This window comes from Ctenocephalides felis, unplaced genomic scaffold, assembly GCF_003426905.1.
Source record: "Ctenocephalides felis isolate EL2017-DRISC unplaced genomic scaffold, ASM342690v1 CF-g0.4_SCAFFOLD_01170, whole genome shotgun sequence".
Taxonomy (NCBI): domain Eukaryota; kingdom Metazoa; phylum Arthropoda; class Insecta; order Siphonaptera; family Pulicidae; genus Ctenocephalides; species Ctenocephalides felis.
In genome coordinates this window covers 53,974,847-54,119,025 of record NW_020537324.1, presented here as the reverse complement: position 1 = coordinate 54,119,025, position 144,179 = coordinate 53,974,847, and the positions used below count along the sequence as shown (strand labels likewise).

Here is a 144,179-nt window from a genome sequence, read left to right as displayed (position 1 = left end):
TTGAAAGCGAACGAACACTTTGACACGGGATATGTTCTAAAAGTCAATTTTCAGAAATCAACAACTATTATTATTGAACCAGTTTCCATAGGACTTTAATAGCTTAATATGTTCATTAAAACCAAGTACTCTATCGTTATACCAAGTAAAATCGTCCAATTTTATTTTTAACAAACGTCAAAAAAACTACTCATTTTCTCAAACTTTGATGAATTTTTAAAATTAAACTACTTGTCGTAAGGTCGTAATATTTTAGTAGTTTCTATAAAACAATGATATATATCGCCAAAAAAAGTTCCATGAAAATCGACTTAAATTTTTTTTTCAACAGTTAATTACAAGAAAACGGCTCGGTAGATTTTCACCTAAAACTAATCAGTACCATTCCCAACTAATATCTTTCGAACAGTTTTTGATTTTTTAAAATCGATTCGGTAGAATGAGCTTAAATGTGGACGAAAAGTTTGTTTTTTTCAAATTACAAAGAAACGGCTTAGCAGATCGTCGCGCAAAATTGATAAACGCTAGTCCTCATCGACATACATGGAATGACTTTTAAATTTTTGAAATCGGTCCAGCCATTTTTGAGAAAACGTCGATTTACGGCAAAAAATCTGTTCACACACACACACACACACACACACATACACACACACATACACACCACACATACTTTTTCTAAATTTGGTCTCATTAGATTCAGAATGGCTTGCAACGTCGAGAAAACATAAGATTAGCGAATCGGATTTTTTGATGAAAACATAAACTTCTTCGGGAAGTTAATAAAATCAAAATAATGTGCTTTAGTTTATGGTACGTAATAGTTTGCAATAAAAAATGTAAAGCATTTGGGAAAATATTTGTGCAGTGTGAGTAAACTGAATTTCATTTTTAACTTTTAGTTTGTAAGAGTTTTTTTGCCAGACATTCTCAAAAGATAAAGTTTGATTCTTTGTCGAATTTTTTTTTTACAAAATCGGTTAGATTGATTTTAGCAATTTCGAAGTTTGATAAGGACGCAATAGTCGTTTCTATTCATTTAAAATTTTTTTTGTTTAAGAAAAGTAAAATTATTCGGAACATATCATATTGGTGGTGGTGCTGATTAGTTTTTGGTAAAGATCGACCGGGCCGATGTTACTTAAATAATTGTTGAAATGTTTAATTATAAAAATTTATTGAAGTAATGAAGGACCGAGTCCATTCAGTCACATTTGTTAAATTTGCTGGTTATGACGAATATTTACTCATATCGCAAATTTTTAGCAATATGCGATAAGGCTAAATGCAATTCACTTAGGCTTCTATGATTTATTAAATCATGTAAAAAATCGTAAAATAATTCTATTATATTGTAAAAGTATAATAGGACTCAAACATTGACATTTAAACATTAATTTTTATTTCTTAATTGTTCGTTCAAAGATTATATTTTATCTTATCAGAGAATATAAATATTAATTTTTATTAATAAAGATAAGTTACACGTGTGATATTACATAAGAACATTTCAATTGTATCTTATCAAAATGATATTAATATTAATATAATTTTGATAAATCATTAATTATATTAAATTTTATCAATAATGTTCAGTCTAATAAGCGATAATTATAATATAGTTTTGATAATGCGAAGGTAAATTTTCCATAACATGTTTTCATCCAGGTTTTTGACCAACTTCAAAATATTTTGTTATGCCGATGAGTTGATAAGATCTATTACCTATTTTGTTATTACTTGTTTTAGCATACTGACAAGACTTATTTGTTAACTTACCGATGGAGAACTTTATGTTCTCGAAAAAATACGATTTGCTAATTTTATGTTTCCTCGATGTTCCAAGCTAATCTAAATCGAATCAGACAAAATTTAGAAAAGGTATGAATGTATGTTTTTGACCTTTCGTCGAAGTTTTCTCAAAAACGGCTGGGCCGATTTCTAAAATTTAAAACCCATTCGATATAACTCTATAAGGACTAGCGTTTCTTTGTTAATAGCAAAAAAGTGAAAAAACTTTCGTCCACGTTTTAGCCCGCAATTCTAAATCAATTTTAAAAATACAAAAGCTGTTTGAAAGATGGGAATGCTACTGATTAGTTTTTGGTGAAGATGCTCTGGACCGTTTTCTTGTTTAACTGTTGAAAACCATTTTTTCGGCGATTTTTATGAAACTTTTCTTGGGCGGTAGACATCGTGGTCCTATAGAACATGCTGCAATATTACGGCTTTACGACAAGTAGTTTAATTTTAAAAATTTATCGAAGTGTGAAAAAATGACCAGGTTTTTTGACATTTAATATAATTAAACGTTTCATCGACGTTTTCTCAAGAACTACTGAATCGATTTCAAAAATTTATAACCCATTCGATATAACTCGATAAGAACTATTGTTTCTTAGTTTAGTACGACGATCTGCCAAGCCATTTCTTTGTAATTAAAAGTAAAAAATTTTACGTCCACGTTTTAGCCAAAAACTGAATCGATTTAAAAAATTCAAAAACTATTCGAAAGGTATTATCTGGATTCGTTTTGGACAAGAATCGGGCGAACCGTTTCTTAATAATTAGCTGTTGAACATAATTTTTTCGATGTAACAACTTATGTTGATAGATATCATGGTACTAAAGAACATATCGAAGTTTGAAAGAATATGATAGTCAAAATTTGTGCCAAAAGTCGCTTTTGTAATATGATAAGTCAAAATTTGAATTTCACAAATTTAAAAGCCATTGTAATAAATTCGATAAAATGCTGCCTTTAGTTTAAATCATTTAATAATAGCAAGAACTACTTGACATGATATATGTAATCGTGCAGTTTAAAATTTTATCTAAGTATCTAAATCTCAATTTTGGTAGATTAAGTCAATTATTACACTTTTCGGAAAATTCATGCAAATTGCGTTAAGGCAAAATGCCACATCAACTAGTTTTATTCATTTTGCTTGAAAATATAGATATGAAAATGTTTCCAAGTGAAAATAGCCCTTATTCGCATTGCTGCACCAATTCATCAGTATTAGAGAAATTGTAATAATAAATTCATCACATAGAGTTAGGACAAATGTTATGGTTGTCATCTATAAAGAAGCACATCTGCATGTTTTTTGCAATATTGATCTATAAATTCCTATCATTATTTTTATGCAAAAGCACAATTTGACTTTACTTTTCTCCAACAATGATTGAACTCGTAAACATAGTAATTAAACATTTCCAAAATTTTTAATTTTTGTTATTTAAAAGTATTTTTTTTATTAAAATAATCATATGAATTCTTAGATCACATTTGCAGCATGCATGATATATGTAGAAAGAAAGAACTTAGTTCTGAACTTTTTTCTGTTGTTGTTGAATAAGGTATTTATAAAATCAAATAACGTTACAGTCTTACAGTAGTACTGATAATTACATTATTCAAGAAAAAAATTCATACAATTAGTCACTTATGAACTTAACTTGTTTTGTCTTCAATAACTTCTTTGATATATGATTCATTATAACATTCAATTACAAAGTAATATAATAGCGTGATGCTATTTTATGCGATTACAGAAGTAAATTGTTACATAATCTGTACATATATGATTATCTCTTGATCTTTTTGACTGAATACAAGTTTTTTTATTTTTATAAGAGTCATTGAATATAATTGGTACGTAGGTATACATAAGATTAAAACAAAAGAATTGTTTTATTTTTTATTAGTGATATTATTATTTTATTAATTTAATTTTGTGGTAATTATTTGAAGGAAATAATTCTCTGATTATTTTAATCATTCATAGTATTTTTGTATTTATATTTATAATATTTAGTTCAACAGTTTTTTCTTTTAAACCAGTAATTCTCAAGCTTATTTGACCTACAACCACCTTTACAAAAAAAAAATAATAATAAAATTAATCAATTAGTACGGATTATGAGTAATATATTTATGCAATTCGCAGATACAACATGGTGTACTTGCAAATATTCCCATATTAACCTGTACGTATCATTGCTCCCTGGTTTCCAGGAGTTTTTCCTGTTGAACCAGTCATTCCCAAACTTATTTGTGTACCGTCATGTTACCGCCTCCTTTAAAAAAAAAACAATAGCAATTAGTAACGATTATAAATAATACAATAATTATGCAATTCGCAGATATAATGTATTGTATTTGCGAAATTTCCCAAATTCTCCTGTGCTTATCACTGCCCCTGGGTTTCCAGGAGCGCCCCCAAGTGGGCGGTAGCGCTCTTTTTGCCAATCGACTAATAGAATTCTAATTTCTCAAAATCATCTAATGATTTTAACAAATGCGCTATATTACGCCATTGACCGTTTTGCTTTATTTAATAAAAATATTACTGAAGCAAAGATTTTTTTAAAATAAATCTAAATTTTCACTTGCTTAGTACATGATAAAGTAGTTGTCAGTAGTTAACACGTTGAGCCCGGCGCCAAATTTCGAACGATCGGCAACGTTTAACACGTACCACATTTTCGTTTTGAATGTTTGAATAAATTTCATTAAAATTATATTTGACAGCATTTCATTAAGATTAATCATATTTTTTACGACCATCGAAACAAAAGTAATAGATCCGGTCCTCGGGCCCGAAGCCGGTTATATGGTAAGACGACGCCGGCCAAATGGATGGTTGACTGTCGGTCCCTAATGACGGACACCGAACTCAACGTGTTAAACAATTAAAATAAGCCGTACTTTAATTTTTTTGGCCGAATCTAGTTTTTCAATCGAAATGTGTGATTTTGAAATTCACCAATTTTATGAAATTTATGATTATTATTTATGATATTTATGAAATTATTAGTACTCCTCAATGACATTTTTAATTGGACTTGTCTTTTTTAATTCAAGTTGTGAAGAGCTACTTTTTACTATTCTATTTTCAGTGAATCAAACGAGAAACAAATTATGTTGGATCAGACACCTGTTTGTGTGATACTGAAATCGGAGAACAATAATGGATTTGGTTCAGCAGTGGCCAAAATTCAGCGGGATGGCAGCAACGACTCGGCGCTTCTTCAGCCGAACGACATGCACGAAGTGTCTGCGCAGAAAGGATTTTCCTCAAAGATGGGCGTACTGCATCAGGTAAATTATAATGTTTAGAATATTATACATAAACAGCTATACTTACAAAGTTCGGTACGAGCGACACATATACATGACGGCCGCAGAATGCAGAGTCGGGCGTCAGGTTAATTGGACGTATGTAATAAGAACGCTCAGCGTACGGACGTCGCATGCCGGCTGTGAGCGACATTTCGCTACTAATAGGCACCGTACCAAAGTCGTTAATATCCCGAAGCAAAATTTTGTTTTTTTCATGGAAATTCAATTTGCTAATTTTATGTCTTTTATAATGTTTTAAGTGATTCTGAATCGTTTGACACCAAAAAAATTGTGTTTATGAGCTTGAATTTGAAATATGTGTTCGTTATGACCAAAAATCTTGAATAGAATAATTCAGAAAATTTAAAAACAATTAGAAAGATATTTGGTAATCGTGCGGATTAGTTTTTGGTAAATATGGACTGTTGGAATGATCACTTCACATGTTTTTCTTTGTAATTATTTATTAAAAAAAATTGTTGATGATTTTGATGAAAATTGCATATCGTAACATTCTAAATAATTCGCACCTAACTCAGTGGTTTAATTATAGAGAGTTTACTAAGTTTGAAATAATGTGCCGTGTCAATATTTACAAATTATAACATTTTTATTTTAGAAGATAATAAATTTCAATTATTAGGGAATAAATCTTTATACAAACATCGTTAAGTTTTTAACTTCCCGTAGGGCAAGTTATAGTAATCGCAAAAAAATCAAAAATGAAAATTTATATATCTTTACGTTTCAGAGGTTTTTGAACATTTTGGCATACCTTAAAAAAAAATGGATGTATGTTGTGTGTGTATGTGTGTGTATGTATGTGCGGATACAAATTTTCGTCGACGATTTCGGGAACACGGATCAACCGATTTGAATAATTCAAAAAGATTCGATTTGTATTGATAAGAAGACGTGCTGATTAGTTTTTGGCGAAGGCAGGTCTAGCCGTTGCGAAGATACGGGGCAAAAAGTGCCGAAAACAGTAACTCTGTTTTTAAGAGAACGGAGCGTCCGATTTGAATAATTCAAAAAACATTTCACTTGTATTGACAAGATGAAGAATCGATAAAATTTTCATGAAGGTTGGTCTAGCGGTTTCGGAGATATGGAGGAAAAAGTAAAAAAATGAGCCATTTGGCGGTCAAAAATGATCATCAGACATATGCACATCAAATTATCAGACATTTTATAGAGATTTTAACAATAAGTATACATTTTGTTAACATTCCAATGGGTTTCGTACCAATGCTTATGCTTTAGAGAGCGACGCGGCGCTTACGCGCTTTATATTTTGTCCCTATGCAGTTAAAGCAGTACGATTGCTTTGAAAAGAAAGTTCAGATCTTCCACAATATGTTAAAATAAAGAAAAAAAAATTTTTTTTCAAAAAAAAAAAATTTAAAAAATTTTTTTTAAAAAAATTTGTCCTTTTGTCCAATTTATAGTTTCTCAAAAATCTTATTTTTTCAAAGTAAATTTTTTTCAAAAATGTTAATCGTTTTTAAAAAAAATAATAATTTTTGGTACGGGAAGTTCCAGCAATTTGCCTTAAGGCACGATGCCTTAATTGCCTTAAGACAGAATTCCACTTACAGCTAGTTCAACTTGCCTTTAGACGAAGTGCAACTTAAGCATATTTTCAAGCAAATTTGATATGGGAAAATGACATGCTTTGCTTATAGATCTTAGAATATATAGATATAATAGTACATTAGTACTATTTCTCTACATATGACTAAAATCTATTAGAGAAATAGATATTAGTCATAAGTTATGACTCTACTACTAATATACTAGTACTAGTAGTATTACTAGATAAATGATATAATTCTATATTATGACTCATATTTATCGTTTTATTACTATTTTATCTAAATACTTACTTCATAAAATTTTATCTTTCTACATACAAATCAAATTGTACATATTTTCTATGTGCACTAAATCTTCAATGTACAATTGTGCAAATATTTCGTTTTTCTCTGATACCTGTTTACACGTGCTTGCAACAATTGCTCCGAAATATGTACATCATTTCCAAAGGTGTGATGTCATTCTATTATTGGAAACTCATAGAACGTGCTGTCAGTAATGAATATTTAAATTAAATTTATTCATTTCAAGTTTCTTGTTAAAGAAGATTATGCAGAAACAATAATACAATTGTTACATGAATATATTTAAACTTAAAATATTAAATATGATTAAGTACTCATACAATACAAAAAAATTAACATAAAGGTGCAAAATTTTGTTCTCAAGCTTTTTTTAATAGTATTTCTTCAAAATGGTAGAATAGTTTGAATTATAGTTCAAAACATTTATGTATATGCAAAAAAAATTCTTGCTTCAACTAAAAATAATTGTCTTAAAATCCTTCACGGTATTTAACGAAATTGTAATAAAAGGATGTACATAGTTGCCATTTTTGTTCGTGCATATTTATACACTTTTATTATTATATTGATAAAGATATTAAGATTGTAATATTCATTATATATAGTAAACCACGTGAAAACGAATTTTCTGAGACCAAAAACGCGTTTTTATACATCTTTACTTTTCAGAGGTTTCTGAACATTTTGGCATACCTTAGAAAAAATGGATGTATGTATGTGTGTGTGTGCGTTGTATGTTCGGATACAAATTTTCGTTGACGATTTCGGGAACACGGCTCAACCGATTTGAATGATTCAAAAAACATTCGATTCCTATTGATAAGAAGACGTGTTGATTCGTTTTTGAACAAGGCTGGTTCAGCCATTTCGTAGATACAGAGTAAAAAATTTCAAAAATGTAATTAAGTTTTTGAGAGAACGGAGCTTCCAATTTTAGTAATTCAAAAGATCTTTTATTTGTATTGACAAAATGAAGAACTGATTTAATTTTTGGCAAGGCAGGTATAGCAGTTTCGGAGATCGAGTGAAAAAAGTAAAAAAAATGCCATATGGCAAAAATGATTAATAGACATATGCTCATCAAATTATACCTATTATAATTCATAGAGATTTTAATAATAAGTATAAATTTTGTTAACATTTTTTTGGGTTGCCTAGCATTATTCATCCGTTAGACTGCGACGCGGCGCTTACGCGCTTCGATATTTCAAATATTAAAAATTTCAAAATATAAAAAAAATCTTTTTTTCTTCAAAATTCTCGAAAATATTTTTTTTCAAAGTTTAAAAAAAATGAATCTTTTTTAACAAATTTAATTTTTAGTACGGGAAGGTCCAGCAAATTGCCTTAACGCATGATGCCATACACCACTAGTTAAATATAAAATCATGTCCATGATCATATGACCATGACCATGATCTATATAAAACAAGTACCTTACGAATTTGAAATGTCCAAAAGCTTCAATAACTAAATGAATATAAATATAGAGAAATAACAAGAAAATTGACATTGGAAACGTTAGGTATTAAATTTAATTCACAAAAGTATGTGTATTTAATGATGTTTTGCAGTTGTATTACTTATATAATACTAAATTGTTTGTTAGAACAATGAGACCATTAAATAATGAAATTTCTTAATAAAAACCGATCGGAACTAATGTGCAATTATTCCATAAATACATACCATTAGTAATAAATATTAATTCTTGTTATTAAGTTATTTTCTAAGTCAGATGTTTGTTTGATAGAAGTTATTGACTCGCCAAGACTTATTTGTTGTTGGGCCATCTGCCAAGTACTTGCTAAAGAAAATTACTGACGTAAAAACGTTTATTTTAGATTGTTTTATAATGGTAATAGTCATAATAGTTATTTCTATTATACACAAACATTCTTAGAGCAATGTCATCAATAATTAGAATATAATTCTTTATAATTTTTAAGTTATAGCTTGAGATCTTTTATAGAGATAACATTTAACAGCAAAAATCTCGCGGCCGTCTTCGCCGCTTGGTGTTATAGGGAATGTAAACCAATAGAATGAAAACAACCGTATTTATTACTCAATGTATACTATATTTTTAAGTAAAATTTGACTCAAATCGAAAGGAAATCCACATGCCCAATCCATCGAAGAAGAGTAATTCACTTCAATTGCCTCTACTCTACAAGCAATAGAAACGTGACATTTAATTTGAAAAACCTTAGCGAAGATTTAAAAATGAACTGTGCGATTTCTATATAGACACTCATCCGTATATCGAAAGTCTTATTTTTAAAAGGCAAATTGCTAATGTGACTGTTGAGTATCAGTTTGAACAATATTACATACCATTGCTTTAGCCTCAACATAATTAATCAAACTATAATTAAATTTTTTTTATATATATTTAATGAGAACTATTATGCAATATCTTAATAAAACAGATCCCATATTAAAATTAGTCGGTAATAAGTTTAGTACCACACCTAACATTGATATAATTTTTTTATAAATCGACTCTTTATTATAATATATTATTGTAATTAATATAAAATTTTATATTGTTATATTTGATAAATAATTATAATATTTTTAACTTCCCGTAGGGTAAGTTATAGTAATCGCAAAAAAATCGAAAATGAAAATTTTTATATATCTTTACGTTTCAAAGATTTCTGAACATTTTGGCATACCTTAGAAAAAATGGATGTATGTGTGTGTGTGTGTGTGTGTGTGTGTGTGTGTATGTATGTATGTATGTATGTGCGTGTGTGTATGTATGTGCGGATACAAATTTTCGTCGACGATTTCGGGAACACGGATCAACCGATTTGAATAATTCAAAAAACATTCGATTCGTATTGATAAGGAGACGTGCTGATTAGTTTTTGGCGAAGGCAGGTCTAGCCGTTCCGAAGATACGGGGCAAAAAGTGCCGAAAACGGTAACTCAGTTTTCAAGAGAACGGAGGGTCCGATTTGAATAATTCAAAAAACATTTCACTTGTATTGACAAGATGAAGAATCGATAAAATTTTCATGAAGGTTGGTCTAGCGGTTTCGGAGATATGGAGGAAAAAGTAAAAAAATGAGCCATTTGGCGGTCAAAAATGATCATCAGACATATGCACATCAAATTATCAGACATTTTATAGAGATTTTAACAATAAGTATACATTTTGTTAACATTCCAATGGGTTTCGTACCAATGCTTATGCTTTAGACAGCGACGCGGCGCTTACGCGCTTTATATTTTGTCCCTATGCAGTTAAAGCAGTACGATTGCTTTGAAAAGAAAGTTCAGATCTTCCACAATATGTTAAAATAAAGAAAAAAAAATTTTTTTTCAAAAAAAAAAAATTTAAAAAATTTTTTTTAAAAAAATTTGTCCTATTGTCCAATTTATAGTTTCTCAAAAATCTTATTTTTTCAAAGTAAATTTTTTTCAAAAATGTTAATCGTTTTTAAAAAAAATAATAATTTTTGGTACGGGAAGTTCCAGCAATTTGCCTTAAGGCACGATGCCTTAATTGCCTTAAGACAGAATTCCACTTACAGCTAGTTCAACTTGCCTTTAGACGAAGTGCAACTTAAGCATATTTTCAAGCAAATTTGATATGAGAAAATGACATGCTTTGCTTATAGATCTTAGAATATATAGATATAATAGTACATTAGTACTATTTCTCTACATATGACTAAAATCTATTAGAGAAATAGATATTAGTCATAAGTTATGACTCTACTACTAATATACTAGTACTAGTAGTATTACTAGATAAATGATATAATTCTATATTATGACTCATATTTATCGTTTTATTACTATTTTATCTAAATACTTACTTCATAAAATTTTATCTTTCTACATACAAATCAAATTGTACATATTTTCTATGTGCACTAAATCTTCAATGTACAATTGTGTAAATATTTCGTTTTTTTCTGATACCTGTTTACACGTGCTTGCAACAATTGCTCCGAAATATGTACATCATTTCCAAAGGTGTGATGTCATTCTATTATTGGAAACTCATAGAACGTGCTGTCAGTAATGAATATTTAAATTAAATTTATTCATTTCAAGTTTCTTGTTAAAGAAGATTATGCAGAAACAATAATACAATTGTTACATGAATATATTTAAACTTAAAATATTAAATATGATTAAGTACTCATACAATACAAAAAAATTAACATAAAGGTGCAAAATTTTGTTCTCAAGCTTTTTTTAATAGTATTTCTTCAAAATGGTAGAATAGTTTGAATTATAGTTCAAAACATTTATGTATATGCAAAAAAAATTCTTGCTTCAACTAAAAATAATTGTCTTAAAATCCTTCACGGTATTTAACGAAATTGTAATAAAAGGATGTACATAGTTGCCATTTTTGTTCGTGCATATTTATACACTTTTATTATTATATTGATAAAGATATTAAGATTGTAATATTCATTATATATAGTAAACCACGTGAAAACGAATTTTCTGAGACCAAAAACGCGTTTTTATACATCTTTACTTTTCAGAGGTTTCTGAACATTTTGGCATACCTTAGAAAAAATGGATGTATGTATGTGTGTGTGTGCGTTGTATGTTCGGATACAAATTTTCGTTGACGATTTCGGGAACACGGCTCAACCGATTTGAATGATTCAAAAAACATTCGATTCCTATTGATAAGAAGACGTGTTGATTCGTTTTTGAACAAGGCTGGTTCAGCCATTTCGTAGATACAGAGTAAAAAATTTCAAAAATGTAATTAAGTTTTTGAGAGAACGGAGCTTCCAATTTTAGTAATTCAAAAGATCTTTTATTTGTATTGACAAAATGAAGAACTGATTTAATTTTTGGCAAGGCAGGTATAGCAGTTTCGGAGATCGAGTGAAAAAAGTAAAAAAAATGCCATATGGCAAAAATGATTAATAGACATATGCTCATCAAATTATACCTATTATAATTCATAGAGATTTTAATAATAAGTATAAATTTTGTTAACATTTTTTTGGGTTGCCTAGCATTATTCATCCGTTAGACTGCGACGCGGCGCTTACGCGCTTCGATATTTCAAATATTAAAAATTTCAAAATATAAAAAAAATCTTTTTTTCTTCAAAATTCTCGAAAATATTTTTTTTCAAAGTTTAAAAAAAATGAATCTTTTTTAACAAATTTAATTTTTAGTACGGGAAGGTCCAGCAAATTGCCTTAACGCATGATGCCATACACCACTAGTTAAATATAAAATCATGTCCATGATCATATGACCATGACCATGATCTATATAAAACAAGTACCTTACGAATTTGAAATGTCCAAAAGCTTCAATAACTAAATGAATATAAATATAGAGAAATAACAAGAAATTGACATTGGAAACGTTAGGTATTAAATTTAATTCACAAAAGTATGTGTATTTAATGATGTTTTGCAGTTGTATTACTTATATAATACTAAATTGTTTGTTAGAACAATGAGACCATTAAATAATGAAATTTCTTAATAAAAACCGATCGGAACTAATGTGCAATTATTCCATAAATACATACCATTAGTAATAAATATTAATTCTTGTTATTAAGTTATTTTCTAAGTCAGATGTTTGTTTGATAGAAGTTATTGACTCGCCAAGACTTATTTGTTGTTGGGCCATCTGCCAAGTACTTGCTAAAGAAAATTACTGACGTAAAAACGTTTATTTTAGATTGTTTTATAATGGTAATAGTCATAATAGTTATTTCTATTATACACAAACATTCTTAGAGCAATGTCATCAATAATTAGAATATAATTCTTTATAATTTTTAAGTTATAGCTTGAGATCTTTTATAGAGATAACATTTAACAGCAAAAATCTCGCGGCCGTCTTCGCCGCTTGGTGTTATAGGGAATGTAAACCAATAGAATGAAAACAACCGTATTTATTACTCAATGTATACTATATTTTTAAGTAAAATTTGACTCAAATCGAAAGGAAATCCACATGCCCAATCCATCGAAGAAGAGTAATTCACTTCAATTGCCTCTACTCTACAAGCAATAGAAACGTGACATTTAATTTGAAAAACCTTAGCGAAGATTTAAAAATGAACTGTGCGATTTCTATATAGACACTCATCCGTATATCGAAAGTCTTATTTTTAAAAGGCAAATTGCTAATGTGACTGTTGAGTATCAGTTTGAACAATATTACATACCATTGCTTTAGCCTCAACATAATTAATCAAACTATAATTAAATTTTTTTTATATATATTTAATGAGAACTATTATGCAATATCTTAATAAAACAGATCCCATATTAAAATTAGTCGGTAATAAGTTTAGTACCACACCTAACATTGATATAATTTTTTTATAAATCGACTCTTTATTATAATATATTATTGTAATTAATATAAAATTTTATATTGTTATATTTGATAAATAATTATAATATTTTTAACTTCCCGTAGGGTAAGTTATAGTAATCGCAAAAAAATCGAAAATGAAAATTTTTATATATCTTTACGTTTCAAAGATTTCTGAACATTTTGGCATACCTTAGAAAAAATGGATGTATGTGTGTGTGTGTGTGTGTGTGTGTGTGTGTGTATGTATGTATGTATGTATGTGCGTGTGTGTATGTATGTGCGGATACAAATTTTCGTCGACGATTTCGGGAACACGGATCAACCGATTTGAATAATTCAAAAAACATTCGATTCGTATTGATAAGGAGACGTGCTGATTAGTTTTTGGCGAAGGCAGGTCTAGCCGTTCCGAAGATACGGGGCAAAAAGTGCCGAAAACGGTAACTCAGTTTTCAAGAGAACGGAGGGTCCGATTTGAATAATTCAAAAAACATTTCACTTGTATTGACAAGATGAAGAATCGATAAAATTTTCATGAAGGTAGGTCTAGCGGTTTCGGAGATATGGAGGAAAAAGTAAAAAAATGAGCCATTTGGCGGTCAAAAATGATCATCAGACATATGCACATCAAATTATCAGACATTTTATAGAGATTTTAACAATAAGTATACATTTTGTTAACATTCCAATGGGTTTCGTACCAATGCTTATGCTTTAGACAGCGACGCGGCGCTTACGCGCTTTATATTTTGTCCCTATGCAGTTAAAGCAGTACGATTGCTTTGAAAAGAAAGTTCAGATCTTCCACAATATGTTAAAATAAAGAAAAAAAAATTTTTTTTCAAAAAAAAAAAATTTAAAAAATTTTTTTTAAAAAAATTTGTCCTATTGTCCAATTTATAGTTTCTCAAAAATCTTATTTTTTCAAAGTAAATTTTTTTCAAAAATGTTAATCGTTTTTAAAAAAAATAATAATTTTTGGTACGGGAAGTTCCAGCAATTTGCCTTAAGGCACGATGCCTTAATTGCCTTAAGACAGAATTCCACTTACAGCTAGTTCAACTTGCCTTTAGACGAAGTGCAACTTAAGCATATTTTCAAGCAAATTTGATATGAGAAAATGACATGCTTTGCTTATAGATCTTAGAATATATAGATATAATAGTACATTAGTACTATTTCTCTACATATGACTAAAATCTATTAGAGAAATAGATATTAGTCATAAGTTATGACTCTACTACTAATATACTAGTACTAGTAGTATTACTAGATAAATGATATAATTCTATATTATGACTCATATTTATCGTTTTATTACTATTTTATCTAAATACTTACTTCATAAAATTTTATCTTTCTACATACAAATCAAATTGTACATATTTTCTATGTGCACTAAATCTTCAATGTACAATTGTGCAAATATTTCGTTTTTCTCTGATACCTGTTTACACGTGCTTGCAACAATTGCTCCGAAATATGTACATCATTTCCAAAGGTGTGATGTCATTCTATTATTGGAAACTCATAGAACGTGCTGTCAGTAATGAATATTTAAATTAAATTTATTCATTTCAAGTTTCTTGTTAAAGAAGATTATGCAGAAACAATAATACAATTGTTACATGAATATATTTAAACTTAAAATATTAAATATGATTAAGTACTCATACAATACAAAAAAATTAACATAAAGGTGCAAAATTTTGTTCTCAAGCTTTTTTTAATAGTATTTCTTCAAAATGGTAGAATAGTTTGAATTATAGTTCAAAACATTTATGTATATGCAAAAAAAATTCTTGCTTCAACTAAAAATAATTGTCTTAAAATCCTTCACGGTATTTAACGAAATTGTAATAAAAGGATGTACATAGTTGCCATTTTTGTTCGTGCATATTTATACACTTTTATTATTATATTGATAAAGATATTAAGATTGTAATATTCATTATATATAGTAAACCACGTGAAAACGAATTTTCTGAGACCAAAAACGCGTTTTTATACATCTTTACTTTTCAGAGGTTTCTGAACATTTTGGCATACCTTAGAAAAAATGGATGTATGTATGTGTGTGTGTGCGTTGTATGTTCGGATACAAATTTTCGTTGACGATTTCGGGAACACGGCTCAACCGATTTGAATGATTCAAAAAACATTCGATTCCTATTGATAAGAAGACGTGTTGATTCGTTTTTGAACAAGGCTGGTTCAGCCATTTCGTAGATACAGAGTAAAAAATTTCAAAAATGTAATTAAGTTTTTGAGAGAACGGAGCTTCCAATTTTAGTAATTCAAAAGATCTTTTATTTGTATTGACAAAATGAAGAACTGATTTAATTTTTGGCAAGGCAGGTATAGCAGTTTCGGAGATCGAGTGAAAAAAGTAAAAAAAATGCCATATGGCAAAAATGATTAATAGACATATGCTCATCAAATTATACCTATTATAATTCATAGAGATTTTAATAATAAGTATAAATTTTGTTAACATTTTTTTGGGTTGCCTAGCATTATTCATCCGTTAGACTGCGACGCGGCGCTTACGCGCTTCGATATTTCAAATATTAAAAATTTCAAAATATAAAAAAAATCTTTTTTTCTTCAAAATTCTCGAAAATATTTTTTTTCAAAGTTTAAAAAAAATGAATCTTTTTTAACAAATTTAATTTTTAGTACGGGAAGGTCCAGCAAATTGCCTTAACGCATGATGCCATACACCACTAGTTAAATATAAAATCATGTCCATGATCATATGACCATGACCATGATCTATATAAAACAAGTACCTTACGAATTTGAAATGTCCAAAAGCTTCAATAACTAAATGAATATAAATATAGAGAAATAACAAGAAATTGACATTGGAAACGTTAGGTATTAAATTTAATTCACAAAAGTATGTGTATTTAATGATGTTTTGCAGTTGTATTACTTATATAATACTAAATTGTTTGTTAGAACAATGAGACCATTAAATAATGAAATTTCTTAATAAAAACCGATCGGAACTAATGTGCAATTATTCCATAAATACATACCATTAGTAATAAATATTAATTCTTGTTATTAAGTTATTTTCTAAGTCAGATGTTTGTTTGATAGAAGTTATTGACTCGCCAAGACTTATTTGTTGTTGGGCCATCTGCCAAGTACTTGCTAAAGAAAATTACTGACGTAAAAACGTTTATTTTAGATTGTTTTATAATGGTAATAGTCATAATAGTTATTTCTATTATACACAAACATTCTTAGAGCAATGTCATCAATAATTAGAATATAATTCTTTATAATTTTTAAGTTATAGCTTGAGATCTTTTATAGAGATAACATTTAACAGCAAAAATCTCGCGGCCGTCTTCGCCGCTTGGTGTTATAGGGAATGTAAACCAATAGAATGAAAACAACCGTATTTATTACTCAATGTATACTATATTTTTAAGTAAAATTTGACTCAAATCGAAAGGAAATCCACATGCCCAATCCATCGAAGAAGAGTAATTCACTTCAATTGCCTCTACTCTACAAGCAATAGAAACGTGACATTTAATTTGAAAAACCTTAGCGAAGATTTAAAAATGAACTGTGCGATTTCTATATAGACACTCATCCGTATATCGAAAGTCTTATTTTTAAAAGGCAAATTGCTAATGTGACTGTTGAGTATCAGTTTGAACAATATTACATACCATTGCTTTAGCCTCAACATAATTAATCAAACTATAATTAAATTTTTTTTATATATATTTAATGAGAACTATTATGCAATATCTTAATAAAACAGATCCCATATTAAAATTAGTCGGTAATAAGTTTAGTACCACACCTAACATTGATATAATTTTTTTATAAATCGACTCTTTATTATAATATATTATTGTAATTAATATAAAATTTTATATTGTTATATTTGATAAATAATTATAATATTTTTAACTTCCCGTAGGGTAAGTTATAGTAATCGCAAAAAAATCGAAAATGAAAATTTTTATATATCTTTACGTTTCAAAGATTTCTGAACATTTTGGCATACCTTAGAAAAAATGGATGTATGTGTGTGTGTGTGTGTGTGTGTGTGTGTGTGTATGTATGTATGTATGTATGTGCGTGTGTGTATGTATGTGCGGATACAAATTTTCGTCGACGATTTCGGGAACACGGATCAACCGATTTGAATAATTCAAAAAACATTCGATTCGTATTGATAAGGAGACGTGCTGATTAGTTTTTGGCGAAGGCAGGTCTAGCCGTTCCGAAGATACGGGGCAAAAAGTGCCGAAAACGGTAACTCAGTTTTCAAGAGAACGGAGGGTCCGATTTGAATAATTCAAAAAACATTTCACTTGTATTGACAAGATGAAGAATCGATAAAATTTTCATGAAGGTTGGTCTAGCGGTTTCGGAGATATGGAGGAAAAAGTAAAAAAATGAGCCATTTGGCGGTCATAAATGATCATTAGACATATGCACATCAAATTATCAGATATTTTATAGAGATTTTAACAATAAGTATACATTTTGTTTAACATTTCTATGGGTTCCGTACCAATGCTTATGCGTTTAGACAGCGACGCGGCGCTTACGCGCTTTATATTTTGTCCCTATGCAGTTAAAGCAGTACGATTGCTTTGAAAAAAAGTTCAGATCTTCTACAATATGTCAAAATAAATAAAAAAAAAATTTTTTTCAAAAAAAAAAATTAAAAAAAAAATGTTTTTTTTTTTAAAAAAATTTTTTTTCAAAAAAAAGTTATTTTTTGTCCAATTTATAGTTTCTCAAAAATCTTATTCTTTCAAAGTAATTTTTTTTTCAAAAATGTTAATTGTTTTTAAAAAAATAATAATTTTTGGTACGGGAAGTTTCAGCAATTTGCCTTAAGGCACGATGCCTTAATTGCCTTAAGACAGAATTCCACTTACAGCTAGTTCATATATTCTATTATCCGGATTTTCAATTATCCGAATGCCCATCGACAACAATTAGTCCGGATAATTGAGTTTTTACTGTATATACGTGAATTCGGTCTACAAATCGGTATGATAAATTATTTTATAACCTAATATCATTAAATTATGATTGAATAAAGTTTATCCAGTGTATAATTGTTATTTAATTATGTTATTCGGCAATTGTTGTCTAACATAACAGATTATAAATTACATATCTTGTTTTTTAAATACTAGAGATCTTTGGAACCTATCATAATTTATAAATCAATTATTTTTCTTATAAGTTATTTTATTAACCAGTTTTGCAGAGTTGATCATCAGTATTTATACCCATCTAAATCGAATTGTTTTTTAATATCTATAGTAACTATAGCATAACATTTTATATATTTTTATAATTTCATATTTTTAAATGTGGAGTTAGAACTATCTGCTCGAAATTTGAAGAATATGGCCGATATTTGTAAAAAAAATATTGAATTTGAAAAAATTTAATTATATAAGATATATATAAAAATGAATCGCAAAATGTGTTGGTAAGCGCGTAACTCAACAACGTCTGGGCCAATTTGCCAATTCTTTTTTTAAAATGTTAGTTGAAGGCCAAGGGTAGTTCTTACCTTAGAAAATATCGAATAATTGCCAGGAAAACCATAAAAATAGCCCTTTCCTTTTTCACATACAAACGTTTTCTAACTAAAACGTAGAATCAATTCTGTAATGGTTTATGAAAGGATAATCCTCCTAATTATTCGAATTTTGATAAATTTTCTGAAGTTTGTTATGGGATTTTTTAGGATTTTTTGAATTATAGAAATATAAATAGATATAAATAGAAATAAAAATATAAAAAACCGCTCATCATTCATTAACATTGAAAATATTTGAGGCACTGTTTGGCATTGAAAAGACTGTCATTTGCCATTACCTTTAAAATAGTATATTACAAGTTCTGATGATGTCAGAATTAAAAGAGTTGTAATCCAGCGGGGGGGTTGTAACGGAGTGCAAATTGTTTTTACTTCTGAACTTGAGATTAAGATTAGCCTATTTTCGAAATATTATGCAAATTGGAGTACAGTAAAAAAATTCACAGGGCACACGCTTTTTCCTCTCTATTTCGACTGCACTGCAATAATTTTGTTGATCGTAGGTTGAATAGAGCACACGAGAACAGGATTTGTCAACTTAATTTACTTCAAATATGAACTTAAGTAATAATTTAGATATTAAAATTATTAAAAGCCATTTAAATTATGATACAAAATTATAAAAATTATAGACAATGTTATTGAAGCAATTTTTTTAGGTAGAAAATTCCCAGGATATTGTAACTTTACCGCAAATGCTATATATTAATTCTTTCTGAATTTGTTAAACCTTTTAAAAGAGTTCTTATGCTATTACTATAAATACATCACAAAGGCAGACGATGATTTTTTGTGTGAAAAATTTGGAAAATCAATGTTTTAGTCGTGAATAAACAAAAAATCATTCATTTATTCCTCCATATCTACAGGTATGAATAAAAATATTGTGTAACCCAACCCTAGGCATTAATATAAATTGAGCTATTGGAAATAAAATTGTTCTATAAATTGCAGTGTACAATTTTTAATATACAATTTTATTGAATATATTTTAATATTTGTTAAAGGGATAATTAAAGTGTTAACTGTGGGAATTGAGAGTCATCATTTTATTTGAAGCAGTTCTACATTTAACATCACTCATATATTTGTGTAAATAGTAATTCGAAAAACAATAATTATTATTTTCAACTGAACGGTAAATATTAGTATAGGATATGAAAAAATGTAGATGTGGGACAGGACAACGTCTGTCGGGTCATCTAGTTTAACATATAAATGACGTCCATTTTGACCCAAAGCTTATGAACGAATTGGTTCATTTAATTTGGTTTATTATGTTTTTTGTGTTTTCCAAATAATTTTTGGCTGGTTTATTTACAGAAAAAGAGTCAAATGGAGCCCCGAAACGTATGGAACTCTAACAGTTTTGTTGTTTTTATCTATTTTCTATCGCATCTGATATATTTGTTACATATTAATAATAGCTATAATTAGTATTAATTCTACAATATTTATCTAACTATACAAAGTGTACGTGAAATATCAGTAAACGGGACTTCTCTATATAAAGCAAAGTGTATGGAAAACACGCCAGTTAGTGTTTGTGTTTGTGGTAACTCATTTATTTGCTTCTATTGATATAAAAAAACTCACTACAAAAAACCTTTCATTACAATAAATAAATACTTCTTATTAAAATAAATTTTGCAAATCATTCGTATATATCATGTAAACAAATCTAATTAGCATTGCATAATAAGCCAGGCACGCTTGTTTTGCGCTTTGAATACCAAAACGAAATCAGGAGAACATAATACAAATTTGTAAATATAATTAATATAGTTTATACTTGCCTCTATCAGCTGTTAAATAACATCGCAAAAATGTCGGCTTTCTAATTGGCATTGCAAATAGTGTTTGATTAATAAATTTTGGTATGTAAATAGTCCAAGGTTACGATTGTTAATCAGCGGTTCTATTGGCGGTTTCGAAAATGTATGGGATGGAAGATAGAAGTATTCTTAATTTTGTAAAATGGGTTTGAATATTTGTATTCAATGGTGTCATTTTAATGTCAGCAATATTATCTGAATATATTTAAAGATCCTAATAAGACTACTTACGAATAAATTTTCTCCACTACAAGAACTATTCTTCAACCACTAGAAGTATCTATTACTTCGAATTGCCAATTTCTAATTAAATTTATCTAATATTTTTTATTAGATAATTTATTATTTATTATATATTATTTAGGCACATTAGTGCAATGGATTTAGCCATCAAATATTAAGTTCATCATGTTAATAAATACCTGGACAAATGTTGACTTACAGAAATAGAAATTCGCCCTTAATAGAATAGTTAATTAACTTTCCGTAGGGTAAGTTATTGAAATCGACCAAAAATCGAAATTTAAATTTTTTGCATATCTTCACGTTTAGAAGGTTTCTGAATATTTTGGAAAATATATTTATATTCGGCAAAAAAAAAATTTTTTACTAAATTTTATTCTTCGAATATTTAATTATGGTACGGAAAGTTCCACTAATTTGCTAAGACTTAATTATAAGAATTTTTTAAAATTATTCAATATGTATTATTTTACTAATTATAATATTGATTATTAAACATTTTTTCTATTGATGGTATTTGAACAAATTTAGCTGCTTTTATATTAAATTTTAACGCTTAGAAGACCTATAATTAACACAAATTTTAAAATCAAATTTTGTTAAAAATAATGTTTCAGTTCTTCAATTGTTTGCGTGAAGTACACGAATTTTAAATTTTCATTATCAATGAATGCTAATATAATGATTTACATTATTAACTTGAAATAGGTCAAATCTAACCCTGGCCTTTTTTCAGCACATTTTTGTGCAGAATTGTTTATTATTATAACAGACGATATATATGTTACGTACTTTACTGAATAAAAGTATGGTGAGGATACTAATTAGGTTTCTGTCGTATACATAAAATGTTTAGAGCGTTTTTCTATTATATTACATATAATTTTGTAGAGTAGATTCTCTACACTATTGCTAATAAAATTAATTGAATATTTAGTCGACGTAATTTTCTTATTGATTTATTAATTAAGATTAATTTTCCGCGTTTTTTTAATATAGTAGAGTGCCCACAATCAAGATATCATATTCTAAAAGACATTCGCTCTCATTAAGACCACACTTTAGTTTGTAGAAGTTTGTAAAACTGTGGATATTATGTTTTATGAAAGTACGAATTAACAAATATCATCTATTTTGCTTAATATAAAATTCGTTTTTTGCTTATAGTAAAAAAAAAATCTATTTAATTTATTTAAGATTTTTTTGCACCTAATAACACATAAAATATTATGGTAATGCAAATACAGATTAAATTAAAATTAATATTCTTGTAGAATTTTGGTCCAAAAACTCATCAGTACGACATTTAACACATTTCTTTCTTTGTCTTTTTAATATTATATTTAACAAACATATAATGAATGATCATTGAATGAATTCAAACCTAATAAAATTTATCATTGCCGTATGATCCTCATTGTATCTTTACTGCTCAATGAATAATTGTTATTATAGATAATTTAAAAAAAAAAGTTGGCTGAAAAGCTATATGGTTGTGGTTCCCAACCTGGGGGTAAAACGGAGGGGTAAAACGGAGATTCTAGAGGGGTAACAAGGGATGGCATCAAATAGTATTAAAATATCAATAAACAAAATAATAGTAGGGTAAACAAAATAAAGGAAAGTTCTATGTTTGCGCTGCAAGTGGACGAGTCCACAGATGTATATGGATTCTAACTATTGGTATATTAGCTATTGAAACTTTAGAAAGAAGTTACTTTTAGAAGGGAAAAAATGTTTTTAGAAATATAATGTAATATTGAACAATAACTACCTTTCTAAAAGCTATTTTCTTTTAAGTTATATCGAAACAATAGTATTGCGATCCTATAATTTTATAATGATTCGATTTTTCAAAATCAGATTTTTCGGTTGTGCTGTATTTTAATATACATTTTAGTACAAATAAACTTTAATATTTGCTTTTGCAAAACGCGTGTTCAACCAAAGTCACAAGTTTTATCTAAATCAATTTATAATAAAAAATTATGTAAATAAGCCGCAGAATCTGATGTTTAATAGAAATATGGAAATAGTAGTTGAATAACTCGTGTAATGAAAATAAAATCTTAATATGAATCATCTATATTGCCGAATGAATTTTGTTAGAATATATAGTTCCTGACAATACTAATTACAATAAAATAATAGTTTTTGGTTTTATCTAATCATAAAATTTTTATAATTCATATTGTGAACATTTATAAAAGTTGTATTAAGAAAAATATTACAATTTGCCCTAATAGAATGAAAAATGGAGAATAGCACATCTTGCAAATGTTTTGCCACATATTTTATTAATTGTTTTGATTTTAAGATTTGTGTAAAAAATAAGAAAACGTATGAATGGTTTTAGCTACTTCTAAAAATTTTATTTTATTTATCATGCTTACTATTACTTTAATTTTTGATTACATGTATATATTAGGGCGGGACACAAAGGTCCAATTTGATTTTCAGCAGTTATGTTGTGAAAACGAAACCAACTACAGCACAATAAATAATACATTTTAAATAACTATGATTTTTTTTGCTATTTTCCAAAATATTGTCACCTAGTCGTTTTTGCCCGAAAAAGAGACAGCCAGTGAAGGACAAAGAAATCCACCTTCTTTTTATGATTTTAAAAAAGATTTTATTTAATAATATCTATAATATTTTAATCAATGCGATGCAGTGTCATTATTAGGTTGAACAATATAATAATATTGAAAATTATAACTTAAATATGTATTATACAAAACTAACATAAATGTCAACTTTTACTACTATCATAAATCTTGCTCTGGTATATGTATTTATTATTTATGTTTAATTTATCATAGCCAGATTCATTGTATGCTATCAAAGTTTTTTGAATCATTCAAATCGGATGCTTACTTCTCCCAAAAACTGCCATTTTTTGCATTTAACGTTTAACTCTATATCTCTTAAACGGCTGGACTTGCCTTTGCCAAAATTTAATCACCATTTTTCCTGATGTTATAAATCGAATATTTTTCAGATCATTCAAATCGGTTGATCTGTTCTCTTAAAATCTGACATTTTCAGCACTTTTTGCTCCATATCTCTGAAACCGCTGGGCCTGTCTTCGTCAAAACTAACCGGCTCACAATATGAATCGAATGTTTTCTGAACCATTCAAATCCGTTAATCCGTACGAAAAATTGTCTCCACACATACGCACGCACACTCACATATACACACACACATACATCCTTTTTTTTATGATCTCATGGCTGACTAGATTGCCACATCACTCTTGTGTTAGAGAAAATAGTTATAGACTTGTGGTGTATGGCATCGACATCGAAAAATTTGTATCCACACACACACACACATACACACAGATACACACATACATCCATTTTTTCTAAAGTATGGCCAAATGTTCAGAAACCTCTGAAATGTAAAAATATATAAAAAATTTCATTTTCGATTTTCATTGCGATTACTAAAACTTGCTCTACGGGAAGTTAAAAACCTATTTTTTTCTTTATTTTAATAATTAACTCTTATACCGAGGGGTATGATACATCATAGGTATGATACATCTTAGTTTGAATGCAATAGTAGACGATTCAATTTGTCAAACAAAGGTGATGAAATACAAACAACACATTGTCTTTTGTCTTGAACCATTCTTATATTTCATTTAGTTCAGTTTGAGAAGCAATGTCATACAATGTACACAAAACAAAATAAACTAATAAACTAAAATGTGTACCAACTCCTACCATGTGTGTGTCATTAACGCATCGTTAACTATGACGTGGATTTTTTTGAAATGTATCCAATCAACAAGTGATCTATTACAAACTGTCGGCTTCTTTGGGTACATCATTTGATTCCAATTGAATCTTTATTAATCACTATTATATCAAACAATGTTTAGAAATAGATTGATGTTATGCAATATGACAATGGAGAGTTTGGTAAATTTTTATGGCATCTTATAAGATAATATAAGATGAACATACAAGACTCTTATAAAATGCACTTAAAGCTTTTTTGTTTTGAAAGGGGTGAAATTAAAGTAATATACGTTAATTTATAACGTAATATACCGTAAAAAATTAAAGTGATATTTTAAGGAAAATTGAATCCAAGTGGTATTTTGCATTATTACAAGTTGCTACCTGATATATGTTGATATATCGACTTTTAATTAGAAGTGCAACTTTCAAAATCGTGACAATAGGAATTTGAAATTTACACCTTCCTATATTTCAAACTTTATTGTGTTATATATGGCAATGTATTAATTATCTACTCATAGGGTACGTTATTATGATCGTCTAAAAATCGAAATTGAAAATTTATGCATATCTTCACGTTTTGAAGGTTTCTGAACATTTTGGCTGGATGCGTGTGTGTGTATGTATGTATAGATACATTTTTTCGTCCTCGTTTTTGGGCGCACGGATCAACCGATTTGAATGTTTTAAAAAATATTTGATTCCTATTGATATGGAGATGTGCTGATTGGTTTTCGTCATAGGCAGGTCTAGCCGTTTCGGAGATACGGAGCAGAGAGTGCAGAAAATAGAAATCGAGTTTCTGAGAGAACGGAGTATTCGATTTGAATGATTCAAAAAACGTTCAATTCGAAATGATGGATAGAAATGGTGATTAGGTTTTAGCAAAGGCAGGTCTAGCTATTCCGGAGATACGGAGCTGAATATGCAAAAATGTCAGAGTTTCAATTTTTTTCTAATTTACAAAAAAAAAGTTTTTAAGTAAATTGGGCCATACACTTACCCACTCTTTTACGAAGTTAAATTATTATTTATTATATTTGTGTTAAAAAACGTAGAAATATTCAATCAATGAATTTATGAATGATGGAAATGAATAATCAATGCTTTTTTGTATTTTACTTTTTCGCATACTATTAAAATTGAATGCAAATGAAATTTTTGGTATACTGATTAACGAAATCTTAGAACTTTGAAGAAAGAGTTATTTAATATTCAAATTCAAATAATATTTTATCATAGTCAGCTTTTTTTGAAAACGGGCCAATCGATCGATACAAAAGATTCAAATTACATATCTACTCTACAAATTAGTAACGCATGAATAAATTGTACTGCTATATAATTATTTTTTGAAATACAAACAGAAATATTGATCAAAATATTTACTTCTTCATATTCAAATATAAAATCAATTTTTAATAGTCATTATTTGAAAAAGCTATTTCACACTCCAATGAACTCAACGTAACATCAAGACATGTTGACATAAATGGATGGAAAATTTGGAAAAACTGCCTTACACAATTTGTCGAAAACTGTTGCATTTTAAAGCTTGTTTTTTATTTAAATCAATGTATGAATTATACGTAGATTATTTTTTACTATAAATTTGCATACAAATTTCACCGTAAATTATGAAAATTTTAGGTGTAATTTGTTACTTTTTTGAACAATATGGCATAAAATTTAGCGTTTAAGGTTCAGTAATATTATTGAATAAAATTAATTTATATGAGCGTCTAATTCACAATAAAAATATTTACAGAACACTTAATAATCGGTAAATATAGTATTTACCGGTCAATTCATAATTGTGTTCTTAGCATTTTTTTTAAATTTGTGGATTGCTTAAACATGAGTCTATAGTTTCACAGATATATTTCAAACTATCTCATCCTTAGAAGAGTCTCTACCTTTATTATTGCTTTTATGAATTATGTACGCATTGTGATTTTGTTTAACGGTATTAAGGGGGTTGTTCTTTTTTTGTTACAAAAAATGCAAGATATTTGTTTTTGTTTTTCTCGAAATGTATTTATCATAGAGACATGCGGTTTTTTTTAAACAAAAATTACAAAGTCATAGAATATTACGTGATTTTCTTCTTTTTTTGCGCCGTCATTTTTTAACCAGGGGGCGCCAAAGTCGGTCTTGCAAAATCGATCTCTTTTGCGGTGCCACAGATAAATCTGTTGCGCATCGCCCGAAACAAAAAAAAAGAAACTACGTTGAAGAAGAAGTTTGAATCCAGTCCCCCTACCAAAATGAAAGAAAAACAGCAAGAAGGAAAAAAATGGCAGCTATTTTAAAAAAAAGTGTCCAAAAAGGCCTTTTTTGGGGCGAGAAGCTTCGCAAATTTTTTTTGCGTAATGTTATCAAGTTGTTTGAGGTAGGGGGACTAGGTATTGCAGTGGTGAACAAATTAAAAAAAATGCAAGTCGATCCGACTTGTAGTTTTTTTTAATTTGTGGCACCGCATTGAAAAAAGTCAATTTGAGAAAAACGTATTTAAAGTTTTTAATATAATGTACTAAATACACCATTTAATTTAATGTACGAAATACACCATGGTGTTCAAAGATGCTGACACATTAAAAAGGTCATGTGCATGAGGTATTATAATGAAAAAGAGGCAGCTGGCATACAATAGCTCGCGGAGCGATAAAAAACGCTTTCAGAGGATCATACATATAGAGATAAATATATCTATAACTTCGTCAAAAAAATAGATATTGAGATGATTTTTTTTTTAAATAATTCTAAGGTTTTTAGCTTTCATAATATCAAAAAATCTCAAAACCGAAACAAAGAAAAATAAAAAAAGAACAACCCCCTTAAACAAGATACATTTATTACATTAATTAAATATCTCATTAAATAAAAAACGTATTGGTTTTCTATTAAAAACCCAGAAACAATCCGGTTACTTGACGTAAATATTGTTTATCACATTATTAGTTAATGTGTTGATGAAATGGTAATTACTTAGTTTACCACAATTTATCTCGAATATTTATTAGTTTTCAATTGAATAGAATAATATTTTAATGGATTTTTTCTAGTGCTACGTAACTGGGGCGGTTTTGCTGCTTGCTGCAGCTTGTGGTATGCCAATTGGTTATTCGGCTGTTTTGCTGCCGCAACTTCAAGAAAGGAATGACTCCTTGGCAACAGATGCTGATATGGGCTCCTGGATTGGTAAGTTATACTACAATGTGTTAGTAAACTCGGAAAATATTCTTTTACTTGAATATATCTTTAACATTAAAATTGCTTTGTAGTTTATTTACTTTTAGACAATTTTAATCTATAATATTGCAAATTGGAATCGTTTATTTAGAAGTAAGAAGTATTCTCTTTTAGGCCTAAGAATTACAATATGATTGTGTAAATGGTATTGTATGAATAGTTTCAATATTCACACTCAACCAACTTTAATTTTCTTGAAAAAATATTTGAGAAACAAAGCTAAGATGTCTACAGCTAATAAGCCAAGGCAAATTTGATATTTAGATTTTTAATCTAAAATTATTCTGCTAATCACAATTTTAGGTATTTGCTGAGCTTACGGAAAAACGGTTAAGATTATAAGACCCATATTATGCGGATAAATGGAAACAATTTTTGCTCATCGCATATATAAATTAATTAGATACTATAACGATATTTTATTTATTTTATATTTTTTTAATTTTATTCCAAACTTTGATAATTTTTTATGATTAAACCAATAAATCAATAAATCCATGAATTCGATAACCACACAAATTATCATCAAAATCGTCGAACAAATTTGAACCATTAAATAAATTTCAGTTAGTTGTTGCAAAAAAATTACATGCTTTTTCCAAATTCAGGCTATTCAGAACGAATTGAAACAATTTCTCCGTCTTAGTAATATTCAACGTATAATATAAAAGCTAAAGTAAATACATACAATTATTTTTTAAGTCTTTGCTTAAAGCTATGACTTGAAAATAAATTAAATTTTCATTTCCCATATATATGAAATATATACTTTGTTTATATCAGCTTACGTTAAATATACAATTCGTTAAGCCCGAATTGTTTCTAAATCTTTTCTGGAATAGACCGACTCGTCAAAAGCACGTTCTTGTAAACTTCTGTCAACAAAACGTTACATCTACTGCAAGTTGATTAAATTACGAATGTTTTCGTGTGTTTACTTATTTCTTACAAATCAATCATGAAGATTAAAGGAATAAATGGAAATACTGCCAAATTTTACCGACATTCACAGCAGTAGTAGTAGAATAGGGGAGCTAGTTTTTTTTAAATCATCTTGGGAATCACTGGTTATATTTCTACGAAATGACGATGAATAGATGCTGTAACTATTCCTCTATCTAATCAAGTAAAAATAATTTTCAAAAATTCATTATTTCACAATTAATTAAGTTCTACAAAAAAGTGATTTACCCCATTATTGAGGATAGTTGTATTTATAAGTGAGCAAGTGGTGTCGATAAAGAAAACGACAACAAAATCTCTAATCATTTATTTTTTGTTTATTTTTAACTGAATTGAAATCTTTCTAAACACATTTCTTCTGCAACATATCCTACATGTGCTCACAATTTACAAATGATACGCTCTATCGTCTATCCAATCTACTTAAGGGGCACAACTAGTGTAACCGCCTAAATAAAATGTGATTTTTGAGAATTTATATTAAAAAACCTACTTTATCAATCATTTCAAAATTTTAGGAATATATTTACACATGTTTTAAGAATACATAGTAAAATTTTTGAAGAAAAAAATTAAATATTTTTTAAGTTATCGTCGATCTCCAACGGCGCGACAAAAGAAAGGCCCTTCACTGCTGCAGTGATTCCGGCCTTCTACGTTGATGAAATTAAAAAAAAAAATCTCGTTAAACTAGATAATATTGTCTGTAAAATGAACTACGATAAAGAAAAAAATCAAAAATTGACAAAATGACGGCGTTTTTTTTTAAAAAAAAAAAGTCGAATTTGGGCTGCCAAAATTCCAATTTTAATCCGATCAAAAAATTGATAGTTTATTTTACGGAGAACTATATATAGAACATGTAAAAAAATTCGATAGTGATCGGATCATTTGTTTTTGAGTAATCGCTGCACCAGATTCGGAAAATGCTGTTTCGAGAAAAACGCGTTTAAAGATAAAATGATCGTTATACTATAACTCAACTGTAACTCAAAAACTATTTAAGATATCGATTTAAATTTTGGTATGTTTTTTTTAAAGGTATGTATAACCTATCGAAATATGGAAAAATTGAAAATTCGATTTTTTGAAAATTTCACACTAGTTGTGCCCCTTAATGATAGTACATATATTAAATGAAATATAGTTCACGACCATCAGGCCTACAGAAAGACTGACGATCCATCCCAATTTTTACCCTTATGGCTGTTGACTTTCTAAAAAACTAGAATGCACCCACTAGAACTCAGCTACATATTGGTATAATTCCAAATCTAATTATTTTCTATATATAAACTTATTTTTACTTCAAAACATTTCAATTTTGTAAACATTCTTCTTTTATTTACATAGAACATTTCTCTATTCAATCATTAATTATAACAAAGTAACTGAGAATAAATAAATAAATAAATCTACTTTTCTTGTTTTCAGCATCTGTGCATTCTCTGGCGTCTCCAGTTGGGTCATTTCTTTCGGGTTCTCTAATGGACCGCTGTGGCCGACTGAGGGCATTGCAGATCTCGGTCGCTCCACTCATAGGAGGTTGGGTATTGCTCGGATGCGCTCCTTCGCATGCTGTCTTACTGGCCGGAAGACTTGTGGCTGGATTTGCTGTCGGGCTGATGGCACCACCATCACAGGTAATAATTATATCATTAAAGTTACAATCATGGAAATTAGCCTGAATCTGAATTCTAAGGAATTGATTACTCGGTTCAATAAATGCGTCCAAATCAGTCTATTAGTGATGGTCTATTAGTTTTTGGAAGAAGTAAATCAAAAGGGAATTGTTCTGGTGTTCCAAATGGAAATAGTGTTTATTTGGCACACGAATTTTAAATAAACAAATCTTTGACGTAAACGTAACTTATTGTTACCAACTTCTGGATTCCATGATCCCAATAACTTGAAACCTGTGTTTCGGAAACAAATCACAGGAGCCTTATTGGCAATTATATCATCACCATATTTTTTGAAAAGTTGTGCTTTCTCCGTTCTTATGTGTAGGCGGTAATTACCTTCAATCTTTCTCATTAGTTTGTCAACACTCTTTAAAATTCTGGTCGAGATAAGAGTAAGAATATACTACTTTGCAGTATCTCGTTAACATATATAGGGGAGACTGGGTACAGTTGTGCCAGGGTAAGGTAGTGACATTTGTCGTAAAAGCTAAACTATACTGAAATGTTTAAATTACCATTTAATTTAGTGTTCTCGTAGCTAACTGGTAAATTTAAAAAAATTATGGCTTATTAAAAAAAAAGTGGCACAACCGCACCCAGTCTTTCCCCCATATAAAACATAATATATTCCTAACATTTCGAAAATTTGCTTTAATTTTTATGTAATATACTAACATACAGGTAGAGTGGACTAAGTGACATTCTTATCATTTGAGCAAGTTGCGTGAACGTCTCGATATCTGCAAATATTTTATTTAGTCAATAAAAAATTATATTTAGCGTATAGTTTTTTAATTGCTACAAAGGTTTTCACAAATAATTTTGTCAAGGTTACGAATAATCAATTATATTAACACTTTTCGGTCGAATTAAATTTGGAGATCGCTATCGTAGTACTCGAAATTATTTTCCGTCGATAGAGCAGAACACAGTTTTTAGGTTTAGGGTGTGCCAACAATATTAAACCATTATCTAGTGTTATTTTTGTATAAAAGTTATGTTATAATTATAATTTCATTTTATGATGTATGAATGCAACGATTTGAATAGTAACTTGCCGTGGTGGTTAGATACATACCACCGAAAACGGTTAAAATACCTAATATCCAAACAATTTTAGCATTATCCTGATGTTTTACGTAGATAAAAATATGTCTGCATTTCTAATAGTTGGTTTGAGTAATGTGTTGCAAATTGGCAATCCTCTCGTTAAGTATTCTTTTTCGAGTTAGAGTTTAACTCAACTCACGAACCCAAATATTATTGTTATGAATTTATCTGTAAATAAATAAATAAATGAAGAAAATAATAAATATGCAAACGCCAGCGTGACCTTCTTTTCGTTTGTCCACCTTGAATTAAAAATAATCTATGGGCATGGCGTAGCCAGGTTATACTTTACTAATATTACAACAAACTGCAATTAAGATGCACTATTTAATAGGAGGTGATAGTCGGCAAAACAAATATTTAAAAAAATTAGAAAGCTGCCTTCCTTGTGTTTAGAAATCTGAAAGCATATCATTAAGTTGTAAGAGCACGACATCTGCTTCTATATGAGTACTATCTCCCTGTATTCGACATGATGTTATTCCTAGAAAATATCAAAAGCGAGAAGAATCTCATTAGAAAATTTAAAAAGCAAGAATATTTCTTTCTCTGCAAGAGCAGTTTGTTTATTTTGGTAGGATCTTCAAGATTACAGATTCAAGTTTTAAATCTGGACCTTAAGAAAGGTATCGAGTTTCCAGGGTTAAGGAAACCGTAAAAGAAACATTATTCTTTTTATATATAAATTGTTTATAGTTTTCAAATGAAGTTTTTCCAAATGCTTTTGAATGCGAATGAATGATCTATATAAAGGTGCTGGATGATTTTTATTTTCTTTATTTTTTTTCTCAAAATACTACCAAGTTATAAATTATAACCACTTTTGAGACATTTACAATTAGGATAATAATATTTTAATTACTAATTATTGTAAATTTTCAACTTCAAGTTTGTTTCTTTGCAAGTTTTTAGTAGAGTTAATTGTTACTAATTTCATTTATTATCATTTATTTTACATATTATCATGGACATTGATTATAAATACTTTTATTATATCTATGCTTATAGTTTACGATTTAATACAATCACGGTTAATGAAATTTGATAACTTGTTTTAAATTAGTATGTGCTTGCAAATCATTTATGCCATGGAATATTTGGAAAGGAAAATAGTGACACAAACATATATAATAAAGTTTATGCTGAATTAAAAATTTAAAATACACTAAATAGTACTATTTATATCAATGCTATTTGTAAACAACAACATATAATACGCGTTTTGTAATTAACGGAAATCACAATGTGATATGAAGAAAATGAAATGATAATTTTTAATATTTTATCATTTGATGTTACGCTTAGAAGCATATAATTTTATATATTTCATCGTCGTGTGCTGTTCATGAATAATTTTATTATGTGGGTGGTACGTCGACCTCGTCCCGAAGAAAGTTTTCCATTGTTTTCCTTTATATATTCGCGATCGTTTATATTTGTCTTGTTAAATCTTTGATGTCTTCTATAAGTGATGTTGAAAAAGATTAATAACATGCTCTACTTTTATAATATAACTTTCCGATGTTTTCATAAAAAAACGATTCGCTAATTTTATGATGTTTCAAGCCAGTTTCTTCGATGTTTCAAGCCATTCTCAATCGAATCTGATTCGATGTATCCCGATGAAGACTATCGTTTCTGAGTTGTGTGTGACGATCGGCCGAGCCGTTTTTTTGTAATTTGGAAAAAAGTGTTAAATTTTTCGTTCACATTTAAACTCATACTACCGAATCGATTTTAAAAAATCAAAAACTGTTCGAAAGATATTAGTTGGGAATGATACTGATTACTCCTAAGTGAAAATCTACCGAGCCGTTTTCTTGTAATTAACTGTTGAAAAAAAAATTAAGCCTATTTTTATGGAACTTTTTGGCGATATATATCATGGTCTTATAGAACTTACTGAAATATTACGGCCTTACGACAAGTAGTTTTATTTTAAAAATTTACCGATGTTTGAGAAAATGAGTAATTTTTTCGACGTTCGTTAAAATTAAAATTAGACGATTTACTTAGTATAACGATAGAGTTCTTAGTCTTAATGACCGTACTAAACCATTAAAGTCCTACGGTAATGGGTTCAATTTTAAAAATTGTTGATTTATGAAAATTTGCTTTCAGAAAATACTCCGAGTTAATGTGTTCGTTTGTTTTCAATTATGTGTAATAAATCTACTCGGAATACTTTTAATCACTCATAAATTAATTTATTTTTTATTGATTAAGTCGATTATTTACATATATCCATAGTCGTTTGTTTACACATATCGGGAAATTCATGTAACTTGTCTCAAGGCAAACTACCAATACCAACCAGTTCATTATAATTTTTATATTTAATTTTTTTTCACTGGAAACAATAAAATTATCTGTTCCGTACATTTAATTGTCCATTTCAAAAATATATACAAATTAATTCCTTCATATATCCATATCAATACCTGTATTGGAATCGTAAACTTACTTTACTATTCTCATCGCTAGTAACATCAAATTTATCAATATTGTAATAATTTATCAAAATTTAATTATTCAAACACAAAATATATATGTGAAGTATATCAATCATTCGTTTGTTGTTTCATTTGCATAATTAATGATGAGTAAGTACATAGCTGATTTAGATTAATGTTGTTCTAATCGAGCTTGATGAATATTTTTAGTACAATATTAATATAATAAAATGTTTTAACCCCAATATCATTGGTTCGTACTTTGTCAAGTTCCAACTCACCAATCCTCATAAATAAACAGCCTCATTTACCAAATTTATCAATATTTTTCGAAAACTTAAAATTAAGAAAAAACTAGTGGTGTATGGCATTGTGCCTCAAGGAAAATTGCTGGAACTTCGCGAACCGATAATTAAATTTTTTAACAAAGATTTGAATTTTTTGAAAAATAGATTTTTGAGAATTTTGAAATTTTTGGAAAATATTGACTTTATAAAAGCAAATATTAGCCGCTGCACTCACATGTAAAAAGATGAAACCAATAAATCAGGTTCAATCAGCTAATATCTTACATTTGTACTTTTACACAGGTAATGACACCAAGTCTCTTACATAAATTTATCAATAATATTCAAAAACATATATTAAATAAAATAAGTCAATTGTGCCACAAAGTATTCAATAGACGGTGCTGTACACTTGGTAATCTAGCCTTTCTATACAATGTTCTCTTGAAGAATTTTGAAAATAAATACTTCGAAGTTTATAATAAGATTAGTTTTGATTATAGCAAATTCAAGATATTTTAAGATACACTATTGTTCTTTAATTAATAAGTGTTTTTTTTTAAAAAACAAAACTAATTTATTCTTTCTCAAGCTGCCTCTCCTAAGACACTGTTGCACTATATATATCGCACCATAAAGCTAATGTAATAATACATACCTCTTCATAATCGTTTAGTAGATTTAATTTCTTTAATTCCGATTGACTGATTGATGACATTTTAATTTTTTATCGCGTGTTTGTGAGGGAACTAATTTTCATTGGCATTGTTCATAACTCGCGTGTTTATCAATTTTGTGATTATAAAAGCATATGTCATTTCTAGACTGACTAATCGTGGGAATACATTAAGCTCGTGTAGTCATATCAATTAGAAAATTCTGAATAATTTTTGTTATCATTAGGTATAATATCAACATTTTTGATCGATCGGAATATTTAATGACCAACGCTATTTCAAACAAATCTCTTAATATTTTTAATATGTATAAGTAATATCCGGCGTAACAATAATTATAGATTATGCAGGAATCTTCATATATTTTATAGTATTGCTTCCGCATGTAATGAACGGAGGTATTTCATAATATTTTTCGTTCAGAACGCTTATTATCAAATTCATATAATTACAGTGATTTGAATGGAATTTCAAAAAATTAAATAAATTTATTTAAATAGTACACGAGTATATTAAGTTTTAAGCCTGTTGAATAAAATCACTATTTAAAAGAAATGCGCCATAAATAAGCTCTGATGGTAGTAAAACTCTCATGATACTCCTGCCATACGCTTTCATGATGCAAATGGATCATGTAATTGTTAATCATAATTTATTTTTAGAACTTTAATTTTTTCTCTGCCCGATAATTCAAATCCCCTATTTTATGTTATAAATTTATACCTGAATCACTTGAAAATAAAAAAAATCAATATGAAATAAGATATATGTATGAGTAAAGTCGTCTTTGGCATTTAGTTGATATTTTTTCGATAACGGCCGCAACGATTTCAATAATTTGGTAGAGCTAAAGAACTTGAGCTTGACTTGATTAGATGAATTTGCAAGCTAATTGGTTAATTGGTTTGTTTATAATTATCAATCAAATGGAAAATTTGATACAGAAAATATCTGGACAAATTAAAAAAAAAATAAAACCAGTGAATCTGTTTAAGTTAGGAAGTAAGCTGAAAGATTTGGTAATGTTTTTAAATTATAGTCTTTCCGAAATCAGGTCCACAAATCAATGATTCCCTTTTCTTCCCTTGTTTATTATTCCCATGACTAATTTATATCACATTTTATTCATTTTTATGCAATTTCTTTTCGAAACTTCTGATTTCATGTTTCCTGGTCTTGTGTTTCGGTTTTCAGACTCCTGTATTTTTTTATTTGTAAGGTTTCAATCGCCTGCATTCTTCTTTCTTCTTTCCACTACTTTTAATCCTTCTACTTCATCTTCGTCGACGTCGTGTCTAAGGCGCTTTTTTTGCTAAATGAGTCCAATTCAGTTTCCTTTCGTTTTCAGGATCATGCTTAGTAGAATCCTTTCTTAGCGCACTCTTCTCAGCACTTCTTCATTTGTTACTTTGTCTGCCCATTTTTTCTTCTGCATTGGTCTCTAACACCACATTTCAAATCTCTTCAGAAAGTTTTTGTCGGCCTTACCCAGAGTCCATGCTTCTGATCTGTACAGAGCTATGCTCCAGATCTAGTACATTATTAGTCTTTTCCACAAGTCGAGACTCGGTTTGTTCGTCAGTAGCGTTCTCTTCTTCGTGAACTCCTCTTTGGGGGCGTCCATTAATCACGTGAGCGAGTTTTTAACGGTTTTTGGACCCCTCCTCCCCTTGGTGATACATGGTGATATTCAAAATTAACCCCCCTTCCCCACTAAACATCACGCGTATTTTTAGTTACGTGATGAATCTGTAAAGTTTTTAAATTTTTTTTGAAAATGTTTTATTTTTAAAAAAAAATCAGTTTAAAAAAAATACACGTGATATCTTACTATACCCCTCCCTCCCTCAAGTGATATTTCGTGATTTTTTGTCAAACCCTCTCTCCCCCTAAAAACCTCACGTGATTAATGGACGCCCCCTTTGGCGCTTGTGATCCTTGCCCTGATCTTCCTCATGCAGCATCCGTCTTTGGCCAGGACGCTTCTTAAGTACTTAAGTGGTTTACATCTTCCAATTATCTATTTCATACTATTATCCTCAGTGGCTCGTCTCGTTTCGATATTCTCATCACTTTCGATTGGCCGATCTCCATTCGGTATCTTATATACACTTCGACGATTCTGGTCAAATTAATATATCGATTCGTAATTGACTATTTTTTTAGATTTTCATAAAATTACTTTATAAATAATTATTTTATAAATCTGATGACATGCACAGTTTCTTTGAAGAAATATATTATTCGTTGTTTCTGAATTAACAGTATTTGATATGATTTTGATTCAAGTTTTGTCGGAAAACGGTTAACATATTTAATTGAAAGATAATAGTTTGAGAAAGAAATTTTATGCTATTCTACAAGTTCAAAAAAGACAATACCCTACAATTTTGTGGTAGATTTTGACATTTAAAAACCTAACTTAAATAAAAAATCTTGATTATTTTTAATATAAAAAAATTATCTAACTTATTGTCTAAAGTCAAATACTCACTAATTGTTTTGTTTGTTGACCAATCATTTATCTTCCAGGTGTTCCTCGGCGAAATATCAGAACCCCGGCTAAGGGGGACGTTGATCGGAGCCCCATTTGTGTCATATTCTCTTGGAATTCTTCTGGTATATGCCCTGGGCAGCTCCTTACATTGGAGGGCCGTAGCTGGTGCTGCAACCGTCTTGCCAGCGCTCGCCTTGCTGGCGATGTGTTTGATGCCCGAAAGTCCAGTCTGGCTCGTTAGGAAGGAAAAGCGAAAGCGCGCCGAAAAAGCTTTGCTGTGGCTTCGAGGTGACGAGAAACTGGTAATCATTATTTATTCCCAATTTATTTCATTTTGAGTATTCTCTGTAGTTCATTAGAAATTCAAACTCACCTAAACAGTAAAATAGTAATAACATGATAGTCCAGTCATTATAGTAAGTTTAACTCCGTATTTGAGATACACCTAACAGTTGTCTCAATTCACACTCACCTACATCAGTAAATAGTAATAACATGATAGTCCAGTCATTATAGTAAGTTCACCTCCGTATTTGAGATACACCTAATAGTTGTCTTAAAATCTACATATGCTGCGTACAACCCTACCATATGTAGGTTTCGAGACAACTTTTAGGTATCAATATACAAGTTATACAGACTTACAGCTCAGTATCTCGAATTCCGAGATTCTTACCTAATTAAGCTTACATGGCTGGACTATGATGTTTCCGGCAATGTGCTTGCTTCTACCTCATACTTCAGGGTGGTCCTTAATATGGATATTTTCGAATTTTTCTGCTCCCAGTAGCTCAAATGCTACCAAATTATACCAAATCTCTATAAGTTTTAGCTCTTAATATTAACTTTAAGATAGTCCGCACTTCAACCAAAGTTTCTTATGGAAATAACATCGGAAAAATTTCATTTGTTTTTTAGAATTATATACCTTTGCGACAATAAATAAAAAACTTTGAGAAGAATATTTGTTTATTTTGATAATAAATAAAAAACTCACAACAAAAAATTGGCATATTTTATAAAATAAGTATTTACTTAGAAAGAGAAACCAAGATACTTTGGTTGGAGTACGGACTATCTTAAAGTTAAATTAGGACTAAACCTTTCAGAGATTTTTTTATCAATTTGGAAGTATTTGAACCCTTGAGAGCAAAGAAATTGAAAATATCTATATTAAGCAGCATCCTTCAGCATACAAATCATGTATTAAATTTTCAATCATTCAATCAATTTTCAAATCATCCATATTTATTTTGATCATTGATGCATGATGCATATGATTTGCTTCTTACTTTGCTATGAGTAGATAAAATAATCTTTATCTCTACAAATATTTTTTGTAATTGGTAGATTTTTTTAAAAGGCTGAGATGAAATATGAGATTTGTTTCTAAATATGAGATCAACTTCTCTTAACGTTTTAGTTAGAATGCAAGCTAAGGCTTGCACGTGCCTTAATTACAGAGAAAAAAATCAACCGCACATTATTCGAAGTTTCTTGGAATTTGGAGTTATAATCACAATAAATGTTTGAGATTTTTTTTGCTGATATATTTATATTTAAATGACGCTTACATTGCATTCATTAGTACATATTTATGCTTACAGAACAAAATGTTTAAATTGTAGTATTCACAGTGCTACTTTTCACACAATTAAAAAACATTGAAATTGCTGTAGATAAAACACACACACCATATATATAGATATGTATATATTATATAATATATATCTTTTACTATCCTAAATAATCTCTTTTATAGTGAATACTACAACATAATAAATACTGCTTGTTATAATCACAAATGAGTAATCACAATTATTCACTTCAAACTTTAGACATAATTAACAAAAAATCTTGATGACAACGAGTTATATTGATTAAATATTACACAGATATTCCTTCTTAACTATTTGCTGAATAAGGTTTAGTATTTATATATATAGTAGAAACAGTTCTGTAAAATAGTTAAAGTTTTGCTTAGTTGGTTTAATGTAATCTGTTTATGCCTGCCAACCTGACATCATTTTACCTATCTAAATGTTAGCTATCCAATGCATAAGTATTGTATAAACAATACTCATTAAAATGCAATACAATATACAAAAAATATTTTTCTAATTTCACAAAGAAGGAAATTGTAATTGGTTATTGTGACAAAAATTAGAAGAATGGAATATTTTCAATTTAATTTACATCGGAAAAAGTGTAAATGGTAGTATTATTGAGCAAAATATTAATTACAAATGGTACATGGTTTTGCACTTAGCGAGATGTTATGGATTATAAGTACAGTCACTTCATTGATAATTAAGATTAATAAGCATAGAAATAAAAAGAAAAATTTGACATGTTATTATGTTTTTCTCTTAACTAATGATAAATTAGCCCTTGCCAAAACTAATGCACGTCTCTCCATCAATAGCAATCGAATGTTTTTTGAATCATTTAAATCGGCTGATCCATGTTTTTGAAATCGTGACGAAATATTGTGACCAAACATACATACTACATACACACACATACATCCATTTTTTCTAAGGTATGCTAAAACATGTTCAAAAGGTGTTGAAACGTAAAGCTATATCAATTTTTTATATCGATTTTTCACGTTTACAATAACTTACTAGAAGTTAAAAAAAAGTGCAGCATCAGCACTGTTTATGTATTCTACATACTAGTTAAGATTTATTTAAATCATTTTTACATAAATCAACTATTGGGCTCCATTGAAAGAAACGTAGATTGTTCTATCTTTTTTTATTTTATATTCGTTTTTTATTTTAATTTATTAAATAACACCTATTAACCAGCGATTAAGAATAATAGTACGAAGATAGTTTTAAACACTAGCTTGAATTTTATTATCATGTGCACAACATATTTTAAACTTTCCATAGGGTAAGTTATAGTAATTTCAAAAAATGGAATATGAAAATTTTAGCATATCTTTACGTTTCAAATCAAAGATTTCTGAACATTTTGGCATATTTCAGAAAAAAATTGTATGCGTATGTGTATGTAATGTATGTATGTTTGGATACAATTTTTCGTCCACGATTTTAAAAGCGTGGATCAACCGATTTGAATAATTCAAAAAGCATTCGATTTGTATTGACAGGGAGACATGATGATTGGTTTTTGGCAGAAGATACGAGACAAAAACTGCCAAAAATGGTAATTCAGTTTTTGAGATAACGGAGCGTCCGATTTGAATATTTCAAAAAACATGTTACTTATATTGGCAAACGAAATTCTGATTAAATTTTTGGGAAGGCAGGCCTTGCGGTTTCGGACATCCAATGTACAAAGTAAAGAATGCCATTTGCCGATGAAAAATGATCATTAAACATATGCACATCAAATTATAGATATTTCAATAATAAGAACAAATTTTGTTTGCATTTGATCGGTTCCTTACCAATGTTTATACGTTAACTGCAACGCGGCTCTTATGCGCTTTGATATTTCGTCTCTACGCAGCTAACGCAGCGCGATTGCTTTGAAAATAGCTCAAAATTCCCAAAATATTTCGAAATATAAAAAAAATTCAATTTTTTCAAAAAGTATTTTTTGCAAAATTTTCTAAATTCTGAAAAATGTTTTTCGAAATTCTTCAATTTTGTTATCTATTTCAGAAATTTTAATTTTCATTACGGGAAGTTCCAGCAATTTGCCTTAAGGGGCACAACTAGTGTAACTGCCTAAAAAAAGGTGATTTTTGGGAATTTATATTAAAAACACTACTTTATCAATCATTTCAAAATTTTAGGAATATATTTATACTTGTTCTAAGAATACATAGTAAAATTTTTGAAGAAAAAAATTAAATATTTTTTAACTTATCGTCGGTCTCCAACGGCGCGACAAAAAAAGGCCCTTCACTGCTGCAGTGATTCCGGCCTTCTACGTGGATGAAATTTTAAAAAGAAAAATTGTCGTTAATCTAGATAATATTGTCTGTAAAATGAACTACGATGAAGAAAAAAAATTAAATTAAATTGGCAAAATGACGGCGTTTTTTAAAAAAAAGTCGAATTTTACCCAGAATTTTGATCGTTTTTGGACTGCCAAAGTTCGATTTTTGATCCGATCAAAAAATCGATAGTTCATTTTACGGAGAACTATACACCTAAGTCTGTTTTTACACGGAGATTGGTTCCAGAAGAAGCCGTGTAAAAAAAGACATTGATCTTATACAAAAATGGGTGATTTGTCCTACTCTCTAAAACCTATTAAAATTAGTGAAAAACAAGAATTCATGTTTATTTTAATAATAATTCCCCTAAATTAGTGCTATTCACATTTGCTTTGACCAGTAAAAATTGTTTGTACGCGCTAAAGGGGAATTCACTTAAATCTTTAAGCTAGTGTTCGCAAACTATCGATACTATCGATGGTATCAGACTTTTTTCTTTCATAAATACTTTTTTGTAATATGAACATACTTTGCAAAAATTAAATTTGTCAAAAAAAAATTGAGTACATAAAATTTCAAATCGTGCTAAATGGAATAAAATCGTGTAAAAAAATTAAAAATATTCAATTTTCAAACCGTGTTATATCAAAACCGTGTTATATCAAAACCGTGTACAAAAAGACCGTGTAAAAACAGACTTAGGTGTATATAGAACATGTAAAAAAAATTGATAGTAATCAGATCATTTGTTTTTGAGTAATCGCTGCAGCAAATTCGGAAAATGCTGTTTCGAGAAAAACGCGTTTAAAGATTAAATGATCGTTATACTATATACTATATATGTACTCTTTAAATGGCTGTGACTTAAAAACTCAAACTATTTAAGATATCGATTTAAAATTTTGGTATGTTATTTTTAAAGGTATAACCTATCGAATTATGGAAAAATTAAAAATTCGATTTTTTGAAAATTTCACACTAGTTGTGCCCCTTAAGGCACGATGCCATGTGCCCCACTAGTTGTTTTTTTTATTTTCGAGGTTTTTTTGATGGGCAATACCTTGCGCAGAGCTCAAAACTAATTTAAAAATAAATATTAAGATTCGAATCAGCATTGAGCGCGACTTGTGCTCGTTTTACCTACTTGACAACTATTACCATCACCGATGACGCAATGAATGGTGCGATATCTATCTATCGTTCGCCTCGAATCATGAACAAGGTCAATTACTCGGCTCATCTGTTCGTGAATTATCCACATTGTTTGTATTACATTAAGTTAACAATGCTAACAATATCTCTTCAGCGATACAAATGACCATTTAATGTATCAGCAAACAAGGCAATCATAATTATTTATCGTGTTAATTACCTGCGACAGCGGTGCCTCTGTTGTTAATATTTTTGCGCTTTAATTAATTTCAGATAACGATTAATAAATATTTAGATCCAAATTTTTCATAGAGATAAGCGGTTAATATTTGCATGTGAAGATTTAAAAAAAAAATGCTATATATAATGTAGGCGTATTTCGTTACTAAAACTTGGACATGATACAAACTCATGATACCCATTTGAAATATTTCAAATGATTTTTTGGCAAATCCTGTATTAATTTTTAACAATATATCTTATCGTATATGGCAGTATCGCTAATGGACATTCCAGGTTTTTCCTTATCATAACCCGTTAAATTATGTTAAAACAAAGTATACATTACAAGATTTACCTAATTGATTTTAGTTAAAATTGGTGATTTCACTCTCTGATAACAAAAAAATACCATTTCTACTTTAACAACAGCAAAGTCTTGTTTTTCCAAAAAGACAAACTTTGATTAATTACTGATTATAAATATAAACTAATGGTGCATGGCACCGTGCCTTAAGCCAAATTGCTGGAACTTTCCGTACCGTAACGAAATGTTCGAGGAATATTAAATGTTTTCAAATAAATTAGATTGATATAAATACAATACTGTAACATTGTCTAATATTTATAAGAATTATATATACTGAATTGCAAAGTTAAAATTATTTATTTAAAGTATATAAGTGAGCTTTAGAACTTTAGCAAGAATTAAAATTAGAATCTGAATTATTTTCGATGTGCAAAAAATATATACAAGCAATTGTTTTGCTAACAGAAGCTGAATTTTTTTTGAATCATTCAAATCGGACGCTTAGTTCTCTCAAAAACTGCAATTTTTGCACATTTAGCTCCGTATCTTCAAAATGGCTGGGCCTGCCTTTGCCAAAAACTAATAAACACTTCTCCCAATCATTACTAATTGAATGTTTTGAATATCATTCAAATCGGATACTCCGTTCTCTCAAAAACTCGACTTTTATTTTGTGCATGCTTTGATTCGTATCTCCGTAACGGCTGGACGTGTCTTTGCCAAAAACTAATCAGCACATCTCCCTATCAATAGGAGTCGAATGTTTTTTGAAGCGGTCGGTTGATCTGTGCGCCCGAAAACGTATATTTGAAAAAATGCGGACACACAAAACACAGACACAACAATTTTTTCTGGTGCATGTCAAAATGTTCAAAAACCTTCAAAAATGAAGATATGCAAAAATTATCATTTTCGATTTTTGGCCCATTACTATTACTAACCTACGGGAAGTAGGATAATATATAGGACTTCTAGGTGGAATTTACCTAGTATGAAAATATGTACTTAACATTTATTTACTTTAGATTAGTGGTACTCATCAACTGCGTTTTGTTTGAGATACAAGTGTATAGAATTACACTTCTATATTTTATTTATTGGTAATTTTTAGTTCCCGGGTTAGATCCCGACCTCGGCCATTTCGATATCAACCAGCATGGTATCAATTTTCCACTTGAGAAAGTTGCTTTTTGTGGGCATTGCTGCATGAAAAAATATTATATCAAAAGATGCTGTAGTAAAGTATAGTCATAGTATGTTGTAAGGACAACTAGTAAGTTGCAATGGCCTAAAATGTGAAAAAACTTAAATGTCCTTGTTTACTGGACATTTTAAATTGTTCATTATTTGGTTCATTTATTGTGGTGTTTACTTCATGCTTCATATTTTGCATATTGTTTGCTATATTTAATTGCTTTGCTTTAGTCGATTCTTTTATTTTTTATCATATTACTCGTGTTTGATCATATCATGTCACCTGGTGTTAATATTAATCACACATTCTCAGTCATTTTTCACTGGCATCCTTTTTTGGTTTATGATGGTCTTCATCTAATATTATAGTATAATGTTATTGTTGATTTGCAGGCGAAACGCGAATTGAGGAATTTAGAGGCTCGTGTCAGAGCTGAACTGATTGGTTCTTCGGCTGCCATGTCGACACATCAGCCACCAATATGGCGCCAGATTATGAGACCACATGTTGCTAAACCACTGTTTATCCTAAACGTATTCAATGTTCTTCAAATACTCTCAGGGACTTACTTAGTAGTTTTTTATGCAGTTGATATAATCAAAGAATTAGGCGGAGCTGAAATCAATAATCTTGCAGCTGCCAACATGACTGCTGCTGTCCGACTGGTTTTCACAATGCTCTGTTGCTATTTGCTACTTGTGATGCCCCGCAGAACTTTGGCAATCTTCTCTGGCTTTTTTGGAGGTGTTAGTGTTTTCTTCATGGGTTTATATATTATGTTCATTGCATCTACTCCTAAAACAACTGTCGATGTTTCGGTTCTCGGTATTTGTACATTAATATACATTGCTGGTAACACTGGATTGATGGTCCTCCCTGGTGTGATGATAGGAGAATTATTACCAGCCAAAACGAGAGGTGTCGTTGCTGGATATGTTTTTGCATTTTTCAACTTATCTTTATTTACTGTTGCCAAGGTTTTTCCTGAAATTTTAACAAAAATTGGGTCGCATGGAATGTTTTTATTTTTTGGCAGTGCGTCTCTTTTAGCAACTATTTTTATATTCGTAATGCTTCCCGAGACAAAAGGAAAGACTTTAGGTTATATAGAAGATTATTTTAGACAAGATAATTTTTTCTGGTTTACAAGATCTAAAGATACGAATGAAACGAAAGAGAGTACTGTAATTACTGTGAGCAAGGGATGAATTTTAAAAGCATTTTTAATGCAAATTAGTTTTAATAAACATTGTTTTAAATGTACTACATATTTAGTGTTGCAAGAAATTTATGAAAGTATCGGATTGAATTTCAATCTTGATCGTATCATCACATTCATTAGATATTAAGTAATTTTTGTGGTTTTACATACACATATTGTTGTGATTTGAATGAATGGCATTATTTTGTGATAATCACCATTTTAGTTATATTCCAATAATGGTTGATTTTGAATTTGATTATTTTGTGATATTGATTGTTTGCGGCAAGCTGTAGTTAATTGTAGTTACCACAGAAATGATCATTTTTATAGTCAACGGATAGAATTAAAATATTTTATACTAAAATACTTTCAGTGAGGATGATTATCTTTATTTTAAAATAAAGTTTTTCTTCATTGATTATCAGTATTATACGAGTTAATTGTATTTTGGAACCGGATTCGTTAGTAAATACTTGATTTTCTTGAGTTATACAAATTGCTGGTATGCATTTTATATAATATACTTTTACAGTATTTTTTGTACTATTTATTTTGAACAAAGGACAAATTCATCTATCAATGTGTGAAATAAACTAGAACTTTTCCACTATGTAAGCATCGATAAAAATTTGGAATGTATATTTTTAAATGTAGTTATTATAATATGCTAGTTAACATTTTATTTAACTCAAAAAATCGTATATTTTTGTAGAAAGAAAACGCATTCAGGCTATTGTAGAATCGCGCTTCTGGTTTTGTAGCTGAATTCATAAATAACAAATTAAGAAACATGAAAATATATTAAATATTTTTACGTTTCAAGTGTTTTTGATCATTTTGGTATATCCTAATTAAATAATATCCATATAATTGTTCAAATGCAATTTTCTGTTCACATTTTTTATGAATCCAACTAATTTGGATGAATACCGACAGGTGTGAAGATTTGATCAGGTTTTCAAAAATGCAGATACGACATTTTTCGACTTACATATCGTTAAAAATAATTAATTACGTTAGGTTAATTTCATATTATTTCTTCTGGTTCTACAATATAGAGACTATATCGATATTATTTATATTAGAAATTAATATTTCTCTAATTTCTGGTAAACTTTTAACTTCTAAATATTTTTATCAAAACTTTGAAAAAAATAGATTTTTGAATATTTTGAAATCTCTGAAATTTTTGAGAAAAAAATATTTTTTTTATTTTTTAAATTTTTATAATTCTGAATATAATAATGTGAACAAAATAAATTACCTTCAGTTTTTTTTCTCTGAATTTCATCACATTGGTTTATTCAGTTATTAACATTGACGCCTGAGACACTGTTTTCTTGAAATACGTTTGCAAAATAATTTGCATTTAAAAAATAATCAGTTTTATTTGATAGTACTATTCCGTATGAATTATTTTATGGAGAATTGAATAACTAGTGGTGCATGGTATAGTGCCTTAAGGCAAAATTTAAAAGTATTAATAGCTTTAAATTGTATTGAAAACTTTGAAAAAAATAGATTTTTGAATATTTTGAAATCTCTGAAAAATTTCGACTTTTTTGAGAAAAAAAGATTTTTTTTGTTTTTTAATTTTTTTATAATTCTGGTTTTTGTTCAAAGCAGTCGCACTGCTTAGCTGGTTTAGTAGGCGAAATATAAAAGCGCGTAAGCGCCGTTTTGCAGTCTAACTGTAAAACATTATGAAAATTGATACGGAACCCAAAATTGAAATTCTGTTTTTCCGTACTTTAAAAATCTGAATTTCCATTGTTGGCTCTCTTCTTTTTTGGCCCCGTATCTTCGAAACCTTAGGACCTGCTCTTGCCAAAAACTAATCACACGTATCCTGATCAGTAGGAATCGAATGTTTTTTTGAATCATTCAAATCGGTTGATTCGTGTTCTCGAAATCAGCGACGAAAAATTGTATCCGCACTTACATATACACACATACATTAATTTTTTCTAAGGTATGCCAAAATGTCCAGAAAGTTCTGAAACGTACAAGTTTATAAAAATTGACATTTTCGATTTTTTGCGATTACTATAACTTAACCTACGGATAAGTTTTGGTAACCTAGATTTTTTGTTAAATAAAATACTAATGCATATTTAATTCTGATTCATTTAAGACTTTTTTCAAAATATTCTTTGATCATATAGTTTTATGTATATTAAAGATGTCTGAAAAATTACACGTTTAGAAAATTGCTACGTGCCAACAGATTTATTATAAAAAGTTATTTTAAAAATGTCTCTCTGTTAATTATTGTATGGCTGGATGTGTGCATGAAAATATTTTATAACTAATCTAACTTGTAACTCATCTTGCCGAGATAAAGTGTTGGTGTATGGAAAAGCGTATTTAATTTATTATCGATTCTGTTGATTTTCCTTTATATGAGGTCTATTGTATATTTTGCAAGAAAATCAAAACTATGGAATAAGCTACTCTAGCGGTTGATAAAATAATAAGAGAAAAATTTCTCTCGTGGTAAACGCAGATTAAATTTTCACAGATGCGTTTAGAAATATATTGAAACTGAAAACTACAAATTATTTGGGACATTAAAAGATATACGGGCACAAAAATCAATAATTTTAAAAGAAAAGTCTGTTTAATGCAATTTTCTGGTACATCTCGTAGATATATGACGTATTTTTATGAAGGAGACTACTATACTTCAAATTAATCTTAATTCCCGACAATGTATTTTTTATAATATTGTCAACAAATTTTAACATTTACAAGGTTTTGAAAGACAATAAATTTAAAACTGTATTTTCTAAAATTTTTGAATAGTATAAATATAATAATTTATTTAAGCCTTGAAAATTAATATAAATTCATTCAATGGCAAATCGAGAACAATGGTAATCAAATCTGTACCTCACTTTGATGAAAAAGGATTAAATAAATTTTGGGCTTAAATCGGAATTATATGTAGGTTCATTGCCACAATATGAGAAATAGTGATAAGATATGACTCATTTCAGTTAATTATTTTAAAATCAACTATTTACCTCAATGTTGTACTGATGAATAAATTTTTAATCATTCCATTTATGCCTGTCTAACCAGGCTATCTTCCGAAAAAGTGCATCTTAGAAATATATATTTGCAGATTAATCTGTATATTTATATAGTATTAAAGAAAATATTTTTAATAAGATTATAAAATGATAGAATCTCTTTTATATACAATGGGATTTTAATAATTTAGGTTATTTTCTTAATATAATGCAAAAAAACTGCATTTCACATTATTAATGAAAGTATGTAGATTTTGAACGTATTTGGCAATTATTTGCTATAATAAATTGTAAATTGTGTGTACTTAATTCTTTGTAAATATGTTTATAATCGTGTGTCGTAAATGTGTTGCTATTGTAAAGTGTGCCTTAAGTATTATAGTTTTAAATTTATGCCTGAACTTTACTTAAATGTTTGTGCGTAAATGTCTTTATTACATACATATTTGTTATAAATATTTGTGTATTGGCGATAGAATAAAGACAGAAAAATGAATCTATTTAAACATAATATTTTTAATAATTTTTTCAAAATATCTTTCACCAGCCCTTTTCAAATTTATTTTTCTTGAAAATAAACCGTATTTAAATTTTTGTTCATTTTAACGCTTTTTTAAAATTGTAGTTTACTAAAAATCTTTTTCCATAAAATCAGGCGAGAATACCTAAAAACAAAGATTTATGAATTTTTTTGTATTTTATTTGGAACTTTAAATTTTGAATGTTTTGGAGAAAAATTTATTTTCTAGTGGTTATAATATGTTTAACTGTGAATATCTGTCAATGTGAGAATATATATTTTGTCATTCTATGTATATGAAAATATAATAAAATATTTAATGTATACATAGAATTGTTTCTTCTAGTATTCTACCGCCTAGAGTACTAAATTAATTATTCCAGGCAATACAACAACACTACTTTTTTGCATTGAGGGTGGATTATTTGTCATCTTATTGAATTTCTTAAGAATAAAAATAATAGAACAGTAACGTGAATAATGTTTCTAGGATCACAATCAAAAACATTAACACAATTGCCCCAAGTTTTCTTAGTAGTTCTTTAAAAAATGTACTGAAGTGTGTTAGCAAGTTACACCAAAAGTTGGCGCATTTAATCAGATTTATGAAACATTTTACAATCATAGTCGAACATAAAATCTTAATTCTTGAAAATTTGGGGCAGTTATGTCAATATTTTTGAATATATAGTTCTAGGAATATTATTCACGATTACGGATTAATTATAAATTGATAAAAATTAAACACAATAACCGAGAAATGGGCATATATTTACAAAGCTCTAGGTTGCACTTAAAGCTCATAATTTCCAAACAACGTGAGATTTTACTACTATCACCTCGTTCCGGCTTGGCGTCATGGTATGGGACACCCTGTATATAGGTATATATTAGGGTGGTCCTTAAAATGGTCATTTTCGAATTTCCTTGCTCCTAGGGGCTCAAATGGTTCCAAATAGATAAAAATAAATTCTCTGAAAGTTTTAGCTCTTAATATTAAGGTTTAGATAGAGCGCAATTCAATCAAACTTCGTATGAAAAGAGCATGGCAAAAATTTTGAAAATTTAAAAAAAATGTTTTAGGTATAACTTAGCGACAAATGAATGAGTCATTTGAATTCATTCATTTGTTCGCTAAATTACATCTAAAAAACATTTTTTAAATTTTTGAAAATTTTTTCATACTACTTCCATACAAAACTTTGATTGAATTGCGCTCTATCTGAACATTAATATTAAAAGCTAAAACTTTCAGAGAATTGTTTTTTATCTATTTGGAACCATTTGAGCCCCTGGGAGCAAGGAAATTCGAAAATGACCATTTTAAGGACCACCCTAGTATATATATATATATATATATATATATATATATACTGGGTAACCCAGGAAACTATTATTATAAACTATACTATTAATATATAAATCTCAATAATTTCACAAATATTTTTGCTCACTACACTTTTCACCAATAACTTTCCATCAACTCAGAATTGGGAAGGAAAAAAAATTATTCATTTATATAGTAGATTATTATATCCAGAATTTAAATGAACAAAATTGATACAAATTAAACACAATAACCGAGAAATGGGCATATATTTACAAAGCTCTAGGTTGCACTTAAAGCTCATAATTTCCAAACAACGTGAGATTTTACTACTATCACCTCGTTTCGGCTTGACGTCATGGTATGGGACACCCTGTATATAGGTATATATATATATATATATATATATATATATATATATATATATGAGTGAGTTCTTGAGGGCGATACATCAAACAAAGTTTGTTTGTGTTATTTGTTTGATGTATCGCCCTCAAGAACTCACTCATATATTTCAACATCAAAATTAACTACTAAATCATATATATATATATATATATATATATATATATATATATATATACCCTAACCAAGAAAACTATTATTATAAACTATACTATTAATATATAAATTTCAATAATCTCACGAATATATTTTGCTCGCTACACTTTCCAGCAATAACTTTCCATCAATTCAAAATTGGCAACGGAAAAATACATAATATTTATTCATTTATATAGCAGATTATTATATATAATTATCAAATGTTACCAAGTTGTTATAGACTACCATATAAACGCTTTATAAACATTCAAATAGTACAATATAATCATATAACAAATACTCTTTATACTGTTTTAATATTGCATACCCTAATGGTTTCGGTCTACTGTTCCCAAAATCATCGCTCGAATTGTTCGTAGGTCGTTGGTCTAGACACAGACTTGTTAGAAATTATTGAAATTATCAAAAGTATAATATTTCGGCTATAAATTGAGATTTTTAATATAGCCTACTGCTAAGTTCGATCTTTATGCTCATGGTGAGCAAAACAAATTTAAAATCGGTTCAGCGGACAACAACGTGACACTAACTTTATATATATATTAAGATATATTGAATAAAATACAAGTATCATAATGAAATCTTTTTATTGCAAATTCTGGAACGTTTGTCAAGATAATTTATGCCTACCCTATTGTATATTCGCACAATCTAATAATAATATAATCTTATATATAATATAAAAAATGCAAAATAGATTACAAAGTATCTTATATCTTTTACGACGAAATCATTTTGGGTACAGCGCTGGGCACGCAAGGGCACGGCTTCTCGATGCGCGTGCAGTCCCTGTATTCGCCGCTGTTCCACGGCCTTACCGCGAGCCAGTCGTATTCTCGGCCGCCGAGCAGCGCGAAAAAGGTCGCATGGCAATTTGAAGTCGGAACGCAAATACTGCGGCTTACTGCCCATCGCTCTCGCACGCGGTCAACTATAGCTCGACGTAAAGTGTGCCGAACTTCGGCTGCAACCTTGTCACCCTGTTTAAATAATTAAATAGAACATAATGAAACTAGCTGTAAGTGGAATTCTTAAGGCAATTAGGGCATCGTGCCTTAAGGCAAATTGCTGGAACTTCCCGTACCGCAATTCAAAATTCGAGTAATTAAAAATAATCAATAATAATAACCAATAAAAGTTGATCAATGACTTGAAACTTTTAATAGAATTTCGAACCATATTAAATCAATATTCTATCTTAAATCATTTATTTTTAAATATTTTGGAAATTCTGAACTTTTTTTCGAAGCAATCGTACTGCTTTAACTGCTTAAAGACGAAAACGCGTAAGCGCCGCGTCGCCGTCTAACGCGTAAGGAATGTAAACAAAATTTATACTTATTGTTAAAATATCTATAAAATATCTGATAATTTGATGTGCATATGTCTAATGTTCATTTTTGACCGCCAAATGGCTCAATTTTTTACTTTTTCATCCATATCTCCAAAGTCGTTGGACCTGTCTTTCCAAAAATTTGTCAATACAAATAAAATGTTTTTTTGAATTATTCAAATCGGACGCTCCGTTCTCTTAAAAACTGATTTATCGTTTTCGGCACTTTTTGCCTCGTATCTTTGGAACGACTAGACTTGCCTTCGCCAAAAACTAATCAACACGTCTCCTTATCAATACGAATCGAATGTTTTTTGAATTATTCAAATCGGATGATCCGTGTTTCCGAAATCGTCGACGAAAATTTGTATCCGAACATACATACATACACGCACACACACATACATCCATTTTTTCTAAGATAGGCCAAAATGTTCAGAAGGTTTTGAAACGTAAAGATTTATAAAAATTTTCATTTTCGATTTTTTTGCGATTACTATAACTTGCCCTACGGAAAGTTAATAAGATAATCTCAAAGGTATATTTTTTCGTTCTATTTGAGCGGCTTCCATGCTAGATTTCATGACGTCAATAATTTTTCGCGTATGTTGCGTATTATTAGGTAAAATTAGGTTCTGATATGGATTGTTTAAGTTTGAATAATGGGTATTTAAAAAATTGCAGTGTTGAACACATTGATTCGAACATTTCGTTTTGTAAATACAATAATCGAAGTAAAGATTTACATCGTACATATACATATTGAATAGCTGAAAATTTTTTAAGAACACCCTATTCAATTTTGATTAAAGTCGTTAATCCAAATCAGAATTCTTTCCTAATCTATCGATTTTTTTTTCTTTTACCTCTGGTATGTGTTATTGACGATCTTTCTTGATGATGAAACGTAGGTTTTTATCATAGACTTTATAATATAGGGTCCGCCAAATATTTTTTTTGAAAATGCTATAAAAAACTACTGGATATTTAAAAAAAAAAATTTTTTATTCGAAAGTACAATTCTTCAAGTTAATAATGGGCCAAATTTTTTTGAAAGCGCTCAAAAGGCTGTCTAACTCTTAAATGGCTGCGAAAAAAATCTAAATGGCTCCCAAAAAAAAAATAAGATGGCGGACCCTTTACATAATAAATGTATTAGCTATGCTATGCTAATTGAAAATAAACTCAAACAAGCGTACTACCAGTAAGTTCAAAACAAAACGTTTTTTTTTTTTTTTTTTTTTTTTATTTATTTGGCCTCGCTTACTCTGAGCATTTAGCCACCTACAACTTTTTATTTATTTACATCTAATTTACATCTTTTAATCTATTTAGGTACCCTATTCTATATTCTTCTTATTTTTCTCTTCTTATTTTCTTCAATTCTTGCTCTTTTTTCAATTTCTAATCTATTTAACAATTACAATTTTTATTTGATTTCTCACATATTTTTTTTCATAAATTCTAGTCATTGACAGGATTTGATCCGAAGATCCCTGTCTGTGAATCGAACACGCTACCAATGAGCTATGCTCGCCACAAAACAAAACGTTATTTTCACTTTTTTTGTATTAGGGTTTTATTCAGTGGTGTTGTGCTAATATTTTTTTTGCCGGAACGCTAAAATTTAAAATCCGGTTCATTTATTTATTCTGGTACTATTTGTATTCATTAGTACCTACATGTATTTATTATGATATAAACGTACTCAAGTTTTATAACATTATTTATAACATTATTTAATTATTGTATATCATATCTAGATATCTATTATCTATCATACCGTGAGATACCTATACCGTCATTTACTTACATACTTATTATATACCTACATACCTTTTACTTCTTATAAATACTACTGTCTAATTTATATATTCACCTATATTATATAGGTTTACCTTACGCCCTATGTATTATCTCTACCTATTATATATATTATCTATTGTCTATACCGGGATTTGAACCCGGGACCTCCGCGTGACGGTCGCGCACCTTAGCCACTACCCTATCGGGTACCCCCATTGATAATATAATATGGTACGCACTGTTGTTTCCGCGGGTCATTTTCTAATTAATTAGACAATTAATACTGAGGTGGCGCTATGACACGCGAAAAAAGACGGTTGATTGTAGCGTTACGGTGGTGTAGTGGATAAGGTCGTCGCGTTCCACACGGCGGACCCGGGTTCGATTCTCGGTAGGGTTAATGTAGCGTGTAAAAAAATATAGGTAATAGGATATATAGTAGATATAGGTTAGGTGTATTCGGTATACAATTTGTAGGGATTTGAGAGTATGTGATGAAATATAGCGCATGGTATATAGATGTAAGGCATGTAGTGTAGAATGCAACGTATAGGCATACGTAAGGCTATAGAAATACACGAATAGGAACCTATGATGTAGGTGTTAGCGTATAAGAAATACGAATTTATTTAAGATTTAATTTATAAATATTATTTTTTCTATAAGAAATTTTATCTCGATATTAAATATCTAAAATATCCGTTAAGGCGTCGATTACACCTTACTGCTGCCTTTGCCGTTATCACTTCATAAAAAATTAATTACTGCACTTTTAAACGATTGTGTGCACTATGCGACAATAGACATAGAACTATAAATTTTATCAAATGTTTGAGTAACTTGTGCGAGCTGAATTTCTTAAGGGGGTATTCTACTGTAGAATTTTGAAAAAATCGAAAAAATTTTTTTTTCATATTTTCAAAGTTTAGTTATTCAGAAATATGTCATTAAAAGAATTCTTCAAAATCACTATTATTTCCTGAGTTATATCCGTTTAAGTGACGTGGCCTCGGTTTGAGTCCGACCGAGTCTCAAAACTTTGAACGCGTTTTTCTCGGAACTACTTTTTTCGAGCTGGCGGGAAGGATATCTCGAGTTCTAATGAACCGATTTACTTCAAATTTGGAGAGGATCTTCTCTATACATCGCTTTATCGCATGGACCTTTCCCAAACTATAACTTTTCATTTAGTATTTTTAGAAAATTCGGAATTGTTAAAAAAAAACATGAAAAAAAATTTTTTTTTTCAAACTGTCGCCATTCAAACAAAAAATTTTTTTTAACTTATCCAGATTCATACGATAGCGGCATCTATAATAATTAAGAATCCATCTATTTTTTATGTTTCGGATCACCAGGAGGGTTGGAACCATGCACCCCAGGACGCCCTCTTTTTTTTTGAGCCCCCACTTTGACTGCTCATAACTTTGTGAATTCTATTTTTTTTAATAATTTTTTTTATGTAATAATAAAATATCAATAAACAAATCATAAAAAATCGATAGTAAAAATATTAATTGTTTCCTTTATACAACGCTTCAAAAACCGGCCAAAATTCATGCTTCTACAGTAGAATACCCCCTTAAGGTGTTCTTAGTCTCGCAACTTACTGAATTCTAAAAATTCAAAATTTAAAAATATAATATAAAAATTATTATACCGCTGTTTGGGAGGTATGGCAATTTATAAATATACAGACTAATATACAGAATTTGGAATTTTTCTATAATCCGTAATATTGAGAAAGTTTGCATTAGACATTAAAGGGATCCGTATTTACCTAAGCTATGGAAATATATATGGAAAAATTGATCATAATATGTTTAACAAATTTTTAACAGTATTTACAAATTATATTCAAATCACCCAAAGCAAGTGGGTTAAAGTCGTGTAATTTTTTAATTTGCTTCCCCTCTCTGAATTTAAAAATGGATTTTTCTGTGGGGCGTGCGCCTCACGTTGGGAATTACTAGTCTAGGAGTACAATTTTTTAATCTATCAAAATAATCGAGTGATCATCAATTCCACAGAACCTTCATCAGATTTTCAAAAGATCAAAGATTCTATGAATATGCATACAAATCTCAAATTGTAGGCCGAAATTGAGACGATAAGTCTATTGAAATATCAGGGTAACTCTTTTGCTATAAATTGTCAACTAATTTACCACTAAATAAATGTCAATAAAACAATGATTAAAAAAAATTACCAATAGATCTTGGATTGTAAAAATTTACAAGCGATCGAACGGCTTATATTTTTGCCTTAGATGGCAAAAAATTCATCGAATTATTAAAATTTATTATTTTTTTTAATTTAATTAAAAGCAAAAGAGTTCTTATGCTTTTGTATTTATAGAATTGCTTTTTTCGCTACAATCAATTTCCATTATATGAATGTCTTAAATTATTTATTTTATTCGACTAACGCCCGCTATGTCCGAAACAAGTCCAACTTATATCCGCAATATTAGGGTGTCAGACACTTTTCGGTCTTAAAGTAACATATGTGAAATTTGAAATACACTACTGGATTGTAATTAATATTTCAGTTCATACACCTCAATTTGTTACTAAATTAAAAACGACTTTGATAAAACCAGTGGTGTTGTGCTAATATTTTTTGCCGGAACGCTAAAATTTAAAAACCGGTTCTAAAACAAGTTTTCATGTTTTTTCCGGTTCCGTTCGAAAAGGAAAGATACAAAAATTATTACAAAACCCATTTTGTGCACATGTATGTATGTTTATTACAATATAACATTTAATAAAATTAGTTGAATAATAACGTATAAAATTTACTTATTAAATCATTTTCTGTATGTAGCGATTTTTTTATATTTTTTCATGCCGGAACGCGTTCCGCCCGAAAATGATTTGCTGGAACGACGTTTATTACAATAATAAGAACATTTTAATAAAATTAGTTGAATAATAATTTATAAAATATACTTATTAAATCATTTTCTGTATGTAGCGATTTTTTTATATCTTTTTTTGCCGGAACGCGTTCCGCCCCAAAAATGATTTGCCGGAACGACATTCCGGCGCGTTCCGGCTCGACAACACCACTGGTTTTATTACGATGAAACAAAAGTAATATTTTATTTTGGGTACTGAAATTTACTATAAATAAGTTTTTTTGCTAATTCGTCCTAAGAAATTTAATTTTGAAAAGATATTTTTATCGTTATACGCGAACATTAATCAGAGTAATACAATTCAAATGCAAGATAAAAGTTATGTATATGTCATATTGAAAAAGAAACATTTTTAAGATATTACTTTAGAGTTTAGAACTACGATTACTATAACGTCATTAAATAATTGATAGAGCATTCTCTCAATTGCCTTTTCTTTGAAAACTTCATTTTGAATTCTCCACTTTACAATTCGTGATACAATTAAAAATTAATTGCACATATACTATATTCACAAATGCTTAATGAATCTTAATAATCCCCAGTGTAGGATTATAGAGATCATTTGTACTCAAAAGTAGTTTGTACTCAAAAGTTTTATAAATTTTATAAAACAGTTATAAGAAATTCTAACTTTCTCTTCATTCACTCACCAATTTTCTGATTTTGTTTTTCGAATCCCAATTATACTTCCTAATACATCCTGGAATAATATCCTCTTCGTCGGGAACTTTCATTTTTATATTTCTCATGTTAAGCAGCTCAACGGCCATCATATCGTGTTTTAACATTTCATCTAAATATAGTTTAAAGAACCTTATTATATGTTCAAAAAAATATTTATCATATTTTACTATTATAACCTTTAAGTTTTTGAGTCATTCTGAAACCACATCGCATTCCCATGAAATATTTTATGTATGGAATTTGGTGTGCTAATGGTAATTTTGCTAATGCTAGGTCATCTTCAACCATAGTAGCAAAAACCATCTGAAATTTTAATAAATTATTATATGATAAATACATATTCAATAAATAAAATGTGTAAACTTTATAAATATTTCGATGAGTACTACTTTACTTTTAGTACTTCTTCTTGTTTTTCCCTATCTGGTGACAACTTAATAGAATCACGGAAATCTGCTATTCTTTGTAGTTTTGCGCGGTCTTCTTGAGGCCAAGAACTTCCACCACATAAATCCATTACTGATTCAAACCTTGATAAAAAAAATGTAAAAAAATAATATATCATTGGAAAGCATTCAGTAAAATCGGTATAATTTAATTATCATTACCTATATTGCAACTGTAATTCATCTACTTGATCAACTCCTGTTCCACCACAATTTCTGCACATAACCTTATAGACTTGTTGATTTCGGAGAGCAGAATCCAGATCAAGAAAATCCCATTCTTCTCTTTTCCAGGCATTTTCTTCGTTAATCAAATCGGGATCCTGTTTAAACATATACTTACTTTATTTTGGGTTAGTTAGAGCGTAAATAATTCTTCAAACAAATTTTAATTAGGTTAAAAAATAAAAAAAAAAACTGTTTTTAAATGTAGATCCTCCACTATATAATGTCATATTTCGACAAATTGATTTTGAGTTTGAAAGTAACTGAATGTTAGTGAATTTTTTCTTAATTTTCGATGCCAACACTGTAGATGAATATATTTCATGTTTTTGTGGACAGACAAAGAAGAAGATAAATTATTTGAGCAAATGGTTTTACAATAAAGTTTAGTTTCAACATGGAAGGCCAGAAAATATTTATAAAATGAAAAATTAATTATTAAATAACTAGAAAAATTTAATTTACTACTAAATCTTCAAATTTGTTCTTCTTATATATTTCGTGCATTTTTCTTGCATTTTCCCGAAGTTTGTCCGCTGATGAAGCAACTAGACGTCGTCCCAGATGATCTTTAACAATTTTACTGGAGCCCCTGATTCCTTTCATAACATTTTCATTTCTGCTTCTGCTGGATGATGTCAACGTGTTGTCACTACCATGTTGTATTCGGCGAAGATCAGGTTGAATATATTTTATTAGACCAACTGAATCACTTGTATTTCCAAAAACACGAGCATATGCATTCGGATACTGGGTAAAGGCGAACTAAAACGATATATGAATACATAATTGTGAAAAATTTATAAAATATTAAAGATATAGTCTTGTGGGTAGTTTTATGATTTTGAAATTTTTCTAGGTAGTAATCAAGATGATCAATGGGATAATGATCATTCGTGCTAATTTTTGGCTAATAGTTTTTACTAATAAGCCAACTTCTTGAAACAATATGTTGTTCATAATTAAATCCATCAAACAGCGAAAAATGAAATAAAACCTTATAAAGGTAATTCTTTGTTTCTCTAATCAATACACATGTATTGCAAATTAGTAATTGATTTTCTACACATATAAATTATTGATTTTGGACATTTTAGTTTTCAAGTTAATCATATTATTTGAAATATAAATCAATATTAAAACAATGATAGTGATTGTAAACTTAGCAATTAAGAATATATAAATTGATACTATTTTCTTGCTATATTTTACTTGCCATATTATGCCAAAATTTATTGCTTCGAGAAAACTTGATCATTTTAGGATTGTAGTACAATTAATTTATTAATTATAAAATGCTGGGGATGCAAAAATATTAGAAACAATTTTTAAGGCAGCGGTTTTAAAACAGTTTATAAAAGTGAAACTAGATTTATTCATAAAAGTATTGATTCTAGATTTAGCTTTTATTTGTTCCTGCTGCATATTAATACGGTTTAAATGTTTTAAATATATCATAAATGATAAATTCATTTGCCGCAATATTATTGAGATAAATAATATTCACTTCATTTGTAAATGCGCCGCAACCAATAAGTTTTTTTTGTATTGACTCATACTCATGCAAACTTTGGCCGGCGAAAGGAATTTGATCTTGGCTTCCGATTGTGTCCGGGTCATATTTTTGTTCTGAAAATAAATATTTAAAAAATATTTATTTTTTGCTAATCTCCACTCAAATATTTAAATTTGATAGTATAGGAGCCAGCAACGTTTTCAAAACAAGCATTTTAGTCAGGCTGGTTTTTTGGTATGTGGTCCTTGGTGCTCTCTCGGTTAGGGTAAGGGCCGTCTGGCAGCTGGAAGTGGTTGCGTTAATTAGTGCGCAGCCAATTTGTACAGCGCGATTTCAAAATTTTGAAAGCATTTTAGTCAGCCCAATTTTTGTTTTTTTGACTTCGAATAGGTTCACCAGACTCAAATTTTTTGTTGCCAGACATTTTGGGCGCTGCTAAATATGTGCCAGACGCCAATTAATTTATTAATTTTTTTAAAAATTCAAATCATTTTAGTCCGTCTGAAATTTTAGTATTATGTTCGTTAAGGGTAAAAACACGTAAAATTAATTTGCCAGACGTTTCTGCGGTTGTTAACCATGTCTGGCAAGCAAAAATGTCTGGCAATATGATACTAGTTTATAGCATTTTAGTCAGTCCAATTTTCATTTTTTGACTTGATATTTGATTTGATAACTTGAATAAGTTATCCAGATTCACATTTTTGTTGCCAGACATTTTGGTCGCTGCCAAATATGTGCCAGACGTCAATTTATTCATTAATTTTTTTTTAATTTCAAATCATTTTAGTCCGTCTGTAATTTTAATTTTATGTTCATTAAGGGTCAAAAAACATAAAATTAATTTGCCAGACGTTTCTGCGGTTGTTAAGCATGTCTGGCAACGATAAATGTCTGGCAATATGATATTAGTAGACAGAGTGAGACAATCGCTAAATACATTGGCGCGAATGAAACAAAAAAACTATTATACTCGTAAGAGCGCAATTTAAAGTTAGTGCAATTTCAATAACATTTTGTTATTAATTTTGTTAATAGCATTATATTAGTCAATTTTTTAATTTTACTAGCTGTAAAAAATATGTTAATGATTCTAAAATATTGCTGTTAATATTTTGAAAAATTTGACTCGACAGTGGTTAAGTAATATCGTCAATTTCCTAAGAATATCATATATTTTAAGTTTTGCAATGAGAACTGACAATAATCATTTTGCTGTACGCAATTTTTTTTTATCACTAAGTTAACTGAGTCGAATGACTTCATTTTACATGATACATGTAATATTATTGGTACATGTACATATTACATGGCTTTAGCAGCAACTAATTGTAACACATACCTATACTTAATACTGATAATACTAGTTTTGCTACCTTACCAGTTCGAGCTACCCCTAGAATAGAATCTTAAAATTCTAGTATATATATAATATATACAATATATATTGTACAGCAAATATTCTCCGCCCTTTTTTCTTTCAGCTTTTAGCTGTAAATTGAGCACTGTTTTTTTAAAAATCGAAGTGTATTTAATAATTCAAAAATTCAAATTTTTTTTTTTTTGTTACAATTTATTTTTAAAAATTCAAATGAGTTCATTTTAGATCAATATGTATCACTATATAATGATAGTCATTCGACCTAGGTCTCTTAAATCAAGATTATAATTGGGAATATCGTTTTTTTTAACAATGAATAAAAACGTCTATTATACAGATTTATTCGTCTTATGGCTTAATATGATAACTGTTTAAGCACTTTGGATGTTATAACACGCCTCGCATTTATTTATACATAATTATTTCGATTAATTCCTTCAAAACAATCAGGTATGCGAACCTCCCACACTGGGACAATAATACTACAATGTGATATATCAAAAGACTCGTTAAACTCATCTATCCAAAACAAATCAATGGATTTTTATTTTTCACTCATAATTCACCTTTGATGATGTATTTATAAAGGCTGCATATTATGAGAAATATAATTTTTTTAACTTTCCAAATGGCAATTTGTAAGAAACGGTGATTCTAAAGAAAAATGGTATAAACACAATTTTGCAGAGAAGTTTATAACAAACACTACTGTCTAATGTAGTTACTTGATTTTTCTTATGGTTTTCTGCCTAGTAAACGTATAGCGCTCTTACGAGTATAATAGTTTTTTGTTTCATTCGCGCCAATGTATTTAGCGATTGTCTCACTCTGTCTACTAGTATCATATTGCCAGACTTTTTTCGTTGCCAGACATGCTTAACAACCACAGAAACGTCTGGCAAATTAATTTTATGTTTCTTGACCCTTAATGAACATAATATTAAAATTACAGACGGACTAAAATGATTTGAAATTTAAAAAAAAAAAAATGAATAAATTGGCGTCTTGCACATATTTGGCAGCGCCCAAAATGTCTGGCAACAAAAATGTGAATCTGGATAACTTATTCAAGTTATCAAATCAAATATCAAGTCAAAAAATGAAAATTGGACTGACTAAAATGCTATAAACTAGTATCATATTGCCAGACATTTTTGCTTGCCAGACATGGTTAACAACCGCAGAAACGTCTGGCAAATTAATTTTACGTGTTTTTACCCTTAACGAACATAATACTAAAATTTCAGACGGACTAAAATGATTTGAATTTTTAAAAAAATTAATAAATAAATTGGCGTCTGGCACATATTTAGCAGCGCCCAAAATGTCTGGCAACAAAAAATTTGAGTCTGGTGAAACTATTCGAAGTCAAAAAAACGAAAATTGGGCTGACTAAAATGCTTTCAAAATTTTGAAATCGCGCTGTACAAATTGGCTGCGCACTAATTAACGCAACCACTTCCAGCTGCCAGACGGCCCTTACCCTAACCGAGAGAGCACCAAGGACCACATACCAAAAAACCAGCCTCACTAAAATGCTTGCTCGAAAACGTTGCTGGCTCCCGTACTATGATGTTTGATGTCCTACCGATTTGTAATGGGTTTCTCTCAAGAAATGTCGTATGGTCCATATTATCAAATGAAAGTGAAGTACCAGCAGTGCCCTCAATTATGTGCATTAAATGATTCTCATCGGAAATTATTGGACCTATATAATATAAAAAGTGGCCATTGCAATTCGATTATATTTATTTTAGATATCTAAATGTTGCTCTTAATATTTAATTATTTTAAAATTTGCGCTTACCTTCAGGTCCAGATGACTCCATTTTATAATCTATATATGATTGCGGACTTGAACATCCATATACTTTTCTATGACGGGGTCTTCTTCCATGACGACTTCGGCGACTTGAAGGACTATGAAACATATATATTTTCATTGCATTCTCAATAATATACTATTGAATAATACATATATTTATGTCCATTTCTGTATGTGTGATTAACCCTTCGTCGGTCGGATATTTATTCACCTTCAAACGGTCGGAGTGGTCTGGCTGGACCACCATTCATTTTACATGCATTTATATGGGGTAAATGAGTTTTTGGTGTCTTATATGTTAACGATTATTAGTAGTAAATATTTATAGTTTTGATTTTTTCGTTTTCTTACCGTTGCATGTGTTAAGCTTGAAAAAACAATATTTATTCTTTTTCGGCTCCTTCGAAATGAATGTGAAATTCAAATGAAAACGAAATGAGGTGCGTCACCTTTGAAATGAGCTGTAAAATTCAAGTTGAAAATATAATTTCACTACAGGTTTGCCAAAACATTTTTCGAACGTAGTACGGGTAGAAAAATTGTTGATAATGTGCGCATTACTCATCCAATTTTCAATGTTTCCGATGACCAATAAGTTTGGCAGGTTTTCAAGGAACTCTCGTCGTAAAAATACTAACATTCATGTTACAACACATTGCAAAGAATATATAAAACGCAGTTTGAATAGAAAATACCAAACAAAAAGACAAAATACTGGTTTACATATATCAAAAAGCGTTTATTTACAGACCACTCTGACCGTTCGAAGTATAAAAAAGTTAATATCCTTATAATTATCCTTTTGTACATTTTTTCTTCCTCATTTTTCATTGATCGACAGCTAATGAAATTTTAGGAAGAGTCAAGAAATTTCTATTCGATAGGATTACTAGAAGTATTTTTTTTTAAATTGAAGTCGAAAAAAGTCTGATTAGACCACTTCGACCGACGGAGGGTTAATTAATAATATGTTCTCTTATGTTTACCTTTGTCCGCCAGAAGCACCGTCCGGTTCAGGACCCTTTGGACCCTTTGGACCCTTTGGTCCTTTTCCGCTATCTTCAAATATAATTTATATAAAGAAAACATTTGAAACTATTTCTATGATATGTGTTACCTTTTGTTTTATTGCCTCTTCCATCACCCTCATCTTCTTCATCTTCAGCCCCTAAAAATAATTTTATTATAAATAATCAATAGTATTATGTATCCAGTATTCATTTATTTCTATTAGATAGCTTACCATCTTCAGAATCTTTAGCAGACACATCATGAAGCATTTTTTGGGTAGAACGTTTCACTTTCAATTTGTTTTTAAAATATTTTTGAATATTTTTCTTTCTATGTGCATCACCGCCAACAAGTGCACTGGATGTTTTCACAGTTTTAGATAAATCTTTTATTATCGTGCTTTTTATTTTCAAACTTTTATCACGAACATTGTCAGCATTTTTCCACTCTTTACTAAACGCTTGTATTCCTGATATTCCTGCGATGCTCATACCGGTATCTGCGGTTTTAGATTGTTTTAAATTATAAAATACATTATTATTGGTTATTAAATTATACACTATTCATCATACCTGGTGTAGTTTTATGAGCTTTTTTAAGTTCCGATAAAGTACTAATGTTACCGGAAAGTCCACCTTTGTATTTCGCTTCTTTTTTCCCGCTCTTTGCTCTCAATCTGCTCGTTGCTGACACTCTTAGATTGTCATGGGTTACTACACGATCTCCCTCAGCATCTACTTGTTCTTCAGTATCTTTTTTTATATTTGAAGTATTTAATTTGCTGGTTAATTTAGCTCCAGATGTTAGATCGATTTGGTTGAGTTCCACAGACCGTACTTCCATATTTTCAATTAATTGTTTTGCTATAGATCTAATTTTTTTCTCAGTTTTTTCTAGTGCTTGTTGATTGTTTCTGTTTTTATTTATTGCTTCTTTCTTTATTTTTTTACTTCGAGCTATATTCTTTTCTCTCAAAATAAACTTTTTCCCTTTTCGTAATAATTTGTGTCTCTGTTTAATCCTAACCGGCGAAGTGTTATCAGTTATCTTACCAGTTCCTGGTTGACATATAGAACCTCCGCCAGCCTTTATCGATGGCCCTGTAACTTTAGTTTTATCACCATAAAGCTGATTCACTGCATTAAATCCTGCTTGTTGTGATTTTTGAACATCATTTATTTTCGATCTAGAAGATTCAATGTTATTTGATGATGAATTATCGATCCATAAAGACAATGTATCCTTTCTGGCTACTTCTGATGCAGTTTTCGCTGCTCTTATGTCAAATTCAATTGATTCTATTCTTTCTGATGGCATGATATCTTTTTGTAGAGATGGTTCAGAAGAACTTGATGTCCTTGTTGATATACTTAATTTAGATTCTAAAGATGCTCCTTGATCTAAAATATCTGTTTGTCCTTTCTTGGAAGACGATTGTTTGTAGGAACTTGTCTGTTTTCTCAGTAATGTTGATATAGCGTTAATAAGCTTTTTATTTTTATCTTTGTATTCACTTTTCGACCGAATTTGTTTTCCTTTGTAGTTTTTAACACCTAGTAGCCTTCCAGATTTTTGAAAACTATTACTGACCTTTCCCGATTTAACTGGTTTCTCATAGTCAATCTCTTTTATTGGTTTGGCAGTTACTGGCCTTAACGGAGGACTTGCACTAGATAACGGTTTCTTTTTCTTTTGAAAGCCTACAGCTGTTTCAACTCGCCCAGATCCTACGCCTTTCTTGGGTCTATATTCTATTTCTGAATGAGATATATATATTTAAATAATTGCTTAAAACTATTTTAAGTACGACCGATCAGTGACTTACCTTGTGTGAAACGCAGTACTTCAATGTTATTTTCTTTATTTGCTTCATCTGCTTCTTCAGTATTTCCACCCATATCAGTATCTGTGGCACCATCTGATGCATCTGGCGATTGTGAATTATCTTGTGATTCAATTGAATCTAATTCACCTTCTTTAAATACGTAACGGTCATTAGAAGGTCGATAAGCACGTTTGCCACCGCCGCTACCTCCACCATGACCTCCTCTTTTTGAACCTCCTCGTCTTCGTTTGTGTTTACGCTTCTTCTTTTTCTTCGATTTCTCACCCTCTGCACCACTTTGTGGTGCATATTTTTCATCATAACAGAGACATTTTTTACCTTGAAATTATTAATGAAATTATAATATAATTTGGTACTTCTATTAAATTTTATCTAAACTAGTTGGTTTGGTATAATACAGCCTTGAGGCAAGTTACATGAACTTCCCGATATGTGTAAATAATCAATAAAAAATAAATTAATTTAAACGTGATTATAAGTATTCCGAGTGGATTTATTACACATCATTGCAAACGAACGAACGAACACGTTAATTCGGAGTATTTCCTAAAAGCAAATTTCCAAAAATCAATAATTTTAATTAATCAATAATTATAATTGAACCAGTTTCCGTAGGACTTTAATGGTTTACTATGTTCAAGACTTAGTACACTATCGTTAAACCAACTAAATCATCTAATTTTATTTTGAACAAACGTCAAAAAAAACTCAAACAATTCTCAAACTTTGATGAATTTTTAAAATTAAACTACTTGTCGTAAGGCCGTAATATTTCAGTAAGTTCTATAAGACCATGATATATATCGCCAAAAAAAGTTCCCTAAAAATCGGCCTATTTTTTTTTTCAACAGTTAATTACAAGAAAACGGCTCGGTAGATTTTCACCTAAAACTAATCAGTATCATTCCTAACTAATATCTTTCGAACAGTTTTTGATTTTTTACAATCGGTTCGGTAGGATGAGCTTAAAATCATAAATCATAAAAATCGTCGAATTTTTTTTTTAAAACTTTATTACAAGCAAACGGCCTGGCCGATCTCTACCAAGAACGAATCAGCACGATTCCCAACCAATATCTTTCGAACGGTTTTTGAATTTTCAAAATCGATTTAGAATTGCGGGCTAAAACGTAGACAAAAATTTTGCACTTTTCTGCGATTTATAAAGAAACGGCTTTGCCGATCGTCGCACAAAATTGACAAACAATAGTCCTCATCGAGATACATCGAGTGGCTTTTAAATTTTTGAAAACGGTCCAGCCGTTTACGAGAAAACGTCGATTTACGGCAAAAAATCTGTTCACGTACACGCACACACACACACATACTTTTTCTAAATTTGGTCTCATTCGATTCAGAATGGCTTGAAACGTCGAGAAAACTAAAAATTAGCAATTCAGATTTTTGATGAAAACAAACTTCTCCTACGGGAAGTTAATAATAATAATTTTCAAATACTTACGTCTTGGTTTTTTAGATTCCTGAAAAAAGAGTTAATTAAATTAATATTCTAGTATAAGAATTATACCTATATACGATATTTGTAATATAATTGTTTTACTGCGGCTACGTACTATTACTGGCCTGTGATCTTTTAATCCTGGACAACGCGGCCTGTCATATGGGGCTAAAGATGGTTGTTTGACTCCAAATGGTTTATAAAATACACTTTGTGGATACTTTGGCCAGGAAGGCACTTCTAGGTATTCACGATATTTTGCACAAGGATTACGTTGTAAAATTGGATCATCTTCTGGTTTCTTCACTCGAGTTCCGGCTATATTCGGACAAAAAATTATCGATGATGTTATATCATTATTACTCCAAAAGAAAAAATCTATGTAAAAATCTCACGTGTGTATGCAACTTTGCGCATGAGGCGGCTCAATTGCTCTTCTAAATTTTCTGGAGGTAGAAGAGGTGGTGGAAGTCTTCTATCCAATTCGCGAAGAGTTTGGTATAAACATAGATGAGCTATAGCAGATAACATGAGCCGCTCATTTACAGTGTAATCTATAAAAAGTAAAATTACTGCGATGTTCAGTAATTAAAATTTTACAAATTCGTTGAACCTGGCTGCAAAATCAACGGATCTCTGCCACGAAAAGATTTAAACATAAGCAATAAAAATTCAACTGGTCTTCTGCAAGAACGACACATAGCTTTGCGAATAACAGATTTCTTTACTTTGGGGCAGACGCCTATAATGGTCAATGCATTCATTGTTCGATAAGTCTGATCTTCGTACCTTTGATAATAATAATTTTTAATTATTTTATTTCATTATTAAAATTTATGCACTGTTATAAATTTATATAACATCTACATAGGTTGAATTCGTATTATCATTAATACATAGCAAATATTTGGTAATATTGGGTAATGCAATTTAGAAAATAATTATAGATAAAAACATAATATATTACCGATTTTTTTCTGAAGTTTTTTCTGAATTATTAGAAAGTATTGTATCAGTTAATGGATATTTTCAAGAATATATCAATATATGAAAGTAATGCGCACATAAAATACTGCGCAAATGTTCAGCATCTTTTAAAATTTAATTCCTGTTCTAAACTACATTTAAATAAATTACGATAAGCAAAGGTAAAAATATGATATATAACATAGGTTTACATATAAACCTAGTAAAAAACTATGTTCCATGTTTTTTTGAATTTCTACCTCCTCCATAAACCTTAGAAAGCACTGACTACTTACTATTATTATTTGAAAAAATATCTTTTACAGAGCACAAAACTTTTTTTTATATTTTTAGTTAGTGATTTGTAACTTGTCATTAATTCAATAATTATATTTTCAGAATGATAAAATGATTTAAACACCAATCATCTCTCAAATGACAAATCAAATGATCAGCCGCGTCCATTTGTTGAGGAGAAAATTCTTGATACCAAGGAGGACCCGCATTTCGTTCGACTCTGTCCAGAATATCCTGAACTGCAAATACAAGGTATGAGTTTGAGTAAGTTATTTTCTAGTTTATTCTTCAAAATTAATTTCACATATTGTACATAATATGAATATTAGTTAAAAATATATGAATTAAAAGGGTCAATTGCTCAATTGCTCAATTGCTCAATTGCTCAAAGTTCAATTTAACGTCAATAGTAGCATCTTAAATAGAGCTTTCTTAGAGTATGTTAACTAAATTTATATATCATTTTTGTTTCGTCTATGGATATACTCAAAATACTAGATCCTAACTATAGTTATTTAGATAAAAAAATATTAGGAACTGAGATTAATGACTAGTGGGGCGCATCGTGCCTTAAGGCAAATTGCTGGAACTTCCCATACCAAAAAAAAATTTTAAATGATGAATATTTGTGAAAAAAAAATTACTCTGAAAAAAAAATAGATTTTTGAGAAACTATAAATTTGACAAAAAATACTTTCTTTATTTTGACATATTTTGGAAAATCTGAACTTTTTTTCAGAGCAATCGTACTGCTTTACCTGCATAGAGACGAAATGTCAAAGCGCGTAAACGCCGCGTCGCCGTCTAACGGATAAATATTAGTACAGAACCCATAGGAATGTAAACAAAATTTATACTTATTGTTAAAATCTCTATAAAGTATCTGATAATTTGATGTGCATATGTCTAATGATCATTTTTGACCGCCAAATGGCATTATTTTTACTTTTTTTACTAGATCTCCGAAATCGCTAGACCTGCCTTCATGAAAATTTGATCAGTTCTTCATCTTGTTAACACAAGTAATTTTTTTTTTGAGTTATTGAAATCGGACGCTCCATTCTCTTAGAAACTGAGTTACCGTTTTTAGAACTTTTTGCCCCATATCTTCTGAACGGCTAGACTTGCTTTCGCCAAAAACTAATCAGCACGTCTCCTTATCAATACGAATCGAATACTTTTTGAATTTTTCAAATCGCTTCATCCGTGTTCCCTAAATCGTCGACGGAAATTTGTATCCACACATACACATACACGCACATACACATACACACACATACATCCATTTTTTCTAAGGTATGCCAAAATGTTTAGAAGGTTTTGAAACGTAAAGATATATAAAAATTTTCATTTTCGATTTTTTTGCGATTATTATAACTTGCCCTACGGGAAGTTAACAAGAGAAGATAAAATGAACAAAATTGAATTAGGATTTTTCATAATACGAATCTCTAATATTAATTTTACACAAAACATTATGAACATGTTGATTTCTACCAAAGCAATTTAATAAAATAAAATACCCTCATCCAGTGGCGTCGGAACTGCGTGGGCTGTGTGGACTTGAGCCCATCAATGAATTTTGATGGAAAAAAACGAAGCCACTGGCTGTCTATCATAAAAAAAACGAGCCCACTCATCAAAAATTTTGCTTCCGACGCCACTGCCCTCATAATATCTATTTTGATAATCAGTACAACGGGATAGAATTAATTTCAACTAGTGGTGCATGGCGTCGTGCCGTAAGGCAAATTACTGGTACTTCCCATATCGTAACAAAATGTTTGGGAAATATTAAGTGTTTTCAATTAGATTATTATAAATACTGTAAAATTGACTAATATTCATAAGAATTATATAAACTGAATTGCAAAGTTAAAATTATCTGTTTAAAGTATATAAGTGAGAACTTTAGTTAGAATAAAATTAAAATCTGAACATCAAATCGGATGCTTAGCTCCTCTCGGTTGATCCGTTCTCCCGAAAACGTGGAAAAATTGAGGACACACAAAACACACACACACCACGGTTCAGAAACTTCTGAAACGTGAAGATAGGCAAAAATTTTCATTTTCGATTTTGGACCCAATACTATAAATTATCCTACGGTAAGTTAAAAATAATACTTTTTATATATTTTTTATTATTATTGATTTAGGTAATATCAATAATAATAACAATAATTGTTTGATTACCTTTTATGTTTGTTGTTTTGGCGCTTTTGTCTACATTTTTCTTTCCTTTCTCCCATTTTGCTTTGATTTTAAGTGACCGTATTATACCTAATTGCTCCTGGTGTTCCAGTTCATGCGGTGGAACATTTGGAGGATTCCAATAATGTTTTACTTCTTTTTTCTACAATTACATTTTGTTCTTAGTAAGGTGATTACTCATTCAATAAATAATGATAATATTATTATTTAAAAATAATAATTTATAGTACAATGCTAACGCGACATATTTCCAAAAAGATATGAAATAGAATGATATAGAAACTACTTGTTAGTGCCATTTAAAGCAACTTATTTTAAAGTAGTAAAGTCGATGTCTACGTTCTACATAGTTTTAATAAGTTTAGAAAAAAAAGTTGTTTTGTCAGAAAAAAAGCCGATTTGCTAACTTTATTATTTCCCAACGTTTTAAGTCATTCTGAATCATGTGTATTCAAGCTAAATTTGAGCTTTTGTCGAAATATTTTCAAAAACCCCTGCACCGCGGTTTTATAAATTCATGTTTTATATCTTTTATACTTTTAACGATTTTATAATTTTATTATCTGTCATACCAGGCACCCACGTCTGACTGAGATATGAAAATATTATATCAATAAATTATTAAAAAGAGCTATTCGATGAAGCTTGTACTGATTATAGTTTTGCAAGACGATCGGGTAGGCCGTTTCTTTACAATTAGGAGAATAGTGGAACATTATTGAATGAAATATTTGCAGTGAATATGTAATTGCTACATATATATTGACTTATTTAGTTTGCTTGCTATCAGACTCTCATTGAAGCGTTTTATATATTCGATAGTATTTTTAATCACATTTATCATTTTTTTTTTCAATTGAAAATATGTCAGTATTTACTTTTTCCTTTTTTTCTTGTTCTTTCTTCTTTCCCGTCGATTTTGCCATATTTTTCACATTCAAAATCTGATCTTTGAATTAATTTTCATATAATTGTGAAAAATTTAATTTTGCTAGTATTCACTAAAAATTTTGCTAATATTCACTAAAAATTTTGATATAAATTAATGCTTTAAGTTTTGATGCGCATATGTCAATGAATAATTTGAGTTTGCATCATTTTTTCTCATTATTTCAAACTTTGATTATAAATTCCAACTGTTGTAAATTAATTTATAATAACTAGCTTTTTGTGTAAGCTGAGGACACATGCGATGAAGTAAAATTGTACATGTTGAAATTCGAAATTATATTTTACGCCTATAGGATTCGTATTCAAAATATATCACTTTTTCTAATCAGCGATATTTAACTAAAGAATATTTAAAACGTACAAAGTTGTGATTTAAATTTGGCGCTCATCGAAAGAGAATGAAGTTAGCGAAGTTCAATGTTATAATGACAGGCTGCCATTATGTCATTGACAGCTATTTTACTGATGGATGGATGTCATGTGTTTACATTGATAAAAAATCTGCAGATATAATGTAGTTAAAAGAATATATAAGTCTGAAAACGACAATTGTATGTTGCAAAGTGCTTGTCAATTTGTATATACATATATAGAATATAATATGTAATTTCTTCTTTGTAAATTATGAACACCTACGAACTTCATAAATCCCTTATAAACCAATATCTTCTTTACTATGGGGGATCATCACAGCATTTTAAGCGTGATACATCTAAGGATAAAACAGATTTTGACGTGATAAAAGAAAATCACAAGTTTTTATGGGATGACGAAGATGCTGACACTTGGGAGAAACAATTAGCTAAAAAATACTATGACAAATTATTTAAAGAGTACACAATTTGCGACTTAAGCCGCTATAAAGAGAATAAAGTTGCATTAAGATGGAGAGTAAGGCAAGAAGTTGTTGTAGGCAAAGGCCAATTCATTTGCGGAACAAAGAAATGTGACATCCGAGAAGATCTACGAACATGGGAAGTGAATTTTGCTTATATAGAAGATAATGAGAAGAAGAATGCTCTAGTTAAATTACGTTTATGTCCTGATTGTTCTGTTAAATTGAATTATAGGAGCAAAAAAAGAGAGATTAAAAGACAAAATAATCCTAAAAAGATGAAAAAATTATCTAAGAAACTTAAAAATACCAAAGATGTTGTTACAGAGGAAAAAGAAGCAGATAAATCTGAGGATACAGATCCCTTGGCAGGTACTTCCACAGAAAGTAATAATCCATGGAGTAAAGCCCAGGTTGTAGAGGAAAAGTCTCGAGAAGATGAAATAGATGAATATCTAGGAATGTTGTTGTTATAAACTATATATATCTATATATACTTTGATTCACTATATTTTTTTACTTTGAATACAATCTAATGTGTTATAGATAATTATTTCTTAATTATCTGTTTGAAAGAATATTTATTAATAGAATACCAAATATGTACTTAAATAATATATTTTCTTATAGGGAGATAAATGATGAAATGAAAAAAAAATCATTACCCACGTATTCATGTTTTCATTTTTCTAGTAATCATTTAATTAGTGCATAACCCAGGTACATAATCATCTTCTATATAAAAATTTTGAAATTATTCTATGCATTTAAATTATATTCATAATAATAATATATAAGAGAAAAGTTATGGTGAAGAAAGACCATTTTCTGTGCATTTCAAAGATTTATTTCATTTTTTCTCATAGACCATCCAGGTTTCAGAAAAAATCTATACTTTTTGCCCTGTTGTTTCCTAGAATGCTTGATGCTCAATGCTAAGTTTGAGATAGAAAAATAGCTCAATAACATGTTGAGTAAAAATTGAAAAACTTATGATTATACATGCATATGTCGAGGCATCATCAAAATATAACTTTTGATTTTTGCAATTACTTTGGTGCTCTATACTTTATGCTAAATTTTTGAAATCACTATATAATTCTATAATTAGGTAAAGATCACTTAGTTTATTATAATGCCGAAATGCATTATAACGAAACTGTCATGACACAATCATGCTTTGGTTCTATAATCCGGCTGAATAGTTTTACTTAATATTTTGGAATTTGATCAGGGCTCAATGCATCAGCGTGATATTAAAATGTGCCTCATTCAACATAGCTGTGAAATATATAATCTGTAAGCTGTAAAAATATATAAAGCATACTTGCTTTACTAATGTCTTGCTTACACGTAGAACACGCAGGAAATAATGTATGTATATATATGCCTGTCTGGACCTACCAAACATTCCAAAGAAGGAACAGCTAAGCTAATTAAAATCTGATATATAAGTGAAAATCAAAAAATCCACATAAATTTTACAAAATTGATTGAATTTTGTTCCAATCAAATCTGATTTCTCAAAAACTAATGGGGTTTTCACACCTTAGTAGGCAAAGAATGTACTTTTAACATTTATACACATTTCCATTCTTATAATAGACACACTTCATAGGAAAGTATTAACTAACAATTATGGTAATTTTAAAGATCATTGATCAAGTCCAATATTCAGTAAAATTTATTTTATTTCATTTTATTTTATTTGTAACTTACAATTTAAATCATATAGAGCAAGATATTACACTCTTTCACATAAAACTATTTCATCTAAAACTGCTGAAGCAAGAGCTTTAATGATGTTCTTCTTCTACTTCATAACCATTAGGCAAAGCATTGACATGCGGGTTGTGGAAGAACGTGCGTTGTCCATCACCCCATGGGAATCGCTGCAAATTAAATAAAATATGATTAGAATTGAATGGAATAGCATTAATAATATCTTAGAAACATAATCACTTACCTTGTTGCGTCTTCGCAAATGTTCATAAGGAATGAACTCAGGTCTGGGAGTGTGGTGATCTTCTACGTGTCCAAGGTAAGCATTTAACATGCACAAACCGACTGCTGGGAAAGCTACTAAGAAGGTAAGCTTCTTCCACAAAGAAGCACCACCTGAAGATAAAAATGTTTATATAAAATTGATGCCAAAATTTATAAGGATTGATTCTTATTTGAGGGAGAACAAATGAGTTCAAGAAGATAAGTACAATTTGCTTTTTTGTTAACATAGCACCAAGTCTTTCACCATTTGAGATAATGATTTAATACACAAATAGTGAAAATACTTGCAAACATATTTATATGCATACAAACTGACGCAGTTTATTACATTTGTCTTTTGTTAATATATATTAACGACTTTATGTTTTAACACTTTAACAGGGGACACATATGAGGGCTAGCAGTTCATGTATGAGCCAGGTCTATGGTGCAGCCACTAAGATATAGAACAAAAATTGTGTTTTCATTCTTCAATGATTAAGATATAGTTGTCTTATCAATCTATTACATGAGCCCTGCTGCTCAAGTGAGTATGTTTGATTATGCCCTCGGAGCCTAATTATGGAACCTACTCTCAGTTGGTGAATGTTAGTCCATCAGCCAAGTGTGCACGTTCATTTTTAGAAACCATTATGTTATAGTAATTACTTGGTATCTACAGTAGTCTCTTTTGTATATTATTATACGCATTTTACAAAAGGTTATATAATGAAACATTTTTATTTTAAAGTCAAAAATACCTGAGTGGCCAGCAGTGGCCGAGGGCCCAGCAACAGTTGCTTGTGTCCTAACACCCTGAATAATGCTGCGCCTAACAGCGTATTGCAAGATCGAAGCCATATTTTCCAATTACTTTAAAATAGTAATTTTTATTCTTACGGATCGACAATGAAACTTATGTCAATGACATAACAGTGGTCAGCGCCACTTATATGAAACTAATTCAGTAAATATGAAGCGCGATTTTCGAATGTTTTGTAACTAGATGGCCGTATTAGTCAAACTCAACAATTGAAGAATGATAACGGATAATCGAGAACAAAAATTACTAATATTGAAATTATAAATTTGCTACCTATTAAAAAAGCAAGTTGCGGCTTTTATTACTATATTGTAATTTCAATATTTATAAAAAACGTGAATTTTCTACAACAAGATATATTCAAAATAATACATTGTATAGGCATAATACATTGACAGTCAGCTTAAGCCCCAATCCAATGTACGAATTTAGAAAGTTAAATTAAATTAAATTAAATTGTTTTTATTTGTATATAGTCAACTTGAGGTCAACATTGTTGTTCTTTGTTTCAGACTTTAATATTTTTTATAATTAAAAGACAGTTCGTAAGCATTTAAAATTTTAAGATGATCTTGGAGGCCATCGACTGCATTATCATACCAAGTTTCTTTAAAATTGTCAAAAAAGTTCAACTATTATTTACAAAGATACGGCCGACCGACCTTTGCCAAAATATCTTTCGAACAGTTATTGGTTTTTTAAAATCGGTGCAGAACTCTTGTATGAAAAATTTAGCACTTTTTTTACTAATTTTAAAGATTAATTATACTACAGTAGTATAAGGTTTATATTCCCAATACTAATCAACACTAAGTTTTTTGAGTTTCATCAATTGGTTTGAAAATGTTTGAAATCGGATTTGAAATTTTTGAGAAAATGTCATTGTTAGGTCAAATTGTGGCAAATTTTAGTGTCAGAATAACTTGAAACACCGGAAAAACATAAATTTAGATAATTTGATGTCAGAAGAAAACAAACTTCTTCTTAGGTAAGTTACAAACTAAACATCAAATACTTTTGTTTTTATAGCGATTTAAGAGCAACCAATGAATAAACTTTTATCGCACCTTTGTTAATCTTTAAGTTATACAGGACTTTCATGAGATTTCTAAAAAATCAACACTTTTTTCAGGTGTTTTATGATTTACATCGCACAGTTCAGGAAAAACTATCGCATCGAATTACTTACCTGAAATTGCAAGCAGGATAATAGATTCCAGGTAAAATTAGTATATTTTTTCTATATTTTTTGATAAATTTGAGTTATGGCGTAAACGACTAGAACTAGGTTCGATTTCAACATTGGCCAAGCTCGATATCAGACAGAATGATATTAATTTTCCACTCGAAGTTTATAGATCTCAAATATAAATATAAATTCATTGAAAATCGCTTTTCACTTTAACAAATAAACGTGATCGACTTTTTAAGGATTTTTGAACTCCCCTTCCCCCTTGGTGATACGTGGTGGTATTCAAAATTCTCCCCTTCCCCCATCAAACATCACGTGTATTTTTAGTTACGAGAAAAAATTGTACAATTTTTGACATTTTTCTTGAAAATGTCTGAATTAAAAAAAAAAATCAAGTGAAAAATATATACGCGTGACATCTTACTATACCTCTTCCTCCTTAACGTGATATTTCGTGGTTTTTTCTCAAACCCCCCTCTCCCAAAAAATCTTATGTGATTAATGGACTCCCCCTAATACTATTAGATATATGTAATTATATTGTTTTTTATATATTACTATTAAACATATCTAATTATATTACTATTAGATATATTTAATTATATTACTATTAGACATATCTATAATTATATAGTTTACACATAAAAGGAGTGGTTGAACGCTGGGTGCCTTCTCGAGAAAAATATCTTGGTTAAGATGTACTTCAGAATAACATCTCTTACAACATGTAGCTCTGATCGCTGGTCAAATAAAAAACATTTTATTGAAAATATTATTTCATAATGCACTCATAAATTTTAACAATTTTTTTTTTAATTCTTAATAGCGTTCATTATAAACGGTGCATCTATTATGAGAAACCGTTGGCACGCAAACCGAATTTTTCCAATTTCTGTGTCAAACGTTATAACATGAAAAGAAATGTCATACATACATAATATTGGCAAATCTTACGTTTTTCATTTATGTACATTTGAAATGATCTTTTGTCTCACTTCAGTATATTTTTTACATTATAATTACAGAGAACTTTCAAGAGATTTCTAAAAAGTTATCACTTTCCTCAGGAGGTTATAGATTCAGATCCTTCAGTTTGGAGAAAGACTAATCGAATAATTTATCGGAAATTTAGGGCTGCAATACAGATTTCAGATAAATTTAGTATATTTTTCCTATTTGATAAATTTGAACTCGCCGTGGCGCAAACATTTAAAATCATGGGCACAAACTATCAAATTTTCATCTAGATATCAGATATAAAATTTTCATCTGAAGTTATACCTATGTCTCAAATATAATCTTAAGAGAATCGCTTTTCATGCATAGTTGCATATCAAAATATACGCTATAACTATTTGATGAATGAATATCTAATTATATATTCTACACACAAAAAAGGTTCGGTCGACCGTTGGGTTGTCTTTTTGAGAAAAATATCTTGGTATAGTATACGTCAGCATAAAAGCTGATAGAACATTTCTAATAGATAGAACAGTTCTAATTTCTGGACAAATGAAAAAGCATTTTTTTGGTAAATATTATTAACTTCCTGTAGGGTAAGTTATTGTAATGGGCCGAAAATCGAAATTGAAAATTTTTACATTTCTCGACGTTTTGAAGGTCTCTGAACACTTTGGCACACCTCAGAAAAAATGGATGTGTGTGTGTGTATGTATGTATGGATACAAATTTCCAGTCACGTTTTCGGGCGCACGGATCAACCGATTTGAATGGTTCAAAAAATATTCGATTCCTATTGATAGGGAGATGAGCTGATTAGTTTTTGGCAAAGGCAGGTCCAGCAATTACGGGGATAAAGAGCAAAGAGTGTAGAAAATGGAAATCAAGTTTTTGAGAGAACAGAGCATCCGATTTGAATGATCTAAAAAACATTCAATTATTAATGATTGGGAGAAGCGTTTATTAGCTTTTGGCAAAGGCAGGCAAAGCCATTTCCAAGATACGGAGCTAAATGTGTAAAAAATGGAAGTTTTTGAGAGAACTAAGCGTCCGATTTAAATGATTCAAAGAACTTTCTGCTTGTATTAACAAAAAAATTGATTTTGGAAAAAAAAAATTTGTTTAAACTTTTTTTTTCAAAAAATTTTTTTTTGTATATCGAAAATAATTCAGATTTTATTTTTAATTCTGACTATAGTTCTAATATACTTTAAACAAATAATTTTAACTTTGCAATTCAGTTTATATAATTCTTATGAGTATTAGACAATGTTACAATATTAATAATAATCTATTTGAAAACATTCAGTATTCCTCGAACATTTCGTTATGGTACGGGAAGTTCCAGCAATTTGCCTTAAGGCACAATGCCATACACCCCACTAGTTTTATATTACACTTATAAATTTTAACTAATGGCGTTGATTATAAACAGTGTATCTATTTATGAGAAACCGTTGACACCGAATTTTTCCAATTTCTGTATTAAACCTTATAAAATGAAAAGAAATGTCGTGAATACATAATATTGGTAAATCAAAATTTGTGGCAAAAACATAAACTTTTCCTTCGAAAACTTGAAAAAAAATGACTCTATCAAATATATTAAAGCAAATCTTACGTTTTCTATTTATCTACATCTGAAATAGTCTCAGCGGTATCTCTATATTAGAGTAACTTTATTCACAAAGCAGTCAGTTGTTGCCAATCTACCGTGGCAGGTACCACGCGCCATTGGCATTAGGTTACTATTTGGAAAAAAACATTTTAAATTTACACTTGAAAATTCTAGAATAATTTATTTTTGGTTTCAGACAAAATTATCTATTTTACCTTTTTAATTTAATCTATATTCTATGTTAACAAAAATGTGTCGGAGTTGATACTTTTAAATTTATTTGTTGTATCATTTAGGTCCATCTAGTGAATCAAGTAATAGTAATATTAACACAAGTTGATATTAATAAAAAAATAGTGATAAATATACAGCTGTGATTTTATAAAATTTAACATACGTAAGTATTGCTAAGTTATTTATATAGAAATATTTGTCTTTGATAAAACTTAATCTAATTAATAATTTGAGTATATTTTTTACTTTGCAAATTTAGTTCTAAATATTAACGCTTTCGCCAAAAATGTTTATTTCTATATTTTCTCAATATTTCATGTCTTTTATATTATTTATTTGGCACTTAAATTGGAAAAATAATTGTATATGCGTATTTGTATGTAAACCAAAATTTGATTTACATTGAGATTTTTGCTCGAACGGCTGTACCAATTTTAACATTTTTAAATCTACTTGATGAAACTCTATAAAGAATCGATTACTTTTGCGACTCAATCGCAGAGTCATTTTTTTATCTCAAAGTACAAATTTCTTTGATAACATTATCGAAAAAAATCCTTAAACGATTTTAACCCTTTGCACTTGGATGCCGCCATAATACATATGAATCTCGCAATTTGCGAGTGGAAAGGGTGTAAAATTCGCGAGTGAAAAAACTGTTGAACGATCAGTTGTGAATTGTGCTGACTAAGATCAGCAAGATTGTTTTTTGTACCTAATTATTAGTATTTTTTTTTAAAGATTTTGATAAAACTTTGCATGTATGATCAAAGATCTTAACGATCTTTGTAGAATTATCATAAAGAACATGCTAAACTAGGCATACAAAAAGTGGTTTAATTATAAAAATTCATTGATATTTGAAATAATGAGCAGCGTCAAAATTTGCAAATTCGTTACAATTTTCAAAAATTGCCAAATCTCAATTTCTTTTGATTAGGACGAATATTTACACATATCAGTTGTTCATGTTACTTGACCTAAGTCAAAATTATTCATATCATCATTTACACCTGGATTAGACATATTTTTAGATCGTTGATTACATTTTTGTTTATGGTTTTATTATTATTATGGCATTACATATGTGCAAGCTTACACGCATTATATACAAATACACGTTAATTGCTTCATTTTTTCTTGGAGATAAAATTTATTAGATTTTCGATAGCGATTTCTATTTTGCAATATCATTACTTGATAATTTTTTATTGGTATTACCATTTATGATATTATCACCCCCATATAATTTATAGCCATTTGTAACTATTTTAGCTGATAATATTGTTCAAACTATAGCTATGCCAATATATTTACCAATGAATAAAATAAATAGTACATTCACTCAGTTTTAAAGAAATATAATTCCCATAAACATATTTTAAGTCATTTACATATCTTTGTATATTTTAGAATAAATTTTATACTTATCGTTTATGTTCTTTTAATTTTGAAGGAATTACTAATACAAATGCCGTAAATTATAACTTTGTAAAAATTTTAGCATTTAACATTCAGAAGTCAACGATATATAACGATAATGATATATTGTGTGTAGCAATCAATAAATAAACTGTTTAGATATTGATCAGTACAGTATTTCAAAATTTTCTTGTAAAGTGTTAATTATTGTAAAATACTTCATACAATTTCAAATATTCATATTATTTTATCTTGATTTTTATACTTTTTAGTTTTTTTAAATTCAAACAATTCAAATGTGTAGATTTTAAAATTGATAGGTTTCTAGCTATAAAAACAGAGAATTATAAACATGTAGAAGATAAAAAACATATACTTAAGCATTTGTTTGTTATAAGAATTTTCCAAATATATAAAACATGCTATATAACATGCTTCACCATTCATTAACATGTACTCAAATTTTCAAGAGTCGTATCATTCAATTGTTGCATTATAGAATTAGATTACTCGAATGAAGTTTACGATCTAGATATTATCATAAATAGCAAATTGAAACGCTTGAAAATATTTAATATTTTAAATCGCACTTTAAAGTTGGACTGGAGTTTTCCATTCAACTTTAAACTCTATACAGTTTTCCGCAGAAAATACTGCAAATCTGTATATCCAAATAACCAGAATTTGGCTAATATTGAGAAATAAGTTATTTTTGCGATATTATCCACATATTTGATGGCAAATTTAGTGAATATATTTAATAACATATTTGAGAGGCTTACAATTTATTTTTATAAATAAAAATACTTATATGGAACCAATAAAATCACAATAAAAAACTATAAACTAGGTGTAAGAGCTTTTAGAAAAGTTGCATGAACTTTCCATGATTAAATAATCGACTTGATTAATAAGAGATCAATATATTAATTCATGAGTGATTTATTAGCAAACTGAGCTGTAGTGCATCATAATGTGAGAAACTAATACAAAATATTCAATTTCATGCACATTTGCCAAACATGTTATATATTTTCGATAAATGATTAAAATATAATACAATATTCAATGAAAACAAGCGTCTAATACATACAAGATGTATATATCAAAAGCGCGGTTTTTATCCCAAATTTTAATGAATTTTTATAATTGAACCACTTGTCGTAGATATTTTAGGATGTTCTAAAAGTATGCAAATGCAAAGTCAAGAAACGGCTTGTCTGATCTTTACCAGTCGCAAAGTCAAAAAACTAATTAGCACGATTCCCAACTGATAGCTTTCGAAGATTTTTGAATTTTCAAAATCGGTTTAAGATTTTTGGTGAAATTTTACCAGCACATTATGAAAAAAGGCTTACATATCGAGTTTCATCGAATGGTTTTTAAATTTGTATTCAAAATTGTTAGAAACCCTTATGTTTGTGTGATGCAAACGTATATGTTTTGTAACAATTTTTAATTAAACGATTCAGAATGACTTAAAACTTCCTGGCGAAATCATAAACTTCTCCTTGGAGAAGATCAATAAATTCAATATATTATTTTTTGATTTTTAATATATGGTTTATCTTTACTTACAGTAAATCAAATAAAAGATATAAAATGATTTGGTGTGCTACTGGCAATAACCTTTAATCGATAGCTATTTTGCTATTTTTCTAAAAATACTATATTATATTAATTTTAATTTTCCTACCATTATAAATAATATTGAATTAATGTCTTTGAGTATAAATTGTTTTAAATTTAGTTTTATTACAATGAAAATTACAGAATGTTAGTCTTGCTTAAAATATTTTTTTTATTACCACATTATAATATTCATTACATTCCAAGAAATAATGTTGGACTATTTGAAGTAGTTAAAGATACCAATATCAATTAAATTTACAAAAATTGATTAATAGTTTTATCTATTATACATATTATAATATTATATTTTTAATTATAAAATAATTATTTGTGCTTAATCATAACAACACAAAACAATATACATACATGTGAAATATAATGTAATTTATTCAAATGTTGAAATCTTGTTATGAAGATAATTCAAAATTTTATCGAGCATTTCATATCGTTTTCCAGTTATCTACATCATGGCTTATATCATTTTGATACCGGTATTAACTGATCAAAATTTTTTTGACAAAATCAGTCAATCATTACATTTCATTGTGATAAATTGATTATAATGCATTGATAAAAATGTATCAGACGCCTATTCGACGGTTCCAAATTTTTGTTACTTGTCTTTATTTAATGTTGGTATATAATTAGTTACATGTTATATTTACAAAAAATATTTTGGATCATCGGCCCTGAATCTCACTTAAAATGATACAAATAATGACGCGATCGAAAAAAGTATGACTTCATAATGCATTGATAAAATTAGTGGTCTATGGCATCGTGCCTTAAGGCAAATTTCCAAATATTTTCCGTACCCTAACGAAACGTTCGAGAATTGTTAAATGTTTTCAAATAGATTATTATAAATTCTATAACATTGTCTAATATTTATATGAATTATATAAACTGAATCGCAAAGTTAAAATTATTCAATAAAAGTATATAAATGAGCTTCAGAACTTTAGCCAGAATTAAAATTAAAATCTGAATTGTTTTCGATATACAAAGAAAAAATAAAAAAAAAAAAAATTTTTTTTTCCAAAAGCAATTGTTTTGTCAACACAAGCAGAAAGTTTTTTGAATCATTCACATCGGATGCTTACATCTCTCAAAAACTGCAATTGTTTGCACATTTAGTTCCGTATCTCCAAAACGGCTTGATCTGCCATTGCCAAAAGCTAATCACCACTTCTCCCAATCATTACAAATCGGATGTTTTCTGGATTATTCTAATCGGATACTTCGTTTTCGCAAAAACTCGATTTCTATTTTCTGCACACTTTGCTCTGCATCTTTGTAACGGCTGAACCTGCCTCTGCCAAAAACTAATCAGCACATATCCCTATCAACGGGAAACGAATGTTTTTTGAGTCTTTCTAATCAGCTGAACCGTGCAAAAACGTGGACACACAAAACACATACACACACTTAATTTTTTCTGAGGTATGCTATAATGTTCAGAAACCTCTAAAACGTGAACATTTGCAAAAGTTTTCATTTTAGATTTTCGGCCCATTACTATAAATTACCCTGAGGGAAGTGAAATATATCAACCACTAATTCGGCGGTTCTAAATTTTTGTTACTTGTTTTTATTTAGAAGTTACTATATTATTAGTTCCATATTATATTTACAAAATATATTTTATCCAAGTAATGTGGATCATCGGCCATGAATCTCACTTAAAATGATACAAAAGAATGACGCGATCGAAAAAAGTATGACTTATCGCGAGTTGATAACTTGATTTGATTCTGTAACAATTGATTGTCACACAAAAATATGAGTATGTTAACTGCTAGTGCAAATAATTAGATGAATACCAAATAACAGTTATTTGTTAAAAACTAATTTACATTTTTTGTATACATCGATCTTGTGCAAATATTTTGCCTAATTTTCTTAATACGTGATAAACGTCATACAAATATTGTCTTTGGCTTGTGAAAAAATAGCATAAACAAATTTTGCATTTTCAAACTATTGTATTAATTATAAGCGTCATACAAATGTTGTTTTTGATTCGTAAAAAATAGCATATACAAATTTTTCATCTTCAAGCCATTGTTTTAGTTCTTTTGTCGATGCAATGTCTTGGAATATTAAATTTAAATTCATATTTACAAGGAATTATGATTAATATACGCATTTGATAACGACTCATAAGCTAACAAAAATCTAAGAACGCAGTCAATAAGATAAAGGTAGTAAATATTTTGCGACAAACAAATTATGGTTTAATGATAATATTGTTAAGTGATGTAATGTTTGCTCTAAATTATTATTAAATTATTAGTCAATATAATGGGGAGAACGAAAGAAAAGTGGTTCAAGGGGTGAGTTTTACAACCTGATATCAAAAAGTGTGATTTTTGTTTTCTATTTAAATATTTTTTCAAATGAATATGGCTTTTCGGGACTCTCCTGCAATTTAGAAAGACCATTAGGTTGCCTTCAAATAGCATTCATGAAAAAATAAATTTAAGGGCGGGACACAAAGGGCTAATTTGACTTTCAGCAATTATATTGTCAAAATCAAACCAATTACATCACAACAAATAACACATATCAAACAAACAACTATCTGACCATGTTCAGTAAAACTTCCAGCTTATTTATCACTGTAATTTCTGATTTTCAAAATTTTATCACCTGATCCTTTATACCCCTTATATGGCGTAAAATGGGATGACCAAAGTGCAAACAAGTCCAATATCTTATTTTCAATTTTGAAGTTATTTTACAAAATAATACTTACATTATTTAACCGATGAAAAACATAAATTTTACGGGTACATTTTCTATAACTCTTTACAAAACCTTGTTCCGGTATCTCATCATAAATGAGTAGTTGTGAAGTAGAGTTAGCAATAGTTATTTATTTTTTATTTTGTATCTCTTGTAAAATTGCATTCTAATTTAATTTTTATTTACTATTTTTTATTAATTATTTCTTTGTGAGGGTGAAGTTTCAGTTAGTCTTTTTCACCTAACTCTCATGCAAGATTTATAGAGGTTATATACAAAAATTAGTAAAATCTAAACTTAAATTTGCAAAATATAACATATTATTCGCCAGTAGAATTTATGTATATTTATGTGGATGCAGTGTTGTTTTCATATATTTATCTATTATAGTATCAAACATTGCCATTCTTTATATTTTTATTCATATTTAACAACGTCGATTAGGTTGTATAACGATAACTATAGACAAACAGATTAGCTTGCTCAAATATACAGAAACTTTATCATATCGCAGTAATGCTATTTTATAATTTGTTTTAATAGACATTTGCCAACAATGAAGAAATATATAAGAAAGGAATTTATTTTCAGATTAGATTTGAGCTCTTACTTTCTTATACATATATTTAATTGAATTTCTAACATTTTTTAGATTGATATTTATGAAATATATCAATATATGCTTGTTTTGAGCAAAGGTGTAACTATAGTGGGGTGCTTGGCATCGTGCCTTAAGGCAAATTGCTGGAACTTCCCGTACCGTAATTAAAAATCTTGGTATGAAACCCAAAAAAAAAAATTAAAAAAATATGTACATATTATTATAATCTCTATAAAGTATCTGATAATTTTTATATGCCCAATTAACATTTTTGACCGCCAAATGACATTTTTTAACTTATTTTTATTAAGAGTTCATACCCGCTGGACCTGCCTTCCCAAAAATTTAATCAGTTATTCATCTTGGCAATGCAAGTAAAATGTTTTTCGAATTATTAAAATCGGACGCTCCGTTCTCTTGAAAACTGAGTTACCGTGTTTGGCACTTTTTGCCCCGTATCTTTGGAACGGCTAGACCTGCGTTCGCCAAAAACTGTTTTTTGAATTATTCAAATCGGTTTATCGGTGTTCCCGAAATCGTCGACAAAAATTTGTATCCGCACAAACACACATACACGCACACACACATACATCCATTTTTTCTAAGGTATGCCAAAATGATCTAAAACCTTTGAAACGTAAAAATATATAAAAAATTTATTTTCGATTTTGGGGCCGTTCAAGTATTACGTAAGCACTATAGGGGGCGGGGGGTTATTTATTTGCTTATTTTGCTTATTTTGGGTAAGAAATTTGCTTACTTTTGCTGACAAAGGGGAGGGGGGGGGTAAATAATTGTAATAAATCTGCTAACGTAATACTTGAACGATCCCTTTTTTGCGATTACTATAACTTGCCCTACGGCAAGTTAAAAGTAATTAATACAACTAGTTGAAAGTAGCATTTTGCCTCAAGACAAATTGCGTGAACTTCCTAAAATGTATAATAATTGACTTAATCAACCGAAATTGATATTTAGAAATTTAGATAAAATTTTCAACTGCACGATTACATATATCTGTATGTAGTTCTTGATATTATTTAATGGTATAAATTAATCGTAATATTTTTTACACAACTAGAGACGTTTTGTAGACTGCTAATTTATTATTTACCAATTTGGCCGATTTTCTAGCAAACCTGATCAAGGCTTCTTCTTATGGAATTTATTCCAACGGTTTTTAAATGTGTGAAATTCAAATTTTGACCTATCACATCACAGAAGCGACTTTTTACACAAATTTTGACTACTTTATTTTTGCAAATTTTGAAGAACTTTTAAAATTTTTATAGATTTTTGTTCAACAGTAAATTACAAAGAAACGGTTTGGCCGATCTTTGTCCAAAACTAATCAGCACAATTCCTAAACAATATCTTTTGAGTAGATTTTGAGTTTCTCAAACCGATTCAGGATTTTGGACGAAAACATAAACTTTTCCTTCGGGAAGTTAATAAACCTAACTTTTTCATTCAATATCTTAATAGCATAACTTATTTTTGTGGTTAACAGTTAATTAGTTAAAGGATATATTTAATCGTGCATGTTTGGTTCTCTTATTGTTAGTGCACCATAATCAATTTTCAATTTTCTTTTTCTTACAGCGATCTCAACAAATTAATATTATACTATGAGTGGGTGCGTGCAGAAGTCATATTCGGTATTGTCTCGTAAAAAATGTCTAACAGAAGCGTCGGCTACCAATAGGCCGGAGGATGGGTCGAACAGCGCCGCCTTGGCCCGGGTCTTAACCACGCTCGACCTTACTGCTCTTGGTGTAGGATCCACGATGGGAGTTGGCGTCTATGTGCTGGCTGGTGCCGTTTCGAAGAATCATGCAGGACCTGCGATTGTCATATCGTTTCTTATTGCTGCCATTGCAAGTGTATTTGCAGGTAAGTTGAAATATAATATAGTCAACTCTCCTAAAACGTGATAATACTATAACATGGTTTCTTATGAATGAAGAACACGTCAATGAAATTTTCCAAAATGTCTTAACGGGGTATACTAGTCTTGAAGTTTTAAGAAATCGATTGTTAAAAAGTTAAATTATTCAAGTTTAACTATTTAAGAATATGTACAAGAGTATTCTTCAAAATTTAAATTATTTCGGAAATATTGCCTCTTGACCACGATAATTCTCCTCTGTTTTCTTGATTCGCAAAATATTGAAAGCGTTTTTCTCAAAACTGACTTGCTGGATACTTACGATTTCTCAAGCGAGGTTTTCAGAACTGTTTAATTTTTGAGAATGAATCTTTTTTTATAATTATTAAAATATAACAAAATTTGTACTTATTATTAAAATTTCTATAAAATATCGGATAATTTGATGTGCATATGTCTAATGAACATTTTTGACCGCTAAAATGGCACTTTTTTACTTTTTTTTAGATTATCGAATCCGCTATACCAGTCTTCACAAAAATTTAATCAGTTCTTCATGTTATTAATATAAATAAAATGCTTTTTAAGTCATTCAAATAAATTCATCCTCATCTCAAAAACTGAACTAGCTTTTCGGGTACTTTTTTCCCATATCTTTGAAACGGCTGGGCTGGCCAAACACTAATTAGCTCGGTAACAATACGAATCGAATGTTTTTTGAATTTTTCAAATCGGTTGATCCGTGTTTCCGAAATAGTCGATAAAAATTTGTATCTGCACATACATACACATACATTAGTTTTTTCTAAGGTATGTCAAAATGTTTAGAAACCTTAGAAACGTAAAGATATATGCAAGTTTTCGATTTTTTTTAAAAGAATACAATAACTTACACTACGGGAAGTTAATAAAAAGTGATTAGTGAGAATATCAAAAAAGTTGTAATTTCCTTTTCATACTGTCTTTATTTAGCGATGTTTTAAACTTATCCGTAGTTCATACGAATGTTTTAAAATTAAATTTTATTGGATTATTTGAAGGGCTAGGAATCAGGGGTATGGCCACGTGACAATTTTTTGAGATCCCACACTTCATCACCTACTAGAATAAAAACCTTTAGTCTGTTTTTAATTTTCAATTTGTTTTGTTTTATTAAAATATTAACAAAAAAATGGATAGTATGAATAATGTTTACCTTCTTTATGGTCTTTTAAAAATCACATAAAATCCATGCCTCTAGTCGAGACTAAAATACTCCCTTGATATAAGTTATTTTAACTTACTATTTTATCTTTTGCAGCATTTTTATATAAATGTGCCAGTTTGTAGATGTACACGATATCGGTTATCTGTAGTTTTTGGTGTAATTGAACAATTTTTTGTTGGAAAACAGTTTTTGGACTATGCAATGCTATAGCAAGTTTTCAAAGAAAGCACTACTAATTAGCCTAATTTGTATCTTAAATCCGATTTTCTTATAGCGCGGTTTCCATATTACGCGATACGCAAAAAGCGTTATTTTTATGTTATATGTTTTATCGTATGTTCATACCTTAAAGAGTGCTGTTCGAATCAAAATCATAAATATAATGCATATATTGAAATTAACATAATTCAAGACAACTAGAAGCTACATAAAATTTCTGACCGATAACTTTACTTTTTAACGAAAAATATATTTGATATTTTGCTATGAGCTACAAAAATGATCATTAAAAATATAAAAAAATATACAAAAATATAAAATAATATTAAAAAAAATATTTAAAAGAATTAAAAATATTTTTGGTTTTATTTTTGAGAACAAATTATGCTATAAATGCTATAAATTATTTTCTATTAACATCAACAACTATCAAAAAAAAAAAAAAATCGACTTTTTAGAAATTATTTAATTATTTGCAATTGTGTGTTAAATTCATGAAGTATCTTTGGACAAAAATTCGCTTTTTGTTAGTAGTCAAATTAATTGGTTGAAATACATAGAGCACGATTTTGCAATCTTATCGAGATGTAGAGTGAATTAAAAGATACTGATTTATCGTGTGAAAGAATCATTCGATAGAAAATACGTATCTCTTAATTGTTAAAATATCATTACAATATACATTGTTAATCTATCTTTATCTTAACATGTGCGTCGTTCGATAACTGATAAATTGAGAAAATCTAATTTGCAATTATTGTAGTCGTCAGTAATCTTATCAGAATGAGCATCAGTCACAAATAAATCGCGCATGCTAAATAAGCTGAGGTTATAAACCTCATTCTATTTTTGCGGTATGCCACTTGAATTAATATATATGTCAAATATTCAACTTAATATAATATAAACTGATATCTTCTATTAATAACGTAGACAAAATATTAATGCTTATTGGTTCAATAAAAATCGTCTTCAGTTAATATCTCTCATGCGTCTATTAAAAGTGATTTATAGATATGGAGATGTGTAAGAAATTTATGTTCCGTAGCACTGGCAGTAAATATTGAAATAAGTGTTTGTGTAAAATAAATAAATATTAATAATTCGTAAAATATTTCTTCTCGTGTTTCTGGGATTATATATTCAAAAACAAAACCCTATTTTTTAAATTTTTATTTATGGTATTTGTATTTTTGATTCTTATTCTCGTTAGGTGCATGGTAAAATATAAAATTGATTTCTATAATTTTAATTTTAATTAATTTAATTCTTATTACAATATGAGTTCCGTGGCATTTAATAAACCAAATTTTTATTTCACCATATTTCACAATCAATGCATATCTTATTTAATTGATATATTTTTTATTAGAAGGCAAGCCAATGGTTGTTCTTTTCTAATTGCGATGATGTTATATTATTATTATAGCCATATAATACGTCAATGGGCTATTCTCACTTAGAAACATATTATTGATTTTAAGAAAAAAAATATTACACTACTTTTTATATTGTTCAAAATGCCGTTTTCAAATCGATTTTTAAAAAATAGTAATTATATAATATATTAATATGTTTTTTTATTATTTAAAGAAACATTCATTATATACATAAATGAATATTTCTTTACATTCATTAAAAAAAATATTATATGCAATAGCCATCCCATCAAAATTATTGTTTTCACGAGATGTTTTTGTAGAAAAACAATTTTTTATTTATGCAACAATAAGTCAATTTTTTTAACCGAACTGTTGGCCCAACCATATTTGATATAATTTATTATTCAAATTTTTCTAACACACAGTAATGATTTTTACTTGGAAAAAGTAAAACGTCGCTACTGCTTCACATCTGGTTGTTTTCGAACATGGCTACGGTCAAGTATATAAAATCAAAATCAATTTGCTGGAACTTTCCGTACCGTGATTTAACTTGTAAAAGCTATAAATTTCTTTGAAAATTTTTGATAAAAATCAGATTATAAATTAACATTATGTTATAAATATTGGTATAGATTTCAAACAAATAGGAATAAAATTTGTATTTATTATTAAAGTGTCTAGTCTATAAAATACCGAAATCGCTGGAGTTGCATTCCTAAAAATTTAATCAATTATTCGTTCCGTCAATACAATTGAAATTTTTTTGAATCATTCAAATTGGACGATCACTTCTTTCGAAAACTAAATGGCCGTTTTTTGATTTTTTGCCCCAAATCTTCTAAACGGTTGGACCTGCCGTTACTATATCTATACTATAGTATATGTTTCATTTTGCAGCTTTGTGCTACGCGGAGTTCGGTGCTCGTGTGCCCAAGGCAGGATCCGCCTACATCTACAGCTACGTTTGCGTAGGCGAATTCGTAGCATATTTAATAGGATGGAATCTGATTATGGAATATGCTATAGGTGAGTTTTGAATTAAAAATTACAAGCAAATTTTAAATAGACAAATGATTAAATAATGGAATTTAGGTAAATTGATTAATTTCGATAATTATCGAATAGAATTATATTAATTTCGATACTTATATAATCTCTTTAAATTATTGAGGTTTTTTAAATTTATTAATACTAAATATTTTCATAATTATTTAAAAAATTGAATTTGTTTCAAATAATATAAAATTTGTTGATGAAGTTGTTCAGATTATAATAATATTGTGATCAAATATGTAAATTATTGCATCATATACAGAAGATAAAGAAATTCTGAATTTTGGCACAGACTGATGTCACAATTTTGATGAAACTTTATATGGTCTAAAAGCGCAAAGACCGTGCAAATACAAATATAATATAAATACAAATATACGAACACAATAATATATTAGGTTTCATATCAATATTTAAACACTTGTGAACATTATTAATTAGATTTTTCTGGTACTTAAAACTATGAGACTATGTAGTAGATTTTATCAGCAAACTTTATACTGACGCTGTCATATATCGTTTGCGTTCGCGTAATACTTAAAATCATGTTTCAAAGAAATTAGGCAAAAATAATAGTTTTACGATTACTATAAAAAATTAAGAAATCATCAATGTCTGAATTTGTTCGTTGAGAGTTTCGAGATGGTTTTTATAGCATTCATTTTTTATATAAAATACATAAAAATATTAAAATTTTAATATACAATTATACTGAACATTTTTTTAACAATTTGTGTAACAATTCTCACATTTTTTAAAAATATTTTGTTTAAACAATTAATTCCTGCAATATTTTTAATTTATATAAAATACATTTTAAATTGAAAATTTCTTATAAAATGAATTTATTTTTGCATTTCTTTCTACGACTAGCAGCACAGATTAGATTAGACTAGTTTTTCATATATTCTGTTCAAATAATTAATAACATTTTATTTTTTGTATGGAAAACTGCTAATAACATGATAATGAATGGAAGTACATAATACTAATTAAATAATTACAGTTTGTGATTCTAATACTAATGTATATTCATTGCATTTTTTATTTTGTTTACGAGAGCAAAATAGACAATTTTAATATATGTCTAAACCGATAATATTATAAAACTTGTTTGTTTTTTGTAAATATATTTATTTTTAGTAAACTTAAAACATTTCAGATAATTTTCTAATGATAATTGAACGTTTATTGAAATTTATGTATCGACTACAAATTACATTTAACAAATATTTTTTTGCTATAGTCGACTAGAAATAATAATAATATGATAATATTTTACATTATAATTTGTTATTGATAATTATCAACATATTTTAAGCTTTTGTTATATTATTTGAAATGTTATTTAAATTTCAAATATTTAATTTATTTATATGACATTTGTTTATTAATTTTTTTTTTTTTTAATTTTTATTTTCAATAGCAATCAGAATACATGACTATTCTATGAGCTATTTGGCTTATGTCATTCACTCACATACATACGCACACACTTGCAAACACACATATAAATTTATCGGATCAATATCACAATCATATTTAGAGAATCACTTCAATAAATGATTCAATTATTCTGTTCATATTATCTAAGGTCAAAAACTGCCATTTTGTGTACATTTAGCTCCGCATCTTTAAAATGGCTGAACCTGCCTTTGCCAAAAACTAATCACCACTTCTCCCAATCATTACTAATTTAATGTTTTTTAGATCATTCAAATCGGATGATCCGTTCTCTCAAAAACTCGATTTCTATTTTCTGCACTTTTAGCTCTGTATCTCCGTCACGGCTGGACCTGCGATTGCCAAAAACTAATGAGCACATCTCCCTATCAATAGGAATCGAATGTTTTTTGAACCATTCAAATCGGTTGATCCGTGCGCCCGAAAACGTGAACGGAAAAATGCGGCCACCAAAAACACACGCACACACACAGACACATCCATTTTTTCTGAGGTATGCCAAAATGTTCAGAAACCTAAAAACCGTAGAAAAATGGAAAAAATTTCATTCTTGATTTTCCGCTCATTACTATATATAGGTTAGTTATAACTAACCTACGGAAAGTTAAAAATTTAACGTACAGTAGATATATAAACCACTTTTTACATACGTGAAATTTATGGAAAAAATCACCCCTTATGAAGAGGTGCTGGGACCCGAATAGCAAAAATAGCTGAACCACTTCATTTAAACTATTTGGTTTCAAAACAACGCAACTTTGACCTAAAAATGATTCAATAATTGGAGGATTGTCAAATTCTGACCACTCCACTTCTGCATTGTCATTATTTCCAGAATCTCTGGAAATAATCGGTAAAACTCTACGTCTTCTAGGATGAAATAAATCTTCATCCACATACACTACTAAAATCAGTAATATCAAAATCACTTCCAATTTGTGATAAATTATTGGCGCAAACTTTACTATCGCTATTCGATGCCATTATTTCATTATTGCAAATAACAATGTAAAAAAGAGTTGAACTATACAAATCTGACTAATAACTAAAATATTTGATAAAATATATATTGAACACCTTTTTATTGTTGTAAATTCTGCATATTTATCTACAAAACAAATTGCGAGTAGCTTGAATGAAGAGAAACTTGAAGATAAAACACATTGTTCCATATCCTTATTCTTGTTCTAAAAGTCTTTCAATACGTAAATCAATTGAATCTAGAAAAAATCAGCTATTCTTTCAATATCATATGTAAACCTATCAGATAAAAGTATTTTGACTCGCTTTTAAAGTTAGTCTATTCAAAGCGTAATAATACCTTGCCCGCCGATAAGCAACAGTCCTCGCAGAGCGTAATTTTACGGGGCCCGCCTATAATGTTATGTTTATTAATTTATAATTTCAAATACATTTTTTTTCAGTTTGTAATATTTCAGATATAATCATTCAATACTAATTTGTGTAGATATCATTGTTTTATCTATAATGGTGACATTATCAGACGTAATATTACCCAAAATTTAGGTGAAAGTCATTTTTAAATTTCAGAAAATATCATCAAAATTTTAATTTTATATTAAACTTTGAAAAAGCAATTATGAAAACCATCAATTTTATATATTGAAATAAAACTGAAAAATACGACCATATAATCACAAATATTTGATATTAACATATGGCATAAAAATTACTATAGGGTTATTTCTGCAAGGTATAGGTATATTAATAAAAATATTTTATAAACAAATAGATTGCTTATTTAGATTGTATTGTTTCAATGCGTAATATATAATTGGTTTAACCTGAATTTGTTTTTGCCTGATATGGGTCAAGAGTAATCCTTCTGAAATATTTATGATTGCAGTAAAGTTAAGTATTGACCAAAAATACATCATTGACGTTGATATCGGAATCATTCTCATTACCACATAAATGATAACATCTAAATAACAGAAACAACTCCAAATAATCTTATTGTCAATAAAATGTTAAGAAACTACACCATTACTTTTAAAATCAAGTGCTCTGCAAACATAATTAGCAGACATTATGACGTTTGATAGTTTTCTTATCGAATAATATGTTAAGGTTATTATTATTATTAATTTTTCTTGATTTGGAGATGATTCAAAAAAACGTATATTTTTATTTTTCAAATCATAAAAAAACATTGCCTTATTAATATTGCTTACCTGTTGAAAATTTGTAAGAAGCGTAATGGTTGGAATTTTATTTATTCAAATGGAAATTCCTGTCAAGTTTTCAAATGCTAAGATTATCTCAAGTAAGCAAATTTTTAAATTATATTGAAATAAATTTAATGAATCAGCAACAATAATTTGCGAATAATAAATAAGATAATTTATCGATCTAAGTATCTCTGAAATTTGAAAATTTTACTAATACGGATTTTCCCAGTGACTTATCTTTGCAAGTCACTCTTAGAGTTTAAAATTTTATCGTCCCATGAGTTTAGTTTTATTTTAATTTGGATTTACAATTTGCTATTAAATTATAATCATATTTTTAAATAAACACATAAAATAATACAAAATATAATTAAATAAAAGAAGTTAGTATAAAATTTTAAATAAAACAAATTGGATAAAATTTAAAAATATTATTTTGATAACATTATTTTAGTTCTATATTAATTTAGACTTACAATTTGCTATTATAATTATATTTTCAAAAAAATATACATAAAATATTACAAAATGTAATAAAATTAAACAAGTTTGTTACAACATTTTCTTGGTTAGATGCAACTCTCTCTGAAAATGGTTAGAGTTGTATGAAATTACTTAATTAATTCATATAAAAAATAAAATAAAGTCTAATTTGTGCTTTAACATGCTGAATGTTGATGTATGTTTGATATTGATGTATATTATTCTAATATAAGTATAGAAGATACATGATTATTTAAATAACGTTTTTATTATGAAGAATATTAGAAAAAAATCATCAGTTTTTGGATTTCATCATTAAAATCATAATGGATTTTAATACCAAGATCATTCCATATCGATCCTAAATTAAATAGACGTTTATAATTTGCTCTTAAAAGTGCATTCATAGTAGAGTCACAGAATATTATTGTTTTCTTATTCTCTAAAGAGTATTTTAGTTTGACTAACGCAATAGTTGATAAAGCCAAATAAATAAATAAAAAAACTATTTAATTTCATATAAAATAATTCCGAAAGGTACTAACCGCATTCCTGGAAAATATCATATCTACTGGAAATTAGGTGTTTAAGAGTTATGAGTAATATATAATATTCGTTATTTTGAAACTGAATAATTTTTGTAAATTTCTCACATACTTAAGTGTAAGCGCAGATGCTAATTTGCTTCTGATATTACTTCATACGCACTTTCCCTTTGCATTTATAACATACATATAGCTTATTATATCCAATAAAATATTAATTTGCATTTATTACCTAATAATGAACATTTATTTGAATATGCAGTAAATAATATATATATAAAAAATATTACGGTTAATAAAAATACATTTTCAAAAACAATCGATAATATAGAAATCTCTATTTTTATACCTTTTGTAATATTGAGGATTTTTGAACTGATGTGCGTTTATAATGAGAAGTACTTTCAAATAAACTCACTGCTTTCGATTTTTTCGGTTTATTTCGACCATAGATTGACAATTTTGATTAATGATTAATATACAATTAAATAGGTTAATCAGTTTTCAGGAATTTTTATTGCCTTTGAAGTGTATCAAGGAAAAAGCAATACATACTCTCATTCTCAGCACCTGATACTTCAGCTGCTATACTAAATATATTGGGTTTCTCCATTTCAATGTTAATTTATAAAAACTGACATAAATCGTAAATATCAAACGTTTCAAATTATTAATATTTTCTATTTTCTTTTAAAAAAAATAGTCATAACTACAATACACTAAACACTCATAACCTACAGAGATGAAGTTACTTTAGCATTAGCTAAGTAAGTGATAAAAGTTTATATAATATACAAGAAAGGCTAGAATTTTCATTTTTTAATATTTTCAGCATATTATTTTTAAACAAAAAAACTAATATTTTTATATTATTTTTTATAAATTTTAGGCGCTGCCAGTGTTGTCAAAGCCATAAGCACATATTTAGACGCCTTAATAGGAAAAGTGATCAGTAACTACTTGAGGGAGCATCTGCCAATCGACGTCAGTTTTTTATCGCCCTATCCTGATTTCTTCGCTTTTGGCGTCACTATGTTATTCACCAGTATGTATAGAATAATTTATTATATATCAAATAATTTATATATGATAAATTGATAATAATTGTATTTTACTGGATTACGTTCTTACATCAATAGTTAATTTATTTTAAATGTATTTAAATACATTTAAGTAAGCTATTAAACTGATAGTATGGATTTACTTTGTTTACAAGATCAATATCAATTGATATTGATCTTGTAAACAAAGTAAATCCATACTATCTGTTTAATAGCTTACTTAGTTTGCTCTCTAAAATAATTTATATATAATAAATTGATAATAATTATATTTCACTGGATTACGTACTTACATCAATCGTTAATTTATTTTATATGTATTTGATATTGATCTTGTAAACAAAGTAAATCCATACTATCAGTCTAATTGCATATAATCAGTAATTTATTATGTCATGATGCCAATACATTATGATCAATTGTAAGTTATAGTAGTATTTGGTGCGCATGTAAGTAATAAATCTTATTGTAATCTTAGTTGTATAGTAATCTGCATAAATGAAATATTCATGAATTGCCAATCTTGTTGCAATGGTCATAATTTGTTACCGAAATCTAAAGCATTTTTAAAAATTATTTCTACTTTGAAGTCACAACTGATTGTGATACATAGTTTTCAATGATATTATAATTAGCATTTATATTGTATAGGATTACTCAATGCTCGAAGTTTTGAATCACTTTTAAAGTAGGCGAAAAAGTGATTTTCAAAGTAAAGTAAATGATCGAGTTTTTTGTAAAATGATAATTTCATGATTTTGTAAAAGTACCATATTTCTTGCTTTTGTCAAATATTACCTGAAAAAAAATTGAGTTTACTCACCGTTAATCAAGATTTTAATTGAATACAGATAACTTTCGCATAACACGGTAGTTACTAGGGTTTGTCGGTTTTCCAAAACTGGTTTTGAAAACCGTTTTCTTGACAAAAATTATGAAATTCGTAAACCGGTTTTTCAGTGAAAAAAATCGGTTTTTACTGTATAAATGAAAAATGACAAATATACAAGATGAAAGCAAGCGTTTTGAACTTAGAATCATATCGGTTTGATATTTGGAATCATATCAGTCTGTTATAGTTCCCAGAAAGTTCTGTGTTATTGTTCGTCTAATGTATATATTAATTTAGATTTTTTATCAAATGTATATATTAATTTACATCAATGTGACTTCTTGTTGAAGGAGTGAAATGCTCTGCTCAAACTTAAAAAAAAGTGAAATTAATTAATTAAAATTGTTCGAAATAGAATAAACACGTTTTTAGAACTAAAATAGACATTAACAAGTATGTTTCATAATATGTACTTTTTTTTAATTAAAAGGTAAAAGTTTTTTTTTAAATATATCATTCTTATTTATTCTTTTTTTTTTTGTGTTTATTTTTCATAGCAAGCTATACAAAGTACATTCAGCTACATATGTTACAGTTATATATTAATTGTCTGCGTGAGAAGGATCGCTATCCTGCGATAGCGCCTTCATAGATATCATATTATATTTTGTAGTAGATCATTGCATATTCTTTTTTTAAGACGCTTTGGTGGTAAAGGCTTGAGCAGATCTGACGCTAATACGTTTGGATGATGACTCAGACGAGCTTTATATCTGGTGCAGTATAGATTAATTTCTTCATCTATGGTTCGGATTCTGAGATCTTGATGTATCAACCAGTTGGGAACATATTTTGGAGCGTTCACGATTTCTTTCAAAATTTTGTTTTGGAACCTTTGTAGAATAGTTATATTCGATTTACTGGCCGCACCCCATAGTTGTAGACCGTAGGACCATATTGGTTTAATTATTGTCTTGTAGATTAAGAGTTTATTTTCTATTGTAACTTGTGATTTCCAGCCCATTAACCAATTAAGTTGTCTACGTTTTATTTATTCGAACTCTTTTCTTTCACTATCATAAAAATATATATATTCTCATATGTAAAAATAATTCATGAATAACAATAATCAACTATTAATACTTTGTTCTACTAATTAAAATTAAAATCAATTTGTTTACTATTCATAAAATTGAACATAAAATAAATTCAGTCGAAAACTGCTTTAAATCACACTAAATATGCCAATAATTTTCTCATTATTTTAGAATATTCGAGCAAAAATGGATTTTTTATATAAAATTCGAAAACCTGTTAAAACCGGTTTTCTGAATAATTTCGAAGTCGAAAACCGGTTTTGTGAAATGTCGGTATAAACCCTAGTTACGTTCCAAAAAATAGAGTGTTAAGCAAATCCGTGTTATAGAACTAGTACAAAAAGAGGGGTTATGTTCCAAGAATTCAAAAAACATGCTACTTATCATAATTATATACTAAATATTGTTATAGTTATTAATTTTTTTAAGAAGTAATATTACATCAATTATATGTTGTTTTTCAGAATTAAATGGGAAGTGCTAACTATATCTTTTTTTGCAAGATATCACTATCCTCTGAGCAGCTTTCTGTACTACCTTTTATTATTTTATGTACATTATTTTTTTCAAAAACAATTATATTCGCGATTACGTGCTTCTACAGAAAAGATATTTATATATTTACCACATGCAAAGTTATCTTTATTAAAATTTTGTGCTCATTTTATTTAAATGATCTTTGTTAAAGACTAATTGATTAATTGTTTGTTAAGCCTAAAATTTTTTTTGATAGAACGTACGCGCTCGAATAATAAGTATCAAATTAGTTATCTTTTGCATTAGTTTCATCACATTTATTGAGCTATTGTACTACGATTTTGATAATTTTAGATTAAATGAAGTTTGATTTTCATAGATTTTTTATTTTATTAGGGTTTTGCTCAATTCTAAAACCGTGTTAGAGCGAACCCGTGCTTTAAAAGTACCGTGTTATAAGGGGGATGGTATCAATTCTTAAACCGTGCTAGAGCGAATCCGTGTTGTAGAAGTACCGTGTTATGCGGGGTTTACCTGTATATATATATTTTTATGATATAAAATATTTAGTTATTTTTACTATTTGTTAATTTTTCTTTAATTACAGTTGCCCTAGCCTTTGGAGCGAAGGAATCATCGCGCTTCAATAACTTATTCACCTTGGTCAACTTAGCTGTGGTTGGCTTTTTCGTGGCGGCTGGTGCAGTCAAAGCCGATGCATCAAATTGGTCGCTGCCTCCAACGGCAGGTCACGGAGATGGTGGATTTGCTCCTTATGGCATAGTAGGCATCATCGCAGGTGCTTCTAAGTGCTTCTATGGTTTCATTGGCTTCGATTGTGTTGCCACTGCGGGTAAATAATTTTTGATTCATACTGTAGTTAACAAACAAAAGATTTGCAAGTATCACCCATTAGATAATCAAACTTTTTACGACAGTTGTGCCGAATGAAAGTATCAACATCTGAAAATAGCATTAAACAAAACCAATATATAGCCGTCATTTTAATTTATATTATCTTCAGAATCAGTCATTTTTGATTGATTACAAACGTACTTATTGGTAATAGTGACGAAATTGAAAAAAAAATGCTATGAATTATTAAGGGACGAAAGGTTTGTCTGTGCATTATTACTGACCTAGGACGTTGTTTTCTGCTACGATACCATTATACCAGACGCAGAACATACACATTTGCTATACCTTTTGAAAATAGTGATTGTATATGTATATATATATATATATATATATATATTTATTTATATATATATACAGTGGTGTTGTGCTAATATTTTTTTTGCCGGAACGCTAATATTTAAAATCCGGTTCATAAACCGGTTGAAAAAATTTGATAAATTTCGATAAGAACTCACAAATGTAATATATTGACTTATTATATAATTAACTCTATTATATACAGCTAGTCTATACATTAAATTGTACAAGTATGAGGGAATCATTGAGTACATAATTTATATTCTTCAATGACATTAATTATATTTATTCTGGTATTATTTGTATTCATTAGTACCTACATGTATTTATTATGATATAAACGTACTCAAGATTTATTACAATACTTTATAAGACTTATCTTAATAATATGATAGATAACCTATTACCTATCATACTATACTATTATATATTATTGTATATCATATATAGATATCTATTATCTATCATACCGTGAGATATCTATACCGTCATTAACTTATTATATACCCTACATACCTTTTACTTCTTATAAATACAACTGTCTAATTTATATATTCACCTATATTATATAGGTTTACCTTACGCCCTATGTATTATCTCTACCTATTATATATATTATCTATTGTCTATACCGGGAATTGAACCCGGGACCTCCGCGTGGAAGTCGCGCACCTTAGCCACTACCCTATCGGGTACCCCCATTAATAATATAATATGGGACGCACTGTTGTTTCCGCGGGTCATTTTCTAATTAATTAGATAATTAATACTGAGGTGGCGCGACGACACGCGAAAAAAGACGGTTGATTGTAGCGTTACGGTGGTGTAGTGGATAAGGTCGTCGCGTTCCACGCGGCGGACCCGGGTTCGATTCTCGGTAGGGTTAATGTAGCGTGTAAAAAAATATAGGTAATAGGATATATAGTAGATATAGGTTAGGTGTATTCGGTATACAATGTAGGGATTTGAGAGTATATGATGAAATATAGCGCATTGTATATAGATGTAAGGCATGTAGTATAGAATGCAACGTATAGGCATACGTAAGGCTATAGAAATACACGAATAGGAACCTATGATGTAGGTGTTAGCGTATAAGAAATGCGAATTTATATAAGATTTAATTTATAAATATTATTTTTTCTATAAGAAATTTTATCTCGATATTAAATATCTAAAATATCCGTTAAGTCGTCGATTACACCTTACTGCTGCCTTTGCCGTTATCACTTCATAAAAAATTAATTACTGCACTTTTAAACGATTGTGTGCACTATGCGACAATAGACATAGAACTATAAATTTTATTAAATGTTTGAGTAACTTGTGCGAGCTGAATTTCTTAAGGGGGTATTCTACTGTAGAATTTTGAAAAAATCGAAAAAAAATTTTTTTTATATTTTCAAAGTTTAGTTATTCAGAAATATGTCATTAAAAGAATTTTTCAAAATCACTATTATTTCCTGAGTTATATCCGTTTAAGTGACGTGGCCTCGGTTTGGGTCCGACCGAGTCTCAAAACTTTGAACGCGTTTTTCTCGGAACTACTTTTTTCGAGCTGGCGGTAAGGATATCTCGAGTTCTAATGAACCGATTTACTTCTTTGGAGAGGATCTTCTCTATACATCGCTTTATCGCATGGACCTTTCCCGAAACTATAACTTTTCATTTAGTATTTTTAGAAAATTCGGAATTGTTAAAAAAAAAACATGAAAAAAAATTTTTTTTTTCAAACTGTCGCCATTCAAACAAAAAATTTTTTTTTAACTTATCCAGATTCATACGATAGCGATAGCGGCATCTATAATAATTAAGAATCCATCTATTTTTTATGTTTCGGATCACTGCTGCTCATAACTTTGTGAATTCTATTTTTTTTAATAATTTTTTTTATGTAATAATAAAATATCAATAAATAAATAATAAAAAATCGATAGTAAAAATATTATTTGTTTCCTTTATACAACGCTTCAAAAACCGGCCAAAATTCATGCTTCTACAGTAGAATACCCCCTTAAGGTGTTCTTAGTCTCGCAACTTACTGAATTCTAAAAATTCTAAATTTAAAAATATAATATAAAAATTATTATACCGCTGTTTGGGAGGTATGGCAATTTATAAATATACAGACTAATATATACAGAATTTGGAATTTTTCTATAATCCGTAATATCGAGAAAGTTTGCATTAGACCTAAAAAGGGATCCGTATTTACCTAAGCTATGGAAATATATATGGAAAAATTGATCATAATATGTTTAACAAATTTTTAACAGTATTTACAAATTATATTCAAATCACCCAAAGCAAGTGGGTTAAAGTCGTGTAATTTTTTAATTTGCCTCCCCCCTCTGAATTTAAAAATGGATTTTTCTGTGGGGCGTGCGCCCCACGTTGGGAATTACTAGTCTAGGAGTACAATTTTTTAATCTATCAAAATAATCGAGTGATCATCAATTCCACAGAACCTTCATCAGATTTTCAAAAGATCAAAGTTTCTATGAATATGCATACAAATCTCAAATTGTAGGCCGAAATTGAGACGATAAGTCTATTGAAATATCAGGGTAACTCTTTTGCTATAAATTGTCAACTAATTTACCACTAAATAAATGTCAATAAAACAATGATTAAAAAAAATTACCAATAGATCTTGGATTGTAAAAATTTACAAGCGATCGAACGGCTTATATTTTTGCCTTAGATGGCAAAAAATTCATCGAATTATTAAAATATTATTTTTTTTAAATTTAATTAAAAGCAAAAGAGTTCTTATGCTTTTGCATTTATAGAATTGCTTTTTTCGCTACAATCAATTTCCATTATATGAATGTCTTAAATTATTTATTTTATTCGACTAACGCCCGCTATGTCCGAAACAAGTCCAACTTATATCCGCAATATTAGGGTGTCAGACACTTTTCGGTCTTAAAGTAACATATGTGAAATTTGAAATACACTACTGGATTGTAATTAATATTTCAGTTCATACACCTCAATTTGTTACTAAATTAAAAACGACTTTGATAAAACCAGTGGTGTTGTGCTAATATTTTTTGCCGGAACGCTAAAATTTAAAAACCGGTTCTAAAACAAGTTTTCATGTTTTTTCCAGTTCCGTTCGAAAAGGAAAGAAACAAAAATTATTACAAAACCCATTTTGTGCACATGTATGTATGTTTATTACAATATTAACATTTAATAAAAATTAGTTGAATAATAACGTATAAAATTTACTTATTAAATCATTTTCTGTATGTAGCGATTTTTTTATATTTTTTCTTGCCGGAACGCGTTCCGCCCGAAAATGATTTGCTGGAACGACGTTTATTACAATAATAAGAACATTTAATAAAAATTAGTTGAATAATAATTTATAAAATATACTTATTAAATCATTTTCTGTATGTAGCGATTTTTTTATATTTTTTTTTGCCGGAACGCGTTCCGCCCGAAAAATGATTTGCCGGAACGACGTTCCGGCGCGTTCCGGCTCGACAACACCACTGTATATATATATGTATATATATATATATATATATATATATATATATTGACGTTTTTTCGATGTTGAATTGATTAACAGCCAATTACTCAGTTCAATTTTTATGATCCCACTTATTTACACGTGCTCATATAACTTATAAATCATAAAAACATCGTAAACTGTTTTAAATGTATGTTGTTTTTTGTTCAATATAAATGCATTAGTTTTTACTTGGTTTGTAGAACTTGAATATAATTGTCATTTTTATATTTTTAAACTTATCAAGTATATTTTTTAACTGAATGAAATAGTTCTACTAGATTAGAATTAAATATATCTAAAAGAAATAAATTTATATATTTTATTTCGATGCCTTAAATTATATATAGAAAAAAAGATGGTTTTAATGTATATTAATTTATTACTAATAAAAATGTAATTTAGATATTATAATTACTAGGATCCAGTTAAAATATGGTACGAGATTATAAAAATTATAGGCAACATTATTGAAGCAATTATTTTGGGTGGAAAAATCCAAAGTAATATTGTACTTTTACCGCGGATACTATATATTATTTTTTTCTGAATTTGTTATACCGTTTAAAATACTTCCATTTCCAATATAGTTATATTGAGATTTATCATTTTATTTGAAGCAATTTTACATCTAACATCATATTGATGTATTTGCATTTAGGAGTGAAGCGTAATTTAAAAAAATATATTTTTAGGTAAACGGTAAATTTTAATATAGGACATTAAAAAATGTGTGCATGGGTACAGGACAACGTTTGTTGGGTCATCTAGTATATATATATGTATATATATATATATATATATAAACATGTATATTTATACAAATTGTGCATTATTGTTGCAATAAAAAAAAATGTTTTGCAGGAGAGGAGGCCAAAAATCCAAAGAAATCTTTACCCATTGCTGTAATAGGATCATTGTTCATAACATTCTTGTCGTATTTTTCGATATCAACTGTACTGACTATGTTGCTTCCATATTATGAGCAGGTAAATTATATATTATAAATTAATATTAAATATAAAACACTCATTGGATTTTGGTAAAGGCTATCCAGCCTTGGAAACACAAGAATTTCAAATGGTTTATATCAGAATCTTTATTATTTTAATAATCTACATTTCTCAAAAAAACTAAAATGTTGGATAGAGTTAATTTACATGATTAAAATTCAATATTTTCAATGAACAAAATCGGTTAAGGATAATGGTATTTCAAGTTGTTATCAATATTTCTTCTTCATAAAAATGCGCAACGAATCTTACTACTACCTCAATTACTTCAATTTATTGTATTTCTTATTCCAATTATCAAGTTTAGGTTATATTATAAACAAAAACGTACCTCAGTTCTTTATAATCTAATTTATCTTTAATTCTTATGATAATTGAAAATCGCACTATTCGGCTTTCTATATAAGATTGTTAATTTACAATACTAGAAATAGATAAATATATTCTTGCGAGTTTACCACTTAGAAATAAACTAATAAAACTAAATATTAGAATTTAATTTTATTATAAATTTAAATTTAAAATTATTTTCAAAAATTAATATCGATTCCATTGATTGCTACTTCAAATATTATTATCACAGTCAATTTTTGTTTTTGTTTGATGTAAAATGTATTTCATCACATGTTCGTTTTTTGATTCGCTTAGGAGACAGGTTTAAACAGTTTTTAATTTATATAGATAGCTTTTTTAACTATGCAAAGTTTATTCTTTAAAGACTTTTATTTTATTTCCAGGACGTCGATGCACCACTTACCCACGCTTTTGAATTGCTCGGATGGACAACTCCTCAATATATTGTTAGTATAGGAGCAATTTTTGGACTTTGTGCGAGGTATGTCGAAAAATCAAATCAGCTCCAATAAGAATTTGCATAATATTTAATATACTATGACCCTTTTATCTTCAGTTTAATGGGCTCAATGTTTCCTTTGCCACGTATTATTTATGCTATGGCTTCAGACGGATTGTTATTCGAATTTATGGGAAGAGTGCATCCTCGGTTCAAGACACCATTCCTCGGGACTTTGTTGGCTGGTTTTCTTACGGGTTAGAAAAAAATACATAGTAACAATAGTTTTTATTAAAATAATACAAACAATATCATAAAACTGTGTTTTTGCAGGCCTAATGGCATTATTTTTCGACCTGGAAGAATTAGTTGATATGATGTCAATTGGAACCTTACTAGCGTATTCAATGGTCGCTGCTTGTGTGATGTTACTTAGGTATTTAAAACGATATATGTAATTTGTAAAATCCTCTGTTTTTATACAAAACTATGTATGTAATAAGTAATAATAATTATAAATTTTAGGTATGAAATTGATAGAACCGAAGATGAATCTAAGCTACTAGAAGTACCATCTCAAGGCGTATTTCATACATTTTTTAATGTTGGACGCAGAACAAAAGCTCCAACTGTTAGAACTTCTGCAATTGTAACATGGTCCGCAACTTCTTACAGTAAGTATTGAAAATAATATTTTAAATAAACAATTTAAACTGAATTATTAGTTTTTGTCTCTCACCTAATTACCTTTTCAAGTTTTCGATTTACAACACGAAAACGCATAATAGATTTATGCCACCGATTAATTTACGATGGTATAAAATAATATTTTAACCATTATTATGCATTGAATATCGTGAAAAATTATGTGAAAGAAATGTATTTTTCTTAATTAATAAATAGCATGAAATACGAATTGAAATATCTTAGCAATCAAATATAAAGTGTTATAAGAGGGCGTCCATTAATCACGTGAGTTTTTTAGAGGGAGGGCGGGTTTGACAAAAAATTACGAACCATCACGTGGGGTAGAGAGGGGTACAGTAAGATATCACGTGTATTAATTTTATAACTGTTATTTTTTTAAAAAATCAAACATTTTCAAAAAAAAAAATACTTTCTCACGTAACTAAAAATTTTGAATATTGCCATATATCACCAAGGAGGAGGGGAGGTCCAAAAATAAAATCTCGCTTACGTGATTAATGGACCCCCTAGCCCCCTAACTGGCTTACATAAAGTGTTACAACTGCATTTAATTATTCATTTTGTGAAATATTTTTTCTTGTACTCGTTGATTCATAATCAATTTTTATCTCAACTATCTCAATCAATAACATATTTCTTAAACAGCAATCCTGTGTCTATCTGGATGTCTCATTGCTACCAAAATGGATGGATTTTCTGACGGCGAGGTTTTGCCTGTGGTCCTTGTTGGGGTCATAGCAGCAGTCGCCCTTATGTGCCTTTTGATCATTGCTAGGCAACCTCCATCTTCGGCCAAACTTTCATTCACAGTACCATTTGTACCGTGGTTGCCGGCACTCAGCATTTTGATCAATGTCTTTTTAATGATGAGCTTGTCTGTCACCACTTGGGTGCGGTTTATGATTTGGATTGTTGTAGGTGAGTAATTTTTTTAGCAATTAATAGAAATACAAATTGGATTGCAATAAAGAGAAATAATCGATCTCGATTAAAATCGACGTCGGTATGATCGATTCTTAAGAAATTGATGTAACGAAATTGGCGAAAATCAGTATGGAATTATTAATATTTCTGAGCTATCCCTGTAGTTTTTGCCACTGGCCATCGCAGCTAATAGACCTGAAAAAATATTTTTTGCATATATATATATATATATATATATATTTATATATATATCATATATCATATATAAATCAAATCGTAGGCTTACTCATTTACTTTGGCTACGGACTCTGGCATAGTCACGAACGTGAAAGTATTCGTAAAAAGTTACTGGCCAAGAAACCTCCACCTCCAGCAACAGAAAAAAGTTCAGAAGATCATGAAAATGGATACATCAATGGTGGTTTTGAGGCACAACTGTAATTTTAATAATATCAGAATAATTATACTTGAATATTAATCGTGAAGATAAAAAGTGATGAGGACAATCTTGAGAAGGAAATATTAGTTCACAATAATTTGTTCATTGCTATTTTATTGTGAAAACATCACTCACTGCTTTACTTTCGACGAAATTACGGTAAGATTTTGTATATATTTTAAGAATTCGTTAGGAATTAAGTTACAAAGTAAAATTGTTTCAACTGGAAGTTGTTCCAGTAAATAGTATTTTGTGATGCTGATATGTAGGCGTCAGAAATAAGAACCACATTAAAGTATTTTAGAAGCATCTTTATAGAAATTTAGAAACATATAAAAATAAAGACATTTTACAAGATTGTATAATAATTCTAGGTTGAATAATGTATTAACACATAATTAATATTTTTACAATCCGATGGTTTTAAATTAATTAAAATATTTCAGCACATTAATGCATATTGTAAATGTATTAAGAGTATATTTTCTGTGAAAATAATGTTTTTTTAATATTTATATATTCTATTTGCAATGTTTTTTTAATATTTATATATTCTATATGCATTTATTGTTATTATAATAATATATAAATTATTGTTGATGACACTAAATAGATTATATATAAATCAAAGAATTAATATATGACAATTCATATTTTAAAATATGAAAAGCATAATATAATAACACTTATATAAGTTAATTATATTTAATATAATTAGATTATAAATTTACCATAAAACAAAGATATTATATATTGTGATAAATTAGTTGGCAATATCAAGAAAAAATTCTTATGTGCCAAATTTATTCAAATAATAAATAAGAGTTACTAATTAATATTTTTTTCATTTTTTTTAAATAAATAATAATAAAAATATTTAAGGCAATTGCAATTGGAAGCTAAAATTAAAAAAAATGAGTTAATTTTATTATATGTATTAAAAATTTGCATAGTTTGTTTTTTAAATTTATTATACTTCTACTGATAATATTTAAATATTTTGATTAATCATACATACCTATAAATAAAAAAAGTAATCCAATTTTTTTATTTGTAATTTATTGACTTTGTATACACGTACTTTAGTCATCATACATTTTATACTTATATTTTATTGCTTGTATATAATTGTTAAGTGCACCATATATTATTTACTTTGTCAATAATATTATAAAATTGGTTGGGAGGGAGATTTTTTTCCTTACAATCTTCCTTCATAGTTCTTGTCTACCCTTCTCCCATTTTTTGTACTCCATAATGGCGTGCTCAGCATCCGCCCTAGTCGCTCCACCCAAGCAATAGCAATTGGCATCAGCATCCAAAAACTAGTACAGAACAAATGTAAAAAAAAAAACAAAATAATATTGCATGATTAGTTTAGAAGTTCAAGCTGGCTTGAAGTTGAATATTTTTTTAAAAATATTTTAGAAGACATTTTTCTGCAAATAACTTTTTAAAGCTATTCAATGTTTATGTAAAATTAGTTTTATTGTAGTTGTGATTAATATTGGAAATTGTATTCCAATGTCAAATTCATAAGCTGAATTTGGAAACTATCACTTGAATGATATAACAGGTAATTTATATTGCGATAAACTTTATAGTATATACCATAGGTGGAAAACCTGCGGCCTCCTTTGCCACATAGTACAAATTGGTAATGTTTCAAATTTCAAACAACTATTGCACATCAACGTCATGATAGTTTCGCGAAAATTTTTACCAAAGGCAGTTATATTACTTATCATAAGTCTCTTTCTTCTGGTCAATCAGCTTATGCGGCCTCTCTTATTGCTGCCTAATTTAAGTTTGGCCTCCGATGGTAAAAAGGTTTTCCACCTCTGGTATATACTATTAATGAATTTTCACAAATTCATTGTTTTTTTTTAATAAAAATAAATATTTATCTATAATAAAAAAAATATGCCATTATTGTTATTAGTGCAAAATGCATGGTATTTAAATCATTTAATTTATTATTTATTGAAATAAGAATTTGGACAAAACTTTAGCTCTAATAAATAACCATTGAAAATTTAATTGTATTATCTGACCTGAAGTGCTATATGTTATTTCAAAAAACTTTATATATGATAAAAATTTGAATTTCAAATATTGCGCCATTTTTGTTTTATCTACAGTGCTGCCACAATGTAAATAATTGCCACTTGCTGCTCAGTCGGTCGCAGGTGGCCGCGTTCAGTAGTTGACAAGTGCTCCATCAAAATTCATACTCAACTTTGTTTTATCACGTGTGGCGTCATATACATACACATGCCAATAATTTTATTTGTAATATGTTAAAATAGTGTAATATATAGTTTGAACATTTTATATTTTAACAGTGACGTAAATACTTCCAATGAAATGTGAGACACACTAATTTTTAAACCTGCCGTAAATAAGTGAATTTGAAGAGTGACTGAATAATTTATCTTGGTAAGTGTCATTTTCTAACTATTTTACTGATTATATATATATGTATATATATACATATATATATATATATATATATATATATATATATAATTTATCAAAAAATATTAAATTTATTTTCATATTTATACTACTTAATTTAATTTTGACGTTTGTGTAACTGACTCACATCACAGAAAATATTCATTGGTTTTTTGGTTTATTGCTATAATATATAATTTTGGTTTTAATTAAAAAAAAGATAAAATATTTATGATTTTTATGATAAAACTAGTGGTGTATGGCATCGTGCCTTAAGGCAAGTTGCTGGAACTTCCCGTACCGTAACGAAATGTTCGAGGAATATTAAATGTTTTTAAATAGATTATTATTAATACTGTAACTTGGTACAATATTAATAAAGATTATATAAACTGAATTGCAAAGTTAAAATTATTTATTTAAAGTATATAAGTGAACTTTTGGATCTTTTGCTCTTTCCACTCGCGAATTCCGAGATTTCTCGGAGCGGCGGCATCCGAGTGGATAGGGTTGAAATTAAAATCGGAATTATTTTTGATATATATATATATATATATATATATATAAAACTTTTTTGAAAAAAATAATTTTGCAATTTTTTTTTAAAGCAATTGTTTTGTCAACACAAGCAGAAAGCTTTTTAATCATTCAAATCGGATGCTTAGTTCTCTCAAAAACTGCCATGTTTTGCATATTTAGCTATGTATCTTCTAAATGACTTGACTTGCCTTTGCCAAAGACTAATCACCACTTCTCCCAATCATTATAAATTGAATGCTTTTTGGATCATTCAAATCGGATACACCGTTCTCTCAAAAACTCGATTTCAGAACCAAAAACTAATCGGCACATCTCTTTATCAATAGGAATCGAATGTTTTTTGAACCATTCCAATCGGTTGATCCGTGCACCCGAGAACGTGGACGATAAAATGCGAACACACAAAGCACACACATACATCCATTTTTTGTGGGGCATGCCAAAATGTTCAGAAACCTCTAAAACATGAATATATGAAATATTTTTCATTTTCGCGCCCATTACTATATATGGGAACTTAATGTGTTATGTAATAGTCACAGTATTTAATAATTTCTTAAATTTAATTTTGCTTTTCTCAAAACAACTTCTAAACAAAACTTTCCGTCCAAACGTATAAAAAAAAAATATAAATGAAATTAGTAATTATAAAATTATTATATTATTTAAATTAAAACATTACATATTTTTTATTAAAATAAACTCATTTCAATATAAAATTTTAACTTCAATGCAATTTATTTTAATATTTTGCATAAATTTTGTTTCAGTTACATTTTTTATTAATTAACATATTATTTTGTCATCTTATTTGGCAATAGTATATCTAGATTATTTAGAAAACTTTTCTCAATTCATGTTATCCAAAAGAAATTGAAATTTTTAGCTTAATTTTCGGTTTGGCTATAATTTATAAACATACTTTAATTTGAAATGTTTTGATTAATTTTTTGATTTTATATTTAGATTTTTTTGTCTTGACTTTTAGAATCTTCTGAATATTAAATTAAATGAAATAAACTGTGGTAGTAGTTACTATTGTCGTAACAAAGCATTAAATATACTATTAATGAAATTATAGTAATGAAGTAATTGGTACTGCTACTCTAGGCAGGTCCGTGAGCTGGGTTAAACTCCAACTTGACTCAGGGAAGAATAGTGCGAAAGATTTTCGATTGCCATTTCACACCGCAGTGCCTGAATTGGGCTCTTTTCATTTGGAAAGAAAGTTCCGGCAATTTGCACGATACCATGCACCACTAGTTATATTTTTCTTTATATATTGATTTTTTTTTTGAAGGTTTAAACTTTTTTCCAAAGCAATCGCGGTGCGTAGCATTTTGAGACGAAAGAATGAAGCGCATAAGCGCCGCATCGCAGTGTAACGGATAAACATTGGTACGGAACCCATAAAAATATAAACAAAATTTGTATTTATTATTAGATACTCTATAAAATATCTGATAATTTGATGTGCAAATGTCTAATAATCATTTATGGCCGCCAAATGTGTTTTTTTTCTTTTTTTTATTGGATATCCGAAACTACTGGACCTGCCTTTGTATCGTCAATACAGATAAAATGTTTTTTGAATAATTCAAATCGTACGCTTCGTTCTTTCAAATACTGAATTCTCGTTTTTGACATTTTTTGCCCCATATATTCGAAACGGCTAGACCTGCCTTGGACAAAAACTAATCAGCACGTCTCCTCGTCGATACGAATTGAATGCTTTTTCACTCATTCAAATTGGTTGATTCGTGCATCCGAAATCGTGAACGAAAAATTGTAACCAAACATGCATACACACACTCACACATACATTTTTTCTAAGGTATGCCAAAATGCTTAGAAACGTAAGGATATATATATATATATATACGAGTATATATATATATATATATATATATATATATATATATATATTCTTCGATTTTATTGCTATTACTATAACTATCCTACGGAAAGTTAAAAAGGGGTTTCAATTAGAAATAGCTCTGATGTTTTAATAGTTTCCCAATTTATTTACTATAGTATGATATATCAATATGATAAATTATATAAATATATAAACAAAGAGTATAATTATCGATATTACATTTCGCTTTTTTCATTGATATAAATTACTATAATCTTCTAAAACCTTAGTATTAAATCTAATTAAGATTGTAATTGCAACAGGGCAACAAGTAATTTTCCCTTACTATCAAAATAATCAATATTTAATTTAATAGAATAAAATCTAATCAACTCTTCACGCTTGTTTTGAACGTAAATTAAAAATTCCTTATTGCACTGATAAGATTGTTTCAATCAATTATCAGGTGCAATTGATTAGGTTAGTATTTGTGGTAAAATTTCAATTATTTGTATTATGATATCACACCTGTTGGGAAAGATAAAATTAACAAATGCGTTAGCTATAAACTGTTAATTTTAAATTCATTTTAACCGTATTATAATACTGGTAATAATTTGTTCAAAGTTGCCAGAAAATTAACTGGTACCTTGTAACAATTTAATCAATGTGTTGAAAACGAAATGTTGAGACAGCTGAGCATTGTGTTTATCTCATTGTTAAATATTATTAGATTATATAAAAAATGTTTGTAAACTGATAAGACGTCGCGTTGCTAATCGTCACATGCAGCAAACTACAGGTACCATGAAAATTTGTATATATATATATATATATATATATATATATATATATATATATATATATATATATATATATATATATATATTGTAGAGCTTCGAACAAAAAATCCAAAGAGTAATAAAAAAGAAAAAAGTTTTTTAAAAAACCATTTCTTTATTTATTTATTGTCGACGTTTCGGAAATAGGGACATTCCATCTTCAGGACATCTGTCAAGAAATATGATCTTGATAAGATTTAAGCGAACGATATGTTTAAGAAAAGCAGAAGATGATTGATTTTTTTTATATAAAATGAATAAAATTGTGGAAAAAATAATGTACAGAAATATGACAATATAATCAAAATGAAAATGATAAAAATAAATGAGTGGATTATATAACAAAATATTTAAAAAATAGAAAGTTTTAAAAAAGGTTACTTGTATGATTGATTATACAAAAAAGATTTTATCAAAAAAAGTGATTTTTTTTTTGATAAAGTCTTTTTTAGTGGAAAAGTGGTAGTGTATAATCAATCATACAGGTAATTAATTCTATTTTTTCAGTTTACTTTCTAATTTTTAATATTTTTAATATTTTGTTGTATAATCCACTCATTTATTTTTATCATTTTCATTTTGACTATATTGTCATATTTCTGTACAATTTTCCACAATTTTATTCATTTCATATAAAAAAATCAATCATCTTCTGATTTTCTTAGGCATATTGCTATCTATATTTCCAAGTGACAATCGATTTCATTGATACTTGACATCAAACCCGGAACTTCTGATTCAGGTCCAGTGATATTATAACCAGTCTCAATTGTTTTTTTACTCATCTTTGGTTGGTTGACCACCTATAATATGGTATTTTAATTAAGCAATATATTACAAAAACCATTTTGTCCACATAGTACGGAGAGAATGACATATAGGATAAGGACGTACTGAGATGCTAATTTTTAATAAAGCAGTTTACAATTAAATTCTTTCGTCCCCTTTCGGAAATTAGCACATGAAGCATTAATCCAAAGGGTACAAATTATACATCGTAACCCTTTCCCCGTCGAGCTCAAACGGAAAAAGATCTTGCAATAAATAAATGTCTCTTCTTTTTAATAGTAGATCTTTTGCTTTGTTTTTAGAAATTAATTTTAGCATATTTGGAGTAGAAAACCAATTTCCTTTTAGTTTTTTCTTGGTCCATCTATTACATACTTGTGAAATAGTACTATTATATATGTAATTTTGTTCATTGTACAAGTATGTCATTTTGTCTGGATTTGAGCTAAAACGAATAATTAAACAAAATTCTACTAAAAATCTGATTGATTCTTATTATATCTTATTCTCAGTAATTGATTTTAATTGAAATAGTTACAAATATCAATAAATAGGTCCCCAAAAGAATATGAGAAAAACACCTTCAAAATAAACTCTTCAAGGCGCGATGACAATGACGCTCAACATCTGACAGGATTATTATTACGGCTTTATTCATGTTATACAGTCGCGGAAACGTGAATAAATATAGCAAATTTTTAAATAAGGACAATATGTCATTTTGTCCGTATTTCCACTACTTCTTAATGTGATCGTTGATTTATTATTTCATAATGGATGGAATTTAAATAGATAATATTGAATTAAGCAGATTAATATCGAATTATCAAAGTTCATTGATTCAATTTTTCAATTATAATTTTATATTATCGATATATTCTGATATTCATTTTATAAACAATTTATTTTGTCTAGCATTTTGTAAAAGTGAAGCAATAAATTTAAGTAGTCTTGAAATATTTTGGTTAATTAAGGTTTGGTTTATGAATTATATATAACAATATTATAAATATTATTGTAAACTAGTAAATATAATTACTAGTTTACTATTGTCAATATCCATTTTTTTGGTTCATTGCCACAAACTTAATATAATTAAAACAAACCTTATTTTAGTTTTATTTCATTTAGAGCGTTAAACAAAGCTATACTGTTACAAGAGAATATTTTCCCAAATTTCATATTTGAAATGTAGTTAAACATCATATAGGATTAATTAATTAACAATGAACAAATACTATTAGCTTTCATCTATCACCATTTGTCATGATTTATAATTTTTTTATAGGCAGGATTATGATTGGTAGCATAATTATTAGAGTTTTGTTCTTAAATATCTCAATGGCTTTGCATTCAACTGATTCCATGACTTTACTGGAAAACGTATTTTGTTTGATTATTTTATGTATTGATAAATAACGCAGTTTGAGATAAGATTTAAAATACATTGTTTTCCAGTTTGACTAGTAGTATGACATGTATGTCAACGTAATCTTACTGCAAATTCAAAAGTGTGTAACAAATTCTTTACTAAATGCACTCAAAAAATGGCTAAGTGCTATGATTTTTTGTCAAAATTGTCTAGTGTCGGTAAAGATCGGCCGAGTCGTTTCTTCGTAATTAAATGTTAAAATATTCTTTTTTGACAATTAAAAATATTAAAAATATAGATTAGTATTGATGAAGCATTAAGTCTTAAAAATAATTTAACTTCCTTTTACCAATAACCTAATCAGATTCGTTCGTTATGTAAATTTCCTAACGCACTTTTATAATTCATTGTTGTGTAACAAACCCGCAGATAATGATTGATATTTAACTAGTTTTTTCTACTGAAAGACAATACAATTGATAAAACAAGTCGGTTGATTAGTTTATATCCGTCGTTTGTCATTATTGGAATACCCATTTCATAAAAATAACGTCTGCTATATTTGCCCTCTGACTTGTTCCAGTTGTCATTACAAATCAAATGTTATCTTATAATAATGGAGCAAAATTAGTTCAGTGCAAGGAATCATTTTACCGCCTGATGGAGGACATGCAAGTTGTATATATTGGTTACAAAAAGTCTCTAATAAGTATCTAATTTTAAGGTATTAAGGAATATTTCGGACGTAAGAGCGCTTCCATAAAGTCTTCAACTATTTTTTATTTGTTGTCATCTAAAAGAAAAGCGTTTGCTAAGTAAAATCATGCTCAGTAGCATGACGAACGAAATTGGACATTTAAAGATGGTGCCGATCATATAATTTTAGGTGGAGTTTTCTAATCATGCTGAAAACTTACTTTGTTTCAATATCAAACTAGTGGGGCGCATGGCATCGTGCCTTAAGGCAAATTGCTAGAACTTCCAGTACCAAATTTTTTTTTTTTAAAGATTAACATTTTTGGAAAAAATTTACTCTGAAAAATTAGATTTTTGAGAAACTATAAACTTCTGTCAAAACTTTTCTATTTTTTGAAGAAAAGTGTATTTTGAAATATTTTGGAAATTCTGAACTTCTTTTTAAAGCAATCGTACTGCTTAACTGCATAGAGACGAAATATCGAAGCGCGTAAGCGCCGCGCCGCCGTCTAACGGATAAGCATTGGTACCGAATCCATAGCAATGTAAACAAAATTTATACTTATTGTTAAAATCTCTATAAAATATCTGATAATTTGATGTGCATATGTCTAATGATCATTTATGACCGCAAGATGGCATTTTTTTTTACTTTTTTTTACTAGATCTCCGAAACCGCTAGATCTGCCTTCATGAAAATTTGATCAGTTCTTTATCTTGTTAATACAAGTAAAATGTTTTTTGAATTATTCAAATCGGACGCTCCGTTCTCTTAAAAACTGAGTTACCGTTTTTGGCACTTTTTCCCCATATCTTCGGAACGGCTAGACCTGCCTACGCCAAAAACTAATCAGCACGTCTCCTTATCAATACGAATAGAATGTTTTTTGAATTATTCAAATCGCTTCATCCGTGTTCCCGAAAATTTGTATCCGAACACACATACACACACACACACACATACATTCATTTTTTCTAAGGTATGCCAAAATATTCAGAAACCTCTGAAATATAAAGATATATAAAAAAATTCATTTTCGATTTTTTTGCGATTACTATAACTTACCCTACGGGAAGTTAAAAACAACAATCAGACTTATTGACAGAACTCTATAACTTGTAGGGATAAATTACACCTAAAAAAAATTGAAGAGAGAAACGAAAAAAAACAAGTAAAAAAAACTCACAAAAAAAATTATTGATAGAACAAATGGTAGTATGTATTTGCCCCAATATGCAAATTACTATGGAATAGATTTTTTTCATATAAGATACAATTACATTGAGGATAGTTTGTTGTGAAATCTTCTTATAGACTGATGAGCATACATTAGGGTGACGGTAAATTTTGACATACACTACAAAAGGGATGTTGAGGTCATCAAGTATAATTTTTGTTGCTAACAATCCTTAGGGCATCAGTAATCATCCGTAGAGTTTTGGTTTGCAAGCGTTGAATCAATGGACTTAAAATAGTTAAATACCACGTTTGATTTACTACAACATCCCCACATTTCATAAATCTTTAGAGATTTAATTAGAAGTTTATTATCAATTTTAATTTGCAACAAATAAAAGCCAATTTAAAAGTTTTGAAATAGTAAGTTTAAGTTCGATTAAACTTACACACAAACCGAGAATTATTAGAAGCCTACAAAATAGTTTATTAATAACGCTGAGTATACTGTTATCACGGTTTATCTGTTTGTTTTAATTAAATATTAAATTCTACATATACAACAAAATGAGATCACACTCAACGCGAATCTAAATGCTCGCAGAGTTGTTTGCATTTGGAATCTTCCAACATACAAATCTTTTGCAATATTTTAAGTTTAAATAGTTTTAATCAAAGGTGATTGAATCAAGTTATTTGAAAATTTGACTTCAGTACTATTAGTGCAGTAAACGGAGCGTTTTAGGTCTTAATTTTTTTACTGTGCTCCGAATTGAATGAAATTTTGGAATTAGGTTCATCTTACCCTCAAGTTCAAAAGTGAAAACAATTCGGGTTGCGCCATTACCCCCGGTGGAATGACACCCCTTCTCAATTGTGTAATTACATTTTTTCAAAATAACGTCGGAAATCGATGGAAGAACTAATTATAAGAAAAAAATGTCTTTTATAGTTTTTCAAAAAAACTAATACTTTTCAAGTTACTGGCCACTAAAGATTCATATATTTTTAGCGTTTTTCTTCGTTTCTTTGCAAATATCTCCTAAAATGTACATTTTAACGATGAATCATGTAATGAACAAAGTAATGTCAATAAAAATCTTAATAAAACGGTATTACATAAAGTGTTCTAGGAAAAATATTAAGCAAGGTTTGAAAGAACAAAGTCGTTTTTTATTTCTTTCAAGATTTAATTTGTTGTATTTAAAGCCATCTAGTGTCGAGGTTTTACATTTTATGCATTTCGGCGAAATTGGGTTTTTTAGTGCTCAACGTAAGCTTTAAAATGAGTGCTGTTCCAAGTTTTTTGCGCGTAAAATGAGTGAGCTATCATGCATAAGAAGCATATACGAAGTTTTTTTCGCCATTTCCACCAGAATTAAAGTAATTCACATTCCATCTAGAATTCACTTCATTATAGACATCTTGATGAATTCTAGCAAATTCACTACTTTAGTACAAACTATTTTCAGAAAACTCACGATTTTATAAAACAATTTTTTCAATACAACAATTAAATCTTGAAAGAAATAAAAAACGTCTTCGCTCTTTCAAATCTTGCTTAATATTTTACCTAGAACACTTTATGTAATACCGATTTATTAAGATTTTTATTGACATTATTTTGTTTATTACATGATTTTCGTTGAAATGTATATTTTAGGAGATATTTGCAAAAACACGAAGAAAAACGCCAAAAATATATGAATCTTTAGTGGCCAGTAACTTGAAAAGTATTAGTTTTTTTTTTAAATTATAAAAGACATTTTTTTCTTATCAGTTCTTCTATCGATTTCCGACGTTATTTTGAAAAAATGTAATTACACAATTGAGAAGGGGTGTCATCCCCCCGAGGGGTGATGGCGCAACCCGAATTGTTTTCACTTTTGAACTTGAGGGTAAGATGAATCAAATTCCAAAATGTCATTCAATTCGGAGCACAGTAAAAAAAAATCAGAGGTTATACCCTTTTTTCCTCTCTGTTTACTGCACTATATAATGAATAATTAATTAAAGTTTTCGTTTATAAAATAGTGCTTAATGCTATAATATTACATTGCAGTTTAATTTTTATAATATGACTCTGACCATCGGCAAGCTTTGCGCCGCCTTGTGTCGTCGCAAGTCTTTGTCAAAGGCCAGCGGTGAAGATCCGGTGAGCGCTCCCGAAGGAACAACTCGTCTCGGGCGGGTGCTGAACTTTGCCGATCTTACTGCGCTGGGGGTAGGTTCAACCTTAGGCGTGGGCGTATATGTGCTGGCTGGACATGTTGCGCGTGATGTTGCTGGACCTTCAGTTGTAATATCCTTTGCTATAGCGGCGATAGGCAGTTTTCTTGCAGGTATGTATGATAGAAAAGTCAAGTGTAGTAATCGACTTTCCTAATATTTAGTTTTATTTCATCATGATACGTTAAAAAAATAACTGCTCTATTAAGATTAGTTTCAATTAACACTCCAATTCGTATTTTTCTTTAAAAAAAATCTATTGGAAAATAATTAGGCTGAGTTGAACAACCTAAAGGTGCGATTGTGCCACTTTCTTGATCAGCTATTATTTTGTTAATTTACCAGTTAGCTAGGAGAAAAGTAAATCTAACAAAAATATAGAAATAATACTGTCCTTAAATATATTTTTAATATTAAACCATACAAGAAAAGGGCAAATGCCACAATTGTTCATACCTGAGGGGCGGTTGTAAAGAGTGAAATTTGAATTGAGAATTTTGTTTAAGATTTTTCTATTCAATTTATTTACTTTATATACGAGTAGGATAGGGCGGGGCTAGTTGAGCAAATTTTCACTTAAACGGATGTAGCTCATCAATGAAAAGTCTAAATAAATTGCTATAAGGCTTAATGGATTTGTTGTTTATCGCTTAACAAAAGTGTTGATACTATTTTTTGGTAATAAGTAAAATTTAAAAGCTACAGCTGTTTAAATGCAAAAAGTCAAGTATGCTCAATATACCCCATATATGGGGCAAGTTGAGCACTAAGAAAGTATAATGAAATCACAGGTTCAATGTCGATTAGGTATGTAATAAAATTAGTTTTTAATAACCAGTTCTATATTTATAGTCTTTATTGACAGAGAAAACAAAACTTATAGTAATTTGCTTTAAATAATTAACGAAAAGTAGAATCAACAAAACAATATCGTATCTTAGGAATTATTTTACCATTATATTCAGTATTTTTGTTTAAAATCATTATTTCTTTATATTATTACTCATAGACTTAGCTTAAATCTTAAAAATAATAATTAATTTCTGGAAGTTAATGGTAATTGTCTTAGTGACAGAACAAGTTTAGCAACTATGCTCAACTAACCCCAACTCGGAATTTCAAAATAAAAGTGAGTTTATAAAAAAAACGTGAGAATTATACCCAGAATCTCTGTGCATATTGAAAGTACCATAATTATATGGAAGAATAACATTTACCTGATTAAAAATAAATAACATTTGACTAAACCAGACGAAAGCTCGTGATGAATGACTTTTTTACTTTTTGGTCTCAAAATAAACAAAACGCCCGTGAGCCTCACTCATTTGTCCAGCGGCCACTAGCGATCGCGGGATGTTTATTTCTTCCAAATCTCTATCTTTCCGCCATATAATGTCTAAACGGACGGTGAATAGTTTGAGATATTTCGATTGCTCAACTTGCCCCTATGCTCAACTAGCCCCGCTCTACCCTACTTTGTATACGAGCATTTCTTACTATGACTATATGGTATCTACCAGGGGCGTAGCGTGCTTTGGTGGGGCCCCGTATCAAAATGTGTTCGAAGGCCCCTCAAGAAGAATTTTTTTTTCACAAAATATAGAAATACATAATATTAAAAGAATATTTGTTTATCATTCTAATTATTTGGTCTATCTAATTTTCTCTAATTTTCTGAATTTTTCACAAATGATTCCAGATATATTTCCACTCTCCTTACCTTTTTTTTGAAAAACTGACTTATTTAGTGATCTTTAAATTTTATGAAGTTTCTGTCTCTAGGAACATACAGGTTGACATTTATGTCCTAAAGTATTTACGTAATTTTTAATTAGTTTTAATTAAAAATTTTTTTAGCAGTTGCGTTTTTAACTGTAAATTGTAAAGGGCAAGGAAAAAATGCATACTGTTATTTCGTTGGGAAAACTGGATGCAAGCCTATTGCATCCATCATTGTACCTTAATGAAATACATTTCTTAGATTTGTGTATTCAAACCTATTTCTAGAACTATCAATTGGTCATGGTCATATGAGATATTTTACAATATTTCTTTACAGTGATTCGACAGTTTTCCGGAAATGTTTATCAATTCTCGATTTCAAAAAGACAAATGTTACTTCTTACGTCGCAAAGGTTTTGAAATCTTTGTTTGGTTTGTGAAATTATATATCTAAACAGCAATAGTATACATTAAAATAAGATTTCGGGTCTAAAATTCTCTCTCTTCATCAATAACGCTTCATTATCTTTTGTATTTGGTTCTTTGAAATAGTTATTGCAATCCATCTTTTTTTGCGAATTATTTGTACTTCTTCAACAAACTATTTCAATAAATTTTCATATGTTAATTCGCACAATCTATTCAAAAGATTACTTAATAAAATACTAGTTTTTTGTAAGTCATTGCTGGCGTGTTGTAAAGTTTCAGAACAGAAACTTATATTTTTAAGCAGTGAAGAAAGAAATCTGAAAATGATTTAATTGATCATATTTATCAAAATCTAACTATTAAACTGACGCGTCATGCAGACAATTCAAGTAGTAACGACAACAAACAAAAAACGATATAAATATGAATATAAAACTTCCAAATTCCTATTTAAGATGAAGAACGTATAATTTGAATTAGTTTTATAGATTTGTTAACTTATCGAATGTGGAAAAGCTTTACTAATTGAATTGATTGCTAGAGCTTGCAGAAATATTGCAGCAGGAATAGATTTTCGCGTTAGCTTACAAGTTGAAGTTCAATACCTTTCGATAAAAAAAGGAAATGCAAACTACGTTAAAATTATTAAATTGTTTGAAAAAATGTAGTTTTGCTTTCTGCTTGCGCTCGTTGGGAGCCCCCTTGGCTCGGGGGGCCCGTATTTTTGATACGGCTGATACGGCGGTAGTTACGTCCCTGGTATCTACACAGGTAGTTTTACACTACTTGTATAGAAGTATTTTTCATTAAATTTATCTGCTTATGCAGGTCTCATATATGATCATTCATAATTTTATCTTATTGGATTTAATATAAGTATATAGGGCACAATATATTCTTTTTTCAGTCAACAATATTATGAAATTAGTTAAAAGGAGAAGTTTTTGTCTTATTATTGTTTAGGTTTATGCTACGCTGAATTCGGAGGGCGCGAACCATGTGCTGGATCAGCTTACACTTATTCATACATTTGTTCTGGAGAATTAGTCGCATTTATCATTGGATGGAATCTGATACTGGAATATGTTATAGGTAAGGTATTTTTTTTAATAATTTTTAATATATTTTGTATATGATTGATTTTACATTATTTTTTATGTTATTTTAAATCTACAGTTTTTCTCGGCCTTGAAGTATAATGTGAATTTCTTTCGTGATTATTTTATTCAAACTTAAATTGCTGTAATCTTCTACCACTCTATATAAAAATTGCTACTTAACATAGCCTTGCCATAACATTGGCCTATTTTACGGCAGAATCGGCTCGATAATGACAAATATTGGGTAAAGTAAAAAGTTCGTTTTGTTTTCCGCAATAGACGGTTTAGTTACATTCAGGAAGTGCAGATCGCAGGGTCACCAGTAAACCCTCGTTAGAAAGGTGACACTTCGTGCATTATTTTGGTATAACCAAATAAATCGATCAAGTAGTTGAAAAGTTATTTGTGTTTGAAAATGGAGAAAACTAATGAAAAAAATCGCTATATTTTGCAAAATTATTATGATAGAGGGAAGAACGCGGTGCAGGTTTGTGAAACAAATTATGCTGTATAATGTGAAGGTACTTCATCTAAATCTGCTACTTGGAGATGACTCGCTTGTTTTCGTTCTGGTAATTTTAATGTGAAGGATGTACCGCGTTCCACTCGTCGAATCAATGAAAAAGTTGTTGAAATTGTTTAAAAAAGTAGATCAAGATACCAAGATAATTAAATCAGCTCAGTCGACATAAGGAGGGAACTAGCCATTGATCAGAAAACTGTTTTTAACCAATTACATAATTCTAAGTACAAAAGGAAGCTCGATGTGTGCGATCTTCATGAGTTGGGTGCGAAGAACTTGATAGACCGAATCAACATCTGCGCTGCTGAAATGCAATGAAATCGAACCATTTCTGAAACATTTCAAAACTGGTAAGACGAAGTAAATTATATATGATAATCGGAGGCGAAATAAATCTAATGATGATGAGGGTCGACAAACGTTTAAGTCAGGAATGACACTAAAAAAGGTGATGCTGTGTTTGTGGTGCGACTGGAAGGTAATCGTCAATCGTGTTCTACTTCCAGTGACCTGACCAGACCATTAATTATCAATTCTACTGTAAATAAATAGAGAGATTACACCAGATAATTGAAAGCAAGCGGCATCAATTGAAGATATTGTCTGATGATATGCCAAAAGTTGCGAAAGCTAAGCTGAGAAATTTTTATGCATCTACCATATACTCCATATATAGCGCTCTCTGACATTTGTTCCGATCTCTGTAAAACTATCTTAATAGTATTAAACTGATTTCAAAAGGAGCTTTCCAAAAACACTTGAATCAGTTTTTCAACCAGAAACCATAGAAGTTTTTCACCGATGGCATCATGGCTCCATTCGAAAATTCAGTTTGAATAAATGTATTTTCACACAATAAAAAAACTGGTCGAGTTTTGCTAAATAAACGAAACGAACTTTTCACTTGACGTGTATTTTTTTGTATTTTGGCCTATTCTAATAAAGTTTTTCATTTACATTTTTAAAATTAGGTAGTGCCAGTGTAGCGCGAGGTGTTAGTGTTTATCTTGATTCGATACTGGATGGTGTCATAGGAAAGGCTTTTGCTTCATTCGCACCTCTATCACTTTCCTTTCTTGCTGGTCATGTGGATTTTTTGGCTTTTATATTAGCCGTCTTATTTGCAGGTATGTTTTTATGGGTTAAAGATATTTTATTCCGAAAGCAATTTTTCCAAAAACTGGTTATTAATATAGTTCTACTAACTTGCAAATTTTAAAAAATATTTATGCATTTGTGACCAAGGTGTAAGTATTTAAAATTCCCTGATCGACAAACTAATAATTTGTTATATTTTTTTATGCTTGCCGATCGATATTTTTTGCTTAATTTCTGTTATCTGTAATGTTAACAAATATTTCTACCACGTAAATAATTTAACACTAATTGTAGGAATACTTTTTTCATTATATTTAATTTCATGATAAATGAATTAAAAAATAATTAATGAATATGAATAATGTTAGAAATACGTGTTAATAATTGCTTGTAATTATAACATTGTTAAAGAAAGTTTCAACTGTTAAAGGTTAAATTATGCTTTTTGTAGACGTATTATCAAATTATGTATTATGAAATTTTATTTAAATATAGATGCATAAATAAGTATTATATTTTCTAACGATTGTAATTTTACATTTTATTATAGCATTAGTAATATTTTTATTGTAATTTGGTTTTCACAGTGGCTTTAGCTTTAGGAGTGAAAAAATCTACAATGGTCAATAACTTATTTTCATTGTTGAACTTGATCGTCGTGGTGTTTGTTATAATTGCTGGAAGCATAAAGAGTAAGTTTAATTGTATAATTTTATTATAATATTTTTAAATCATTTCATGTGCATTTATCACAATTCTACCAATATTGAGTCTATACCGTGTATATATGTATATATACAAAACGAGTGAAACTGTGTTAAATAACATGATTTTATTGCCACAGTCACCTCAATTCAAATGAAAACTATGATCAAAACATACCAGTAACTTAGCAAAGCTTAAAAAAGCTTGTTCTGATCGTAAAAACATAAATGCATTAGTTTGAAGTTGAAACCAATATTGACTGTAAGGTCACCAGTCATAAATTCACCAAACTATTCTTGATATCTTTCAGGCATTTAGCAACAGATCTTCAAACGAATGTTTGTGTCTTATTGTTTATTCATTACAGATACAGATAATTATTTCACATTTTCTAAAAATTTGAGAATGCGTGAATTCAAATAAGTACCCTTCACTTAACTTTTTGTGAGCCCGCCATTTATTTTCTGAGCCCATAATATAAATTTAAATCTGGAGTTTGAGATCACCGAGCAATTAGCAGTAGATGCCTCCGGAGTATTTGCTTCGTAGCTTCCATCCAGTGACTGACGCTAAAATACTGACTGTATAATGTCAGGCAACACTAAAAGACACTACTATTTTACTAAACACATACATCAACAGACTGACTTACCGACAGTATACAATTACATAAAAAAAGTTTACTGAGAATTTCTATAAACTCTATCATCATGCTCTATCAAGTTTTATCAAAATACCAGAAGAGTAAAACTGAGGTTCTTCTTGTTAGATGTAGGAATCACACTAACGTCAACATTTGGCACTTGACCAATTCACTAAATAAATAGTTTAGTACGTCAAACAGACCATGCCAAACAATATTCTGATCAACCCATAGGAAAAATTGGAATACACATATTATTAAAAATATGTCTTTGTGATTTTTTTGAGAAAATGTCATCCTTTTCTTTTTTGAGTCACAATATACTGTTATTATATATTATGTACAAAAGTACTGATGATATAAAGAAAACTGTTTGGTATGATTTCTTTTACATACCTATCACACAACTGTTTAGTCAAAAAAGTAATATATATTGCTTATTTTTTTATGGAAACGGTTTCAACTATTCATAACAGAATCAATAAATAATAAGACTGATGTTCTTAATAAAATGTTTTAAATTTTACGATACTGACTTTTAGTCGATATCAAAAATTGGAAAATCAAGCCTGAGACGTTGCCTGCAGTCGTGCAAGCTACCCAGAACATTGGATCTGGCGGATTCTTCCCATTCGGTGTGATGGGAACAATAAAGGGCGCTGCAACTTGTTTTTATGGTTACATCGGCTTTGACTGCATTTCAGCAAGTGGCGAAGAAGTTCAAGAGCCAAGAAAAACCATACCACGTGCAATAATTGCAACACTGGTAATTGTTTTCATCTCGTACTTCGGCGTTTCTGCAGTGATAACACTTATGTTGCCTTACTACGATCAGGTTAGTGGTTTATAATTTTATAGTAATTATCGTCCATTTTGTGTTTTTAAATGTTTTAAAATGTTTAAATGTTGTAAATATTCATTCCAACGATTTTTAACTTTCCGAAGGAGAAGTTTGTTTTCATCAAGAAATACGATTCGCTAATTTTATATTTCCTCGATGTTTCAAGCCATTCTGAATCGAATGAGAGCAAATTTGGAAAAAGTATGTGTGTGCCTGTGCACCAACAGATTTTTTACCGTAAATCGCCGTTTCCTTAAAAACGGCTGGATCGATTTCAAAAATTTGAAAGGCATTTGATGTATGTCGACGAGAACTATCGTTTGTCAGTTTTGTGTGACGATCGGCCGAGACGTTTTTTTATAAATAGCAGTCAAAAACCGTTTGAAAGATATTGGTTGGGAATCGCGCTGATTAGTTTTTGGTAAAGATCGGCCGGACCGTTTTCTTGTAATAAAGTGTTAAAAAAATTTTTCGACGATTTTTATTAATATTTTTTTGACGGTAGATACCATAGTCTTCTAGATCATACTAAAATATTACGGCCCTACGACAATTGGTTTAACTTTAAAAATTCGTCAAAGTTTGCAAAAATTGGTATCGCTTTTTTTGGCATTTGTCAAAATTAGACCTTTCATCGACGTTTTCTCAAAAACGCCTGAACCGATTTCAGAAAATTAAAAACCATTTGATGGAGTATCGTTTGTCAGAAAAAAAGCTAGTGGGGTATGGCATCGTACCTTAAGGCGAATTGCTGGAACTTCCCGTAACGTAACGAAACATTCGAGGAATACTGAATGTTTTTAAATAGGATATTATTAATTTGTAACATTGTCTAATATTTATAAAAATTATATAAACTGAATTGCAAAGTAGAAATTATTTATTTAAGGTATATTAGAATAGTCAAAATTCAAAATAAAATCTGAATTATTTTCGATATACAAAAAAAAGTTTTTTTGAAAAAAAAAGTTGAAACAAATTTTTTTTTCCAAAATCAATTATTTTTTTAAGACAAGCAGAAAGTTCTTTGAATCATTTAAATCGGACACTTAGTTCTCTCAAAATCTGCCATTTTTTACACATTTAGCTCCGTATCTTCGAAATGGTTGGGCCTGCCTTTGCCAAAAACTAATAAACACTTTTCCCAATCATTACTAATTGAATGTTTTTTAAATCACACATCCATTTTTTCTGAGGTATGCCAAAATGTTCAGAAACCTTCAAAACGTCGAGAAATGTAAAAATTTTCAATTTCGATTTTCGGCCCATTACAATAACTTACCCTACAAGAGGTTAATTAAGCTGATTTTTATGGAACTTTTTTTGGCGATATATACTATGGTCTTATAGAACTTACTGAATCATTACGGCCTTACGACAAGTAGTTGTTTTATTTTAAAAATTCATCAAAGTTTGAGGAAAAGAGAAGTTTTTTTGACGTTTGTTAAAATTAAAATTAGACGATTCACTTGGTGTAATGGTAGAGTAACTGGTCTTATAAAACATACTAAACTAAACTAAATTTTTGAAAATTTGATTTAAGAAAATACTTCGAGTTAACATGTTCGTTCGTTTTCAGTTATGTGTAATAAATCCACTCGGAATACTTTTAATCACTCATAAATTAATTTATTTTTTATTGATTAAGTCGATTATTTACACATATCGGGAAGTTTATGTAACTTGCCTCAAGGCAAAATACCAATACCAACTAGTTTCAATATGTTTGGACATCTATGCAGCGTATTCATTGCTAGCGTTAATGAAATTACTCAAGCTGTCTACTGTGTGAACGAATATTATAGAATTTATTAATCAGCAATTACTTCATTTCTCTATTGATGGATGCTAATTCCAATGATAAACCGATCATGTCGTGTTTGAAGTATGACTTTAATTGCATTATTGTATTCAAATATTATAAATATTTGTAATGTTATTATAAATTTATAATTTATTATTATATAAATATGTATAATGGTTGACACTAATAAATATGTGCCTCACGAGTGTTACCATATTACTGATGAACATTATTCATAATTATTATATATAATTATTTTTAACTTATATGCTATCTCGTACAATAGCAAAAAAGTTTTACTTCAATCGCGTGTGAACCTTACGCGCACTCTTTTTTTTCAAGTCTTTTTGTAATTAACATTTTTATATTTTTCCAAAGAATCGTGATGCGCCATTGCCTTATGCGTTTGCTGCTGTTGGATGGAATTTTGCAAAGTGGATAGTTGCTATAGGAGGTCTTTTCGGTTTAATCACTAGGTAAAATAAACACATTTGTTTTCAATGATATATATATATATATATATATATTATATGATTAAGAATATATATATATATATATATATATATATATATATATATATATATATATATATATATCGTAGAAGATGATGAGAACTTTCTTATATTAAAACCTTCACTAACCTATTCGAAAATGATCTCATAGAATTTTCTTTTAACAAAGATAGATTTCATATATTCAAATGATTCGAAAACTTTGACTTTTCAGTTTGTTTGGATGTATGTTTCCACTGCCTCGTATTTTGTATGCCATGGCCTCTGATGGATTGATTTTTAGATTTATGGGCCGCGTTAGTGATACATATAATACACCCGTCAGTGGAACAATTCTAGCTGGATTACTTACCGGTAAGGTCATCAAAGAAACATCACATTTTAATCATCCTCAGAAAATTCTAAAATTGTTTTTACTTTAAGATTTATAACTGAAATTAAAGGTAATTTTTTAAGGGCGGAGCCTGCTTTAGAGGCCTAAAAAGTTCGATTATATTTTTGCAAAAATGTCTTCCAAAACTAGTGAAGAATATTAGAGCCTAAAATTTCAGAAACAAATTCAAATTATTTTCGGAATTACAAAAGAAATAATGAGCTTCGCCAAGGGAACGAAAACTTCGACGCGCGATTTCTCGGTTTTTAATTTTTTCGATTCTTACTAATTGGCCGGAATTATATGAAACGAACTAAACGCCCCATCAAAACGAGGCAAAATTCAATGTATTCAGGATTAAATTCTATTCTAGTTGAACTTAAAAAAACTTTTAAAAAATATAAATAATCCACTTTTTAAACAATCTAAAGTGAAATCAAAGTATCAAAAAATATTACTTTTTTTTCAAGTTGCAAAAAATTGGTGAATTTCTCATTTTTTTCTGGATTTTTCAGATTCAATTAGAATCTATTATTGAATATATATATTTGCTTTGATTTTTTTGTTTCGGATTGAAATTATGACCAGCATCTTTCCCTCCAAAAGACACCTGCACACTCGTTATGCATATTTTAATGAAACATTTTTGGAAGAATGTTGATATATGTAGCAATAAAACCTGAAAGTTTTGTATGAATTAAATATTATTTCTCTCTCTAAAAATTATTTAAAAAAAACGATTTTTTGAAGCCTCTAAAGCAGGGTCCCCTCTTAATGAAGGACAGAGTGCTTTGATTTGCAGATTTAAAATGATTTATTTAAAATGAATTCATATTTATTATAAGTTCTTTCTGGTTTGATGTTTTATAATTATAATATACTCATTTCAGGTTTGATGGCTGCGTTGTTTGATCTAAATCAGCTGGTAAATATGATGTCAATAGGAACGTTAACTGCCTATACGATGGTCGCCGCATGTGTACTTTTGTTAAGGTTAGTTATTATTTGAGGTTATTTACATTATATATTATTTAGGAATAAATTATTTTTATATAAACAAATAATATTTTTTTAAGTTTTTTTTATTGTTAGTTGGTATAAATTAGTCTAATATCTGTGCACTCTTCTAATTGTTTGAAAAGTATCATTATATCATTTACATCCATCATCACATAATGCTGTTTTTGATCATTGCACAACTATTATTTATCGCTATATTATATTTTTTCATTCACAAATCTAAGCAATTTTATTTTATTTTATTTTAGTCATTATACTTACAGTAATGTTTTATTATGTTTTGCATAATCAATCATCACAATGGAGTATAAATTTCATGAGATTCACAAAATATGAATGTGTTATTAATTATAATATAATAAGATATGCGTCAAAAATGTAATGAATAAATCGAGTTCATAAAATTATTGGAGATGAATATTATATAAAAATGTGGTTTTGGTTTCTAGGGTCTATCATTCAGTGTCATGTTTCAATGTATGTGCTCGTCCAAAGCTTTTTCATTTTATAGATATGAATACCCAGTTAAGGTATACCATGCATCAGATTCAGCAGCTGAAAGTGAAAGTGAAATGCTGTTATCCAATCATAAAGCGAATAAGCATGAAGAAGTCGAAGACTCTGAAGTTGAATCAGATGAACCCGGTAAAGAGTGAGCATTGGAGTTCTAACCATGCCTATTTTTAGGTTAATTTAGATAAAGCATGTGAGAATGCATGGAATGACTTTTTATAGTTTGGCCTGCTATATAACATAATTGTCAATATAGCATGTTGATAGTACCTGCTTCTTGGTAATACCTTTTTGATAAATATTCTCAAAAGGCAACTGTTTTAATTTAGTATACTTCATGTAAATTTATTTTAGCTAACTGGTTTATAAATCCCATTTTAAACTTCTAATAGTAGTGCTTTTGATTCTTCTCGTCTTGTAGCATGTAACAGTCTATGTCAAATTAAACATTAGATTTTTAAAAACATCTTCTATTTTGTTTTCACATTAATTTTTGTAGTAACTTCAAAAAAATTTAAATTAATCATCAAGCTAGGTCGATGAAGTTTACAAAAAAAATATTGTTTATACACAAAAGATCTCTTTTTATAATATTTCATAACTATTTGTGACTCAATTTGAAAGTTTGATCTAAATAGCTAAATTTCAATTATTACTAATTAAGTCCATTACTCACACATATCAGGAAATTCATGCAACTTGCCTTATGGCAAAATGCCATTTACAACTAGTGGTTTGCTTTTATTTACAGGTATGACGCTTCCGATTCCGATAACTACACTAGTACACCACCTCAAGAAAGAAGTGCTCTAGTTTCGAAAAATAAAATTGTTAAACACAATTTGCGGAATGTATTGTCGCAAGTGATAAATAGAGAAGGTTCGACTACCCCGACGTCTTTGTCACAATATGTGTTCAATTGGCTCATTTGCATATACGGTAAGTAGGTTAAAATTTTTTTGTGAATTATCTTTCATTACGATTACAGTAGCCACTCGTTTTCAAGACAAACTTTTGCAAATACATTCAATTAACACTTTCTACTCGCGAATTCCGAGATTTATATGAATTTTGCCACCGGCGGTATCCGAGTCAAAGGGGTTAAAATACATTTTGGCTTTATATTAAAACTAGATGATCCGATAGACATTGTTCTGTCCTACGTCTACAATTCAAAAGTTCCAATTTTTTTTTACTATTCTATCCTATACTTTTTACTATTCTATTTGATGTCCTGCCTTTATGATTCATTTCTAGTCTTAGCATAAGCAGTATAAGAAATTCAGAAAAAAATAATATAGAATCTGCGGTAAAAGAACAATATACACACTTGATTTTACCACACAACATAATTGATCAATAATTTAGTCTATATTTTTCATAATCTCGTACGATATATTGGTTGCTGTTGTGCAATTATAATTTCTAAAGTACATTTTCTTACTAATAATGTAATCATTTTAAATTTTTCTTACTAATGATTTAATAAACATTATTGTTTATGTTTAAATCTTAGATGAATTAATTTGTAAAATCTATAGATTTATAGTTTCTATCAGCACTCTTTAATTTAAGATCAACTTGCTAAATATTCCATATCCAAAGCCAAACAAATGAATTTTTGGCACATGAACGAAAATTCTAAATCACTTTTTTTTGATAAGTAGAAATATTTTTTATATTGCTAAATAATTTAATGAAGTAAACAAAAATGCGACATGCATAAGTGTAAAAAATGTATATGCAATTTTGTACTTATTGCGTTATTTATTAAACTGAATTACATAGTTTCATCTGCCAAACAAATACTGTTGACTGTATCTTATATTATTTTAATTTAATTTCAGTTCAATTCAATTCAACTCAGCTGCTTTTGGGCAATAATAATATAGAAATTACATTTTCTTGTATATTGTATTCTAATATTATCTAGGCTCATAATTTCGGCTAAATTCAAAGTTTAAGTGAATTGAGATTTCTAGCAGATGACAGTTCAAATGTTTTCAATATTCATCAATGATAAGTCTTTTTTTTGTAATTTTTGCCATTTATTTCTACAATTACTATAATTTTATTCTTTATTGAATCTTAAAAATTTCTTTGGCAAATTTCTTTCTTTGACAAACTCTAAGAAGAATTATCAAGATCCGAATAACCGTTTAGGAGAAGTATCAAATTATACACTCGTAAAGAATTTTATATATAAGATCAGTTTTACGCATTGTTGTCTGTAAATAGGTTTGCGACGATTTTTTCTGACATCTATTGAAAATTAGTGGTTAATGGCGTTATATCTCAAGACAAGTTGCTCGAACTTTCTGTACCGTAATTTAAAATTTCGAAAAGATTAGAAAGGAAAAATTAGATTTGTTGAATTGAGCGGCGAGCTGAATTTTGAGCGGCATTTTGTAATTTTTGATTTTTGAACATTTTGATTTTTTTTCTAAATTTTGATACCCAAATACAAGTCGGTTTAAATGTTGAGATTGTCGAAGACATTTGTTTGAACTATATATGCTAGCTTTATAGATTTCTTGATGTGGAATGGTAACAAAATTGGTACTTAAATAAAATCTCTATAAGATATCTGATAATTTTATATGCTCTCAAAAAGGTCGGCAGAAAATTATATCCGCATATAGATAACTACACACATACACATGCATATATTATTACCAGAATGAATATTAGATTACTGTTATGGATTTTAGCAAAAACATTATTTTTACAAAAAATATCGTCTAATTTATTAATTATAAATAAATACGATATAAATTAGTCAATAAACGATTATGTTCAGAAAACTTATTCATAAAAATATATAAGATTAAAATTGTAAATATTTATATCAAAGAAGTAATATTTCGGACAGATGATATATTTCAAATTATTATCCCCGATTTATATATTTTATATCATGTGTTTATGTGTTCTTGGTATAATTAACTTACTGAGAAATAACCATAATTAAATGGACCTTAATACAAACTTTGGCCATTTCATCAGATTAGAAATGTGTGTTTTGCACATTTATATATTTATGTTTCAAATTATTATTTGAAGTATTTTAACCTTTATTTTTCTGTTTATTTTATAATTTTTTTATTTACTTTTTATACCAGAATCTAATTTATATTAATTTAAAAAATACATTGTAACATATAAATGGACTCAATGAATGATATGATATGGATATAGAATCAAGATCAACATGAGTAGCATGTAGAATGCATTTGTATATAAAATCTTTTCCTTGCCAAACATTAAGTATGTATTTTCTCATGTATAAATGTTTTTAAAATTTATGTTTTGTTGAATTATGACTTGTTGAATCTGGACTATATTAAAGTTATTGTATTGTATGAAGGAAGGCAACCAATGGTAATGTGGATGGCAAAGTTATGATTATTATTATTTAATCGTTGTATTGTCTACGCTTTTAATTTGTATAAACATTTTCTGCATTCTATTTTAAGGAATTCTTTGTCTGGCTCTCGGTTTAAGTCTAGTTTATGGCGAGAAGGCACTAAGCAAATTGGAGCCATGGATAATCGTCTTATGTACCTTCTTGTCATTGCTTCTGGTGTTAAACGTCTACGCCATGGCTCGGCAACCCAGTAGCGGCAAACCAGACACATTCAGTGTAAGCTAATTTTTAAATTTAAACTACAAAAGTAGTAAAGCCAACCCTCCGATTATGCAAACTCTTCAATATGAACTTTTCAATTTCATTTAAACAATTTAGAGTTTATCATATCTTTTGCATTTATTGGTCATCAATAACGCGGTACAAATGATGTGATTTGTACTGATTATGAATTTTTTATAGCGCGGTTTTCATACAACGCACTACGAATTAGTCTGGATCGTGCGCGTTAAATCGGAGTTTTTATATGGTTTCCATATTAAACTCACTGCGTTATCGGAGGGTTGAGTATACATAAGCAGGACACATTGTTTGTTCCAGAAAATTGATCCGCTAACTAATAAAAAATGTAATTAGTGCTGCATATGTTGTGCTTTAAGGTAAATTGATGGAACGCCCTGTACCAAAAACTAAATTATTAAAAAAAACTTTGGTAAACTTTGAAAAAATTAGATTTTTGAGAAAATTAAAAATTTTTGAAAATAACTTTTGAAAAAAAAAATTTTCTATTTTGATTTTTTTTGTATTTTGATTTTTCATGAAAACTTTGAACATTTTTTTAAGCGATCGCGCTGCATAGCTGATTTGGTGTCAAAGCGCATAAGCGTCGCGTAGTCGTCTAACGTGTAAACCCATATAAATGTACACAAAATTTGTAATTATTATTACAATCTTTATAAAATATCTTATAGTACGATGTACATATGTGTAATGTTTATTTTTGACATTATTTTTATTGGATCTCCGGAGACGCTGGACCTGCCTTGACAAAAATTTGACCAGTTTTTCATTTCGTCAATACAAGTAAAATATTGATTGAAGTATTAAATCAGATGCTCCGTTATCTCCAAAACTGATATACCATTTTTGGCACTTTTTGCCCCGTATCTCTGAAAGGCTAGGCCTGCTTCTGCCAAAAACTAATCAACACGTCTCCTTATCAGTAGGAATCTATTGTTTTTTAAATCATGCAAATTGGTTGATCCGTGTTCGTAAAATCGTCGACGAAAATATGAATCCGCACACACATACACAAACGCACACACACAAAAGGTTGAATTTTTTATTATTTTGATTTTTTTTTTTGAAAAATCAATTGAAGAGAATCAATATAATAATTTTTATGAAAGCGTTTTATATCAAAATTTTATTATCAATACACAAGAATAATTAAAGTAGTTTCACTGTTAATTCAAATGTAAATTTTTAAACACCTAGGTACTGCGGAACTCTAGATTGTATAAAATTATTAACTTCCCTAGGGTAAGTTATTGTAATGGGCCAAAAATCGAAATTGAAAATTTTTACATTTATCGATGTTTTGAAGGTTTCTGAACATTTTGGCATACCTCAGAAAAAATGGATGTGTGTGTGTGTATGTATGGATACAAATTTCGAGTCATGTTTTCGGGCGCACGGATCAACCGATTTGAATGGTTCAAAAAGTATTCGATTCCTATTGATAGGGAGATGTGCTGATTAGTTTTTGGTAAAGGCAGGTCTAGCAGTTACGGAGATTAAGAGCAAAGAGTGCAGAAAATAGAAATCGAGTTTTTGAGAGAACGGAGCATCCGATTTGAATGATCTAACAAACATTCAATTGGTAATGATTGGGAGAAGTGTTTTTGGCAAAGGCAGGCTCAGTCATTTCGAAGATACGGAGCTAAATGTGTAAAAAATGGCAGTTTTTGAGAGAACTAAGCATCCGATTTAAATGATTCAAAGAACCCTTTGTCTTAACAAAATAATTAATTTTGGAAAAAAAAATTGTTTCAACTTTTTTTTTTCAAAAAAAAAAATTTTTTTGTTTATCAAAAATAATTCAGATTTTATTTTTAATTCTGACTATAGTTCTAATATACTTTAAACAACTAATTTTAACTTTGCAACACGATGCCATACACTCCACTAGTTAATGATTATATTATTATTAATGATATTAATTAAAACTAAAAAAGCAAAATTTCTAATCTTTAAATTCATGTTTTCTGACTATTTTTCGCTATAAGCGAGGAAAATATTTGAATACTACTGCAGCAGAACTCAGAAACAAGCAAAATTATAACCTTATTAAGTCCCCAAACAAAATTTTCAATTATTTCCCAAAAATAGATATAAAATGAAATATACTATTTATTGAAAATTTTGTATTTTCTTCCTTATTAACTTCCCGTAGGGTAAGTTATAGTAATCGCAAAAAAATCGAAAATGAAAATTTTTATATATCTTTACGTTTCAAAGGTTTCTGAACATTTTGGCATACCTTAGAAAAAATGGATGTATGTGTGTGTGTGTGTGTGTGTGTGTGTGTGTGTGTGTGTGTGTGTGTGTGTGTGTATGTGTGTGTGTATGTATGTATGTGTGTGTATGTATGTGCGGATACAAATTTTCGTCGACGATTTCGGGAACACGGATCAACCGATTTGAACAATTCAAAAAACATTCGATTCGTATTGATAAGGAGACGTGCTGATTAGTTTTTGGCGAAGGCAGGTCTAGCCGTTCCGAAGATACGGGGCAAAAAGTGCCGAAAACGGTAACTCAGTTTTTAAGAGAACGGAGCGTCCGATTTGAATAATTCAAAAAACGTTTCACTTGTATTGACAAGATGAAGAATCTATAAAATTTTCATGAAGGTAGGTCTAGCGGTTTCGGAGATATGGAGGAAAAAGTAAAAAAATGAGCCATTTGGCGGTCAAAAATGATCATTAGACATATGCACATCAAATTATCAGATACTTTATAGAGATTTTAACAATAAGTATACATTTTGTTAACATTCCTATGGGTTCCGTACCAATGCTTATGCGTTAGACAGCGACGCGGCACTTACGCGCTTTATATTTTGTCCCTATGCAGTTAAAACAGTACGATTGCTTTGAAAAAAGTTCAGATCTTCCACAATATGTCAAAATAAAAAAAAAAATTTTTTTTCAAAAAAAAAACAAAAAAAAAATTAAAAAAAAAATTTTTTTTCAAAAAAAAGTAATTTTTTGGCCAATTTATAGTTTCTCAAAAATCTTATTTTTTCAAAGTATTTTTTTTTTTCAAAAATGTTAATCGTTTTTAAAAAAAATAATAATTTTTGGTACGGGAAGTTCCAGCAATTTGCCTTAAGGCACGATGCCTTAATTGCCTTAAGACAGAATTCCACTTACAGCTAGTTGAAATTATATTTATTACTAGGTACCACTCGTTCCATACGTTCCTGCAATTAGTATTTTTGTGAACATTTTACTAATACTAATGCTGGACCCTGCCACGTGGATTCGATTTGGGATATGGATGACAATAGGTAAATATTTTGTGAATTTATAAAGACTATAATTGCACCAATTTTGAAGATCAAAAATATCATTCTTTTAATTTTATATCGTGTATCTAATCTAATGAAATAAGTAAAATATTACCTAAATATTCTAAAATGGGTTGTAATAACTATGTTTGCCTAATGCTTGGGTATATTTTCTTGAGATATGTAGTCTCATAGAAAGAATCATACAAATTCATATATACAATTTATTTATTAAAATTTTAATATTTTATATGGGTTCATAATCTGAAGAATGCTAGGCAATACAATTAATGATATCATTTTTTAAATCGTTTGGAATTGTTCATATCATTATCATAATTCAAGTCCAAGTCATCTTAAATAAGTTTTCATGTTATTATCGGAATATTTTATGTTATTATAGGATTCTTAGTTTTTGTTCTGACGAGACATTGTGTACGCAAAAATGATGACACCACTTGGAGAAGCGTAACGCCTCGTTCAAAGATACCTATAAGAAATAATCCTATCCCCAGCGTAGAGCTGCCCATAATATAAATTATGCTTATGAAAATTGTGTTGAAATTGAAACAATGGAGGAAGTAAAGCAATCACCCATTTCAATGCATGAATCTTTGGTCGTTTTACCAGACTTAGTCATGCCCACGAAAGCTTTAGCAACAACATTAACAAACAATAGTTGTGATAAAGAAGAAAAATATTCACCAGACCTTCAACAAAATGTTGATTCACTAAATGAAAAACATGTACTAAAAAATGAAAGATCTGACCAAGTTTTTGAACCTTCGGAAACTGTTATGGCCTATTTTGATGACATATTACAAAATGAAGATACCGAATCTTCCACGTTTAAATCGTCTCCTGAACTTCGAAAAAGCTCTTCAAAAAGCAATAACTCATCCATTAAATCAATTAGAAGTAGTTCAATATCTTCCACTGAATCTAGCTTACTACGTGACGGAGCGCTGAAAGATTTTCCCGATACCTGTGAAACTAAAAATGAAATCGATATCAAAAATGAAGAATTCAAAGACAACGATGATAAAGCTCACTGTAATGACAATATTCAAATAGTTAATCCTGCAGGACTGGTGAATTCTCAAAGTGATGATTGTTATAAACCCGAAATTGATAAAACTAATACAGGATCTAGTTCTGTAAAGCTCAGAGATAAAAATTCTGACTCAGCGTCAATTAGAAGTTCCTTATTCGCCCAAAAATTAGAGAAAATTCTTGGAGATGGAATTGGAAGTCAAAGTATTGAAGGAATTCCGTCTATTCAGTCAGTTCCAATTGAGCAAAATAGTCAATTGAGCAAAATAGCTCAAGATTCAATTGATGCGACTGATCTGTCTACAAGTACTAACACTCCTTTTAATATACCCAGTCCTCCAAAAATGCCTACTCCAGAAATATTAAGAAAAATAAACTCTACACCGGCTAACTTAAATAAGCTAAGAATTTCAGTGATCCCATTATTTGAAGAATTAGAGAACAGAAAAAGTAATCTGAGGCATAGACCAGAGAATGTACTCCATAAAAATATAAATGAGACACAATTATTGAACAACCAAGAAACTTTAGAACTGCAAGGAAAGCGGCAACCCGAAACAAATGCAATTGCAAACAAAATTATGCATTAGTAACAGTTACACCTTATTCATCGCCGGAAATATTAAATGATTCAATGCCTCCTAATTTATTGGAAGAAAAAAGCGATAAACTAGAGAATAATATCAATGATGGTGCCAATGTCATGTCGCGAGCAGAACTTAGAGACAAACTAAACTCTATTCTCGCTTTTAGACTGTCACAAGTAGAACCAAAACAAAGTGAACAAATCTCAATACTGCCTGAACATAATAATGAAGAGCATGACGCATAATTTACTAAATTATAAAAATGTTTTTCTTGATCGCAGCATTTATTTCAAACTATTTCTAGGAAATGGTAAAATGAAATACTATCACTTATTATTGCTGTTAGTAAATTTTTTAAACGTATATTGCACAACTTAAAATAACATAATATCTAGGGAGCTGATTTGATATTTTTTTGTTATTGTAAACTTATTCATATTATAATTTTTATCATGCTTAAAATACTTTTAACAAAAATTTTTATTGCTTGAAATTGCTAGATGGGAACAAAATGACATGGTGATTTATTTTTCAATGATATTTATTTAATGATATCATAACCAGTCTCAATGGTTTTCACTCATCTTTGGTTAACTGACTACCTGTAATTTAGTTTTTTAATTATGTAGGGACTATAAATAACATATTTATTAAGTAAAAATACAACCAATTACAAAAACCATTTCTTCTATATAGTACTGACAAATAGTATATATAGTGAGGACATACTGAGATGCTAATTTTTAACTTCCCGATGGTTAAGTTATAGTAATCGCAAATAAATTGAAAATGAAATTTTTTGCATATGTTCACGTTTTAGAGGTTTCTAAACATTTTGTCATACCTCAGAAAAAATTGATGTGTGTGTGTTTTGTGTGTCTGCATTTTTTCGTTCACGTTTTCGGGCGCACAGATCAACCGATTTGAATGGTTCGAAAACTATTCGATTTCTATTGATAGGAAGATGTGCTGATTAGTTTTTGGGAAAGGCAGGTCCAGCCGTTACGGAGATACGGAGCAAAGAATGCAGAAAATAAAAATAGAGTTTTTAAGAGGACGGAGTATCCGATTTGAATGATCAAAAAAATATTCAATTTGTAATGATTGGGAGAAGATGTGAAGGCGAAGATACAGAGCTAAATGTACAAAAAATTGCAGTTTTCGAGAGAACTAAGCATCTGATTTGAATGATTCAAAAAACTATTTTTTGGTTTCTTAAAAACTAGTTATTTTCATATTTGAAATAATAACAAGTGGTGCGTGGCATCGTGCCTTTAGGCAAATTGCTGGTACTTTCCGTACCAAAAACTAAGTTTTAAAAATTTTAAATTTTCAAATTCAATTTTTTTGCTATTACTATAATTTACCAGGAAAGTTAAAATAAAACATTGTTCTATTGCACATCGCAAAAAATAAGTTTTTATTTTCTGTTCACAATGATTTATAATGACTACATGAATCGATTTTTTTTAAATAACTTCTTATGCACACTTTAGTTTAATAATCTATTGACAGACAATTAGATGATAGACTAACTTTTAATTATCAATTTTCTTTTAAAACATTGTTTTAGTAAAATTAAATGATTATTGAGTACTATTTTATTCAACTATAAAATTTAAATTTTATTTGCATTTCATATTTTATTAATTGTTTATCGTTATTGTAACCATAAGTGTAGATCTATTATTGTATGATATTAACATTAAAATTAACCTATAATTAAATGTATGGGTATTGCATGTATGCATAAAATTATAATATATATATAATATATATATATATAATATATAAATATAATATATATATATATATATATATATATATATATCAGTACATGTATAAATTATTTATATACACAAAATATATCTATGTATATATATATATATAATGTTGCATAGATATAATTATTTTACCAATTTATCAGGTATATTACTGTATTTACTTTATGGACTTCCTAATACGATGAAAGAGATGGCCAGGGATAAAAAAATTACGAATCATAATTTTCCCTATTATACCAAAGATAAAAAATGAATACAAGACCAATGAAAAGCAGTTATATATGTATATACTATATTATGTTATATTGTATTTTGTTGAATGAATATAAATTATTTATTATTTTTACATAGATATTATTTATTGTTGTACTTATTAATACTGCGATTATATTCTTACTGCTAGTAATAATCAATTAATTATACTAATTAACAATACGCGAAATGTTACATTTCCAGAAGTATCGCCTGACTTTAATATTTATAAAAATGTTATTGAAAAAGTATGACTTACACATAAAACCTAACTTTATGTATGTGTTATCAAAGAGACGTCTGGAGGTTGCACTTATGATAGAAATGTTATTTGAGGCTTGTGTGTTTTGGAGGTTAGGTTTTAATAATTCACTTTTATTATGCTTATATATAAAACGTGTACACTTTCATTTAACACATTTTATCATCTATTGCATTAATTTGGAAAAGGTATTTGAAAAATCGTTACTTAAATATATATTTATCATTACTGCAAAACGCAAGTTTGTCGAAGATTTTAAGTATTAATTAATTAATCATTAATTATTTTGCAAAATGTTCAATTATCTATTTTTCTTAAAAATCTGTATGAAATACTACGTCAATAATAATTCAACGTAGTAGTCCAAATAGAGAAGATAAACCTGATTAATTTGAATAAATGAAATGAGGACAAAATATTCGCGTATAAAATATATTTTCATTAAAATTACAAACATGTTGTTATAAAAAACTCACTTTTAATTAATCTGCTTTCACCACTTATAAAAGATAATAAAGGTAAAAGGTTGTTGTACATGTAAATTAAAAAGTTTGTATATGCTTTATGAAGATTCTACCGAAACTTTTGATTTTTTCAATTTTTCAGTTTGAAATTCTGTGAAGATCTTTGATTTTATATAAAATTTTATCGATTCATAAAATCCAATTTTATGTTTGAAAATTGTCAAATTTTATGTGACCGTTGAATTTCATGTGTATTGACAATTTTTATGTATATTATCTATCCTTTAGTAAATGATCTTTTTTGATCAACGCTCGCAAGTCTGAGTTATTCATTATTATATAATAAACTAATTAAAGAAGTGTTATCGGTTGGCAACGAAAATCGCAAAATAATTTTACTGAAAATTTTATATTAGCGACGTTCACAATGGCAATGGTTTCAATTAAACCAGTGTAATCTTCTATTTTTGCTTCCTCAATATAAGTTCATCAAATTCCTTTTTAGGCTATTGGCACAACAATTTCATGAGTATTGTCATTTTAGTTTATACATAACTTTGTATATATAGTTGTCAATTATTCATAGTAATTGATCCTTTTTGTGAATTTCCCGCTTTTTCTATGGAAATTTTCTGAAAAGTTTTTAAGTTTTCAGTGAGATTTTGTGCGACGAGGACACTCATATGGATCTCAATGACGTGGTCAAGGACAGGAGTTGATGTGTATATATGAAATTACTGAATGTAATTAGTTCAATTGATTTCTAATTTTTTACATTATGCTATTAATAATATGAACTAAAAATTATCCATGTATTTCTATAAAAATTGCTATAGATATTTTCGCATAATTTACAACTATTATTAATATATTATAAGTATTACATGCATGCATATAGCACGCTTCGAATCACTGCCTCAAGATCCTTTAGATCAAGGATGAGCAAGGTTTTTTTTGCGGCCCG

General features: G+C 28.9%; 5 protein-coding genes across 5 annotated transcripts in view; 4 read left to right on the top strand and 1 right to left on the bottom strand.

The window, feature by feature from the left end:
- Positions 1–45,733, top strand: part of LOC113367390 (facilitated trehalose transporter Tret1-2 homolog) — a 51,655-nt gene extending 5,922 nt beyond the window's left edge. The window contains exons 2-6 of the mRNA XM_026609002.1: positions 4,906–5,107; positions 27,872–28,007; positions 30,456–30,664; positions 37,766–38,032; positions 44,918–45,733. Of these exons, the coding sequence (XP_026464787.1) occupies positions 4,906–5,107; positions 27,872–28,007; positions 30,456–30,664; positions 37,766–38,032; positions 44,918–45,733 (1,630 nt within the window). The remainder of the gene's footprint in view (positions 1–4,905; positions 5,108–27,871; positions 28,008–30,455; positions 30,665–37,765; positions 38,033–44,917) is intronic.
- Positions 45,734–72,550: 26,817 nt separating this feature from the next.
- LOC113366602 (protein FRA10AC1-like) lies at positions 72,551–73,505 on the top strand. Its single transcript, XM_026608235.1, has one exon. The coding sequence runs from the start codon at positions 72,682–72,684 to the stop codon at positions 73,366–73,368; it is 687 nt and encodes a 228-aa protein (XP_026464020.1). The 5' UTR covers positions 72,551–72,681; the 3' UTR covers positions 73,369–73,505.
- Positions 73,506–74,565: 1,060 nt separating this feature from the next.
- LOC113366585 (cytochrome c oxidase subunit 6A2, mitochondrial-like) lies at positions 74,566–75,813 on the bottom strand. The gene is made up of 3 exons (XM_026608216.1): positions 75,640–75,813; positions 74,859–75,010; positions 74,566–74,784 (listed from the first exon to the last, which is right to left on the bottom strand). The coding sequence occupies exons 1-3, from the start codon at positions 75,737–75,739 to the stop codon at positions 74,689–74,691; spliced, it is 348 nt and encodes a 115-aa protein (XP_026464001.1). The 5' UTR covers positions 75,740–75,813; the 3' UTR covers positions 74,566–74,688.
- Positions 75,814–76,900: 1,087 nt separating this feature from the next.
- Positions 76,901–108,902, top strand: LOC113365981 (high affinity cationic amino acid transporter 1). Its single transcript, XM_026607527.1, has 12 exons — positions 76,901–76,921; positions 87,711–88,001; positions 91,705–91,833; positions 97,434–97,589; positions 100,619–100,864; positions 105,617–105,741; positions 106,503–106,600; positions 106,676–106,815; positions 106,892–106,994; positions 107,084–107,232; positions 107,912–108,184; positions 108,471–108,902. Exons 2-12 carry the CDS (start codon positions 87,737–87,739, stop codon positions 108,629–108,631), a joined length of 1,845 nt encoding a protein of 614 aa, XP_026463312.1. The 5' UTR covers positions 76,901–76,921; positions 87,711–87,736; the 3' UTR covers positions 108,632–108,902.
- An 11,616-nt stretch (positions 108,903–120,518) lies between these two features.
- Positions 120,519–142,494, top strand: LOC113367389 (cationic amino acid transporter 2-like; the record flags this gene model as incomplete). Its single annotated transcript, XM_026609001.1, has 13 exons — positions 120,519–120,702; positions 123,704–123,832; positions 125,335–125,490; positions 126,049–126,153; positions 127,352–127,644; positions 129,833–129,930; positions 130,181–130,320; positions 131,230–131,332; positions 131,871–132,011; positions 132,624–132,811; positions 135,349–135,515; positions 138,705–138,813; positions 142,381–142,494. Coding segments are annotated over 13 exons (1,923 nt in total), but the record flags the coding sequence as incomplete, so codon positions are not given.
- Between the last annotated feature and the right edge of the window lie 1,685 nt (positions 142,495–144,179).

What these genes read in the sequence shown, in the direction of transcription:
- LOC113366585 (XM_026608216.1), bottom strand. Translation starts at nt 75,739, where the DNA reads ATGGCTTCGATCTTGCAATACGCTGTTAGGCGCAGCATTATTCAGGGT. An exon ending in GGCCACTGCTGGCCACTCAG is followed by an intron (nt 75,011 to 75,639) that starts GTATTTTTGACT and finishes TTTTATCTTCAG; the next exon opens with GTGGTGCTTCTTTGTGGAAG. An exon ending in ATTTGCGAAGACGCAACAAG is followed by an intron (nt 74,785 to 74,858) that starts GTAAGTGATTAT and finishes TTTAATTTGCAG; the next exon opens with CGATTCCCATGGGGTGATGG.
- LOC113366602 (XM_026608235.1), top strand. Translation starts at nt 72,682, where the DNA reads ATGAACACCTACGAACTTCATAAATCCCTTATAAACCAATATCTTCTT.
- LOC113365981 (XM_026607527.1), top strand. Translation starts at nt 87,737, where the DNA reads ATGAGTGGGTGCGTGCAGAAGTCATATTCGGTATTGTCTCGTAAAAAA. An exon ending in ATTTTTGGACTTTGTGCGAG is followed by an intron (nt 106,601 to 106,675) that starts GTATGTCGAAAA and finishes TTTTATCTTCAG; the next exon opens with TTTAATGGGCTCAATGTTTC. An exon ending in ATGGTCCGCAACTTCTTACA is followed by an intron (nt 107,233 to 107,911) that starts GTAAGTATTGAA and finishes TTTCTTAAACAG; the next exon opens with CAATCCTGTGTCTATCTGGA.